Genomic DNA, 144,179 nt, shown 5'->3' on the forward strand with positions numbered 1-144,179 from the left:
AGCCATAAATAATCAGACACCCATTTTTCAAGCTAGCATATAATGTCACATAAACCCAAACCACAGCTAAATGCAGCACTAACCTTTGATGATCTTCATCAGATGACAATCTTAGGACATTATGTTATACAATACATGCATGCCTGTTCAATCAAGTTCATATTTATATCAAAAAACAGCTTTTTACATTAGCAGGTGACTAGCATTCCCACCGAACACTTGCGGTGAATTTACTAAATTACTCACGATAAGCGTTCACGAAAAACATAATTATTTTAAGAATTATAGATACAGAACTCCTATATGCACTCGCTATGTCCGATTTTAAAATAGCTTTTCGGTGAAAGCACATTTTGCAATATTCTAAGTAGATAGCCCGGTATCACAGGGCTAGCTATTTAGACACCCAGCAAGTTTAGCACTCACCAAAGTCAGATTTACTATAAGAAAAATGTTATTACCTTTGCTGTTCTTCGTCAGAATGCACTCCCAGGACTTCTACTTCAATAACAAATGTTGGTTTGGTCCCAAATAATCCATTGTTATATCTAAATAGCGGTGTTTTGTTCGTGCGTTCAAGACACTATCCGAAAGGGTAAATAAGGGTGACGAGCACGACGCATTTCGTGACAAAAAATGTCTAAATATTCCATTATCGTACTTCGAAGCATGTCAACCGCTGTTTAAAATCAATTTTTACGCCATTTTTCTCGTAAAAACGTGATAATATTCCGACCGGGAAATCGTTTTTTAGTAGAGAGTGAAAGTAAAATATGGGATCCCCTCATGCACGAGCCTCAGTCTGATGGCCCTCTGATAGAGCACTTGCCAAAAGCGCTAATGTGTTTCAGCCTGGGGCTGGAATTACATCATTCAGCTTTTTCCCGGGTTCTGAGAGCCTATGGGAGCCGTAGGAAGTGTCACGTTACAGCAAAGATCCTAAATGTTCAATAAACAGAGGCAAGAAGTCCAAGGAATGGTCAGAGAGGGTACTTCCTGTTTGGAATCTTCTCAGGTTTTTGCCTGCCATATGAGTTCTGTTATACTCACAGACACCATTCAAACAGTTTTAGAAACTTTAGGGTGTTTTCTATCCAAAGCTAATAATTATATGCATATTCTAGTTTCTGGGCAGGAGTAGTAACCAGATTAAATCGGGTACATTTTTTATCCAGCCGTGCAAATACTGCCCCCTATCCCCAACAGGTTTTAAGACCTTCGCTTGAAAAAAAAGCAGCGATAGTAGTGTTTGTCCAACTTGAGACTCCATAGCCAGTATACACTTCGTCAAAATAGTCTGAGAACTGAAGAAATCTGTCAAACTTTTACTTTGTTGAATGACCAATGACTGACGAAGGGGCGTAGACTTCGGCTACCGAAATTCAGCTTGCCTCAAGGTTTTTTTGTGTACAAACAGACCAAAAAAACTTTCTGGAGACCAAAACAATAAAAAAAACGTCAATGTCGTCCTAATATATGCACACACTATGCCGAACTGTTTCGGATGGGAAGCATGCGGACGCCTTTTGTCTCGTGTGGCCAGCCTTTCAAATCCCCTATTGGAAGTCTGGCCATCTTCAGATTTGGATTTTTGAGTTTGAAGTGGCTGCATTCATTTTGTATCTTGTACATGTTCACGTGTTGCAAGTCAGAATGTTTTTTTTTTTTTACATCTCTTTGGAACTTTACCAAACTCCAATTTAGAACCTCAGACTTTAACACAATGTGTTTCTTAGCCGTATTCGTCAGGCAGTGGCATAGTGTGTAAGTGTGTTTGTAGCCTACTTTGTTTTTTTCTTAGGGGATGCTTCACTTTATTTTCATTGTAAAGATGCTTCCTCCGTTATAGAGGTTAGGAAGGGTGATCCTACGTTATCAGTGCAAACAACTTCATTTCCTAATTGTGTTTTACATCTTGGCCATTATCACTCGGTATTCCACCACTCAAACTTGAATACTTGTGCATGGTCTTTTGCTCTGCTTATTAACCTTTTATGCAATGTATGTCACATTATGAAAGCTGGTATTATACACCACCTTGCACTTAATATTCTTAAAGTGTATATGTCACAAATGCCAAAATGTAAACATAACTGGAGACAGTCATTTTTGGAGGCATGACGCAGTAGGATTGGTAGCTAGCTAACTCTAAATCAATTTATAAAACTCTAGCGTGCTAACTTGAAACAAAACTGATGTGGCTTCAGTAATGTTCACATTTTGACGTTTGTGATGTATCCAATTTAGAATGGTATTCTCATGCTGGAGATTAATTAGAAATGTATGCTCAATCATTTTAATCTGCTGCAATAGAATATATGCTATGGATTGCTAAAGTTTTGTACCGAAGATAAATAAAATGTGCCTTAGAGTAGTGCTGTAGAACTTTTCACAAATGGTTTACTACCCCCATTTGAACATATTATTATCAGGAAATTGGTATCGATCCAGATGTTAGACGCTTTCGCCTAAAACATTGGAAACTAAAATTATAGATTGAGAATGATGAAATGATGGTATGTATTTTACATTATAGGGTCGTCCCACATGAATTAAATCTAAAAGTGGCTGTGTTTGAGCATACCCCTTTTGATTAGAACAAATGAATTATATTTCTCTGATTTGAAATTATACCCTCCCTGTAATCAAGTGTGCTGTGTCACAACCGATGGTGGGGACAACACAAACACCACAGATTTTTTAAATGGGGTCTCCGCTACAATATTATGTGAAAATGAAAAACACTTGAGTTAGTGAGTTTAGATAATTGATTAACTTTTTAAAGAAATTATTAAATAACCTTATACTCTTGAGACAGTGAGACGACCTAATGATGGCTGTTTTTCAAAGGGGTCTCCTGAATGTGGTCTGCAATTATAATTAAGACAAATGTTCTATTATATTTTATTTTATCATTTACGAAAAAGAGTTCTCTGTATGCCATGAATCTGGTTTGCTTTAGTAATGTGCTTTTGGGTGTAATCTACACATTTGAACAGAATCTTCATTTTCTCTGTTCTTGCCCCACATTGTTTGGGTTACACAGGGCCATGGGATTGATTTTGTGTTCGTTATACAGCGAGACGGTGATGGCAGCATATGTGCCATGTAGATTAGAAAAAACACACTTTCTAACTTTTAATGCCAATAAGTGTTTATCTTATGAGATTTAACTAAATTAAGGAGCCAACACAAATTATATAAAAATGAAATGTAATTGTAACCGAGACCATAACCTTATGTAAGCCATACCAACATTCAGCCAATTATATTTAGAATGCTTTCGTTATCACCCTTTCTGAAATATAGCTTTTTGCAACTGGTTTTCTGCATTATCAAATAAATACCTATTTCAAAATGATTTGCCTGGTTGCCTTTTTTTTTTTTTTTTTACCACTTTTTTTCTCCCCAATTTTGTGGTATCCCATTGGTAGTTAGTCTTGTCTCATCGCTGCAACTCCCGTACGGACTCGGGAGAGGTGAAGGCTGAGAGCCGTGCGTCCTCTGAAACACAACCCAGCCAAGCTTCACTGCTTCTTGACACAATGCCCACTTACCCCCGGAAGCCAGCCGCACCAATGTGTCGGAGGAAACACCTTACATCTGGCGACAGTGTCAGCGTGCACTGCGCCCGACCCGCCACAGGAGTCGTAGTGCACGATGGGACAAGGACATCCCTGCCGGCCAAAGCCTGCCCTAACCCGGACGATGCTGGGCCAAATGTGCACCGCCCTGTGGGTCTCCCAGTCACGACCAGCTGCAACAAAGCCTGGACTCGAACCCAGAATCTTGCTAGCACTGTGCCACTCGGGAGGCCACTGCTTCTATTTTTTGTAATTAGTTGAAATGCTGTAGGTATGACTACTCTTTCCTATTCATAAACTCAAACTCCATAGTCCCTGAACCTGATTTAGCTTTAAGCTTTTTTGTAAATGTCTTCAACACTAGATAACCATGCCCCTTTCAAAACATCAGTTAGAGGTAGATCGAATGCCTGGTTCACTCCTGAATTATCTGAAGTAATTTGTAAGAGAAATGTTGCTAGGAACATAGGCCTGGATTGGCGATCTTTTAGGCATCAATGTATGACTAATTTATGTAAGATCAGGATTCCCGGATTCCTGATGGTAACGGGAATCCGGACAAATTCAGGAAAACTGTTAAATCTCTGAAGGATTGTGCTTCTTCCTCTCTGCTCCAACAAATTCATTCAGACTCTGGCCCCATTACGGACAAAAATGCCATCAATGATGCATTTCATCGTTTTATTTTTTGAAACAGCGTCTAGCTCTACTATCTGAGCTAAATGCTGATTTGGAATTTTGCAGATTGACTCAAATGGTAGTGAATGTTTAGCATTTTGGCAATTCACAAAGTTGCTGAAGAAATCCACAGGGGCTGTGTGGTGGCTAATTTCTGCATTACCAAATGAGGAGAGTTACAAACACACCAGTCTGAGTTAAACTACATCTTTAATACTTAAGATACTTTTGCAAAAGTACTTTGATCTTCAATAATGCACTCTCTCGAATGAACCAGGAAGGTTTTAACACAATGGCTACTGAGATATTTTATACCCAAGAACCACCCCTTCAACGTACAGTGACGAACCACAAATCTTAGGAACAGTTCAAAGGTTAAGTTTTGTATGAAAAGATATCTATAAAGCACAGCAGACAGCAACTGCTATCGCAACAGTGTTCATTATATAGACCGGTGTCCCTAGAACCGTCCCTCCCTGGTATGGTATAGAACAGAACTATTAGCTCATGTCCTCTGGAATGCTTTTTAGGCGTTCTTATCAAAATACATCATAAATCTCTGTCAGTGCTATCTCATAGAGGCCCATCCTCAGTGAGACACCTCTTGTTCCCACTCCTGGACAAGCTCACTGAGGGGAGTGACCTGCGCACAGACATTGTGGAGACAAATAATTGGTTCCCCATTAATCACGCCATCCCTTCACATGGTTTAAGAATAGGTAAAGACACTCATATGAAGACAATATTTCATTCTGTCCTCCTCTTGCTGATATTCTGCATAGCAACAGAGACATGTAAAAAAACAAGTCTGACTTCTCCCCTCTCTGGGCCCCAAGTGACAGATAATTAAGTTGGGGCTATGTTACCCAACTAATTCTGATTCATCCACCACAGCTGACCAATTGGAACCGGGTATGCTCGCTCAGTAGCCCATATCTTAACCTGTTGAGGACAGACGTTCTGCTAGAGGAACCCCGTTCCGCCTGCGGAACCCCTAGCCAACAGCCAATGGCATCGCACGGCGCGAAATACAAAACCAACTAAAATACCACAATTCAATTTTCTCAAACAATGGCTATTTTACACCATTCTAAAGATAAGACTCTCAATCTAACCACATTGTCCGATTTCAAAAAGGCTTTACAGCAAAAGCAAAACATTAGATTATGTTAGGAAAGTACATAGACACAAATAATCACACAGCCATTTTCCAAGCAAGCATATATTATCGTGGACGAATCAGAATTAGTTGGGTAACATAGTTAATTAAGATGTTGTATTAGTATAATATGCTTATTTGAGGTACTTGTCATTAGAAAGTGTCCTTTGGACTCTGGTGTCTTTCAGTTGCATGTCTACCTTAGCTGGGGCTCAGACACTTGGGGCCCAGAGAGGGGAGAGGTCAGACTTGTCGTCATGGGAATGTGTCTTTACCTATTTCTTAAACCATGTGAAGGGATGCGTGATTAATGGGGAACCAATGACTTGTCTCCACAATGTCTGTGAGCAAGTCACACCCTCCTTTTCTTTATTGTGGGGAGGATTATGGCAGTAAATGGACCCTTGTATGTCCTCTCTTAGATCTCACACTTATCCTGTGATAATATATGGCCTAGAGGCTCACTCCCTCCAGTGAGCCTGTCCAGGAGTGGGGTCAAGAGGGGGTTTGCTTGAGATGGGAGTATCTAGAGTTGACAATTGATATATGCCATTGGATGAAATGGTGTTTTCGTTCTATACCGTACCAGGGAGGAACAGTTCTAAGGAGACCAGATACTGGGCTATATAATGAACCAGGTTGACATAGCAGTTACTGTCTGATGTGTTTTATTGATATCTGTCATACAAAACGTAACCTTTGTGAACTGTTACTAAGTATCTGTGGTTTGTCAATGTACGTTGAAGGGGCTGTATCGTTGCTATAAAAGATCCCTGAGCCATTCTGTAAGCACCTCATTAAATGATTCATTCGAGAGAATGCATTAGTGGGGTCAAGAACTTTTGCAAAAGTATCTTAATTAAGTATTAAAGATATAGTTTAACTCGGACTGGTGTGTTTTGTAACTCCTCATTTGGTAATGCGGAAATTAGCCACCACAATATGTCACAAAAACCAAAACCACAGCTAAATGCAGCACTAACCTTTGATGATCTTCATCAGATGACACTCCTAGGACATTATGTTATACAATACATGCATGTTTTGTTCAATCAAGTTCATATTTATATCAAAAAACAGCTTTTTACATTAGCATGTGATGTTCAGAACTAGCATACCCACCGAAAACCAGTGAATTTACTAAATTACTCATGATAAACGTTGACAAAATACATAATTATTTTAAGAATTATAGATACAGAACTCCTTTATGCAATCGCTATGTCCGATTTTAAAATAGCTTTTCGGCGAAAGCACGTTTTGCAATATTCGGCCATCACGGCTAGCTATTTTGACATCCGCCAACTTCGGGGTCACCTAAACTCAGAATTACTATTAGAAAAATTGGATTGCCTTTGCTGTTCTTCGTCAGAATGCACTCCCAGGACTTCTACTTCAACAACAAATGTTGTTTTGGTTCCAAATAATCCATAGTTATATCCAAATACCTCCGTTTTTTTTCATGCGTTCAGGTCACTATCCGAAGGGTAACGCGCGAGCGCATTTCGTGACAAAAAAATAATAAATATTTCATTACCGTACTTAGAAGCATGTCAAACGCTGTTTAAAATAAATTTTTATGCTATTTTTCTCGTAAAAGCGATAATATTTCAACCGGGCGACGTTGTATTCATTCAAAGGCTGAAAGAAAAATTTTTAGAATTCTCATGAACGCGCATCTCCAGTCTCACTGTCCTCAGGCTGACCACTTACAAACTCTGCTGCTGTACTTTGCCCAGAGACAGCAGACACCCCATTCCACTTTCTGGCTGCTTTAGAGAGCCAATGGAAGCCTTAGAAAGTGTCACGTTACAGCACAGATGCTGTAATGTCGATAGAGATGCAACAGAAGGACAACAAATTGTCAGACAGGGCACTTCCTGTATGGAATCTTCTCAGGTTTTGGCCTGCCATATAGTTCTGTTATACTCACAGACACCATTCAAACAGTTTTATAAACTTTAGAGTGTTTTCTATCCAAATCTACTAATTATATGCATATTATAGTTTCTGGGCAGGAGTAGTAACCAGATTAAATCGGGTACGTTTTTTATCCGGCCGTGAAAATACTGCCCCCTATCCCAAAGAAGTTAAACCTAACATTGTTAACAGGAAATATTCCTAAAGCAGGGAAAACGGCATATGTACTGCCATTCCAAGGGCAGGGATAGTATTGATCTTGATTATTAACATCCCATCTCCAGGTTTCCATGTCTAGCTAAGATTCACGAGTCTTTGGTATATAAGCAATAAGCTCTTTTTATCTGAGCATGGTATATTGAATATAAATCAATCTGGGTTTAGGCCAGGGCACAGCAACCACGTTAGTTATTAATGATATTGTCAATGCTTTAGAAACTAAAATGAATTGTGCTGCCTTGTTTTTGGACCTGTCAAAAGCGTTTGATACTGTTGGTCATGCTGTTCGATTGGCATGGGCTCTGATGCCTGCTCAGGGTTTCATGATTATCTTAGTGACAGAACTCAGGCCATCCTGATTGAGGTTAAGTTTGAATATCTTGAAGTACATAAAATTGTTCTGCAGGTGTCAATACTAGGACCTGTTCTTTTCACCATTTATATTAATGCTATTGGTTAATATGTAAAAAATTGTACGTTTCATCTATATGCGGGTGATACTATTGATCCTAATCAGTCAGGTTTCAAGACTGGGCATTCAACTGAGACTGCTCTTCTCTGTGTCACGGAGGCTCTCCGCACTGCTAAAGCTAACTCTCTCTCCTCTGCTCTCATCCTTCTAGACCTATCTGCTGCCTTTGATACTGTGAACCATCAGATCCTCCTCTCCACCCTCTCCGAGCTGGGCATCTCCGGCGCGGCCCACGCTTGGATTGCGTCCTACCTGACAGGTCGCTCCTACCAGGTGGCGTGGCGAGAATCTGTCTCCGCACCACGTGCTCTCACCACTGGTGTCCCCCAGGGCTCTGTTCTAGGCCCTCTCCTATTCTCACTATACACCAAGTCACTTGGCTCTGTCATATCCTCACATGGTCTCTCCTATCATTGCTATGCAGACGACACACAATTAATCTTCTCCTTTCCCCCTTCTGATAACCAGGTGGCGAATCGCATCTCTGCATGTCTGGCAGACATATCAGTGTGGATGACGGTTCACCACCTCAAGCTGAACCTCGGCAAGACGGAGCTGCTCTTCCTCCCGGGGAAGGACTGCCCGTTCCATGATCTCGCCATCACGGTTGACAACTCCCTTGTGTCCTCCTCCCAGAGTGCTAAGAACCTTGGCGTGACCCTGGACAACACCCTGTCGTTCTCCACTAACATCAAGGCGGTGACCCGATCCTGTAGGTTCATGCTCTACAACATTCGCAGAGTACGACCCTGCCTCACACAGGAAGCGGCGCAGGTCCTAATCCAGGCACTTGTCATCTCCCGTCTGGATTACTGCAACTCACTGTTGGCTGGGCTCCCTGCCTGTGCCATTAAACCCCTACAACTCATCCAGAACGCCGCAGCCCGTCTGGTGTTCAACCTTCCCAAGTTCTCTCACGTCACCCTGCTCCTCCGCTCTCTCCACTGGCTTCCAGTTGAAGCTCGCATCCGCTACAAGACCATGGTGCTTGCCTACGGAGCTGTGAGGGGAACGGCACCTCCGTACCTTCAGGCTCTGATCAGGCCCTACACCCAAACAAGGGCACTGCGTTCATCCACCTCTGGCCTGCTCGCCTCCCTACCTCTGAGGAAGCACAGTTCCCGCTCAGCCCAGTCAAAACTGTTCGCTGCTCTGGCACCCCAATGGTGGAACAAGCTCCCTCACGACGCCAGGACAGCGGAGTCAATCACCACCTTCCGGAGACACCTGAAACCCCACCTCTTTAAGGAATACCTGGGATAGGATAAAGTAATCCTTCTAACCCCCCCCCCCCCTTAAAAGATTTAGATGCACTATTGTAAAGTGGTTGTTCCACTGGATATCATAAGGTGAATGCACCAATTTGTAAGTCGCTCTGGATAAGAGCGTCTGCTAAATGACTTAAATGTAATGTACGCAATTGCCCCGACTGCTGACCTGGATATGACAAGACTACAGTCCGATTTTGCAGATGTACGCGAAGCCCTAACTGATTTAAAACTTGTGCTTAATACGGGCAAAACTAAATACATTACGTTTTCAAGTTCCGTTAAGATCACATCTTCACTCATCAGATGGTTTTATAATCGAACAAGACCCTGCATACAAATACCTTGGTATTTGGATTGACAATTATTTGTTTAAAAAGCATACGAATAAGCTTGTTAAGAATCTAAGATTTAAAGAGGCAGTGGGAGAACCTATTCAAGTCATTAAATCCGTTTTTTATGTAAAAAGAAACCTATTATTAGCTAGCTATCGGCTACAGCAGACCACTTTGTAGGCTAACTTTACATACTGTTTAGCCAAGTGAATGAAATGCATCAGCTAGCTAACTTTCTATTAGCTACCTATCCAAATTCATTTGTAGATAACAGCCATGGAAGAGAGGGTGAAATTGCAGCTCCAGCTGTCAGTAAAGGGAGAATGTAGGCTACTGGATAGGGCAGGTCATTTTGTGGGAGGACATTATGAGAAGATTCTCCAGTTCCAATCCCTAGAAGGGAAACTTTGAGAGAGATAATAGCAACATAATATTCAGTGCTGTCTAATTTGAGTATAATGAAGCCTATTTCTTTGTTTTCTATCCTCAGCTGTGAAAGCCTGTTTGCAGGTGAAAAGAAAGGTCCCATTGAATGCCACGAGACTAAGGGTATATCCTATATGCCATGGGTTATATCTGTAGGGCTACCTATGTTAGCAAATTATGTATACAAAATACAGTTAAACATCACACAAAGTGTTTAAACTTGTTTTATTCGTCAAATTATTATTCAAAATGAACTAGTGTCAATGTTGATTACAATCCTGCAATAAAGAGGGGAAGGAGTTCTGTCTGTAAATGTCTGTTTTATTCTTAAATTAACATTTCCTTTTTGTCTCGTAAGATCTCCAAATCTAATCATGGATAAAATTTGGCCCCGCTGAAAGATGAATTCAGGGATGTATTTGTGACTTGACACAATGACATAAAAGAATCATCATTAGCTCAATACACCAGCGTATTGATGTTAGCGTTCTAATTGCATTAACTGTACTATTTGTGAAGTCATTTGAGTATGTAGTATGCTTATTGTTCTTAGGATACCAATTATTTGTTATAACTAAGTATGACAAATTTGTTGGTTGCGCTATCCTTATGAATCGAACTTGCTAGTATATTGACTATTCACGTCATGCTTAGCTAAATGGCATAGTCGTTGTGTGTTCTCAATGGACATTGTTAAATGGGGTGGTTTGTAAATTCGCTCTGGCTATTTTGTTCGGATTTCAGAGCACTGGTTTGAATGTACCAGAGCGCAGAATACGGCGGGTTGAATATATCCTGTGTCAGTAAATGTTAGGGAAATAACTTAATTTGAATTATTGCCAGCAGCACAGGGTAGTCCCCAACTTTTGAATAACATGAAAAAAGCCTAACCAGCTCTGATTGGTGAGTAGAATGGAGAATGAGGATGTATTCTCTTGTTTGTTTCTAGAAGTAGCGTTAGCTAGCAAGCTAGCCAACTTTAGCCAGTTAGCTTGGGTGTGAGACCGAGAAAGGTATTCTATTTTGTGAGGTCAGAGAGCTTGGATCAACCCTGCTTCTTGGCAGATTTGGGGGTTGTATAATCCTTGTGAGAATCAAAGACAGTGTATATTGGGTAACATTAAAATTAGCAGTATATATGGGCAAGAGCACGAATGATGTTACGAATCGTCAAACTTTGTTTTACGCCGCATTTAAACAATCGCTAAAGGGTGTAGATTTGAGGGTTCTGTATTGATATATGTAGTGAATCTATTGGCATAAAACCTGTGAACAGAAGTTGTTTGTTTTGACAATTTAAAACTATTGCCATGTTTGTTCTTAGATATAGCAGCTAGTGTTTGTTTTAAGATGCAAACTGAACATTTTAACAGCTTGCTTAGTTCAAATACACAGTAAAAGTGTTCATTTAACTCCTTTTAAGTTGAATTCAACAGTTTCAGATAACATTTGGTCCCAGTGTACATAGTGTTACATTTACTCTACAGGTAGTGTCACATTTCCAGAGTTAATTTGACTCAAAATGGTGTTAAAATTCACACAAATGTGTAATAATATTTAACACTGGTTTAGTTACTCTCCAGTGTTATTTAATCACTCATTTGTGTTAAAATTTACACTTAAATGTGTAATCATATTCAAGACTGGTTTAGTTGCACTCTGCAGTGTTATTTAATCACGCTTTTCAGAGTTGAGTATACTCAAAGTTAATAAAATTGACACTTGTTTTTTTCTCTAGTGTTATCCAGAAAGCTCCACTGCACAGTAGTATTACCCAATTACTTAACTTGGTGTCAATGTGAATAAACACAATTACACATGATAAAACATTTATTGTAAATGTCATCAATTTCAATGTTAATGCACATCAACCCGCCCCTCACCTTGCCTTTAATCAATGTAACCATTTACACTGTCAACATTGCAAGTGACCAGAGAAAGCAATATGGGACAACAAATAGAGATGTAATTCATTCCATACGACATTTGTATATCAAATGGTCTATGATAATGCAGGTTGTCGACATGAAAGAAAACAAAACCATGTTTTGACTTGGTTACTTTGTACGCATTGAAATGTTCTTGAAAAGCTAGAGTAATTAAAGGCACAGTGAGCAGCAACACTTTGCCATTTGATAAAACAGAGGCATTTCAGATTCAATTTTACAACAGATAACCAGGCTTGGGCGGTAAACAAAGCCATGGTATTTAGCCCAGTGCACTTTCATAACCTGAGTGCTAATGGGCACTTGCATTGCCATAGCAATCATAGAACCACCTTTTACCATATTCAAAGACACCATTTCACAGGACCAATGTCTTGACTAAAAAGTGTAGAGGATTGCCAATTGTATGCCATATAGTTTGTTTTTTTGCCAAAGTTTTGGTAATATTTTTTAAAGATTGTAGTTAAAAAAATATATATGCTTACCTTCATACTGCATACACCAACTATGGATTACAGGTCCAATTTTCTAGATGCAGCGGGGATAATAGATTAGAAAATGGTGCTTTGGTTAAAAAGAAATCTGGGGAAACAACTGTTTAAATAAACACAGAGACCCTCTGTTAATATAGGAGAAAATATTATGTTAACTATTTGAAGTAATAAAAGGAGTAGGCCCTAGTGCTGTTCAGTAGAAGTTACCAAATCCCCCAAAATAAGCGGAACGTTTCTCAGTAAGCACCATGACTGAATTGCATTAAGCCCCAAATCATTCCATCCTTCTGATAAATTCACAGCCACTGGTTTATTGTTTCTTTCCATGAATCCATAATCAAAACTTTGTATTCTTAAATCTAATTCTGCTGATGTTACATGTTTTTTTCTTCAGATAAAGAAATAACTTCAACTCGTACTGGGCCACACCCTCTAACACATCATGCATCACATCAACTGAGAAGTTCTCAGTTCTGTGATGATAAATACTCAGAATTTAATAAACATGAATGCTTCACACCAAAAATGTAAGGAAGAGATGGATTCCTATTCATTTCTTGACAGTGAGCAGTGTGCATTTCTTTAGTTCGCAACACTATCTTGGGACAATCTTCAGAGAATTCTGCCTGAAAGTCATATTTTTCTGCAAGACAGAACCTACAGCAATACCTTGCGCTGAAAGACTCCACCAGGCCAAACAAACTATGTAGACCCAGATTATCGCCAGTAACATGGACCACACTGCCATGAACACAACCACTGTATAAAGGAACCACAAAGCCATCACTCTCTAACACTTTAATGTCTCGAACAATAGAAGCAAGGATTGCCCTTAATCCATAATGTTTAAGATCTTGAGCATGAAATAAGGCACGCAGGTGTATGTTAGCCAAACAAGAACTCCATTTAGGAGAGAAGTTCCTTAAAGTAAAATACATAGCACCCAATTTATGAATTACTCGCTTTGAACCCACAGGGTTTGCAACCTCAAAATCATCATAGAACAATTGAATCTGTATGACGTGCCTTTCTGTTGAGAACAGAGAGTGACTCCTAATAAAAGATCCATCACACATCACAGACTCTTGTGTCACTGGGATCACAAAACATCTCTGAAACATGTTTACATTTGAATATTGACTGCAAGGTAGACAATATTGGAACATACTTGAATTTGTCTTGAACTACGATCTGGTCATATGTTCCAGTCTTTTTGTTTCGTCTTGTGTCAAATCTTGAACCAATGACATGCTAAACTGGTTCTACAGTTTCCCACTTCTCTGTGAAAAATGTGGACCTCTTGTATTCATAACTTAGCACAATGAAAGGATTCTCTAACCCTTCAAAACATGCCTCAACTTTCTTGGACATTTCAGTTTGTCCTTCATCACATAGAACATGCTTAACGACAGTTTATTTAGCTCGCTGTTGGATATCATGAACTATCTCTTCCATGGAATTCACAACAGAATGAACTGTACTTTGACCTACAACTGCTGCCTTTAGATCAGCAATTACAGACGCACAACGATTTACAATGTCTGGGGAAGACATCGCTGATTCACTCTACATTTTCAGTCAACACTTCTCCAACATCACTACCTTTACAAGTGTTAAAGGTGCTTTGAGAGTTTGAAATATCAACATCACCGACTGAACCAAATTAACTGCTAATGTGGCAACTACTTAAATGCTTTCTAAAACCAGAAAAGCTACCAAAGGAATGTGAACATCCCACTTGACCACATTTTAGATGAAGAGTTCTCCCTGGACAAAGTCCATTAATTACTTTAAGGTGCTTGACAAGGGTGTTGAACTTGTATGCTCAGTCTTGCATAGAAAACACTTCATAGTTTCACTAATGCAACATTATTGCTCTCAACACAGCAACTCGGGGAGTCTCCTTTGTTTCCCCTATATCAATTTTATAGATGGTTGTTTGCACAAAAGTGAAGAAGTTACTCAGGCAAGAACTGTATGACGTACCAAAGACGAAGTGAGCCTTAAAGAGTTTGTCAAAGAGTTTGTCAAAGGCTCCTACTGAGGCCGTTGCCTTGCATGGAACCGCATGCTTGTCGATCACAACAAAGTAGGAGTGAATGCTGCTCTTTGTGGATCCCAAGGCAAGAAGGTAGGGCTGACTGCTTTGGGTGATGCTATCCATATGCTGCTGCACACTGGTTCCAACCTAAAACACGAGATATTGGTAGGAGCATTTAGTGACTAACTTCTTTCAAAGGTTATAGGAACATCAGATCACTTCACACTATGCATGGGAGCTTGAGGTAGGGACAGATTATTAAACTTGAGCCATTTCTGGTGTCTGGTGTACACATTTTAGACAACTTTTTGACACCTTTTGAAATTTGATGAGCTGATCTACCCCTTGACATGCAGACATCTGTCCGGGCTTCTTACGACCTTGCGCAGCTGGTGGTAGCAGATGTAGCAGCAGCAAGATAGCGACCATGTCACTGTCCCAGCCTGTTGATCAGTAAATCAATGTCAAGTGTACATTTTCCACATTTGCATTCAATACTGGTTGTCACAAACTTACATTGCTACCAAAATGCATATTGTACACCTGCACAAAAACAATAATGGCAAGATAAAACATTGCTCTGCTCATACCATTCTCATTTTCAACAGCTGACTCAGCATTGCGCATCAATTCCAAGAGTTCTGTGGTGGGTGTAAGTCCATGGCTTTCCTTCATCACTTTTCCCTTGAAAGTGGTTGGCCACTTCTCCAAGAACTTGTTGGCTGTGGCCTCACCAAACAGAAGCCTGAAGTCTTGTTCTATCTGCAATGAAACAAGCACACAAAAATAATCAAAACTGATTGACACTTGAAGCGGTATTTGGTATTTTGGTGGTGTAGTGATTTAACATGTCATACCAGTCCTGGTATATCCAATACTCTGGGGAAGACTGAGAAGGCATCTGCTGATTTGTCTGCATCATTGACCGTTGCTTGGCAATGAGGGAAGGTAGTCTTCATCTTCTCCCGGACGGGGTCTTCATCAGCAGAGTATCTCAAAACAGCAATGGCTGCCTCGATGTCTTCGTTAATTGGCACTTCGTCACGGGTGAAGGGTTGTCGACCTTGGCCTGGCCCACCAACTGGAGACAAAGTAAATTTGAGAGCCTCCTGCCTGCATGATTCACAACTCATTAAATCATTGTTATATTAGCCTATAATATGTATGTGAACCTACCTTTGGGAGATTTGCTCTTTTGTGTGCTCTTCAATCGACATGCTAGGTATCCAGACCAACTCTCTCGATCATAGTAATGTTTCTACATAATACATACATATAAATGCATAATGTATACATTTCAAAGACTGATAATGTACGTAATGTTCCAGAGATACTTTTACTTTACTTGCACATACATTTTTTGAAAATGAGTCTTCAAGATAAGGAAACAATGAAACAATTCCCTGTGCATACATCATCCTGACCTTTTTGGGGAGGTATATGAATTCCATGAGTACACAATCAAACTCAATTGGCATTGGACAACCACTAATAAAGACAATTACTCATGCGTACAATAATGACAATATTTACTTGTTACCCAAATCATTTGTTTACCCATGTGTTTCTGTCATCTCAGCAGCAAGTATGTTGATCATCTGCCTTCTGGTGGCATCTGTCAGAGTCTTGGTTTTTCCATACTCTTGTATGATGCTTTCACCACCAGGTTTTGATGTTAGGATTCTTTCAATCAACTTTAAAGCTAAATAAAGAAATAAGGTGCTCTGGATGAGTAAATTCAACTATAAGATTTAAAAAAGAGTAAAAACTGAAAAGAATTAGCTCAAGAACACTCCCCAATCCCATAATATGAAACAAACATACAGATTACACGAAACAGTAGTTCCTACCACATACCGCTTCAGCCTCAGTTATCCGGCACTGTCTTTTGGGTTGGCTCCCTTCACCAGTAGCTGCTTCTTCATGATGGTTACACACACTGTAATTCAGAATTACAGTGTCATCAGATCTTACAGAGGATGACGATGATGATTGAGAGGCTTTAAAATAGGAGAGCAAAAAAATGTAAAAGCCACATGAATATGTGAACGTTTAGTATTTTGAATTGTGTCATACTTGTTAATTAATAGCCTTTCAGCTTAACATTAAACTGTGAAGAGTCTAAATGAATAAATACTACAAATAATTTCACACAGTGATGACCCACCAAGTCCTTCATCACCTAGAGTGATCCAGAAGTTGCCAGGTGACTCCTTTGCAATCTCTTCAAACACCTCCGAGTCAATTTCTGTGTGAGACTGGTCATACACTTTGATGTCAGACTGTCTTTCCTCTGGTATGCTGAATTTGATGAAAACGGAAGAAAAAAAACCACAGACATTGTGTGTCCAGGTGAAATAGTAGTGTCAATATGAAGAAAAATACAACTTAACCTGTTGGGGCTAGGGGGCAGTATTTTCACGGCCGGATAAAAAACGTACCCGATTTAAACTGGTTACTACTCTTACCCAGAAACCAGAATATGCATATCATTTGTAGATTTGGATGGAAAACACTCTAAAGATTCTAAAACTGTTTGAATGGTGTCTGTGAGTATAACAGAACTCATATGGCAGGCCAAAACCTGAGAAGAGTCCATGCAGGAAGTGCCCTGTCTGACAATTTGTTGTCATTCTAGGGCATCTATATCAAAAATACAGCATCTCTGCCCTAACATGACATTTTCTAAGGCTTCCATTGGCTCTAAGAAGGCACCAGAAAGTGGAATGAGAGCTCTGCAGTCTCTGGGTGAAAAACAGCAGGAGTGTTTGTGAGTGTTCGTTGTAAAGCCTTTTTGAAATCGGACAGTGTGGTTAGATTAACGAGAGTCTTGTCTTTAAAATGGTGTAAAATAGTCATTTGTTTGAGAAATTGAAGTTATAGCATTTATGACGCAAACGTCCCACCTTGCCCAGGGAGGTTAACTAACTAAAGGCACCATCAAACCTAAGGTAACGTACGCACCTTCTTTCAAGAAAGAATCAAATGTCAGCTTTGACAGTTTCACATATTTTTGCTCTGCCACGTATTAAACATGTTGGGTATACCTGGTTTTAAGCAGAAATCCCAAATCTTCACTAGTGCAATCAAACCAGCTAACTCAATGTTTCTCAGTCCTGCTCCGACCCAGCACAGTACTGGACAATATAGGCGTCTCCCTGACATAGTTCAGTCTTCATGACTTGAAACAGATGTGTTAGATGAGTGAGACATTGTTCAGTGCTCTGGGGTCCGGCAGCATTAACACACTGACCTAGTCTAGTACAACCCACTGAAAAATATTTTACTTATCTTCATTTGCAGAGTGTAAGTGAATCATAAGGGTTATCATAATAATTGAGGTGGCCAATGAAGTTATTCCTTGGAGCCTGGAGCAAGTTAACTTTGACTGTGAACTGTAACAAAAGCAAAGCAGACAGGTTAGCTAAACCGGATTACTCCCATCTAAAACACACTTTACATTGTTTGCGAGATCAACATAATATCACTATAATCCCAGTGTTCATAGAGTACCACAGTATAAATCATAATGCCCATAAAACCTAGCGGTCAAACAAGGAACTGGTTCCAATTGTTTTTCAATCATTCCCATAGGTGATTTTGGAAACATTTAAAACAAGGGCTGTGTTTCATGTAGGTTTGTCCTGGTGTGATTTTTTGATATGTAAATCTCTCTAGGACAAGGTATATATTTGCCTGTACTTACCCCCCAAAAATGATATGCTAATTAGCTATTCATGTAATTGTATTTATTAGGGATCCCCATTAACTTCAGCTACTCTTCCTGGGGTCCAAACACATAGAAGTGGTGCAGCACAGGGCCGTAGTGAACGCCATTTCTTCAGCCGGTTAGAGGTGGTTGAGGTCCATACCTGGTTTGGTTAAATTTCCTTCCATGCATCTACATACCATCTGTAGTCACAATCCATAACCTCGAGAAAGGACAGATCAAAACAAGAATTCAGTTCAGTGCATCTCTGATTCAGGAAATCCAGACAAGCATTCAAGAAATCCAAACAAATTATCTACTGTATGACAAATTATTACTACTACCAATATTCTTAATGCAAATTTCTAAAACAAATGTCAAAGAGAATAACACATTCTGTTGAAACAATGTATTTTTTAAAACAAAGCAGACCCAATCTGGTGAGATTTATCAAAACAAAACAGAACAAACAACGCAACAATACACTCCTTCCTACATCACTCAATACATTTCTATATATCACTCAAGGTGTGTAAACCTCAATTCCACCCCACCCCCCCAAAAAGGTAATTCCCCCATTTTGACACATAATTCACATAGTGACTAATGTGTAAAAACAACAACACTGCAAATCAAATTCGAATTACTACCCTTAATAACAAACAAAAAAACATTTGTACCCATAACTTCATAGAAAAATAGACTAGAGACAGGACTATCCTTCTTGTGGTCCTATTAGTTATAAAACTTCTCCGTAGTTATCAGCATTACAAATGACCTTCAAATCATCATCCAATGTCTCGCAGATTTCTAGCGAGGATGATCAAACCACACTAGAAAGTCAGGACAGAGGTCAGAGGTCATTCAAACCCTTCAAATAAGTGTTTATTACTATATTAAATTAATTATGTAAAAACAGTCAAAACATTTCAATTTCCAGGTTCACAGTAAGTTTCTTCAGTACATTTCTTATCAAAATAATTAACGTGTTCAATAAAAAATTCCATGTGTGTGTATACCCCTTTAAGATATCTCGGCATTAACCTATATTCATAACCAGTAAGTTGTGTGTGTGTTTGTGTGGTAAACCATATGGCAAAAACAAACAAAAATGGCCAGGCCTTATTTAATTTGGTAACTCCTCTTTACCACCGAATTCGGATATCTTTATACCTATAAAATTACCGAATTTCACTAACCCCTCTCCCAAGACCACAGCCTCAGGAAACATTTCAAAGAGAGAGAGAAATGACCACCCCCATTCTCCTGGAAGAGAAAGCGTCAATTTCTTTAGGATTCACTATACTAATATCATAATCAGCCACCCAAAGGTTTTAACTACAAACAAACATGATAATGATAAGTCCATTGTACTCCCTCAAATCATTAATCATTTGTTTTAATGTACCCCAACGTTTATGTGCACTTAATTTAGCATGCACTACCATTAGACACGGCAACATGTATCTCGCCCCCGAGTCTAACAATTCACTCCCATATCGTATTATATGACTGGTCTCTCTTTTCTATAACCATGTAAAATTATCCTGGTATCGTTACTAGACCAATGTCCAACAACATATGTAATAGCTGTTTCGCTTTAGATTGTTCCTGTTACCCCTCTAAATGTAATACAGTGTTCCATTAAGTGGAATCGATCCTGTCTAAAATAAACAAACCCAGAGCCCCTTTCCAGTAATCCTATGTTTAACCTGTTGCATTAATTTAGTAAAATAAAAAACTGCTGTTTAACAAATGTAGAACCTTCAAAAAGTTGGTGCTGTCTTATCAGCTTAATAGTCAACACTTATTTCAATCTAGTAGAAAGAGGAGGAAGGGAAGCGCTACTGAGGTACACAATAGTACATTTTGGTAGACAGAAGGTGCTCTTTGGTAAAAGGGGTGAATTGGCCATCAAAAAGAAAGGAGGACCAAGGCACTCTTCATATAATTAATTAAAATGCCTTTATTTGTATGGCATGTTCAATAGAAACAAGGTTTTTTAAAAATCTGACACGTTTCGGCTGCATGGCCTTCGTCAGGGAGTACAAAGAAATAATACAATGTCCTCTTTTGAACAGCTTTTCCAATTAGCCCTAATTTGAAGAGGGAGTGGTTACAAAATTGATTGGACACACCTAGTAAGCAATACTATACACATTAAAAAGTGAAACACTGTAGCTGTGCCATCACAAAAAAATACAACTCCAAGCTAGAAGCACCAGAACACCCAGAAAGGTACAGTGGGGGAAAAAAGTATTTGATGATTTTGTACGTTAGCCCACTTACAAAGAAATTATCAGTCTATAATTTTAATGGTAGGTTTATATGAACAGTGAGAGACAGAATCAATGAGAGAAAAAAATCCAGAAAAATGCATGTCAAAAATGTTATAAATTGATTTGTATTTTAATGAGGGACATAAGTATTTGACCCCTCTGCAAAACATGACTTAGAACTTGGTGGCAAAACCCTTGTTGGCAATCACAGAGGTCAGTCGTTTCTTGTAGTTGGCCACCAGGTTTGCACACATCTCAGGAGAGATTTTGTCCCACTCCTCTTTGCAGATCTTCTCCAAGTCATTAAGGTTTCGAGGCTGACGTTTGGCAACTCGAACCTTCAGCTCCCTCCACAGATTTTCTATGGGATTAAGGTCTGGAGACTGGCTAGGCCACTCCAGGACCTTAATGTGCTTCTTCTTGAGCCACTCTTTTGTTGCCTTGGCCGTGTGTTTTGGGTCATTGTAATGCTGGAATACCCATCTCACCCAAGATTTGACAGTACATGGCCCCATCAAATGATGCGGTGAAGTTGTCCTGTCCCCTTAGCAGAAAAACACTCCCAAAGCATAGTGTTTCCACCTCCATGTTTGACGGTGGGGATGGTGTTCTTGGGGTCATAGGCAGCATTCCTCCTCCTCCAAACACGGTGAGTTGAGTTGATGCCAAAGAGCTCCATTTTGGTCTCATCTGACCATAACACTTTCACCCAGTTGTCCTCTGAATCATTCAGATGTTCATTGGCAAACTTCAGACGGGCATGTATATGTATTCTTCAGCAGGGGGACCTTGCGGGCGCTGCAGGATTTCAGTCCTTCACGGCGTAGTGTGTTACCAATTGTTTTCTTGGTGACTATGGTCCCAGCTGCCTTGAGATCATTGACAAGATCCTCCCGTGTAGTTCTGGGCTGATTCCTCACCGTTCTCATGATCATTGCAACTCCACGAGGTGAGATCTTGCATGGAGCCCCAGGGATATTGACAGTTCTTTTGTGTTTCTTCCATTTGCCAATAATCGCACCAAATGTTGTCACCTTCTCACCAAGCTGCTTGGCGATGGTCTTGTAGCCCATTCCAGCCTTGTGTAGGTCTACAATCTTGTCCCTGACATCCTTGGAGAGCTCTTTGGTCTTGGCCATGGTGGAGAGTTTGGAATCTGATTGATTGCTTCTGTGGACAGGTGTCTTTTATACAGGTAACAAGGTGAGATTAGGAGCACTCCCTATAAGAGTGTGCTCCTAATCTCAGCTCGTTACCTGTATAAAAGACACCTGGGAGCCAGAAATCTTTCTGATTGAGAGGGGGTCAAATACTTATTTCCCTCATTAAAATGCAAATCAATTTATAACATTTTTGACATGTGTTTTTCTTGATATTTTTGTTGTTATTCTGTCTCTCACTGTTCAAATAAACCTAACATTAAAATTATAGACTGATCATTTCTTTGTCAGTGGGCAAACATACAAAATCAGCAGAGGATCAAATACTTTTTCCCCCTCTGTAGTTCCAACCCCAAACATGACTGGGAGAAGTGTCAAGAACAAGAAAGCAATATTTTCCATAGTACACTAGAACACAACAAAACATGAACAACAAGTCTAAACATAGCTGAGGGCAATTGAGCAAAATGACCACTAGAGGACAGCAAATGCACCTATCACAACCCTACAGGAATGATGAGAAATCCATATCTTCATTTAAACCAAGGTATTTAGTGGCCTGTAGTTTGTAAATCCAAAAACTTTCCCTGTGGTTTAACCTGTTGGGGGTAGGGGGCAGTATTTACACGGCCGGATAAAAAACGTTCCCGATTTAATCTGGTTATTACTACTGCCCAGAAACTAGAATATGCATATAATTATTGGCTTTGGATAGAAAACACCCTAAAGTTTCTAAAACTGTTTGAATGGTGTCTGTGAGTATAACAGAACTCATATGGCAGGCAAAAACCTGAGAAGATTCCTTACAGGAAGTGGCCTGTCTGACCATTCCTTGAGCTTCTTGCCTCTGTTTATTGAAGACTGAGGATCTTTGCTGTAACGTGACACTTCCTACGGCTCCCATAGGCTCTCAGAAGGCGGGAAAAAGCTGAATGATGTCATTCCAGCCCCAGGCTGAAACACATTTGCGCTTTTGGCAAGTGGCCGATCAGAGGACAATGGGCTTAGGCACGTGCACGAGTCGACCCCATGCTTTATTTTCTTTCGTCTTTTTACCTAAACGCAGATTCCCGGTCGGAATATTATCGCTTTTTTACGAGAAAAATGGCATAAAAATTGATTTTAATCAGCGATTGACATGCTTCGAAGTACGGTAATGGAATATTTAGAATTTTTTTGTCACGAAATGCGTCGTGCTCGTCACCCTTCTTTACCCTTTCGGATAGTGTCTTGAACGCACAAACAAAACGCCGCTGTTTGGATATAACTATGGATTATTTGGGACCAAACCAACATTTGTTATTGAAGTAGAAGTCCTGGGAGTGCATTCTGACGAAGAACACCAAAGGTAATAACATTCTTCTTATAGTAAATCTGACTTTGGTGAGTGCTAAACTTGCTGGGTGTCTAAATAGCTAGCCCTGTGATGCCGGGCTATCTACTTAGAATATTGCAAAATGTGCTTTCACCGAAAAGCTATTTTAAAATCGGACATATCGAGTGCATAGAGGAGTTCTGTATCTATAATTCTTAAAATAATTGTTATGCTTTTTGTGAACGTTTATTGTGAGTAATTTAGTAAATTCTTTGTAAATTCACCGGAAGTTTGCGGGGGGTATGCTAGTTCTGAACGTCACATGCTAATGTAAAAAGCTGGTTTTTGATATAAATATGAACTTGATTGAACAAAACATGCATGTATTGTATAACATAATGTCCTAGGTGTGTCATCTGATGAAGATCATCAAAGGTTAGTGCTGCATTTAGCTGTCTTCTGGGTTTTTGTGACATTATATGCTAGCTTGAAAAATGGGTGTCTGATTATTTCTGGCTGGGTACTCTGCTGACATAATCTAATGTTTTGCTTTCGTTGTAAAGCCTTTTTGAAATCGGACAGTATGGTTAGATTAACGAGAGTCTTGTCTTTAAAATGGTGTAAAATAGTCATATGTTTGAGAAATTGAAGTAATAGCATTTCTAAGGTATTTGAATAACGCGCCACAGGATTCCACTGGCTGTTACGTAGGTGGGACGATTTCGTCCCGCCGACCCTAGAGAGGTTAATTGTTTAAGACGGTCCCCTTTTCTAATAGAGGCCGGAATATGATCAATACCCATAGCTTGTAGGGAGGCAGGGTTGCCATGGTGTAAGGACTTGTAGTGCCTTGCCATGGGGTAGTCTTCATTGCCTACCCGTAAGGTGTACTTGTGTTCCGCTAAGCGGTCTTGAAGGCGTCTCTTTGTCCATCCAATGTAGAACACCTTGCAATGTGGACATTCCAATCTATAGATGACATGAGTGGTTTTGCAGTTAATGAAATGCTTGACGTAATACTCCATTTTGGAAGTGTCAACAAAATACTTTTTCTGTGCAATATTTCTACAGTGGTTGCACTGGTTACATTTAAAAGAGCCCTTGGGTTTGTGGTCAAGCCACATTTTTTGAGAGTCACCCAGAAGATAACTGTGGACTAAGTTGTCATTTAGGGTAGGACATCTCTTAAAGCTTATGACTGGTGGCTCAGGAAAGACTTGGCGTAGTAGAGTATCACTTTGGATGATTCCCCAATTATTTTTAATGATTCTTTTAATGTTCTCTGCTTCAGTGCTGTATTTTGTAACAAAATACACTCTCTCTGATGTATCACGAGGCACTCCCCTTCGCAACAAGTTCTCTCTGTCAAGTAATCCAGCCCTTATACCTGCATCTTTCAGGACCTGAACGCTGTTGCCCCGATTCAAGAAGCGATTCTCCAATTCAGCAGCTTTGACACTGTAGTCTGTTTCCTGATCGCAAATTCTGCGGACTCTTTGGAATTGGCCATATGGAATATTCTCTTTTAGCCTTTTGGGGTGAAAGCTGTCTGCCCTCAGAATGGTATTCCCATCTGTAGGCTTCCTAAAGATTGATGTGTGCAAACAACCTTTGTCATTTTTCCTAATGTCGAGGTCCAAAAAATGTATGTTATCCTTGCTGTACTCCATAGTTAGTTTGATGTTAGGGTTAATGCTGTTAAGGTATTGGTGGAAGCAAATAAGTTCATCTTCTGAGCCGGACCAAAACAGGCAAACATCATCAATATAGCGTCCCCACCATAACTGGTCAAATAACTGGTTATTAGAAGGATCCAAAATGAAGTAATTTTCCCATTTACCCAAGTACAAACCAGCGTAGGAAGGGCTGTAGCAAGCTCCCATGGCACGTCCTTTGACTTGTTTAAAAATACGGTCCTGAAAGATAAAGATGTTATGATTAAGAGTCCATTCAGTCAGTGAGACAATTAATTCTGTAGGAGGCATCTACACTGTGTGCACAATTATTAGGCAAGTTGTATGTTTGAGGATTAATTGTATTATTGAACAACTACAGCGCTCTCGGGTCAATCCAGAATGTTAATAAACCTCAAACCTGAATATTTAAGAAAGGAAATGTGAGGTTTTGGCTTTCTTTGGAGAAGATCTATGTGTGCAAAATTATTGGGCATCTATTAGTGTGCAGAATTATTATGCAACTAAATGAAAAACGAAAAGTTCCCCATCTCACTTGTTTATTTTCATCTGTTAAAGTGAGAATAATAAACAAACAACTCAAAATGTATAAATAAACATTTCTGACATTTAAAAAAAAATCTGTGACCAATATAGCCACCCTTCTTTTCAATAACAGTCATAAGCCTTCCATCCATGGAGTCTGTCAGTTTCTTAATCTGTTGACGGTCAACTTTTTGTGCAGCAGCAACCACAGCCTCCCAGACACTGGTCAGAGAGGTGTACTGTTTTCCTTCACTGTAAATCGTCCGTTTAAGAAGGAACCACAAGTTCTCAATAGGGTTTAGGTCAGGTGAGGAAGGGGGCCATGTTATTATTCTTTCATCTTTAATGCCTTTACTGGCTAGCCATGCAGTGGAGTACTTCGATGCATGCGATGGAGCATTGTCCTGCATAAAAATCATGGTCTTCTTGAAAGATGCAGACTTTTTCCTGTACCACTGCTTGAAGGAAGTGTCTTCTAAAAACTGGCAGAATGTTTGGGAGTTGAGTTTGAGTCCATCTTCAACCCAAAAAGGTCCAACAAGCTCATCTTTAATAATACCACCCCATACCAGTACCCCACCTCCACCTTGCTGGCGTCTGAGTCGAAGTGGAGCTTCGTGCCCGTTACTGATCCAGCCACGGGCCCATCCATCTGGTCCGTCAAGAGTCACTCTCATCTCATCAGTCCATAAAACCTTTGAAAAATCTGTCTTCAGATATTTCTTGGCCCAGTCTTGATGTTTCAACTTATGTGTCTTGTTCAGTGGTGGTCGGGTTTCAGCCTTTCTTACCTTGGCCATGTCTCTGAGCACTGAACACCTTGTACTTCTGGGCACTCCAGGTAGGTTGCAGTTCTGGAATATGACAGCACTGGAGGATAATGGGTTCCTGGTAGCTTCACATTTGATTCTTCTCAAATCTTTGGCAGTTAATTTGCACGGTTCTTGCGACCCTGTTGACTATTTGCAACAAAACGTTTGATGGTTCTGTGACCACGCCCAAATATCTTAGCAATTTCAAGAGTGCTGCATTCCTCTGAAATACTTTTTACAATTGACTTTTCAGAGTCAGTTAAATCTCTGTTTTGGCCCATTTTGCCTGAGGAAAAGAAGCTGCCTAATAATTATACACACCTTGATATAGGGTGTTGATCTCCTTAGGCCACACCCTCCCTCATTACACAAATACACATCACATTATATGCTTAAATCCAATAAGCATTCCAGTTTATACAGCTTGGAGTTGGGAAATATGCATAATAATGATGATATGGTCAAAATACTGACTTGCCTAATAATTGTGCACACAGTGTAAGTCTCAGGCCGGTTACTCAAGAAATGGTCCATAGCTGCCAAACCTTGTTCATGTTCAATGATGGTGTATAGAGACTCCACATCCATGGTGACTAAAAAGGAAGCTGTACCTATATTGTTCAATTCCTTAATTTTGTTCAACACATCTGTGGTATCTTGAAGATAGGCTGGGAGTGACGTCAGAAAAGGCTTAATAAAGTAATCAATGTACTTAGAGATGGGTTCTGTCAGACTTTCATTACCACTAATGACTGGTCTGCCTGGGGGATTTAAGATTTTTGTGGACTTTTGGAAGAAGATAAAAAGAAGCCATATGCGGACTGCCATTGAAAATATATTTGAACTCATTGTCTGAAATGTAGCCATTCTCCTTAGCTTCTGTGAGGATCCCTTTCAATTCAGTTTTTAGGTCCTCTGTAGGGTTGAAGGTAAGAGATTGGTAGAATTCATCATTGTCTAATTGACGGTAGGCTTCTGTCACATATTTGTCTTTACTCCACATTACTGTAGCACCACCTTTGTCTGCTTTTTTAATCACAATCCGTTCATTTTTGGACAATGATTCAGCTGCATCCCTCTCTGTCTTAGAAAGATTATGCCGTGTTTGGTTGGAGTCAATTTTACCCTTAAACAGATTCTCCACATCAACATTCACCTTCTTGGCAAATGTATTTAGTGTGGCATTCTGGACGATGGGACAAAAGATGGACTTGGGCTTAAAAGGTGTTTTTGAGGGCACAGAATCTTCCTGACCTGAGACACTGGTGTCTGTAGTTGGAGAGATGTTTTACTTGTACCAGGCCTTCAGATGTAGATTCCTGTAGAAATGAAATATGTCAATCTTTGTATTAAATTCATTAGTTGAGTATGTGGGGGCAAAGGACAGTCCTTTAGACAATGTTGTTCATGTTTTGTTGTGTTCTAGTGAACAATGGAATATATTGCTTTCTTGTTCTTGGCACTTCTCCCAGTCATGTTTGGGGTTGGAACTACCTTTCTGGGTGTTCTGGTGCTTCTAGCTTAGAGTTGTATTTTTTTGTGATGGCACAGCTACAGTGTTTCACTTTTTAATGTGTATACTATTGCTTACTAGGTGTGTCCAATCAATTTTGTAACCACTCCCTCTTCAAATTAGGGCTAATTGGAAAAGCTGTTCAAAAGAGGACATTGTATTATTTCTTTGTACTCCCTGACGAAGGCCATGCAGCCGAAACGCGTTGGATTTTTAAAAAACCTTGTTTCTATTGAACATGCCATACAAATAAAGGCATTTTAATTAATTATATGAAGAGTGCCTTGGTCCTCCTTTCTTTTTTATGATTTATTTCAATCTATTTTAATTACTGGACACGTAATGGAAACAGATTCAAATTTCTGAATACATTAACTTCCTGCTCAAATTCACTGGTGTTACCAAAACTACAAAACCAAGCAACAATAATCAGAAACTGTCAAAGAATGTTTCTCATACCTCTACTTCAAATGTCCCACTGCCTGCTCACTTTCAACCACAGCTAATCTTTTTTACAATCTCAAGTCTCAATCCCACTACTCATCATTTAACCTTGTACCTTGTATTACTAAAATATCACATAATTAGGCTGCTATAAAAAAATACTAATAACCTATTACCATTCACATATTGTCAACACTCATTAAGTTGACATCAATACTCCTTACCAATATCTTTGTCACTGTCACCCACAGTAAGGTTCAGAAAATAAAAGAAACCAAACCATGATAATTCCCTCCTTACTAGAAGACAATGTTTACATTGTAGTCTACCCTAACAAGATTACTCTATATTTTTATACCAACCTCTGCATTTATACCAACCTCTGAGCTGGCACCCTTCTCACCCAGAGCCCTCTGTTGCACACATGATTTTGTATGTTTCTTTCCCTGAGTTTTCCCCACATTCCCAGCATGAGGCGCTCGTCGAATCAGGCGCGGCTGGGAATTTTATAGACAGATCGTTCGCCCTTAGTTTTCCCCATTGTTCCCGTGACTGTGCCCTTCCCCGTTCACGCCTTAGATAGTCAACCATTAGGGTCAGGGTTGATTAGGGAGGCCACCGCTCCTCTGGGTATGGTGACACAGGGGGGTCACAAGGAGAGAATTTGTCTCTTCCTCATTGACTCTCCTGCATTTCCCGTGGTGCTAGGCCTACCCTGGTTAGCTTGTCATGACCCCACTGTTTCTTGGCAACGGAGGGCTCTCACGGGGTGGTCGTGAGAATGCTCGGGGAGGTGTTTAGGGGTTTCCGTTGGTGCTACTACGGTGGAAAGTCCAGACCAGGTCTCCACCGTGCGCATTCCCCCTGAATATGCCGATTTGGCTATAGCCTTCTCCAAAAAGAAGGCGACTCAATTACCACCCCGTCGACGGGGCGATTGTGCGATAAATCTCCTGGTAGACGCTGCACTTCCCAGGAGTCACGTGTATCCCCTCTCACAGGCGGAGACGGAGGCTATGGAAACATATGTCTTCAGTCCTCCACTTCACCCGCCTCCTCGAGTTTCTTTTTTGTGAAGAAGGAGGGAGGTCTGCGCCCGTGTATTGACTACCATGGCCTAAATCAGATCATGGTGAGGTACAGTTACCCGCTACCTCTTATCACCACGGCGATTGAGTCAATGCACGGGGCGCGCTTCTTCACCAAACTAGATCTCAGGAGTACCTACAACCTGGTGCGTATCCGGGAGGGAAACGAGTGGAAGACGGCGTCCAGTACGACCTCAGGGCATTATGAGTACCTCGTCATGCCGTACGGGTTAATGAATGCTCCATCAGTCTTCCAAGCCTTTGTAGACAAGATTTTCAGGGACCTGCACGGGCAAGGTGTAGTGGTGTATATTGATGACATTCTGATATACTCCGCTACACGCGCAGAGCATGTGTCCCTGGTGCGCAGGGTGCTTAGTTGCCTGTTGGAGCATGACCTGTACGTCAAGGCTGAGAAATGCCTGTTCTTCCAGCAGTCCATCTCCTTCCTAGGGTACTGCATTTCCACCTCGGGGGTGGAGATGGAGAGTGACCGCATTTCAGCCGTGCGTAATTGGCCAACTCCCACCACGGTAAAGGAAGTGCAGCGGTTCCTAGGGTTTGCGATAACTACTGGAGGTTTATCCAGGGTTTTGGTCAGGTAGCGGCTCCCATTACCTCACTGATGAAGGGGGGCCCGGTACGTTGCAGTGGTCGGCTGAGGCGGACAGGGCTTTTTGGTCACCTGAGGGATCTGTTTACCTCGGATCCCGTGCTCGCCCATCCGGATCCCTCTTTGGCGTTCATAGTGGAGGTGGACGTGTCCGAGGCTGGGATAGGAGCCGTGCTCTCTCAGCGCTCGGGTACGCCACCAAAGCTCCACCCCTGTGCCTTCTTCTCGAAGAAGCTCAGCCCGGCGGAGCGAAACTATGACATGGAGGACTGGGAGCTGCTGGCTGTCGTCAAGGCTCTGAAGGTGTGGAGACATTGGCTTGAGGGGGCTAAACACCCTTTTCTCATCTGGACTGACCACCGCAATCTGGAGTACATCCGGGCAGCGAGGAGACTGAACCCTCGCCAGGCAAGGTGGGCCATGTTTTTCACCCGTTTAGTTTTTTCCCCTTTCCTACAGACCAGGTTCCCAAAATGTGAAAGCAGACACACTGTCCCAACTGTATGAGACAGAGGAGTGGCCCATGGATCCCACGCCCATACTCCCAGCATCCTGCCTGGTGGCGCCGGTAGTGTGGGAGCTGGATGCGGACATTGAGCAGGCGTTACGTGCAGAGCCCGCTCCCCTCCAGTGTCCCGCTGGGCGTCTGTACATTCCATCTGCTGTCCATGATCGGTTGATCTATTGGGCCCACACGTCACCCTCCTCTGGTCATCCTGGGATCTGTCGGACGGTGCGCTGTTTGGTTGGGAAGTACTGGTGGCCTACCTTGGCCAAGGACGTGAGGGTTTATGTTTCCTCCTGCTTGGTGTGTGCCCAGTGTAAGGCTCCTAGGCACCTGCCCAGAGGGAAGCTACACCCCTTACCCGTTCCACAGCGGCCTTTGTCGCACCTGTCGGTGGGTTTTCTTACCGATCTCCCCCCCCCCCCTCACAGGGTAACACCACGATCCTGGTCGTTCTGGATCGGTTCTCTAAGTCCTGCCGTCTCCTCCCTCTGCCCGGGCTCCCTACGGCCCTACAGACTGCGGAGGCCTTGTTTACGCATGTCTTCCGGCACTACGGGGTGTCTGAGGATATAGTGTCTGATCGAGGTCCCCAGTTCACTTCGAGGGTCTGGAAGGCGTTCATGGAACGTCTGGGGGTCTCGATCAGCCTTACCTCAGGGTTTCATCCCGAGAGTAATGGGCAGGTGGAGAGAGTGAACCAGGATGTGGGCAAGTTTCTGAGGTTGTATTGCCAGGATCGGCCGGGGGAGTGGGCAGCGTTCGTGCCCTGGGCCGAGATGGCTCAGAACTCGCTCCGCCACTCCTCCACTAACCTCTCCCCCTTCCAGTGCATACTGGGGTACCAGCCGGTTCTGCGCCTTAGCATCAGAGTCAGACCGAGGCTCCTGCGGTGGATGACTGGTTCAGGCGCGTGGAGGAGATGTTCACCTCCAGCGGGCCGTGCAGCGCCAAAAAGCCAGAGCAGACCGTCACCGCAGTGAGGCCCCGGTGTTTGCACCGGGGGACCGGGTCTGACTCTCAACCCAGAACCTGCCCCTCCGCCTGCCCTGCCGGAAGCTGAGTCTGCGGTTTGTGGGGCCATTTAAAGTCCTGAGGAAAGTGAACAAGGTTTGTTATAGGTTACAGCTTCCCCCTGATTACCCCTCGTTCCATGTGTCTCTCCTCAGGCCGGTGGTGGTTGGCCCGCTCCAGGAGTCTGAGGTGCGGGAGGTTCCTCCGCCCCCTCTGGACATCGAGGGGCCCCCGAAGAACTCCGTTCGCTCTATCCTGGATTCGAGGGGCTTTCAGTACCTCGTGGAGTGGGAGGGGTACGGTCCGGAGGAGAGGTGCTGGGTTCCGGTGGAGGACGTGTTGGATCCTTCAATGCTGCGTCTCCATCCGGATCGCCCTGCGCCTTGCCCTCTGGGTCGTCCCCGAGGCCGGCGTCGGCGTGCAGCTGGAGCTGCGCGTCAAGGGGGGTACTGTCACGACTTCCGCCGAAGTCGGGTCCTCTCCTTGTTCGGACGGCGGTTGGCGTCGCCGGTCTTCTAGCCATCATCAATCCACTTTTCATTTTCCATGTGTTTTGTCTTGTTTTTCCTCACACCTGGTTTCAATTCCCTCAATCATTTGTTGTGTATTTAACCCTCTGTTCCCCCCATGTCTTTGTGTGGGATTGTTTATTGTAAGTGCTTGTGCACGTGTTGATTGGTGCGCGACGGGTTTTTGTACCCAAATGTCTTGTTATTTTTATGCCGTGGGTTTTGCTATTAAACTGCTCCGGCTATTACCAAGTTCTGCTCTCCCGTGTCTGACTTCCCTGCCACCGATTACGCACCCCTTACACATACAGTGGTTCCCCCTTTAAAACTTGCGAGTGTACAACGCGGGACTTAGAGGTACCCAGCGTCACAGCTTCATTGCTCCAGACCACCGCAGGGGGGAGTTATAGCACTCATTATGCATTTGGGTCGCAAGGTTTTTATATGACCAATCATATCGAGTGGTTCCAATGACGAATTTGACATTATGCCACCTGTCGCTGGTGACTTTCTTCAGCAAAGATGTCTGACAAATCATTACGGTGGAAGCAAATGTAAGTTGCTATTGTAAATGAGAACTTGTTCTCAACTTGCCTACCTGGTTAAATAAAGGTGAAATAAAAAAATAAAAAAATAAAAAAAGTAATTATAAAGTCATAACGAGTCAAGCAAAACATTTTCAATTGAGAGGAATATGTTAATTAATGTAGAGACAAACGATTGTGCATCTTTTTTTGTCATGAAGTTAATTTACGAAAATCGCTATTTAGCAAGTATTTTTTCAGTTATATCCAATACCAGGTGTATCAAACTCTATTATTTGAATGATGCTGTGTCTGCATGTATGAATTACAATTATACACTTCAACAGTGTTTACCACTCCTGCTCCTGGGACATCAATGATTACACATTGTAACTATGCAATAGATTAGAAACATGATTTAAGAAAAGGCTGATTTATAATTCATATATACAGAAAAAAACTGTACACTACACTTCCTATGCATATCTAACTCCCTTCATCTGCATTAATCTGAGGAGGTTCTCCCAGCCATGTGGACGATTGAATACAGGGCAGCAAAGTTTGTCACCAGAGCGGTTTAAAGCCTGTGAATAACCAGACCTTCCTACAAACTTGCTATGCTGAATTCTTGATGTACAACCGAAGGTGCTGCAATATACTGCCAGCACGCCCACAAGCGAGCCACTCAGGCGGAGAATGATGCGTGGAAGAGGGCGGGGAACGAGATGGGAGTAACAATCCAGGCTATCTGCTCTGAGACCGGCATAATAATGTAATGAAACAAGCAGGGAGCAGGTTTCAAACCTTCAACATTCTAGCCCAAAGTCCGGTACGCTATCGACTGTGCCCAAATGTATTAATTGGGGTTGGGGCCGATTGTGGCAAAAAAAATAAACTTTAGCAATTGGAATCCTTAAGTGGAAAGTAAAAAGTATTATTATTTGTTTTTCACAAGCATAGCAGGCTGTGAATTCTGCTAACAACTTATCCAGGATGGGCTATTAGCTGAACATTAGACTATTTAACCTAGGTGTGAAACCCCACCCTCCCCCCTCCCCAACTTGAGCTAGGTGTGAACCCCCTCCCCCCCATTTGTATCTACCTTTCCACATCTACCTACACACGGGTTAATGTTCTGAAAAAGAAAGAAAAAAAAAGAAAAGAAAAAAAAAATATATATTTTTTTTCAGAACATTAACCCGTGTGTAGGTAGATGTGGTAGATGTGTGTAGGTTAATGTTTTTTCAGAACATTAACCCGTGTGTAGGTAGATGTGGTAGATGTGTGTAGGTAGATGTATGTATATGTATATGTTACTACAGTCCCTGGTTCGAATACAGGCTGTATTACGTCCGACTGTGATTGGGAGTGCACAATTGTCCCAGCGTCATCCGGGTTTGGCCGAGGTAGGCCGTGATTTGACTTTACAAACAACAAGAGGGCTTACTTGGAGTCTATTTCTTCGGATCCTAGACCAATATAAAATAACCTAACTGGCTGAGGTAGGCTATGAGGCTTAACAGCCTAATAGAAGTAGGATTTTTTTTTATTAGGCCTCCTTACAATTGCAACTGGTCAAACATTTTGCATCCTACATAAAACAATCATTTAAAGAAAAAAAGTCTGCACATTCTAACTAAAACAATGTAACTAATAATGAAAAGTGCACATTGGTAAATCCCAAACTGTAAAAGTAATTGGAAAGGTAGATACAAATTATTTGTGACATTGTGGTTACAATAAAGAATGTAAACAAGATGTAAACAAGATGCTCTGTTTTTATTTACAATAGTGATGGACAACTGGAGGCATTTTGAAAACAGGTTTTCAAACACTTGTTTTTCACAAGTGTACTGTAGCAATGTAGTACGTGTAGCCCATCATGCAAATGTTTCCTATTAGCAGGACAATAGACTTTTTATAGCCCGGCTACTGTAGCGAAAATCCCTCAACTTGCAATATATTCGATGCAGCAGTACAGTATTTCTTCATCAACATCTTTATGCTTTCGTTAATAAAATAACGAGAAAAAAGACATTCAAATGCAGATGTTTATTTAAACTACATTTTAGTCGCACTTCCACCCAACTCCACGACCACAGGTAAAACCTTGTTGAGATGAGCAGCATTTGTGTAGAGTCAGGCAGCATTGGTGGAGAGTCAGGTGGAGAATGACACATTGAAAAGGGTGAGGAACGAGATGGAGTCACAATCCATGCCAGGCACACCTGTGAGCTCTGGAACTCCAGCTCCGACAAGCAGAGTGAACATACGTGGCGGGTTCGTTAGGTCGTCGGTTCACCCTGACATTTCATCATTAATACTGTGTCTCAGAAGTTTCTGTCCGTGACTGATGCAACCCGAAAAAGCATTAAAGACAGAGTTAATGAGTACTTGAGGTCACTGAGAAAGTCTGGACATGGCCTGCTCTCCCTTATGTAAGGAATTAGGCATTTTCCCATGTTTACTACAGTATGTATTGTAGGCTATGTTTACTTGTCAGACTGAACAGTAGCCTAATAAACAAATGCAGGTGGCTTATATCTTCAAAATGCTTTAAATGCTTTATTATCCAAATGTAAAAGCATATACTGTACAGTACTGTATTTCTTTATCAGCATCTTTATGCTTTGGTTAATAAAATAATGATAAAAATACTCTTTCAAAATGCTGATGTTTATTTAGTTATGGATCCATAAAAGCTTATGCTTGCTTCGTAGTCAAAACAGTTCGCACATATATTATGGCAAACGTTTTGGTTCGTTTTGGGTTTCAGCAGGTGTTTTTTCTTGAGGCAAGTAGCCAAAGTCTTAAGCCTCTTCACCGGTGATTGGTTAACAATACTACTCCTAGTAGGAGTGGGAACTATGGACGGGATTCTTCAATTATGTGTTTGTTGTCATTCAATGAGACAACTAGTTTTCATGCACATTTTTTCACTTGAGAAATACTGGACCAAACCTTTAGTTAGTTGTAAAACTGCGTGACTAAGACTTCTTTGGCAAAAACGTCAAAATGAATTACAGATTTCTTGATTTATCATTGATTAATTCTGACTATTTTGAGGAAGTGTTACTGCCTATGTTGTTACTACACCGTCTCAAGGGACAAACAGTAATTGTTCGTTTTTCAAGTGCATGTCATTTAAGGGTGTATGCGAGCACAGACGTTAGCTTTTGCCTAGCCCGAGTTCTGACAGCAGCATTAAACTGTTTTGCACTGACTCAATACACACACTGGCACTCCTACATACACTCACACCAGTAGCGGTCAGTGCTGTTTAAGATTAGGGAGGACCATTTAAAAAAAAAATGTATGAGCATGGCCTTATTTCTATTACAGCATATTTTTTTATTTTAAATGTAACCTTTAATTAACTAGGCAAGTCAGTTAAGAACAAATTCTTATTTACAATGACAGCCTACCGGGGAACAGTGGGTTAACTACCTTGTTCAGGGGCAGAACGACAGACTTTTACCTTGTCAGCTCTGGGATCAGCTCTGGGATGCTCTAACCACTAGGCTACCTGCTGTCCCAAGCATATTGGATGACTGTCATTGATAGGTTTAGGATACTACATGATACTCAAAATTTCCCTATATCCATCATGAGGTTGCTACAACCTAGCCTACGAATAAAAGTTTAACAGGTCGAGTGACAAATTGGTGTAATCAAGGTAACTGACAGTGACACATTCAAAAATGCCTTGCACATGCTTGCCTGTATCTAGGGTGTAACCATTAGTCCAAACAGTTGCAAACAAGTGTTTCTATTTGACAAATTCAGGTAGGTTTATCCCTGTTCATTCCTTTTGCTTCCATTTAAAAAACGTTTTAAAAGAATCAGCGGAATGAATACACCCCTGATCACCCGCACACACAGTTCACTTTCATAGCAGCCACACAAACAGCATCATCACTTTGCTCGTTGTATAATTTCTTCTCTCATCTATGTGCTCTCCTCCTCTCACCTTTTCCCTTCGCTTGTTGTCTTCAGTGCACAACACAACAGCTGTCTGTCACTAGGCGAAAAATACTTTCCAACCCAAACCTTCAGCTACCATAACCGCTACCCCTACATTGTTGTCACCATATTAGCCAATGTCATAGTCAACATAGCTACTAGAACTAACACGCTAGTAAACTTGCTATAATGGCACCATATAGTGTACAGCAAGTAGATTAGTAGTTACACAACGAATTAATAAAACCTAAAGCTTACCTTGACCTGGAAGAGTTCCAGTGCTGGATAGCCTTAGCCAGCATTCTTCTTTGTTTGAGCCAGATGTATGAGTAGGTTAAATTAGCTAGCTGCATTAGCTAGCTAAGTAAGTCAAAGTGAAAGTGGAAAAAAATACAACACTCTCTCTCTTCTCCTTAATTTTTGAAAAAATATATTTGTTAACTGTTCAACTATTGTCTTTCTCCCTCTGAGTCAACTACTCACCACATTTTATGCACTGCAGTGTTAGCTATGCTTTCAGTACTAGATTCATTATCTGATCCTCTGATTCGTTGGACATGTCTTTTCATGCAGCAAAAGCTCTGATAGGTTGAAGGACGTCCTCCGGAAGTTGTCATAATTACGATAAGTCTATGGAAGGGTGTGAGATGGTGCTACACCAGAGAGTGCTGTTGAGGCTACTGTAGACCTTCATTGCAAAACAGTGTGTTTTACTCAGTTATTTGGTCACCTGAATATATTTACTATAGTTTTATCTAAAAAATAATCACTTTTTTAATGTTTCACAATTTTTATTTTTATGAAATTCATTGAGTAGGATCGTCCTCCCCTTCCCCCTCTGAGGAACCTCCACTGGCTCACATACACTCACACAGACACTCTTCACATATGCTGCTGCTACTCTGTTTATGATATATCCTGATTGCCTAGTCACTTTTACCCCTACCCACATGTACATACTGTATTACCTAAACTACCTCGTACCCCTGCACATTTATTCGGACTGGTACACCTTGTATATAGGCTTGGTCTTGTTTTTGTGTTACTATTTCCTTTTTTATTTAGCAAATATTTGACTTACTTTTTAACTCTGCATTGTTGGGAATGGGCTCGTAAGTAAGCATTTCACTGTAAAGCCTACACCTGTTGTTTTTCCCACATGTGGCCAATACAATTTCATTTGATTATTTAAACAGAAACAGAAGAGCAGACCCAATCCTGTAGCTATGCATGACTGACCAGCCTGTACAACACAGAATGTATGAGTGAATGCAAGTAAGAAGTCCCTTCATAAACACTGATCACTAATAGTTTACCCCTCCAATGGTTAAAGTCAGTGCCAATAGCAAGCAGCTGAGTTAATTGTAGCACCTTTTATTCACTATTTTATCAATTTAGCTGTTGCCCAAAGACTTTGAAACGAACACAGTGAAGAAGGCACACCACCGAACGGATTTGTGGAGGGTAATCTGATGCTAGATCTGTGTCTGAGGACAACTTCTACCTATAACAGAGATACCTTAACACCAATCAGCATTGTCCTCCTCCAGCACAACCAATATCTCACCCTTGTTGAAGGTGAGCTCATCATGGTGGTCAGCCACACAGTCGTAGATGGCTTGGACCCACCTCACTTTTGCTTGGGCTGGAGAGAGAAACACCACAGCACAATTGAGTGAAAAACATAACACCAGTAAGGAAAGAAAAACATTACATCATCCCTAAAGGTGACTAAACCAAATTTGTGCTTAAACAAAATAACATATTTGCTCAGAGGAGGAAAACCCCCATATCATTGAAGAAAAATAGGTGTATGCCCAACAGTAATGAGTCAGGGAAAATGTCAAAATACATATTTTGCAGTCATCAGATTAACTAAAGATCTCTGAGGATAAGGTGAACCAATCCTGCTGTGGTAACTAAGACTTGGAGTTTCCAACTGTTTGCCACCTATAAAAGGAGCCTTTTTTGTCCCAGCAGATGGCTCTATTGTTAACTTGAAGTATCCAAGGGTAGCCTGTCCAAAAAACACAGATAAAAATGCCCGGCCTTTGGATGTAGAAACAACTACACTATATATGCAAAAGTATGTGGACACCCCTTCAAATTTGTGCTTTTGGCTATTTCAGCCACACCCGTTGCTGACAGGTGTATAAAATTGAGCACACACACCATGCAATCTTCATAGACAAACATTGGCAGTAGAATGGCCTTACTGAAGAGCTCAGTGACTTTCAACGTGGCACTGTCAATAGGATGCCACCTTTCTAACAAGTTAGTTTGTCACATTTCTGCCCTGCTAGAGCTTCCCTGGTCAACTGTAAGTGCTGTTATTGTGAAGTGGAAACACTCTAGGAGCAACAATGGCTCAGCCGAGAAGTGGTAGGCCACACAAGCTCAGAGAACGGGACCGCCAAGTGCTGAAGCGCATAGTGCGTAAACATCGTCTGTCCTCGGTTGCAACACTCACTACCAAGTTCCAAACTGCCTGTGGAAGCAACGTCAGCAGAAGAACTGTTCGTCGGGAGCTTCATGAAATGGGTTTCCATGGCCGAGCAGCCGTGCACAAGCCTAAAATCACCATACGTAATGCCAAGCGTCGGCTGGAGTGGTGTAAAGCTCGCCGTCATTGGACTCTGGAGCAGTGGAAATGCGTTCTCTGGAGTGATGAATCACGCTCCACCATCTGGCAGTCTGACAGACAAATCTGGGTTTGGCTGATGCCAGGAGAACGCTACCTGCCTCAATGCATAGTGCCAACTGTAAAAGTTTGGTGGAGGAATAATGGTCTGGGTCTGTTTTTCATGGCTCGGGCTAGGCCCCTTAGTTCCAGTGAAGGGAAATCTTAACGCTACAGCATACAATGACATTCTAGGCGATTCTGTGCTTGCAACTTTGTGGCAACAATTTGGGGAAGGCCCTTTCCTGTTTCAGCATGACAATCCCCCATGCACAAAGCAAGGTCCATACAGGATGGTTTGTCAAGATTGGTGTGGAAAAACTTGACTGGAAAACAGCCCTGACCTAAACCCCATCGAACACCTTTGGGATGAATTGGAACGCTGACTGTGAGCCAGGCCTAATCGCCCACCATCAGTGCCCGACCTCACTAATGTTCTTGTGGCTGAATGGAAGCAAGTCCCCGCAGCAATGTTCCAACATCTAGTGGGAAAGCCTTCACAGAAGAGTGGAAGCTGTTATAGCAGCAAAGGGGGGACCAATTCAATATTAATGCCCATGATTTTGGAATGAGATGTTCGACGAGCATGTTGTCCACATACTTTTGGTCATGTAGTGTATATACAGTAGTACTAAAACTGAAATATAGCCTGCTATGCCTTGGCCTCTACTAAATTGAACTACCAAACATATCAAACTATAGATTATGAAAATACACTACTTTGAGGTGGAAAATTACTGTGAACAGAAAATAACATAAGGGAGTAGGCATTTTCTGAGGAAATGTGCCCCTCTGCCAACTCTCACCGGTGCTCTCCTGGGCAGAGGGTGCAGGGGGTTGCCATAGTGGGAGAAGGCCCCATTGGACTCCAGAATGAAGGTGTGAGGAGATGAGGGGAGGGCTTCTGCTGATGGGCTGAGGCATCTGATAGACAAAGTGGGACGAGTTGCTCGCTCCATCTGCGCGGAATTCTGGGTGACACAAAGGGGAGAGAGAGCAATAAAGACATTATGCCTGTGAAGTAAATGTGGTTGAATTCTACAGCATCTAGAGAGCATACTATGGAGAGCATACTATATGTGGTTTTTCCACTTCAAGAAAGAGGTGTGCTTTTACGTGTGATACAACTGAGTAAAATTGATTACATTTGTAAAATATAGATAGAATAGTTTACCTCTCTCTGGCAGTTCAGATAGGGAGTTGAGGGCAGTGACATAGTATTTTGGAGACCCTGTGCTGAAATAGACGGGGCAAGACAATGGGCTAGATTCAATCCGGACCGCGGAAGATCCGCGTTATAACGCGATTGAAATTGAAAGGTAATTTCTGATTGAGCTGACATATGCAGTGTTTAACGTGAATGCAGTCTCCACGAACATGAGAACATTTCCTTTAAATGTCAATTGCACTATAGTGCAGAACTTCCGTGATCCGGATTGAATCTAGGCCAATATAGAGTTGGCCCAGTGTTATGACAGAATAAATGGATTTATCTGGTGATAGTACTACATATCAGATCTGGTGATTGAAACATCACTGCTGGGTCTGTATTGCAATACCCATAATTAATGTACTTTTCATTGAAAACTCCCTTCAAAACCAATTTCAGGTAGTTAATCCTTTAACCAAACGAGGTCAGTGTTACCACAGTATACCAAAATAAATTTGTCATAGAAGAAATACCTAAATGAAGTTGGCCTACTCACACATACTTCTGAAAGGATGACTCTGGACCACCATAGCCTCTTGAATTTGCAACACCATGCTGGCGTTGCAAACACCATGCTCTACTAACTGAGCCACAGGGAAGACACCATAATCTGCACAGACGATTAACAGATCACAGTCAACACTAAGTCAGAGACTACCGTTCAGTCCCCACAGGTCCCTGCCCCAGAGATACAAAACAAACTGAGGTCAATGGACATGTTGCTGCCTAAAATTAACAAAATATTTCAAGACTATTTCCAGTGAGTGCAGTTTTTTTTAACCTATTATCATGTACAAATAAACCGTTTCTATCATTCAGAAGTGGGCATACTGTTTACACAAGATGGAAGCTGCTGCTGTGATGTGACATACCTCCGTGGCTCTGTCGGGAGAAATGGTGGCTGTAGGGCATCTATGGGTGGGCTCTAAGTAGGTGCGCTTGTGGTGGATAACCAGAGGCGGCGGGGGGGGGGGGGGGGGGGGTCCTCTTCTTGCTGCTGCTACTGGTGGTGGGGAGGATGAAATCACACCAGCCCTCCGGTGGGCTGACTGGGTAGGAGGGGGAGGGACATTTGGACCTGGAAAACACAAGTTACAGCTTTATAATATATAACATGGTTTAACATTGGCCATCCGTAAAAGACAGAGACCATCTGGATATAAGTTAAGAAAACTGCACAAGACAGTTTTATGGAGAGGCATTGTTGAAGCCCTTTGTTGCACTAGGAGCTAAAAGGACTTAACCCAGTCATTCACATAAAAGAGTGTCCCATTTCTCTATGCCCTTGTGACTGTCCAATAATATTGCCTTGTCCTGTGTAAGGAGTGTCTGTCAACTAAGCACAATGGTGTACTGTCTAGATCACGGGTGGGCAAGTAAGGCCTGTGAGCTGAATAAATGTGGCCCGTGGTGGCTTGATATATTTATATTTTCTGGGCTACAATTGAACTTCTAAAACCAGATGGACCTATAATAACAACCCTTTTTCCGTCCGGCAAACTAATCGGTCCAAAATATGTTTTTGTGCTGACCTCCGTTGCATTTAAAAATCCCGATTTATTTAATTATTGCCCATCCCAGGTCTAGATCTATTTTCTTTTTATGCATCTCAATGGTATAGACAGTCAGTTCCTAAATCCTAGAAAACTACAGTCTGGGTTGAAGGAGAGAAGACTGAGTGTGACTCACCTTTGACTCTGGGAGGGAAAGGGGGAGCAGGTGAGGAGGGTGAAGATGACAGGGAGCTGTCCGGGCTGCATGTGTGAGAGCTGGGAATGGCGTATACCTCACGCTTCTGATCACGGACCAGGGCCAGCCTGCGACCCACACTGAAGAGTCCATCTCCTCCTCCTGCTAGTCCTCGGTCCAGGCTGGAGGAGCTGGTGTGGGTCTGGTACAGACTGAAGGGCCAGATCCGTCCTTCTTCACTGGACCCGTCTAAGAGAGTCACAAACAAACACACTCTAAACTCAGCAGTGATAACAAACAGTCATAATAGACTGCTACAAACAATCTATTTCTGATCAACTAACACCTCACAATCAGGATCGCACCAGACACCATAGAGTTGTGAATTACTGGGTTGTGTTGATTATTAGGGCATGCAACAGAAAACATTTTTAAATGTTTTGTAACAAGAAAAAAAAGTGTTTCTTATTGGACAAGTCCAAATAGTTCCTCCCTGTTTAATCTGTTTTCTTCCATTTGGTGCCTAATGAACATGATTGAGATGTAACATAATGTTGCTGACCTTGTCATCATCACTCTCGTACAGATCATCCTGATGCAGCTGTAGTCCACGTGCACGTGCATGTTGAACTGGGACTGGTTGATCTGGTACACAACACACAACAGGAGAATTGCAGTGTGTCAATCATCATATATCATACTATATAGGGAAAGGAGGATACCTAGTCAGTTGCACAACTGAATGCATTCAACTGAAATGTGTCTTCCGCATTTAACCCAACCCCACTCATTTTTTGTCTACGCTATGGAAATCTATTTATCATTACAAAATAAATCTGCTTAGTTTGGTGTCCACAGACTCAGGAGCAAAAATATATATTGACAAGGAGGTGCTGCTGGCTATGAATGACAAGTGAATTGGTTTAGTTAATTACTTTAAGGGCCAGGGTCCTAGAACTGTGTAGCTGTGAGAGAATGAAATCCAGCTGTAGTCAGCTGTGTAGTCAGGTGTGTGTTATTTAACCTCCAAGCGATATCCAGTCCCGTCTTGCCCACCTCGTTCTCTGAGAGAGAAACAAAAACAAAACAGCAGGCACTAATGTCTGGCAAACATAAACTTCACACATGCAGAGCCACAATATGAAGCTCTCACGGTCACACTGTGGCAAAATACAATACATTACAATACTTGCTTAATTGGTCCATTTGCACAGATATTCTTATTATTTGCTATCACAGTACACAACCTGACACACAACACACAAACTGGCTGGGAGCAGAACAGTGCTGTGACCTTTGAGCAATTAGGGGTAAAGTGCCTTGCTTTCTAGGGCATAACAGTGATAGTAGATTGACGTTTATTGGGATGAGTCTTGTCCTTGAGGCAGAACTAAGGGATTTCCTCTAAATCATGAAAACCAAAAATAATTTAAGTTTAGTGTTAAGGCGCCTGCAGACTAGGTTCTTGGGGCCCGATTCAGATTTAAGAAATGTATGCCTTTACTACGCACGCCTTTCCTACGCGCATCTCAGTAGTTGGTATTCAGACTTACCTTATTCAGGTGCGTACCAGGCTTTGCAAGCGTGGTTCTCTTGCACGCATTGAATACATTTAATTAAAGCGCTGAAATACTATGATCTTGTAGATTATTTAGCCATTATTTAGGAAATCTGTGAATCATAAAAAAAAAAAAAAGTTTGGAGAGTTTTACGCACAAAATATATTCATTAATAAAAAGGTTTGATTCATCCTGAAAGTTGTCATATTCAAGTTCAATCCATGAAATATTGGAAGGCAGAAAAAACATGTACAATAGGGGGTTGAACAATAGTCCTATAAATCTACCCTAATCCTCACTAATCATGGAACTGACAATGGTCCAGTCGTTGCGAACCGTGCGCCAGGCTCCAGGTTTAGCCTAGTATGTGAGTTCCATAATGAAGGCTACATATCCTAAATTATTGCACAACGTTAGTCTAATATGATCCATTAATGCTAGCAGGAACAACTACACGGACATGACAGTGGAAAGAAAGGTAAAAGGAATGGAATGATGCAAAATGTAGGCTACAAATTGAAAGAAACAAACACTAAAGTGACAGTTATAAATGTATATGGGTATTACTGATGGCGGCTCCCGACATTTCTAGACATAACTGATATGGGCAGAAAGCTTAAATTCTTGTTAATCTAACTGCACTGTCCAATTTACAGTAGCTATTACAGTGAAATAATACCATGCTATTGTTTGAGGAGTGCACAGTTATGAACTTGAAAATGTATCAATAATCCAATTAGGCACATTTGGGCAGACTTGATACAACATTTTGAACAGAAATACAATGGTTCAATGGATCAGTCTAAAACTTTGCACATAACCTGCTTCCATCTAGTGGCCAAAATCGAAATTGCGCCTAACCTGGAATAATAAATTCAAATCAAATCAAATTTTACTTGTCACATGCGCCGAATATAACAAGTGTAGACCTTACAGTGAAATGCTTACTTAAGAGACCCCTAACAAACAATGCAGTTTAAAAAAAAGTATAAGAATAAGAAATAAAATTAACAAGTAATTAAAACGCAGCAGTAAAATAACAATAGCGAGACGATAGATAGATAGGGGGATACTGGTACAGAGTCAATGTGCGGGGGCACCGGTTAGTTGAGGTTGAGGTTATATGTACATGTAGGTAGAGTTATTAAAGTAACTATGCATAGATGATAACAACAGAGAGCAGCAGCGGTGTAAAAGAGGGGAGGTGGGACAATGCAAATTGTCTGGGTAGCCATTTGATTAGATGTTCAGGAGTCTTATGGCTTGGGGGTAGAAGCTGTTTAGAAGCATTCTCACATAGGTGTTCCTTTTGTCCAGGCGGGAAAGGGCAGTGTGGAGTGCAATAGAGATTGCATCATCTGTGGATCTGTTGGGGCGGTATGCAAATTGGAGTGGATTTAGGTTTCTGGGAAAATGATGTTGATGTGAGCCATGTCCAGCCTTTAAAAGCACTTCATGGCTACAGACGTGAGTGCTAAGGGTCGGTAGTCATTTAGGCATGTTACCTTAGTGTTCTTAGGCACAAGGACTATGGTGGTCTGCTTAAAACATGTTGGTATTACAGACTCGGACAGGGAGAAGTTGAAAATGTCAGTGAAGACACTTGCCAGTTGGTCAGCGCATGCTCGCAGTACACGTCCTGGTAATTCGTCTGGCCCTGCAGCCTTGTGAATGTTGACCTGTTTAAAAGGTCTTACTCACATCGGCTGCGGAGTGTGATCACATAGTCTTCTGGAACAACTGGTGCTCTCAAGCATGTTTCAGTATTATTTTCCTCGAAGCGAGCATAGAAGTTGTTTAGCTCATCTGGTAGGCTTGTGTCACTGGGCAGCTCTCGACTGTGCTTCTCTTTGTAGTATGTAATGGTTTTCAAGCCCTGCCACATCCGACGAGCATCAGAGCTGGTGTAGTACAATTCGATCTTAGTCCTGTATTGACACTTTGCTGTTTGATGGTTCGTCGGAGGGCATAGCAGGATTTCTTATAAGCTTCCGGGTTAGAGTCCCGCTCCTTGAAAGCGGCAGCTCTAGCCTTTAGCTCAGTGCGGATGTTGCCTGTAATCCATAGCTTCTGGTTGGGGTATGTACATGCGGTCACTGTGGGGGCGACGTCATCGATGCACTTACGTATTGATGAAGCCAATGACTGATGTGGTGTACTCCTCAATGCCATCGGAGGAAGCCAGGAACATATTCTAGTCTGTGCTAGCAAAACAGTGCTGTAGCTTAGCATCTGCTTTAACTGACCACTTTTTTATTGATCTAGCCGCTGGTGCTTCCTGCTTTAATTTTAGCTTGTAAGCAGGAATCAGGAGGATAGAATTACGGTCAGATTTGCCAAATGGAGGGTGAGGGAGAGCTTTGTATGCGTCTGTGTGTGTGGAGTAAAGGTGGTCCAGAGTTTTTTTCTTCTGGTTGCACATTTAACATGCTGATAGAAATTTGGTAAAACGGATTTAAGTTTCCTTGCATTAAAGTCCCCGGCTACTTAGAGCGCCGCCTCTGGGTGAGCGTTTTCTTGTTTGCTTATTGGGGATTACAGCTCATTCTATGCGGTCTTAGTGCTAGCCTCTGTCTGTGGTGGTGTGTAAACAGCTACGAAAAATACAGATGAAAACTCTCTAGGTCGATAGTGTAGTCTACAGCTTATCATGAGATACTCTACCTCAGGCGAGCAATAGCTCGAGACTTCCTTAGATATTGTGCACCAGCTGTTATTTACAAAAATAGACAGTTCGCCGCCCCTTGTCTTACCAGACGCCGCTGTTCTATCCTGCTGGTGCAGCGTATAACCAGCCAGCTATATGTTGATAATGTCGTCGTTCAGCCACGTCTCCGTGAAACATAAGATATTACAGTTTTGAATGTCCCGTTGGTAGTTTAATCTTCCGTGTAGGTCATTATTTTATTGTCCAAAGATTGTACATTTGCTAGTAGAATGGAAGGAAGTGGGGGTTTATTCGATTGCCTACGAATTATGCACAAAATAAGTTAAAAAATAAGTTACAAACAACGCAAAGAAACGAACAAATAAACACAATTGGTTGGGGACACGTAAAATGTCAGCCGTCTTCTCCGGCGCCATCTTATTATTACATTGTGACCTTTCTCTTGCATTTCAAAGATGTATTGTATTATCTTTTACCAGATCTAATATGTTATATTATCCTACATTAATTTCACATTTCCACAAACTTCAAAGTATTTCCTTTCAAATGGTATCAAGAATATGCATATCCTTGCTTCAGGTCCTGAGCTACAGGCAGTTAGATTTGGGTATGTCATTTTAGGTGAAAATTTAAAAACAAAAGGGTCCGATCCTTAAATTTAGAGGATATTAAAAAATTATTATCTGGGAGATTATTATTATTATTTCTGATTAAATCTTGGCCCTTGTTTCATTCAGTCTCCATATCTGCATCAATGAGTCATCCAAAACCAGGCCCTGATAATGCTTTACAGATTAGGTTTTTACCCTCTACAATATCCCTCGGCAGGCCCTGGCCAAGACATACATCGCACAAGATGTAGAGTAGCAGGGAGAGAGAAAGAGAGAGGTAGATAAGAGTATGAGCACAGTGAAAGTGTGAGGGAGAACAAAATTACTTAGGAAAGAAAACAACGGAAAGAAAGATGGACAGACAAGTGTTGCGTGTCTAGTCCAACCTAAAGATTCCCTTTTGTACAGGATATCATGTTATAGGAGAATCACGTCCTCCTCTGGATTCTCATTTGGCCATCTGGTTTTCAGATGGAATCTCCCTGGAGAGATATTTGCAGTCACAAAAAACAGACCAACTGAACTAACAAACATAAAAAGTGGGTGTGGATGGGTCTACCGTAGATTTTGTGTGCAACCCATTGACATTTAATTTTGTCCTCACAGTATAGATACGTTGAGAGCCAGCCAAACAAGAAAGGCTTGTTCCCTTCATCTTTCGTCCATGCAATGTCTGACACAAGCCAAAATAGGGACATGTTCTGTAAGGCAACCTGCCACCCTTTCCAATGACTTCAGGACCAAGCTTAGGGGAGGATCATGGGGCACTCTGGAACTTTGGTTCTGATCGTGAACGTACTCTGTTTGAAAATCACTGCTCACATTTTCCTCATCTTGGGGAAGCCATGTTTTTCATTAAGAACAATGGCTGTGGTTGTTGCACACACTACACAGCCTTCGTAACAAGTCAAGTTTTGCCCAAAGATATTGCGTCAAATTACACTGCCAGTCAAAGGGGTCACTGTATTTACCTACACAAGAATTTCATGTTATAAAAACTTAGGCCAGGATTCAATCCGTTTCAAAATTAAAAAGGGAGGCGGTGTGGTGATTGTTCAGCTTTTATTTAATTTTTAAAGACACCACAGCTTGATCATAGTCAATCACACACATACTCACAAATACAAAAGGTATGGTTTTATTAAAAGTATTGTATTGGGTACCAATTTACTTTTATTAAAAAAAATCCTAAATGGCTTTGAGATTTTATTTAAAATAGGAGCCGACTTTGAAACAAACAAACTTAATGTTTCGTGAATGATGATATTAAAGTTGCATTGATCGTTTCTGGTTTTAATTGAAGGTCTTCATTTTTACTCATCGGGTCACAACTGTCTACCAGTGGTCATAGATCAAACTCGAATAACAGCGAATAACAGCGAATTGACACAAAGGTTCACACATCCATATAAAAAAAAGTTATCAAGACTCCCTGTTAAACTAGCTCAGAAGGCACATCACTGGAATCTCTCTAATTAAAGCGTTCATTATTTTTTTTTATTAATCAAAGACATCTGGCTAGCCCCCCCCCCCCCCAAAAAAAACAAGAATGTGGTATCATAGTGCAACATTAAGCAGACTGTTAATGACCACATCGTGTGTTCCCTCCTTACACAGCGTTCAAAATTTGTATTCCTTGGGATGGCAACACAAGTGAAATTTCCATCATCTACGTTATTAGATCAAGTTAAGAGCAACATAATAATAGGCAACATAATTGGGTGTGAAAGCTGTACATTAATATGGTTTAATTGACTACTATGGCAGCTCAAAACTGTTTCTACAGAGACATTAAACCAATCCTTATAGTTCCAATGCAGTTTAAATTCTTGAATTAATTTGAGTCCAACTGTGCCCTTTTCCATCCTCACAAAGAAGAAAAATACACGCAGATGTGGTTTTTACACCCTTGCAACACAGGGCTTCTGTCCTTAATGCGGATTCTGTGGTTTACCCCTTCAGTCAAAGGCTCTCAGGTTCTTGAAGGGTTCTTCAGTATAATGCTAGTTCGGTACAGAACAGGGAAGAAACTAAATAAGCTGGCTCAGCGTAAGCCGCTCCGCATACTGTGTTCGTTTTCATGATCTGTCTAAAACGTCCATGTGTGGAGGTTTTCCGTCCCTGTTAAAATGTTTTTTTTTTTTCAGACATTTATTATGCTGTTGACATGCAGCACATGCTCAAATGACATGATTCAAGTTCTTGTTTTGGTCTGAGGACTTCTGTTTGTGGTTTTGGTTGTATGTGTAGCTCACAGTGCTAGTTTCAGTGACCAGGGAGCATCACAGGTTTCATGTCCCTCTTCGACGGTCTCTGACCACCACGCCCAACACTAATGGCTTCATCCTGTACACACCACCCTTGCTCATTCTCATCTCTTGTGCAGCTTAATTTTGCCCTCTGTGTCCAGCTTTTGGATAACCTCCGTCTCAAAATCAGCATTGTGCACCCCAGTTTTCCTAAACGCACCAGCGTACTTGTTGTCCTCCCAGTAGTGGTGCCAGTTCCCCTGTTGGTCAGCTCCATAGCCAAACACAGACACCTGGAGAAGGACGGCAATGTTTAGCATTACTAGTGTTATTAGCATTCTGTTTACTTTCAGCCAGGCTTGTGACACTAAAGATAAGTCAATTTCCACTGAGAATTTACCCCCCAAAAATCTGATTGTTTCCACATCCATGGCCCAGCTCCAGTGATTCACTGGGCTATGACCTCAGTGGACCTGTTCTGACTTGGGGCCAAGGCTAAATTTACTTTTCAGCTCGCATTTACATAACAATGGCTTAGTATGAGCTTTTACATTTTTTTATTTTACCAGGTAAGTTGACTGAGAACACATTCACAGTTACAGCAACAACCTGAGGAATGGATGAGGAGGGTGGATGAATGAGCCAATTGAAAGCTGGGGTTGATTAGGTGGCCATGATGTTATGAGGGCCAGATTGGGAATTTACCCAGGACACCTGGGTTAAGACCACTACTTTTATGATAAGTGCCAGGGGATTTTTAATGACCAAAGAGTCAGGACACCCCTTTAACGTCCCATCCGAAAGATGGCACCTTACACAAGGCATTGTTCGCAATCACTGCCCTGGGGCATTGGGATATCTTTTTTCAGACCAAAGGAGCTAATCACCTTCCACGGTTAACATCATCTCACAAAGTAACTGTGTTGATATTGCAAAGGTTGTGGATTCTGCTCTTCACAAGTCCTCAGTGTCAGCCTTAGTTCCCCAAAAATTACACTAGAGCTGACATTAACATAATCACTGGCGACACACTGATGCTGCTATGGAAAAACCCTATTGATATCAAAGGATACTCACCTCATCGCAGATGTGAAGGGAAAATATAACGGCCAGCATGCCCGTGGAAGGGTATCTGCCATGGCGCTCTGTCCACCGGTCGTGGGTGTACTTAAAGAACGCTGGATTCACCACTATAACCTGCAAACAAGAGGGTGATTAGCTTTAACACACAAAACTAATCAACATTCATTCAATAGTTTTGTCCACCATGATAAGCCTTACCCTGTTCTTGTCAGCCTGTATTCGACCTTTCACCCTCATGTATGTCCTGAAGAAACATGCAGGGAAAACAACTATTTTAATTTACCTTTATTAAACAAGGTGGGTCAGTTGAGAACCAGTTGTCATTTATAATGACGGCCTAGCCAAGAGGCAAAACATTGTCACCATAAAAACAGGAACATTCTAAATATATACTAAAAGACCATTGTACTTGCCTACGGAGCAGCAAGAGGAAATGCCCCTCCATACATTCAGGCTCTGCTTAAAACCTACACCCCAATCCGAGTACTCCGTTCTGCCACCTCTGGTCTCTTGGCCCTTCCACCCCTACGGGAGGGCAGCTCCCACTCACACTGTGATATGTGGTTGTCCCACCTAGCTATCTTAAGACGAATGCACATGTAAGCTGCTCTGGATAAGGGCATCTGCTAAATGGCTAAAATGTAAATGTATAGACAAAGACAACAGTCACATCAAAAACAGACTATAACAAGGTCAAAAAGCTCAACAATGAATTACGCCATCTGTTGTAGTCAGTCAGACCCATACCATGCATTAGTCAGTTGAGTGCTTTGACAAGTGTTGTTGTGGTCAGTAGATGTGTGTTTGTGGTCAGTATTGTGTGGTTGTCGTCAGTAGTTGTACGTTTGGGAGTGACAGTGAAAAGCTTGGGATTGGCAAAGAGTGGACCTACGCTTTGATCTCTCCTGTCGAAAGGGCACTGGCCACCCACTGTAGATCGCGGAGTTTAAAGGGCAGCAGAACGAGGTGGACTCCAGGGGCGATGTCCACTGCACTCTCAGGGTACATGAAGTGGTGCGTCGTTCTGTTGCCCACGTCGGCTTCAAACCCTGCTGTGGTGGCTTTATTCATCCTTTACAGCAAAGAGAGAACATTGTTTCAGTTCACAGGCAGGTCATGAACCAATCGGTGCCTATGTGGCATGCGAGGCAACCATCAGACACTGAATTAGATTTAACATGGTAGCCCTGCAGCTACTGGGCTATAGTGTATGTGTGAATTCATTCCAGACAGTCAGTCAACCACCTGATTTAACTAAGTATAGTCTTAATTGAGCTCATCTGGCATGCCTCACTGGTTTCAGGGGATATGGTAACTGGGTCAGGTGGTTTGATGAGTGTCTGGAACTGAAGCCTGGTCACTGGTTCATCAGGCTCAGTATTGCCTAATCCTGCCAAGGTGAATGGTTGTGGGTTGTTTGGATCATGGTGGGGTTGTGTAATGCATCTGTACCTCATGAAATCAGCCCAAATTAGTTCAATACATGCATACACCTATTGAATATGCATTCACCCGAATTGTGAATAGGCCTAGGCTACATTGTGATTTACCCTGTTTATCAAGAGATGTATCATTCAAATAAATGATTACCGTTATGTAGTTATTGTTTTTACGAAAGTCAAATAAATTGTATGATTGTATAAATTATTAATTTATGCATACATACATTGCTGTCTCTGAAAATGTTTTACATACATCTTTTTGAATGTAATGTTGTTGAACTCAAAAACATGCCCAACGATTGAACAGAGCAGTAGCAGAGTTTATCTGTCTGGCTCAAGTGCCAGTATGTGCCTTCTTTTGTGGTATCGAGTATTGTGATGGTATCAAGTATCGTGATACTAAACCTGGTATCGGTATAGAAGTCAAAATTCCAGTATTGTGAAAACACTAGTTAGGTCATACCTTATGACACTGTTATGTGAGTCTATCAAGGAGCCGTATTGAGAGCCGAGCAGGTTTCCTGAGTTCCCCACCACTGCACACTTCCTGCACTGAGCTTGTTTGGGTTGGACATCCACGGCAGGGGGAGCGATGACCTGGAACATCTTCTGGACCACCTCGTATATCGTTTGCTCATCGGTGGACCGCTGCAAAGCCTGATGGGGATGTTTAAAATTCACTTTAGGTGTGGGGTGACAATGATATCTCACAGGACTAAAGCCTGAGCTCACCTTTGGCAAACAAACAAAAACAGGGCAATATATACAGTTGAAGTCAGAAGTTTACATACACTAAGTTGACTGTGCCTTTTACACAGCTTGGAAAATACCAGAAAATTATGTAATGGCTTTAGAAGCTTCTGATAGGCTAATTGACATCATTTGAGTCAATTGGAGGTGTACCTGTGGATGTATTTCAAGGCCTACCTTCAAACTTAGTGCCTCTTCGCTTGACATCATGAGAAAATCAGAAGAAATCAACCAGACCTCAGAAAAAAATTGTAGACCTCCACAAGTTTGGTTCATCCTTGGGAGCAATTTCCAAATGCCTGAAGGTACCACGTTCATCTGTACAAACAATAGTACGCAAGTATAAACACCATTGGACAACGCAGGCGTCATACCGCTCAGGAAGGTGATGCTTTCTGTCTCCTAGAGATGAACGTACTATGGTGCGAAAAGTGAAAATCAATCCCAAAATAACAGCAAAGGACCTTGTGAAGATGCTGGAGGAAACAGGTACAAAAGTATCTATATCCACAGTAAAACGAGTCCTATATCGACATAACCTGAAAGGCCGCTCAGCAAGGAAGAAGCCACTGCTCCAAAACCGCCATTAAAAAGCCAGACTACAGTTTGCAACTGCACATGGGGACAAAGATCGTACTTTTTGGAGAAATGTCCTCTGGTCTGATGAATCAAAAATTAGAATTGTATGGCCATAACGATCGTCATTATGTTAGGAGGAAAAAGGGGGAGGCTTGCAAGCCGAAGAACACCATCCCAACCGTGAAGCACGGGGGTGGCAGCATCATGTTGTGGGGGTGCTTTGCTGCAGGAGAGACTGGTGCACTTCACAAAATAGATGGCATCATGAGGAAGAAAAATGTGGATATATTGAAGCAAAATCTCAAGGCATCAATCAGGAAGTTAAAGCTTGGTCGCAAATGGGTCTTCCAAATGGACAATGACCCCAAGCATACTTCCAAAGTTGTGGCAAAATGGCTTAACCTCTTGACGGTCGCCTAGGATAGGGGGCGCCACAGCGCTTTTTGAAAAAAATTCGTGCCCATTTTAAAACGGCCTACTACTCAAACTCAGAAGCTAGAATATGCATATAATTAATACTTGTGGATAGAAAACACCCTAAAGTTTCTAAAACTGTTTGAATGGTGTCTGTGAGTATAACAGAACTCATATGGCAGTCAAAACCCCGAGACAGATCGAAACAGGAAGTGGAATTCTGAATTGCGGACTCAACTTCATCTCGTTGCCTATAAATCACACCGTGAGCAATGGTTCATTGAGCACTTCCTATTGCTTCCACTAGGTGTCCCCAGTCTTTACAAAGTGATTTGAGTCTTCTACTGTGAAAACTGACAGAATGACACGCTGTGGAACGTGGTCACATGAGGAGGGCCATCACCATTATGACGCCGGCGCCCCTGGCTACCCTCCCCTTTCGAAACGTTTACAAAGACAATGAAACCGTCCCCCTTGAATCTTATTGGAGCTCTGGTTGGAAAAGGCCCTAAAGATTTATGTTATACAACGTTTGACATGTTTGAACGAACCTAAATAAGAAAAAAATGCATTTTGTTGAAAGAGTAGTCCCGCGGCCGACGAAGCTTTTGGTGCAGCCTTCAGAACGCGCTAACAAGAACAAGCTATTGGAACATAAAGGATTAACTTTTTCGAACGAAAATACATTTGTTGTGGACCTGGGATTCCTGGAAGTGCCTAAGGATGAAGATAATCAAAGGTAAGGGATTATTGACAATAGTATACAAGACTAGATTTGATATGCGATTGTTCCAAGATGGCGCTGACCTGTATTGCTAGCCTATTGTTCTGAGTATCGCATCCCCTTTTATCGCAAAGTGTGATTACCCAGTAAAGTTATTTTTAAATCTGGCATTATAGGTGCTTTCAAGAGATATTCATCTATAAATCTTAGAATGACAATATTACATTTTAAAAATGTTTTTGAATAGTAATTTAGTAAATTGTAGCGCTGTTTCACCAGATGCATTTGAGGGAAAATAGTCAACGTTACGTGCCGATGTAAAATGCTGTTTTTATATATAAATATGAACTTTATCGAACAAAAGAATGCATGTATTGTGTAACATGATGTCCTAGGTGTGTCATCTGATGAAGATTGTCAAAGGTTAGTGCTGCATTTAGCTGTTTTTTGGTTATTTATGATGCATGTGGTTGGTCGGAAAATGGCTATGTGGTTACATTTACGATATATTCCTCTAACATAATCTAATGTTTTGCTTTTGCTGTAAAGCCTTTTTGAAATCGGACAACGTGGTTCAACTCAGGAGAGGTGTATCTATAAAACGATATAATTTGAAAAAAAAATTGAAAAGAAAATTAAAATTACATTTTGTTATGCTAATGGCGATAGGATTTTTTGCTGGATGTCCGTCCCGTATCCGACCACGGGTTAAGGACAACAAAGTCAAGGTATTGGAGTGGACATCTGAATGCCCTGACCTCAATCCTATAGAAAATGTGTGGGCAGAACTGAAAAAGTGTGTGCGAGCAAGGAGGCCTACAATCCTGACTCTGTTACACCAGCTCTGTCAGGAGGAATGGGCCAAAATTCACCCAACTTATTGTGGGAAGGTTGTGGAAGGCTACCTGAAATGTTTGACCCAAGTGTAACAATTTAAAGGCAATGCTACCAAATACTAATTGAGTGTATGTAAACTTCTGACCCACTGGGAATGTGGTGAAAGAAAGTAAAGCTGAAATAAATCATTCTCTACTATTATTCAGACATTAGACCTTTCACATTCTTAAAATAAAGTGGTGAACCCAACTGCCCTAAGACAGGGAATTTTTACTTGGATTAAATGTCAGGAATTGTGAAAAACTGAGTTTAAATGTATTTGGCTAAGGTGTATGTAAACTTCCGACTTCAACTGTACAAGGGGCCTTTAATATTCGGTACTAAGGGAATCACCAGCCTCCAGAGGGAGACTTGGTCATGTGTTAAAATGTCCCCTTTCATGACCAGCCAGCCTCTTTTTGGTTATTACCTTGTTTTGGCATGGCATTCTTATCAGACCAACTATGGCAACACAGTGTGTGTATGTCCTGACCACTGCTTTTCAGTGCCAGGAGCCATCACAATGCCAAGCTTATCTTGGTGTTGCTTTCGAAAACTTGACTGCCTCAAATTATCTTTAAATAAAACATATTGAAACATGCTCAGACTGGAGAAAGGCTGAAGGATGGCGAGTTCTCCTTTCTCTGCTCAGTCCCTTCAGGGAGTTTCTTTTGGAAAGGAATCACCCTGACGATTACAGTGCATGGAATCCACCACAGTTGGTTTTAATGACATTTGGCCATGGAATGATGGTAGTAACAGAGCACATTTAGTTTTCACTGTGCAGCACAGAGGCTGTCTTTTCCAGATGTACTAAGTTTGCCACGGAAGAAAATGTAGACTTCAAAACGTTGATATTTGCAGCATGCTTGAGAGATAAGAGTAGGACTACTAAGTCCCTCATAGGAATAAAATGATAACAGATGTGTATTCCCAGATGTACACACATTTCTCATGCATGTCAGGAAATTTTTGCTGGCCACATGTCTTGATTTATTTTCAAATGACTGATTATTGAATGGTGGTGAACAGGACATGCAGTGCAATAAAAAAAAGTATTTGCCCCCTTTCAGATTTTCTCTAGTCTTGCATATATAAGTATTTTTTTAGAGTACCACAGTATGTGTCAATAATACCCATAAAACCTAGCGGTTAAACAATGAATAAATTAGCTACATTCCTTTAAATTGATAATTCTGTGAACTGTCTTGTGCAAGTTTTAAATTGACACAATACCTGTTAGCAAAGGTGTCAGCGAAAGATGACGTGCAGGAGCTTGCAGGGATTTGTAGTCTTGCATGGTGTCTACTTTGATGCTTATTAGAGCATATTGATAAAAGTCACCTTGTCCGAGACAGATAAACAGGGTAAACTTACATGAAACACAGTTTCTAAAAATTTAAACATTCATGAAAATACAAGTGTTATACATCATTTAAAAGCTTAACTTGTTAATCTTTCAAAAAGGCTTTACGGCGAAAGCATACCATGCGATTATCTGAGGACAGCGCCCCACACCAAAATACTTTTTCAACCAGCACAGGCGTCACAAAATCACAAATAGCGATTAAATAAATCACTTACCTTTGAAGATCTTCCTCTGTTTGCAATCCCAAGGGTCCCAGCTACACAATGAATGGTCATTTTGTTCGATAAAGTCCTTATTTATATCCAAAAAAGTCTGTTTCGTTGGCGCCAATGATCTCAGTAATCCACTCGTTCAACATGCATATAAACGAATCCAAAAAGTTACCGGTAAAGTTCATCCAAACAAGTCAAACAATGTTTCTAATTAATCCTCAGGTATGCTAATATCTATATAAACGATAATATTTAAGACGGAGAATAGTATGTTCAATAGGGAAGATAACGAAGAGCGCGCACCTCATTCAACAAGACTACTTTTCTAATGAGACACCTTGTAGTTTTTCCAACTACTTTTTTCAAAAACAAGCCTGAAACCCTTTCTAAAGACTGTTGACATCTAGTGGAAGCCATAGGAACTGCAATCTGGGTCCTATCTATTTGTATTTCCCATAGGCTAGCACTGAAATGGCCTGTGACCTCAAAGAAATTCCGGATGGATTTTCCTCGGGTTATCGCCTGCCATATCAGTTCTGTTATACTTTGGACACATCAGTCATCCGAAATTCTGAACAAAAACCAGTCTCCAAAACAGGTTAATGGGTATTATGACACCTCCACTGTGGGTCTCTATAGCCCCCTTACTCTCAATAACTGGTTGTACCACCTTTAGCTGCAATGACTGTAACGAAACGCGTCTTGTAGTTGTTGATCAGTCTATCACATCGCTGTGGAAGAAATATCGCCCACTCAGCAACATTTGTGGGTTTTCGAGCATGAACAGCTAGTTTCAGGTCCTGCCACAACATCTCAAATCGGGTTTAGGTCTGGACTTTGACTAGTTCATTCCAAAACTTAAAATTGCTTTTCAGGCTTTCTGTAGACTTGATGTGTGTTTTGGATCATTGTCTTGCTGCATGACCCAGCTGCACTTCACAGTGGCGACATGTCATTCAGTGCTGTTTTGAGCAACACACTTTTAGGTTAAAAAAAATATACAAGTAATTGAGTCAATAACACTGACACGGTCGCCAGGTGTACAGTGTTTCCTTCGACACATTGGTGCGGCTGGCTTCCGGGTTAAGTGGGCACTGTGTCAAGAAGAAATGCGGCTTGGCTGGGTTGTGTTTCGGAGGACGCACGGCTCTTGACCCTCGCCTCTCCTGAGTCTGTATGGGAGTTGCAGCGATGAGACAAGACTGTAACTACCAATTGGATACCATGAAAATTGGGGAGATTAAAAGGGGTACAAAAAAATGTGCCCATCCAAGAAGGCTCAAGGTCATTGGCCACAGAATTACATCAAATCACATTATATTTACAGTAGCTTTGATTGGACTGATCATGTCAACATTTACTTTCAAAGTCTTAGCTAGCAGTCATCATCAAGTCGACAATCTATTGGCAAATCCTTTTGAAATCTTTGTCATATGAAGAGAAATAATGAAGAGAAATTATAGATAAAACGTATCGGTGCTCATCGGCCATTGTACATAAAGATTACACAAGTTGGCAATCAAAATTCAACAATGAGTCGTTTAGAAGGAATCAGTGGCTAACTGCAAGCGTTACAAAGAAACCACTAACGCTAGCCTGCTATTCAATGGAGTGGTTGTGTTCCCCCCCACCCCAAGTTCCCACCATAAATTCAGAGAATGCCAGACTTTGATGACAAAATTTGCCCAAAGGACCGCTGCACCACCTTCACAAGGTGAGTCCAAAAATGTATTGTATGTTGCTCCATAAATGATGTAATATGCAAGGGAGAAATCTATTCTGTAGCTAAGAAAGTAATACTAAGTATATATTGTGTAGTAAGCTGTTAGTAGCCCATGTGCCTCACCCTAATAATTTGGTCTATTTTCACCAATGCGGTATTGTAAACACATCGTTCGTGGCCCGGGTTTGGCTGTGCTAGTTTGGCTACAGCGTTGACAGTGCTACTGATAGTATTGGTGGCGCTTGGCTTGAACGTGCAAATTCAGCACACACAACATTCTATAATAGTGTTATTTGATGTGTCAAATTAAAAGCGTATTTAACGCGTCAAATAGTGTTATATGACGTGTATCTTTTTTGACACGCATAGACCCAAACGGCGTTCAATGTACCTCACCCTAATAATTTGGTCTGTTTTCACCTCTTAATTTTGCCTACTGTTCAAACTTGGTGGTGCACAAATCGCCTATAACCTGTTTTAGAGAAATGTAATCATTGAATATTGTAAGAGCTTTCATTGTCTGTTTATATGCCCCATTTATTTATCCTACGGTTCTAACTTGTACAGGGAGTAAACTGTAAGAACGGCCCATGTTCTGAATTCTGTCGCTGTAGATTTCATAAGTGCTGAACAAATAGTTATTGACTATGTCCGTCGTCGGTTGCTCATTAACTTGTTATGGATAGGGGGCAGTATTTTCACGGCCGGATAAAAAACGTACCCGATTTAATCTGATTATTACTCCTGCCCAGAAACTAGAATATGCATACAATTATTAGCTTTGGATAGAAAACACTCCAAAGTTTCTAAAATTGTTCGAATGGTGTCTGTGAGTATAACAGAACTCATTTGGCAGGCCAAAACCTGAGAAGATTCCAAACAGGAAGCGCCCTCTCTGACTATTTCTTGGCCTTCTTGATCATCTCTATCCAAAACAGGAGATCTCTGGCATAACGTGACATTTTCTAACGCTCCCATAGGCTCTCAGAAGGCGGCAGAACGGTGAATGATGACTTTGCAGGCCATGGCTGAAAAACAGTAGCGCATTTGGATAGTGGTCGATCTGAGAACAATGAGACTGGGGTGCGTGCACGAGCCGACACCATGTTTTTATTTTTTCGTCTTTGAACGAAAACAGGGTTTCCCGGTCGGAATATTATCGCTTTTTTACGAGAAAAATCGCATAAAAATTGATTTTAAACAGCGTTTGACATGCTTCGAAGTACGGTAATGGAATATTTTGAATTTTTTGTCACGAAACGGCCCGGGCGCATCACCCTTCGTCACCCTTCGGGTAGTGTCTTGAACGCACTAACAAAACGCCGCTATTTGGATATAACTATGGATTATTTGGAACCAAACCAACATTTGTTATTGAAGTAGAAGTCCTGGGAGTGCATTCTGACGAAGAACAGCAAAGGTAATCCAATTTTTCTTATAGTAAATCTGAGTTTGGTTAGTACCAAACTTGGTGGGTGTCAAAATAGCTAGCCATGATGCCCGGGCTATCTACTCAGAATATTGCAAAATGTGCTTTCACCGAAAAGCTATTTTAAAATCGGAGACCGCGATTGCATAAAGGAGTTCTGTATCTATAATTCTTAAAATAATTATGTTTTTTGTGAACGTTTATCGTGAGTAATTTAGTAAATTCACTGGAAGTGTTCGGTGGGAATGCTAGTTCTGAACGTTACATGCTAATGTAAAAAGCTGGTTTTTGATATAAATATGAACTTGATTGAACAAATCATGCATGTATTGTATAACATAATATCCTAGGAGTGTCATCTGATGAAGATCATCAAAGGTTAGTGCTGCATTTAGCTGTGGTTTTGGTTTTTGTGACATTATATGCTAGCTTGAAAAATGGGTGTCTGATTATTTCTGGCTGGGTACTCTGCTGACATAATCTAATGTTTTGCTTTTGCTGTAAAGCCTTTTTGAAATCGGACAGTGTGGTTAGATAAAGGAGAGTCTTGTCTTTAAAATGGTGTAAAATAGTCATATGTTTTTGGATTTTTGAGGAATTTGTAATTCGCGCCACACGCCTATCATTGGATATTGGAGCAGGTGTTCCGCTAGCGGAACGTCTAGATGTAAGAGTTAATGTTTTAAATTGAAATTACGGAATTCCACTTGACGTTCCCTTATGCCATAGTTCGTACATCTCAATTGTCAGTAGAAACCACATTTGTTTAACCTCTTGGGGCTATTTGGGACGCTAGCGTGCCACCCGTGGCGCACCCTATCAACAGCAGGTGCATTTCAAGAGCGGCAAATTTGAAACCAAATAAATGTCAAAATTCAAATTTTTCAAACATACAACTATCTTACACCCTTTGAAAGATAAACATCTCCTTAATCTAACCACGTTGTCCGATTTCAAAAAGGTTTTACGGCGAAAGCATAAAGTTAGATTATATTAGGAGAGTACATTGACAATAGCTGTGTGTAATGTATTGTCAATTCAAAGACAGGCGTCACCAAAACCATAAAATCAGCTAAAATTATGCACTAACCTTTTACAATCTCCATCAGATGACACTCCTAGGACATTATGTTAGACAATGCATGCATTTTTAGTTCTATCAAGTTCATATTTATGTCCAAAAACAGCGTTTTACTATGGCGTTGATGTTCAGGAAATCGTTTCCCTCCAATAACCGGCAGTCAAGTCAGCACAACAAATTAAATAATTAATATTAGAAAACATTGGTAAAATATTATATTGTCATTCAAAGAATTATAGATTTACATCTCTTGAACGCAATCGACTTGCCAGATTTAAAAATAACCTTACTGGGAAATCACACTTTGCAATAATCTGAGCACTGCGCCCAGAAAAATACACTTTGCGATACAGACTAACCGCCATGTTGGAGAGATCTAAAATCGAAAATACTATGTAAATAATCCATTACCTTTGATTCTCTTCATCAGATGTCACTTCCAGGAATCCCAGGTCCATAACGAATGTAGTTTTGTTCAAAAAAAGCTCATCATTTATGTCCAAAAAGCTCCGTGTTGTTAGCATATGATCTAAGCCAGCCGGACTTCACTTCATGAACGAGGGGAAAAAATATATTTACGTTCGTTCAAACATGTCAAACGTTGTATAGCATAAATCATTTGTGCCTTTTTTAACCAGAACATGAATAAAATTCAAGGCGGACGATTGCATTCTCTTTTAAAATGTATTGGAACGAGAGTACCCAACATGAACTCGCGCGCCAGGTGTCTAATGGGCCATCACCGTTCCATGGCTCTTGTTCGGTCAGATCTCACAGTAGAAGACTCAAAACACTTTGTAAAGGCTGGTGACATCTAGTGGAAGCAATAGGAAGTGCCAAAACATTAATCAGCCCCTGTGTTTCAATGGCATAGGCTTAAAGGCAATTCAACACATCAGGTATCCACTTCCTGTCAGAATCTGTCTCAGGGTTTTGCCTGCCAAATGAGTTCTGTTATGCTCACAGACACCATTCAAACAGTTGTAAAAACTTTAGGGTGTTTTCTATCCATATATAATAAGTATATGCATATTCTAGTTACTGGGTAGGATTAGTAACCAGATTAAATCGGGTACGTTTTTTTATCCAGCCGTGAAAATACTGCCCCCTAGCCCCAACAGGTTAAAACATGTTGGTATTACAGACTCGGACACGGAGAGGTTGAAAATGTCAGTGAAGACACCTGTCAGTTGGTCAGCGCATGTCCTGGTAATCTGTTGACCTGTTTAAAGGTCTTACTCACATCGGCTGGGGAGAGCGTGATCACACAGTCTTCTAGAACAGCTGGTGCTGTCATGCATGTTTCAATGTTAATTGCCTCGAAGCGAGCATAGAAGCATTTCAGCTCATCTGGTAGGCTCGTGTGACTGGGCCGCTCTCGGCTGTGCTTCCCTTTGTAGTCTGTAATGGTTTGCAGGCCCTGCCACATCCGACTAGCATCAGAGCCAGCGTAGTATGATTCGATCTTAGTCCTGTATTGACGCTTTGCCTGTTTGATGGTTCATCGGAGGGCATAGCGTGATTTCTTATAAGCTTCCGCGTTAGAGTCCCGCTCTTTGAAAGCGGCAGTTATTGCCTTTAGCTCAGTGTGGATGTTGCCTATAATCCATAGCTTCTGGTTGGGGTATGTACGTACGGTCACTGTGGGGTCGACATCATCGATGCACTTATTGATGAAGCCAATGACAGATGTGGTGTACTCCTCAATGCCATCAGAGGATTCCAGGAACATATTCCAGTCTGTGCTAGCAAAACAGTCCTGTAGCTTAGCATCTGTTTCATCTGACCACTTTTTTTATTGATCTAGTCATGGGTGCTTCCTGCTTTAATTTTTGCTTGTACGCAGGAATCAGGAGGATAGAATTATGGTCAGATTTGACAAATGGAGGACGAGGGAGAGCTTTGTATGCGTCTATGTGTGTGGAGTAAAGGTGTTTTTCCACCCTCTAGTTACACATTTAACATGCTGATAGAAATTTGGTAAAACGCATTTAAGTTTCCCTGCATTAAAGTTCCCGGCTACTAGGACTGCCACCTCTGGGTGAGCGTTTTCTTGTTTGCTTATGGCGGAATACAGCTCATTCTATGCTGTCTTAGTGCCATCCTCTGACTGTGGTGGTATGTAAACAGATACGAAGAATACAGATGAAAACTCTCTAGATAGGTAGTGTAGTCTACAGCTTATCTTGAGATACTCTACCTCAGGCGAGCAATAGCTCGAGACTTTCTTAGATATCGTGCACCAGTTGTTATTTACAAAAATACATAGTCCGCCGCCCCTTGTCTTACCAGACACCGCTGTTCTATCCTGCCGGTGCAGCGTATAACCTGCCAGCTGTATGTTGAGATTGTCGTCATTCACCGAAGTCTCCGTGAAGCATAAGATATTACAGTTTTGAATGTCCCGTTGGTAGTTTAATCTTCCGCGTAGGTCATCTATTTTATTGTCCAAAGATTGCACGTTTGCTAGCAGAATGGAAGGAAGTGGGGGTTTATTCGATCGCTTATGAATTCTCAGATGGCAGCCCGCCCTCCGGACCCTTTTTCTCCGCCTCCTCTTCACGCAAATCACGGGGATCTGGGCCTGTTCCCGGGAAAGCAGTATATCGTTCGCGTCGGCCTTGTCAGACTCGTTAAAGAAAAAACAAGGATTCTGCCAGTCCGTGGAGAGTAATTGCAGTCCTGATGTCCAGAAATTATTTTTGGTCATAAGAGACAGTAGTGGCAACATTATGTACAAAATAAGTAAAAAAAATACAAATGTACAAACGCAAATAAACAAACAAAAAAACACAATCAGTTGGGGGCATGTAAAACGTCTGCCTTCTTCTCCGGTGCCATCTTACCATCTTGTCATCGCCAGACTGACTTTAGTTGCAGTATAACGTTAGCTAGCTAGCTAAGATTGAGGGGAGACCTCCAGATTTTAGCTAGCTAACATTAGCATCTCTAGCTATTTTTGATGAACTTTGCTAGCTAATGACAACATTGCCATCTGTCTAAAGTAAATTTGACAACATGATGATGCTGGTAAAGTTGTTTCCTACGAAATATATGCCTAGTTTAGCAATGTCATAGTATTCCCAAGCCCCTATAATGTAATTTAGACTAAACAGTCATTAGCCCTGGTTTAGTCATTAGCCCCCGTTCCACGTTTGAGCATCAATATGGCTGCGGCGTCTGTAGAACATTGATAACAACGGCAACGACACGACCGAGTAACCCATAAATAGTAATACAAATGTATTACATTGTACTGATGTACTAATATTAATGTACAGGACAGATATTGTTTGGGAAAGTGACAGATTCCTTTATATTTTTTCTTCATTTGTCATATAATTTTTTGCTGTATAATCCTACACCTTTAACAATAAGCTGACAGTTTTTGGCCACATATGGTATATAACCACACTATTTGGCCCCTCTCATCAATAATAAACGTCTTACCAGCCACCACTTCAGGGCCAGGGGGTCCATGTTGTTGTCTCCGTCTGTGAGAAAGGGCTGCTGCTGGGGGTCATAGTGCTGAGCGAACCACTCCGAGACCTCCATGTCCGCTATGCAGGACGGACACCCACATATCCTGTCCGGGCTGGGCACAGTGGCACTCGGTGGAGCCCATGTTCGGTTAACAGCGTGAACTTGCACAGTCGTGGAGGTGGCATGGGTCTCCATCAGAGTCATAGACAGGATGTTGTTCTTCTGAATGGTATGGGTGGCAATCATGACAAAGAGAATCCCACCAAACAGAGCAAACAGGCACAACTTCCTCTTGAAGAGCATGACTGGACTGTTTGAGCCAGTGCCCTGGGTAAAAGGCAGTCCAGTGTTGATGTGTTGGCACCACTGCTCCGTGAATATACTTTGTCAGTGATTCTGGAGTCGAGGGTAAGCACCAGACACATTCAGCAAATATATCAGGAATCTCCCTGTTGTTCCAGCCAGAGGGAAGGTACACTTAAAATTACTGACAAGTTATACATGTAACAAACATGAAGAATAATTAGTTGATACCAGAGTTTATAAAGGAAAGAGGGCGTTTGCTGGATTGTGACCTTGGCCTAATGTGTCCTATTTGGCTATGCTGGTCTGCCACAGGAAGAGGAGAGTGAGTTCGAGTAAAAGACTTGACCAAATACTTTTGTCTGCCGCTTATGAAGAGACACTGCCTTTCCCTGCTCAAGGTGATCGGTGAGGAAATTAAAAAGAGGAAGGTCAAAAATAGAGCCTTCGGTTTCCAAACACCCTGTCCAGACCAAAGAAGGCCCCTCATTGGTTCAACCTCATGTTTCTCTCCAGAGCTCTGGTCTGCATGCGCTGCACAGCTTCCTGCTCCTAGAAGACAAACACATACAGATATCAGCATCTGGAGAAAAAAAGGTCAAACCAAGATGCTTAGGTAAGAAATAAGACGGGGAGAGAAATCAATTACTCCAAAAATCACATACTGAACAGTCACCACAGCCTTTGATTAAACTCCCCATCCATGCAGGGCTCAATACATAATCATGAAAACGTCAATCAAACTCATACTGTATGGATGGCCATACTGTGTGAGCCTTCTGTTGTTAGAACCTTTCTCCTGTTGTGGCACAGAAAGATGAAATCTTGCAGCCTCTTTCTTCACATTGAGTTCTCAGAGCACAACATGATCATCTATGGAGAGGAAAGCCAGAACAACTTGCCTCTCCGCAGGCAGTAGAAACACAATGACTAAGCCTGAGTGTCCGCTCTGCACACAAGTTCATGAATAAAGTCACACGCTGGCCCTGCATTAATGCATCTCCTATAGATACACTGCCTGCGTAAACTATAGCTACAGCTGTCAGGAAACACAAATAGAAACCTTCTTGCCTTTGTTAAGAGACCATTAAGCAAGGCTTTCAAATGAATGCATGTCAAACATACCAACTCCTGCGGCTCCCATCCAGTGGCTTTGAATCAATACTGAGCCCCCCTTTGGGGCCAGACTCAGTGGTACCAGGGATGCAGAATCACTTGCATTGCAATAAGCCAGCCTGCTGACTTCCCTCACTGGGCTGTTGCTGCCTCTGGAGTCAGACCAGAGTTCTGAGCCTGCTCTGGAAGTTGATCTTGCTAGGGCAGCCTGTGCCAGAAACGTCAGCAGCCTTCTCCAATACTCATAGAAGTCTAGGTTATTTCACAAGTTTGAACATCACATTATGGCAGTTTAGCACAGTACAGGACAGTAGTATTATTCAGTATAGAAGAGTACAGTACAGTATAGTACGATACAGTAGTCGAATTCAGTAGATTACAGTACATTAGAGTAAAGTAGGATACAATACAGTACACTAATCTACATTTCTTTATTCTACTGTGTACTCTAATGTACTTTACTCTGCTCGACATAACTATGTAAATGTAAACCAATTATAGACGTCCATGTTTGGGCCAAATATAGGCCGATCTGGACCGGATGTCTGTGGACGTTGAAAATCAATGCCGGTTTGGACTGTACCAAAAAAAAAGGCTGGTCCGGACCAAACAAAGTCGCCGCCGTCGGTAAATGCTTAGTGGGTTAGGAACATTTAATTTCAAAACAGGCCATCATGAATGATAATTCTTCACGTTTTACCAGTGAAATGTCCAAAGTGCATGTCAATCATTTGATCTCAATCAGTTGCATGGGAATATGCATTTAGATCTTAAATGACTGTTTCATGAGTGAATTAATGCAGATTGTGTTACACTATAAGCCTTTCTTTGTAAGCCTATTTTGTTTCAATCATCGCATATATCCTGCCTATTGGTGAGCACTGTTCAGTTTTGGCCGCATGAGAAAAACATTGACAGCTTCAGATAAATGACTGAGTTTTTTTGGTGTAACATATTAGAGGCCTATGGTACAGTATATGCTATTATATTAGGTTTTGTTATGTAAAATACTAATTCATCATTGTGATCTTGCAAGACATTGATTCAGCTTTAATCGAACTTTACTAAACAAGCACCATTGTGAGAAGTGATAATCTTCCACTTTTAATAATATTAATAATAATAATAATAATGTGATGAGTAGGACTATTAGGTGCAGGCAAAAGATCTTGATGATGAAGGTTATTTTAAGCGATTTGAGCGCCCCTCGAATGGTGGTGCTGAAAGGACAACACCATAACCAAGTGATCACACACAGTGGTTCCTCCTTTAAAAGTTGCGAGCTTATGCCGCGGGACTTAGAGGTACCCAGTGTCATGGCTTTATTGCGCCAGACCACTGCAGGGGGGAGTTAGAGCACTCATTATGCATTTGGGTCCCGAGTTTTTTTTCTTTCTAATGACGAATTTGACGTTATGACACCTGTCGCTGGTGACTTTCTTCAGCAAAGATGTCTGACAAAAACATTACGGTGGAAGCAAATGTAAGTAATTATAACGTCATAACGAGTCAAGCAAAACATGTACAATTGAGAGGAATATGTTAGTTCATGTAGAGAGTAGATTGTGCATATTTTTTGTCATAAAGTTAACTTACGAAAATCGCTATTTAGCAAGTATTTTTTTCAGTCATATCCAATACCAGGTGTATCAAACTCCATTCTTTGAATGATGCTGTGTCTGCATGTATGAATTACAATTTTACACTTCAACAGTGTTTACCACTCATGCTCCTGGGACATCAATGATTACACATTGTAACTATACAATAGACTAGAACCATGATTTAAGTAAAGGCTGATTTATAATTCATATATACAGAAAGAAAACTGTACACTACACTTCCTATGCATATCTAACTCCCTTCATCTGCATTAATCTGAGGAGTTTCTATTAGCTGAACAATAGACAATTCAACCTTTACTAAAGAATTGTCTAATAGCCGAGCTAGGTGTGAACCCCCCCCCCCCCCAACTTCAGCTAGGTGTGAAACCCCCTCATCCCCAAATTGCAACAAATCATTTGCACAGTTGAAGTCAGAAGTTTACATACACATAGGCTGGAGTCATTAAACCTCGTTTTTCAACCACTTCACACATTTCTTGTTAAGAAACTATAGTTTTGGTGATCTACTTTGTGCATGACAAGTAATTTTTCCAACAATTGTTTACAGATTATTTCACTGTATCACAATTCCAGTGGGTCAGAAGTTTACATGCACTATGTTGACTGTGCCTTTAAACAGCTTGGAAAATTCCAGAAAGTTATGTCATGGCTTTAGCAGCTTCTGCTAATTTACATAATTTACATAATTTGAGTCAATTGGAAGTGTACCAGTGGATGTATTTCAAGGCCTACCTTCAAACTCAGTGCCTCTTTGCTTGACATCATGGGGAAAATCAAAAGAAATCAGCCAAGACCTCAGAAAAAAAATTGTAGACCTCCACAAGTCTGGTTCATCCTTGGGAGCAATTTCTAAACGCCTGAAGATACCACGTTCATCTGTACAAACAATAGTACGCAAGTATAAACATCATGGGACCATGCAGCCGTCATACCGCTCAGGAAGAAGACACGTTCTGTCTCCTAGAGATGAACATACTTTGGTGTGAAAAGAGAAAATCAATCCTATAACAACAGCAAAGGACCTTGTGACGATGCTGGAGGAAACCGGTACAAAAGTATCTATATCGACATAACCTGAAAGTCCGATCAGCAAGGAAGAAGCCACTGCTCCAAAACCACCACAAAAAAGCCAGACTACGGTTTGCAACTGCACATGGGGACAAAGATCGTACTTTTTGGAGAAATGCCCTCTGGTCTGATGAAACAAAAATAGAACTGTTTGGCCATAATGACCGTCATTATGTTTGGAGGAAAAAGGGGGAGGCTTGCATGCAGAAGAACACCATCCCAACCGTCAAGCACGGGGGTGGCAGCATCATGTTGTGGGGGTGCTTTGCTGCAGGAGGGACTGGTGAACTTCACAAAATAGATGGCATCATGAGGAAGAAGAATTATGTGGATATATTGAAGCAACATCTCAAGACATCAGTCAGGAAGTTAAAGCATGGTCGCAAAAGGGACTTCCAAATGGACAATGACCCCAAGCATACTTCCAAAGTTGTGGCAAAATGGCTTAAGGACAACAAAGTCAAGGTATTGGAGTGGACATCACAAAGCCCTGACCTCAATCCTATAGAAAATGTGTGGGAGGAACTGAAAGTGTGTGTGTGCAAGGAGGCCTACAAACCTGACTCAGTTACACCAGCTCTGTCAAGAGGAATCGGCCAAAATTCACCCAACTTATTGTGGGAAGCTTGTGGAAGGCTACCCGAAATGTTTGACCCAAGTTAAACAATTTAAAGGCCATGCTACAAAAATACAAATTGAGTGTACGTAAACTTCTGACCCACTGGGAATGTGATGAAAGAAATAAAAGCTGAAATAAATAATTCTCTCTACTATTATTCTGACATTGCACATTCTTAAAATAAAGTGCTGGTCCTAACTGACCAAAGACAGGGAATTTTTACTAGGATTAAATATCAGGAATTGTGAAAAACTGAGTTTAAATGTATTTGGCTTAGGTGTATGTAATCTTCCGACTTCGAATGTATCTACCTTTCCACATCTACCTACACACGGTTAATGTTCTGAAAAAATTAAGAAAATACAATGCTCAAAAAAAATAAAGGGAACACTTAAACAACACAATGTAACTCCAAGTCAATCACACTTCTGTGAAATCAAACTGTCCACTTAGGAAGCAACACTGATTGACAATAAATTTCACATGCTGTTGTGCAAATGGAATAGACAACAGGTGGAAATTATAGGCAATTAGCAAGACACCCCCAATAAAGGAGTGGTTCTGCAGGTGGTGACCACAGACCACTTCTCAGTTCCTATGTTTCCTGGCTGATGTTTTGGTCACTTTTGAATGCTGGCGGTGCTTTCACTCTAGTGGTAGCATGAGACGGAGTCTACAACCCACACAAGTGGCTCAGGTAGTGCAGCTCATCCAGGATGGCACATCAACGCGAGCTGTGGCAAGAAGGTTTGCTGTGTCTGTCAGCGTAGTGTCCAGAGCATGGAGGCGCTACCAGGAGACAGGCCAGTACATCAGGAGACGTGGAGGAGGCCGTAGGAGGGCAACAACCCAGCAGCAGGACCGCTACCTCCGCCTTTGTGCAAGGAGGAGCAGGAGAAGCACTGCCAGAGCCCTGCAAAATGACCTCCAGCAGGCCACAAATGTGCATGTGTCTGCTCAAACGGTCAGAAACAGACTCCATGAAGGTGGTATGAGGGCCCGACGTCCACAGGTGGGGGTTGTGCTTACAGCCCAACACCGTGCAGGACGTTTGGCATTTGCCAGAGAACACCAAGATTGGCAAATTCGCCACTGGCGCCCTGTGCTCTTCACAGATGAAAGCAGGTTCACACTGAGCACGTGACAGACGTGACAGAGTCTGGAGACGCCGTGGAGAACGTTCTGCTGCCTGCAACATCCTCCAGCATGACCGGTTTGGCGTTGGGTCAGTCATGGTGTGGGATGGCATTTCTTTGGGGGGCCGCACAGACCTCCATGTGCTCGCCAGAGGTAGCCTAACTGCCATTAGGTACCGAGATGAGATCCTCAGACCCCTTGTGAGACCATATGCTGGTGCGGTTGGCCCTGGGTTCCTCCTAATGCAAGACAATGCTAGACCTCATGTGGCTGGAGTGTGTCAGCAGTTCCTGCAAGAGGAAGGCATTGATGCTATGGACTGGCCCGCCCGTTCCCCAGACCTGAATCCAATTGAGCACATCTGGGACATCATGTCTCGCTCCATCCACCAACGCCACGTTGCACCTCAGACTGTCCAGGAGTTGGCGCATGCTTTAGTCCAGGTCTGGGAGGAGATCCCTCAGGAGACCATCCGCCACCTCATCAGGAGCATGCCCAGGCGTTGTAGGGAGGTCACACAGGCACGTGGAGGCCACACACACTACTGAGCCTCATTTTGAATTGTTTTAAGGACATTACATCAAAGTTGGATCAGCCTGTAGTGTGGTTTTCCACTTTAATTTTGAGTGTGACTCCAAATCCAGACCTCCATGGGTTGATAAATTGGATTTCCATTGATTATTTTTGTGTGATTTTGTTGTCAGCACATTCAACTATGTAAAGAAAAAAGTATTTAATAAGATTATTTCATTCATTCAGATCTAGGATGTGTTATTTCAGTGTTCCCTTTATTTTTTTGAGCAGTAAATATATTTGGTCATGGCTCCCGAGTGGCACAGCGGTCACTGCATCTCAATGTAAGAGGCATTACTACAGTCCCTGGTTCGAATACAGGCTGTATCACTTCTGACCGTGATTGGGAGTGCCATAGGGCGGTGCACAATCGGCCCAGCGTCATCCGGGTTGGCCGAGGTAGGCAATGATTGTAAATAAGAATTTGTTCTTACCCGACTTGCCTAGTTTAAATAAAGGTTAAATTTAAAAACAACTGGCAGAAACACAGCCCAATCAATAGGAGGTGAACAGTGGCTGGTGCTGAAAATATAGCTAACTTATTATGCAAGTGTTGCACACCAACAGATGGAGAAAACCTACACCAGTTGAGCTATTCATTTCAACAATAATCTTCATTTTAATTTGACTTTACATACAACAAGAGGGCTTAATTGGAGTCTATTTCTTCGGAGCCTAGACCAATATAAAATAACCTAACTGGCTGAGGTAGGCTATGAGGCTTAACAGCCTAATAGAAGTAGGATTTTTTTTTTTATTAGGCCTCCTTACAATTGCAACTGGTCAAAAATGTAGCATCCTACATAAAACAATAATTTAAAGAAAAAAAGTCTGCACGTTCTAACTAAAACAATTAAACTAATAATGAAAAGCGCACATTTGTAAATCCCAAATTCTAAAAGTAATTGGAAAGGTAGATACAAATGATTTGTGACATTGTGGTTACAATAAAGAATGTAAACAAGATGCTGTGTTTTTATTTACAGTAGTGATGGACAACTGGAGGCATTTTGAAAACAGGTACTGTAGTAATGTAGCAGGTGTAGCCCATCATGCAAATGTTTCCTATTAGCAGGACAATAGACTTTTTATAGCCCAGCTACTGTAGTGAAAATCCCTCAACTTGCAATGTGTTCGATGCACAAGTACTCTAAAGTGTTACATTTCTAACTCAAAACAGCAGTACAGTATTTCTTAATCAACATCTTTATACTTTTGTTAATAAAATAACGAGAAAAAAGACATTCAAATGCGGATGTTTATTTAAACTACATTTTAGTCGCACTTCCACATGTAAAACCTTGCTGAGATGAGCAGCATTTGTGGAGAGTCAGGCGGCATTGGCGGAGAGTCAGGTGGAGAATGACGCGTTGAAAAGGGCGAGGAATGAGATGGTCACAATCCATGCCAGGCCCACCTGTGAGCTCTGGAACTCCACCTCCGACAGGCAGAGTCAACATACGTGGCGGGTTCGTCAGGTCGTCGGTTCACCCTGACATTTCCATTCCTCTTCTGACAACAGACCAACTGCTCACCAGGCACAGCAAGGGCCGCCCGGACCATTATGTTGTTCTTCTATTCCAAGGATGTGAAACCGAAGAGATACCACGAGTGGGCACAGAATACAAACTGGGATGGATCCCGAGGATAATGTGGCTTACAGAACCTCCATATGTTCATCATTAATCTTGTGTCTCAGAAGTTTCTGTCCAACCCAAAAAAGCATTAAAGACAGAGTTAATGAGTGCTTGAGGTCACCGAGAAATTCTGGACATGGCCTGCTCTCCCTTATGTAAGGAATTAGGCACTTTCCCATGTTTACTACAGTATGTATTGTAGGCTATGTTTACTTGTCAGACTGCACAGTAGCCTAATAAAGAAATGCAGGTGGCTTATATCTTAAAAGCATATACTGTACAGTACTGCATTTCTTCATCAGGATCTTTATGCTTTCTTAATAAAATAATGATACAAATACTCTTTCAAAATGCAGATGATTTAGTTATGGATCCATAACAAATTACTATGGGAATAAATATCACTGATTTACAGAAATATTGGAACAAAATAATCTAATGGAGGCAAACAATTTAGAATCCTCCAATCCTCTTACGCTATTGCCTACTTCCAACCGTCCCGTTGTACAGCTCCATATTTTCCATTCCATCCTAACGGAAACCATGAGGGGTTTGTTTATCATTTTTCTAAGAATAGAAACACCGTAATATTAAATCAAATTAATTAAGCCAAATTTCTTAAGAATCAATCCCATATACTATGTTATTACAAAAAAAGGTTTTAAATTCTCTGGTAATGCCAATATGGAAGACTATCAAATGCTTCTCAAAGATACTAGCACTAACTTGCGTTAACAGAAAAAATGGCTGACAAATAACGTGCCACAGAATGCTGCAGAAGCCCGCAAGATGTGCTGCAGTACGACGCAACTTTTAAAGGAGGAACCACTGTATCGTTCTGGGTTCCACTGCACAAGAGGGCGTCCATGGACCTTTATGAACATCAAGGCAGACACTGTGAATTTGTATCCTAGATCGCATTGGTGTGGATAAGGTTCATGCGTTGGATGTTTGTCTGCATACGCAATAGGTGTTAGGTTTCTGTAAGCTAAGTACTCGGACAATAGTGTGAGTTCAAGTGCGTCGTACATGAGCCCCAAGTCCATAACAAACTGTTTTGAGGACAGCCGTTTTAGCAGCCCCTGGGAGTTCCGTCTGTGGCAGTTCTTGCTACGTCGGATTTGGAACGCTCGAAGTCAATGGGCCTCTGCACATGCCTACTGTTATTCATCATTCACGGCACCACCAGAGAGAGAAGACAAGTAAAAGGTGGTTTCTTCCCTACCTATAGGCTGCTATAGCCTACATATTTACTTAGTTTCTCATTCTACTGTTTTCATGACATTTCTGTGGTAATTAAATATAATTTAAGATGTATATTAACACATTTTCCAGAAATATTTTACCAACTCTGTGTATTCTCTAATTGAAAAAATGTAGGGAGCGCTGCTCCCCCGCGCTACTGAAGCACTACATCCCTGCTCCCCACCTAGCCTCTGGCTGCCAGGCTAAAGCGGAGTTGCAGGGATAATCCGCAGAGATCAGCTGATCCTCAGCTGATGCAGTGGAAGAGTTCTGTTAGATGAGATCATATTGGTGCATGTCTGTCCTCTCTGGTCCTGCTGGAGACCAAACTGCTAGAGATCTTATCCTCAGAAGAGTGCAGCAAAAGTAACCCAGTCAGCAAACTAGCAGGCCCAGGCCCACACACTTCCCATTACAGGGAGGTTGGTGGCACCTTAATTGGGGAGAATGGGCTAGTGGTAATGACTGGAGTGGAATTGTAACAAACACATCAAACAAATGGTTTCCTGGTGTTTGATGCCATTCCATTTGCTCCATTCCAAACATTATTATGAGCCTTTCTCCCTTCAGCAGCCTCCTGTACTTCACATTCATTATGCAATGAAATGAAGGCAGGAAACCCTGAATTACAGGGCCAGGGCAAGAGAAAACACCCACATGGGGATACACCGGGAATCACAGCCGTCTGCTATTTATGTGCCCAGGCATATACACTTATGCTTAAAAGCAGTAGCTACTACTAGATTATAGGATATAAAAAAAATACTGGATACAATTCTGATTATCCCTAATCTGCAAAAGTGTGCTTATTTTGCAGACTATGTTGGAGTGGCAGCTTTCATACAAATGTGTGTTTTGTTCCACAGAAAAGCAGATATGGGGAACGTTTCTCAGTCTAACAATGCTTCTGATAACTAAGCACTAAGTTCCCAGTGTAGGGTAACATGTGTCTGTTATCAACAGTACAGATCTGCAAAACTTAATCTAGGCTTCTTTTGCCGTTGTTACCAGGACAGGATTAAGAAATCATAGGCCCTTCCCGGCACACCATTTTCTGTAAACAAATCTGTACACCAAGATGCAATTCGATGGATAGTCAAGTTACTGTTACAGAAAAAGGGCCTTTATAATAAAGACATAATAACATTTGCAATGTGGCAAAGGCTACAGTTGAGCAGAGGCGATTTTAGGATTTCCACACATAGGGAACATTTGTTAGCGTGGTCCGATTTTTTTTTTTGCCTTTAAAATTCTACATCATTTACATGAAAGAAGACATTAGCTGAATCGTTTTTAATACCACAAAGGATCAACATCACTACCAAGTTCTAACAGTATCTGGAAAACATGTGAAATGCTTGATAATGTATGTGATATCAACAGAGAGGCATCTTTTCTGGGTGATTCGAATATTGACTGGCTTTCATCAAGCTGCCCACTCAAGAAAAGCTTCAAACTGTAACCCGTGCCTGCAACCTGATTCAGGTTGATCAGTCAACCTACCAGGGTAATTACAAACTGCACAGGAATGAAATCATCAACATATATTGATCACATTTTTACTAATGCTGCAGCAATTTGCTTTAAATCAGTATCCAAATCCATCAGATGTAGTGATCACAATTTGGTAGCAATATCTAGGAAAACCAAAGTTCCAAAGGATGGGTCATACAATAAGTTTTGTAGTGATTCCTATGTTGTTGATATAAATATTTGTTGGTTTGTGGTGTGTAATGACCAATCAGATGCTGCACTTGACACATTTATGAAATTGATTCCAGTTACTAATAAGCATGCACCCATTAAGAAAAATTCCTCATCAATCCCCATGGATTGCCTCATCCCCATGAAAGGGATGAGGCAAAAGGAATGGCAAATAAGTCTGTCTGTACAATCAATTGGCAAATGTACTGCAAATTGAGAGATCATTTGACTAAACTGAATAAAAAGAAGAAGAAACTATACTATGAAACAAAGATAAATGATGTAAAGATTGATAGTAAAAAGCGTTGGAGCACCTTAAATGACATTTTGGGCAAAAAGGCAAACTCAGCTCCAGCATTCATTGAATCAGATGGCTCATTCATCCCAAAACCTACTGATATTACCAATTACTTTAATGATTTTTTTTTCATTGGCAAGATTAGCAAATTTAGGCATGACATGCCAGCAACAAACGCTGACTCTACACATCAAAGTATAACTGATCAAATTATGAAAGACAAACATTGTAATTTTGAATTCCGTAAAGTGAGTGTGGAAGAGGTGAAAAAATTGTCTATGAACAATCACAAGCCACTGTTATTTGCCATATCTTTAATCTAAGCCTACTAGAATGTGTGTGCCCTCAGGCATAGAGGGAAGCAGAAGTTATTCCGCTACCCAAGAATAGCAAAGCCCCATTTACTGGCTCAAAAAGCCAACAAATCAGCCCGTTACCAACCCTTACTAAACTTTTAGACCAGATACAATGCAATTTTACTTAAACAAATTGACAGACTTTCAGCATGTTTTTAGGGAAGGACATTCAACAAGCACGGCACTTACACAAATGACTGATGATTGGCTGAGAGAGAAATGTTTTGTTAGAGTTCAGTGAGGTTTTTGACATTATCAGTCATAGTCTGCTGATGGAAAAATGTATGTGTTATGGCTTTACACCCCCTGCTATATTGTGGATAAAGAGTTACCTGTAACAGAACACAGAGGGTGTTCTTTAACCTGATATGGATGGGGGCAGTATTTTCACGGCCGGATGAAAAAACGTACCCAATTTAAACTGGTTACTACTCTTGCCCAGAAACGAGAATATGCATATTATGAGTAGATTTGGATAGAAAACACTCTGAAGTTTCTAAAACTGTTTGAATGGTGTCTGTGAGTATAACAGAACTCATATGGCAGGCAAAGACCAGAGAAAAATTCAACCAGGAAGTGTAGGATCTGAGAAATGTAGTTCTTCTTTCTAGTCCCTTTCGAAACTACAGTATCTGTGCTGTTACGTTGCACTTTCTAAGGCTTCCATTGGTTGTCTAAAGCCTTCAGAGTGGATTGAGCTGTCTCTGGGCAGAGTATAGGAGCTCAGTTACTGAGTGGTCTGCCTGAGGAAAAGAGATTGGATATGCGCGTTCCCGCGAGCACGCTGTTTTTTCTTATCCTCTTTGAATGAATACACTATTGTCCGGTTGGAATATTAATCGCAATTTTACGTTAAAAATACCATAAAAATGTATTTTAAACAGTGTTTGACATGCTAAGTACAGTAATGGAACATTTTGACTTTTTGTGTCTCGAATTGCGCTCGCGCGTTACCCTTTGAACGCACGAACAAAACGGAGGTATTTGGACATAACTATGGATTATTTCAAACAAAAACAACATTTATTTTGAATCTTTGCCAATGACATGCCACTGGCTTTGTGTAAAGCCAGTATGTCTATGTATGCAGATGACTCAACACTATACATGTCAGCTACCACAGCGAGTGAAATGACTGCAACACTAAACAAAGACCTGCAGTTAGTTTCACAATGGGTGGCAAGGAATAAGTTGGTCCTAAATATTTCTGAAACTAAAAACATTGTATTTGGGACAAATCATTCACTAAACCCTAAACCTCAACTAAATCTTGTAATAAATCATGTGGAAATTGAGCAAGTTGAAGCGACTAAACTGCTTTGAGTAACTCTGGATTGTAGACCGTCATGGTCAAAATATATTGATACAACAGTAGCTAACATGGGGAGAAGACTATCAATAATAGTCCGGACCGGATGCTGGAGTGAGTAGTCGTGCTGCACTTCGCTCCGCGGGTAATATTACATTTCATTACATTACAACGGAACGATTTGATTAGTGTAATGTTGCTAGCTACATAGTTGTCTTTGCATTGAGGATAAAGGTGTAGCTAACAAGGTTAGCTAGCCAACTGTATTCTTTCGCAGCGACACCGTTTTCCAAACAAAGTCAACACCACTGCTAGCTAGCCAACTTTACCAACTAGCAGTACTGTAGAAACTAAATACATTACAACGGAACGATTTGATTAGTGTAATGTTAGCAAGCTACATAGTTGTCTTTGTATCAAAGATAAAGGTGTAGTACAGAGTAACTATCGAGGTTAGCTAGCCAGCTACATTTTCAAACAAAGTCCACAATGCAGCCACTGCTTGCTAGCCAACTCTACCAGCTAACAGTACTTTATCGTTTTAGTCAATAAGATTTTTGCACTGTAAGCTTAACTTTCTGAACATTCGAGCTGTGTAGTCCACTTGTGTAGCTAGCAGGACTGACTTTGTGTTAGCCAGCCAACGTTTAATTACTTCTGCGTTATGAAAGGAACTAGACACGGACACGAATGATCCATTGGTAGTTTGTTGTAACCAAGTATTGGTGCTAACCGTGTGTTATTGGATGCTAGCATGCTAGTTAGCTACGGCGTCATAGGATACGGTGCACTTGGTGGGTTTCACGGAAGAATACTGTACCAAGTTATCTAGCTGAATAAACTAAGTTTGAGCCTATTCCTGGAAACATTGAGCCACTGTAGTTTACATCAATTATAATTTATAAAGTGGAAGTTGGAACAGTTATATTTGAGTGTTTCAGTGAATGGTTAGTGAGGGAGGCCCTGCTCTCTCGCTTCCCCAGCTGTTTAGTTCATTTTCATTCCAATCTCCTTTGCATTAGTGTAGCATCTCAACTATGTGTCTGTCTATCCCTGTTCTCTCCTCTCTCCACAGGCCATACAAACGCTTCACACCGCGTGGCCGCTGCCACTCTAACCTGGTGGTCTCAGCGCGCACAACCCACGTGGAGTTCGAGGTCTCCGGCAGCCTCTGGAACTGCCGGTCTGGGGCCAACAAGGCAGAGTTCATCTCAGCCTATGCTACCCCCCAGTCCCTCGACTTCTTGGCGCTGACGGAAACATGGATTACCACAGAAAACACTGCTACTCCTACTGCTCTCTCCTCGTCTGACCACGTGTTCTCACATACCCCGAGAGTATCTGGTCAGCGGGGTGGTGGCACTGGAATCCTCATCTCTCCCAAGTGGACATTCTCTTTTTCTCCCCTGACCCATCTGTCCATCTCCTCCTTTGAATTCCATGCTGTCACAGTCACTAGCCCATTCAAGCTTAACATCCTTATAATTTATCGCCCTCCAGGTTCCCTTGGAGAGTTCATCAATGAGCTTGACGCCTTGATAAGTTCCTTTCCTGAGGATGGCTCACCCCTCACAGTTCTGGGTGACTTTAACCTCCCTACGTCTACCTTTGACTCATTTCTCTCTGCCTCCTTCTTTCCACTCCTCTCCTCTTTTGACCTTACCTTCTCACCGTCCCCCCCTACTCACAAGGCAGGCAATACGCTTGACCTCATCTTTACTAGATGCTGTTCTTCTACTAATCTCACTGCAACTCCACTCCAAGTCTCCGACCACTACCTTGTATCCTTTTCCCTCTCGCTCTCCTCCAACACTACTCAATACCCCTACTCAGATGGTATTGCGCCGTCGCAACCTTCGCTCTCTCTCTCCTGCTACTCTCTCCTCTTCCATCCTATCATCTCTTCCCTCTGCTCAATGCTTCTCCAACGAATCTCCTGATTCTGCCTCCTCAACCCTCCTCTCCTCCCTTTCTGCATGCCGTCCTTGGCCAGCTCTCTTGCTATCTCTCTCAGAATGACCTTCTTGATCCAAATCAGTCAGGTTTCAAGACTGGTCATTCAACTGAGACTGCTCTTCTCTGTGTCATGGAGGCTCTCCGCACTGCTAAAGCTAACTCCCTCTCCTCTGCTCTCATCCTTCTAGACCTATCTGCTGCCTTTGATACTGTGAACCATCAGATCCTCCTCTCCACCCTCCCCGAGTTGGACATCTCCGGCGCGGCTCACTCTTGGATTGCGTCCTACCTGACAGGTTGCTCCTACCAGGTGGCGTGGCGAGAATCCGTCTCCGCACCACGTGCTCTCACCACTGGTGTCCCCCAGGGCTCTGTTCTAGGCCCTCTCCTATTCTCGCTATACACCAAGTCACTTGGCTCTGTCATATCCTCACATGGTCTCTCCTATCATTGCTAATCAGACGACACACAATTAATCTTCTCCTTTCCCCCTTCTGATAACCAGGTGGCGAATCGCATCTATGCATGTCTGGCAGACATATCAGTGTGGATGACGGATCACCACCTCAAGCTGAACATCAGCAAGACGGAGCTGCTCTTCCTCCCGGGGAAGGACTGCCCGTTCCATGATCTCACCATCACGGTTGACAACTCCATTGTGTCCTCCTCCCAGAGTGCTAAGAGCCTTGGCGTGACCCTGGACAACACCCTGTCATTCTCCGCTAACATCAAGGCGGTGACTTGATCCTGTAGGCTCATGCTCTACAACATTCGCAGAGTACGACCCTGCCTTACACAGGAAGCGGCGCAGGTCCTAATCCAGGCACTTGTCATCTCCCGTCTGGATTACTGCAACTCACTGTTGGCGGGGCTCCCTGCCTGTGCCATTAAACCCCTACAACTCATCCAGAACACCGCAGCCCGTCTGGTGTTCAACCTTCCCAAGTTCTTTCACGTCACCCCACTCCTCCGCACACTCCACTGGCTTCCAGTTGAAGCTTGCATCTGCTACAAGACCATGGTGCTTGCCTACGGAGCTGTGAGGGGAACGGCACCTCCGTACCTTCAGGCTCTGATCAGTCCCTACACCCAAACAAGAGCACTGCTTTCATCCACCTCTGGCCTGCTGGCCCCCCTACCTCTGCGGAAGCACAGTTCCCGCTCAGCCCAGTCAAAACTGTTCGTTGCTCTGGCACCCCAATGGTGGAACAAGCTCCCTCACGACGCCAGGACAGCGTAGTCAATCACCACCTTCCGGAGACACCTGAAACCCCACCTCTTTAAGGAATACCTGGGATAGGATAAAGTAATCCTTCTAACCCACCCCCTCCCCTGGCTCATAACTGGGCAACACGGCTGGCCCTTGGATGTACACAGAGAACAAACATTAATTATATGCATGTCAATCTCTCCTGGCTCAAAGTAAACTGTCAAAACATGCTGATACAACAGTGGCTAAGATAGAGAGAAGTTTGTCCATAATAAAGCGCAGCTCTTCCTTTTTTAACAACACTATCAACAAGGCAGGTCCTACAGGCCCTAGTTTTGTCACACCTGGACTACTAAGATTGTATAACTGCCTTAATTTTGCTGGACCCCAAGAAGTTGTGTGGTCAGGTGACACAAAGAGGGACCTCGGAAAATTACAATTGGCTCAGAACAGGGCACCTCGGCTGGCCCTTAAATGTACACAGAGAGCTAACATTGATAATATGCATGTAAGTCTGTCATGGCTCAAAGTGGAGGAGAGACTGACTTCATCATTACTTGTTTTTGTAAGAAGTGTTGACATGCTGAATGCACCAAGGTGTCTGTTTAAACTACTAACACAGCTCGGACACACATGCATACTCCACAAGACATGCCACCAAAGATCTTTTCACAATCCCCAAGTCAAGAACAGACTATGGGAGGCGCACAGTACTACATACAGCCATGACTACATGGAACTCTATTCCACATAAGATAACTGATGCAAGCAGTAGAATCATATTATAAAACATACACACACAGGCACAGACACACATACACATGATAAGACATCCACTCTACACATACTTACACCTGGATTTTGTATTGTAGATATGTGGTACTAGAGTAGTGGCCTGAGGGAACACAATGTGTTGTGAAAAGTGTTATGAAATGTAATGTCATGTAATATTTTAAACTGTATACAGCATAACTGCCTTAATGTTGCTGGAACCCAAGAAGAGTAGCTGCTGTCTTGGCAGGAGGCTATATTAGGTTGTAATAAATATACAGTGAATTCGGAAAGTATTCACACCTTCACTTTTTCCACATTTGGTTGCGTTACAGCCTCATTCTAAAATGTATTAAATACATTTTTTTCCCTCATCAATCTACACACAACGACATGGTGAAAACAGTTTTTTTAAATGTTTGCTAATTTATGAAAAAAATTAAAAATCTTATTTACATAAGTATTCAAACCCTTTGCTATGAGACTCTAAAATAAGCCAGGTGAATTCTGTTTCCACTTGATTGGAGTCCACCGGTAGTAAATTCAATTGATTGGGCATGATTTTCTGAGGCACACACCGGTCTATATAAGGTCCCACAGTTGACAGTACATGTCAGAGCAAAAACCAAGCCATGAGGTCAAAGGAATTGTCCGTGGGAACAGATCTGGGGAAGGGTAAAATGTCTGCAGCATTGAAGGTCCCCAAGAACACAGTGGCCTCCATCATTCTTAAATGGAAGAAGTTTGGAACCACCAAGACTCTTCCTAGAGCTGGCTGCCCGGCCAAACTGAGCCGGTGGTTACTCTGCCAGAGCTCAAGAGTTCCTATGTAGAGATGGGAAAACTTCCGGAAGGACAACCATCTCTGCAACACTCCACCAATCAAGCCTTTATGGTAGAGTGGTCAGACGGAAGCCATTCCTCAGTAAAAGGTACATGACAGCCCGCTTGGAGTTTGTCCAAAGTCATCTAAAGGACTCTCAGACCATGAGAAACAAGATTCAATGGTCTGATGAAACCAAGATTGAACTCTTTGGCCTGAATGCCAAGTAGTCACGTCTGGAGGAAACCAGGCACTGCTCATCACCTGGCCAGTACCATCCCTAGCCTGGTGGTGAAGCATGGTGGTGGCAGCAGCATTATCATACTGTAGGGATGTTTTTCAGTGTCAGGGACTGGGAGACTAGTCAGAATCGAGGGAAAGATGAATGGAGCAAAGTACAGAGAGATTCTTGATGAAAACCTGCTTTAGAGCGCTCAGGGCCTCAGACTGAGGCAAAGGTTCATCTTCCAACAGGACAACTACCTTAAGCACACAACCAAGACAACGCAGGAATGGCTTCGGGACAATTGTCTGAATGTCCTTGAGTGGCCCAGCCAGAGCCCGGACTTGAACCCAAACATCTCTGGAGAGACCTGAAAATAGCTGTGTAGTGACGCACCCCATCCACCCTGAGAGCATCTGCAGAAAAGAATGGGAGAAACTCCTCAAATACAGGTGTGCCAAGCTTGTAGCGTCATATCCAAGAAGACTTGAGGCTGTAATCGCTGCCAAATGTGCTTCAACAAAGTACTGAGTAAAGGATCTGAATACTTATGTAAATATGACATTTCAGTTCAGTATTTAAATCAATTTGAAAAATCTAAAAACCTGTTTTTACTTTGTCATTATGGGGTGTTGTGTGAAGATTGATGGAGGGGGAAAAAAACTATTTAAATCATTTTAGAATAAGGCTGTAACATGACAACATTTGGAAAAAGTGAAGGGGTCTGAATACTTTCCGAATGCACTGTATATGTATTATTTTTAATACTACAAATAGAAGATTATCCCTTCTCACAATGTTGCTTGTTTAGTAAAGTTAGGTTAAAGCTGAATCAATAGGCTATTGCCGATAGGCTATTGCCAAGTGGAGCGTATCTCAAGATGAGCTACTTTGACAAACAGTGCTGCTGTTCAGAAAAAAATTGGGAGTTGAGAAGAAAGAATTCTATTGGTTCTACAGACTAATCTGTCTTCTCTATCCAGCAGTAGGCATTTGCTTTCCAAACTCTACGTTTTCCCGCAAATGTATTTTGAAATTTGAAAAAGGAAAACAGACAGCCACAACCAACCATAGAAATATAATCTATAGATAGCAGTTCCCATTCAAGTGCACCCATTAGTTTAACATTCAAATTGGCAGGGTAAGAGGTTCCAAAATCTTTCTATGGACTATATGTCTATGGCCGCAACGCAACAAGCTGTATATTTGGCGCGCATGCTGCCCAAATTGCAGCCTCCCCGACTGTAGGCAACCGCCAAAATAAAACGCTTGAGTAAATGAGGGATACAGAGTTTGTTGTGGGGGGTGCATTTTCCTCCCAAACCATAACCTCACCGCCACTATGGGGCACTCTGTTCAAACATTAACATAAGCAAACCCCTCGCCCACACAACACCATACCATGCCATCTGCCCGGTACAGTTGAAACCTGGATTCATCCATGAAGAGCACACTTTTCCAGCGTACCAGTGGCCATCGAAGGTGAGCATTTTACCCACTGAAGTTTGTTACGTTGCCAAACTGAAGTCAGGTTAAGACCCTGGTGAAGACGACGAGCACGCAGATGAGCTTCCCTGAGACGGTTTCTGACAGTTTGTGCAGAAATTATTCGGTTGTGCAAACCCAAACTCATCAGCTGTCTGGGTGGCTGGTCTCAGACGATCCTGCAGGTGAAGAAGCCGGATGTGAAGTTCCTGGGCTGGCGTGGTTACACGTGGGCTGCATTTGTGAGCCCGGTTGGACGTAATGCTAAATTCTCTAAAACACATTGGAGGTAGTTTAAAAGCTCTGGTGGACATTCCTGCAGTCAGCATGCCAATTGCATGCTCCCTCAAAACTTGAGACATCTGTGGCATTGGTCTGTGACAAAACTGCACATTTTAGAGTGGCCTTTTATTGCCCCCAGCACAAGGTGCACCTGTGTAATGATAATGCTGTAATTTGTGCACAAAATTTAAGAGAAGTACCTTTTATTTTTGCATATGGAACATTTCTGGGATATTTTATTTTGGCTTATGAAACATGGGACTAACACTTTACATGTTGCGTTTATATTTTTTTTCAGTATACTATTAAGGATATCTTCCCCTACTTTTGTCCACGTTGGCTTGTGAACCCACAACCTTCTGGGCGCCATAAAAATTCCTGCATTGCCATGTAATGCTTACAGGACAAATAAGAGTTTCTAAAACGGCATATCTAAGGCTCTGGCCTGTCCAAGAAGTGAGGGTAAATGATAGACATGTTCTCTGCTATCCACTTTGTTTTAATTATTATTTTGGGTATAGGAGAGGGTCACTTGTTTTTTTCAAGCGTTCAGGGAGGGTTTAGGTAAAATATATTTAGCTGAAGGGAGGGCCATCCATTTCATTTCAGAAAAGGTCCGATATTCTCCATGTAACCCTTATTATAAAAAAACGTTCACTCCCTTATAATTTCCATAATTTGTTAGTCAACTTGTCTATAATTAGACACATGCAGCTTCTCTTCTTCCATTATACACTGAGTGTACAAAACATTAAGGACACATGCGCTTTCCATGACACACAGACCAGGTGAATCCAGGTGAAAGCTATGATCCCATATTGATGTCACCTTCTAAATCCACTTCAATCCGTGTAGATGAAGGGGAGGAGACCGGTTAAAGGAGGACAGATTTAAGTGCCTTTGAACAGGGTATGGTAGTAGGTGCCAGGTGCAAAGGTTTGTGATAAGAACTGCAACGCTGCTGGGTTTTTCACGCTCAACAGTTTCCTGTGTGTATCAACAATGGTCCACCACCCAAAGGACACCGAGAAATCTTGACACAACTGTGGGAAGCATTGGAGTCAACATGGGCCAGCATCCCATACACTCAGTGTATGTTGTCCTAGAAGACTAAAACCCTTGCTCACCTGAATGTCATGAATGAATGCTTCAATCTAGTTAACATCTGTAAAGTTCTGTCATCCATGCTTCTTTTATGGAGCAAAGACGTTTGGGACCGGGGAGAAAATGCAATTAAAACATTTTATTTTTTTACGAAAGATTTTCTGTGCATGACAATTGGATCGGTTGTAAGGAAATAGAAAGCTGTGAAAACAAACCAACATCTGAAAATATTTCAGTTCGGCTTGGATGCATATTTAGTCAGTGTCCAGAGTTCAGTTTCCATGACGTGCCATAGGCCTATTTTAAGTCCACATCTTTTGACTGTCGAATTTGTATAGCTCCTCACAATCCTCAGATAACTTTTTGACGTCATGAAAAATATATCTGGTTTTTGGTTGAAATCTGATTGAACTACTGACCAGTTATCTAAAAGCTACTCAATTAATAGACACCAATCTATATAAACATGTGCATAGTGTTTGTGGGCCCTACACGCATTGCATAGAAGACATTAGAACCATTACAATTAAATGAATGTTCTTTTTCAGTAGGGGCTGCATGATTCAGTTTAGCACACTTGGCAAACAACAGCTGGCAGAGCACAACAAAGTGGGTTAGGGTCTCGTAGCATATTGTACCCAGTCAACACTCTGGTCTCGGGCCCATTCCGTTTGAGACTCGGGAGACTCTGATTTGGGGGGCTTCTTGCGGGCCAAGTCTGGCAGAATCATATTACTCCAGGCCGAGGTCACTTCAGGTAATATCAGATTAACTTTTCAGGAGTAGGGCCATTTTACGTTTTTATTCGGCAGGTGATGAAATACCAATTTAAAAAACTAAGAATTTTGATATTTCACCTCCAAGTCATAGCTTTTGCTAGGTAATTAAAAGCTATAATTTGTGACAGTCTCTGCAGTCATATAGCTATCAGAGATGGTCCCTAATTTAGAGAATCTCCAAAGCTATGCTTTTACTACAGGCTATGGCAATGTTTTCTGTAGTTGCAGTCCACCACAACTGAAAAGTGCACATTCACTTACATTACATTTGTTCTAGGCTACCAGCCTGTAAAATAATCATGCACAATAATACAGGATACCCTTACAAAAATTCACTGCTGTTAAAATGCAGTAAAACTGCAGTACAATGACATAATGGTTGTTTAATTAATGATATTGGTAAGTTGCTGTGTGTGTTGGCTTCCAATGACCATCTTTTGTTGACGTTAATTTCTCTGTGTTGCACATTTTCTTCTGTTCCACTGAATGCAATTTTGATGTTCTATTATGTCCATTTGTTTTCTGATTTTTTTTTAATTACACATAGGCCTGTCTTATTTCAATATCATACTACAATCCACCAGAATTTACAGAATCTTATTTTTATTCCATTTATTTCCATCAATAATTAGTACAAAATTATTGCACCCGAATTTGACCCTGAGAATGACAATTATATTTTCCCTTAAAGATTTTAATGAATTAACAATGCGTGCAGTAATTATATTTTACTAAATAAGTGTAACCGATGTGAAATGGCTAGTTAGTTAGCGGTGGTGCGCGCTAATAGCGTTTCAATCGGGTGACGTCTCTCGCTCTGAGACCTGAAGTAGTTGTTCCCCTCTGCAAGGGCCGAGGCTTTTGTGGCGCGATGGGCAACGATGCTTCGTGGGTGTCAGTTGTTGATGTGTGCAGAGGGTTCAAGCCCAGGTTGGGGCGAGGAGAGGGACGGAAGCTATACTGTTATATAAGGAGGTAGGTAAATAAAGAGGTAGACATATCAGTTCCAGCTAAAACTTGTATTGGAATCTGTGACTCGCACAACAATAGTTCTTTGCTCGCAAGTAGCCTGCTTTCATCAACATTCCATACGGCATGTTGGGACAAAGCACCCAGTAAGCTACACAACACTGCTGGGAAACAATAGTTTCTTGAAATGTATGTTGTTGTGATTTTATAGATTTGACTGCTAAATGGTAGTCCCCGTTCTCCATCATTCTTGTTTTATTTTTGTAAGTAAAGTGCCAGTTTGTTGGGGAGAAGAGCATCAAGGAATGTTTTGCTAGCTGGCTAATTTTAGCTAGCTAAAGTTAGCTCTCTGGCAAATCCTCCATGGACTTGGTAAGTTTTCATTTTTACCTGTTGTAGCTAGCTAGCTAACTTATTGACATTTTGATCTGTTTAGTTAATGACAGTAAACGTGTGTTTCTCTCTTTCTGTGTGTGTGAGTGAGTGGGATGATCTTAACTTCTAGAAAAGATTGTGACCATGTCAACATTGTGTCATGCTAACATACACTACCGTTCAAAAGTTTGGGGTCACTTAGGAATGTCCTTGTTTGCCATGAAAACATACATTAAATTAGTTGCAAAATGAAGAGGAAATAGTCAAAATGTTGACAAGGTTATAAATAATGATTTTGAATTAAATAATAAATTGTGTCCTTCAAACTTTGCTTTCGTCAAAGAATCCTCCATTTGCAGCAATTACAGCCATGCAGACCTTTGGCATTCTAGTTATCAATTTGTTGAAGTAATCTGAAGAGATTTCACCCCATGCTTCCTGAAGCACCTCCCACAAGTTGGATTGGCTTGATGGGCACTTCTTACGTACCATACTGTCAAGCTGCTCCCACAACAGCTCAATAGGGTTGAGATCCGGTGACTATGCTGACCACTCCATTATAGACAGAATACCAGCTGACTGCTTCTTCCCTAAATTGTTTTTGCATAGTTTGGAGCTGTGCTTTGGGTCATTGTCCTGTTGTTGGAGGAAATTGGCTCCAATTAAGCACCTTCCACAGGGTATGGCATGGCATTGCAAAATGGAGTGATAGCCTTCCTTCTTCAAGATCCCTTTTACCCTGTACAAATCTCCCACTTTACCACCACCAAAGCACCCCCTGACCATCACACCATGCTTGACCGATGGCGTCAAGCACTCCTCCAGTATCTTAAAAAGAAATTCTGCGTCTCACGAATGTTCTTCTTTGTGATCTGAACACCTCAAATTTAGATTCATCTGTCCATAACACTTTTTTCCAATCTTCCTCTGTCCAGTGTCTGTTCTTTTGCCCATCTTAATCTTTTCTTTTTATTGGCCAGTCTGATATATGGCTTTTTCTTTGCAACTCTGCCTAGAAGGCCAGCATCCCGGAGTCGCCTCTTCACTGTTGATGTTGAGACTGGTGTTTTGCATGTACTGTTTAATGAAGCTGCCAGTTGAGGACTTGTGAGGCGTCTGCTTCTCAAACTAGACACTAATGTATTTGTCCTCTTGCTTAGTTGTGCACCGGTGCCTCCCACTCCTCGTTCTATTCTGGTTAGCGCCAGTTTGCGCTGTTCTGTGAAGGGAGTAGTACACAGCATTGTACGAGTGTGTATTAATTCCTACTGGCCAGCCAGCTTTGTAAGAGCTAGTTTTGTACTAGCTATGCTGATGAGCATTAACATTATTTCTCTGCTTCAGGTCTCACTGAGACTGGATTCCCCAAGAGACATGCTATTCAGCTGCCCATGATTGCCTGATCTTACACTTAGAAAAACACTGAACAAAAATATAAATGCAAGAGATAGTGTTAGTCCCATGTTTCATGAGCGGAAAGAAAAGATCCCAGAAATGTTTCACACACACAAAAAGTGTATTTCTCTGAAATGTGCACAAATTTGTTTACAACCCTGTTACTGAGCATTTCTCATTTGCCAAGAAAATCCATCCACCTGACAGGTGTGGCATATCAAGAAGCTGATTTAAGCAAGATCACTACACAGGTGCACATTGTGCTGGGGACAATTAAAGGCCACTCTAAAATGTGCAGTTGTGTCACAATACCACAGATGTCTCAAGTTGAGAGGAGCGCGCAAATGGCATGCTGACTGCAGGAATGTCCACCAGAGCGGTTGCCAGGGAATTTAATGTTCATTTTTCTACCATAAGCCACCTCCAATGTCATTTTAGAGAATATGGCAGTATTTCCAACTGGCCTGATGAAACTGTGGGTTTGCACAACTGAAGAATTTCTGCACAAATTGTCAGTAACCGTCTCAGGGAAGCTCATCTGTGTGCTCGTCGTCCTCACTAGGGTCTTGACCTGACTGCAGTTTGGCGTAGTATTCGACTTCAGTAGGCAAATGCTCACCTTCAATGCCCACTGGCACGCTGGAGAAGTGTGCTCTTCACGGATGAATCCTGGTTTCAACTGTACCGTGCAGATGGCAGACAGCATGTATGGCGTTGTATGGGCAAGCAGTTTGCTGATGTCAACATTGTGAACAGAGTGCCCCATAGTGGCGATGGGGTTATGGTATGGGCAGGCAAAAGCTACGGACAACGAACACAATTATATTTTTATCGCTGGAAATTTGAATGCACAGAGATACCATGATGAGATCCTGAGGCCCATTGTCATGCTATTTATCCGCCTCCAGCACCTCATGAGTCAGCATGATAATGCACGGCCCCATGACGCAAGGACCTGTACACAATTCCTGGAAGCTGAAAATGTCCCAGTTCTTACATGGCCTGCATACTCACCAGACATGTCACCCATTAAGAAACTAGAATATGCATATAATTAGAAGCTTTGGATGGAAAACACTCCAAAGTTTCTAAAACTGTTTGAATGGTGTCTGTGAGTATAACAGAACTCAAATGGCAGGCTAAAACCTGAGAAGATTCTGTACAGGAAGTACCCTGTCTGACCATTTCTTGGCCTTCTATGTCATCTCTATCCAAAACAAAGCATCTCTGCTGTAACGTGACATTTTCTAAGGCTCCCATAGGCTCTCAGAAGGCGCCAGAACGTTGAATGATGACTTTGCTGAAAAAACAGTAGCGCATTTGGTAAGTTTGAGTTTGAGTTTATTTTATTTTTACAGGGACAGTGCACATTAATCAACGTTTCAGTAAAAGTGCCGGTTTTAGCCAGCCGGCTAATTTTCAACCGCAGTCCCTGGGCAGGTCTGTGGTCGATCTGAGAACAATGAGACGGGCGCGCGCGTGCACGTGAAGAGTCCATTTTAGATTTTGAGTCTTTGAACGGAAAGGACGTCTCCCGGGTCGGAATATTATCGCTTTTTTACGAGAAAAATTGCATAAAAATTGATTTTAAACAGCGTTTGACATGCTTCGAGTACGGTAATGGAATATTTCGAAATTTGTCGTCCCGATACGCGTCCGCGCGTCACCCTTCGTTACCCTTCGGATAGTGTCTTGAACGCACAAACAAAACGCCGCTATTTGGATATAACTATGGATTATTTGGAACCAAACCAACATTTGTTGTTGAAGTAGAAGTCCTGGGAGTGCATTCTGACGAAGAACAGCAAAGGTAATCCAATTTTTCTTATAGTAAATCTGACTTTGATGAGTGCTAAATTTGCTGGGTGTCTAAATAGCTAGCCCGTGATGGCGAGCTATCTACTCAGAATATTGCAAAATGTGCTTTCTGTAACGCTCGTCGTCGGGTGATAAGGAAGCGGACCAAAGCGCAGCTGGGAGCGAACACATGTTTATTTAGGCACAAATAAACACGTTACCAAAACAGACAAAGAATAGACGAAACGTTAACTTGCTCAAACAAAAGAGACAACAACCCACAAACATCGTGGGGGAAAAGGAACTTAAATGTGATTCCCAATCAGACTTCACAAGCGACAGCTGTCTGATTGGGAAATCACCCCCGAGTCCAACATAGAAATAAAACACAAAGAAAGGCTATAACCAAAACATAGAAAATAAACCATAGAAATGCCACACCCTGAACAAAATAGCAGAGTTCACCTGGTCAGGGCGTGACACTTTCACCGAAAAGCTATTTTAAAATCGGACACCGCGATTGCATAAAGGAGTTCTGTATCTATAATTCTTAAAATAATTGTTATGTTTTTTGTGAACGTTTATCGTGAGTAATTTAGTAAATTCACCGGAAGGGTTCGGTGGTAATGCTAGTTCTGAACGTCACATGCTAATGTAAAAAGCTGTTTTTTGATATAAATATGTACTTGATTGAACAAAACATGCATGTATTGTATAACATAATGTCCTAGGAGGGTCATCTGATGAAGATCATCAAAGGTTAGTGCTGCATTTAGCTGTGGTTTTGGTTTTTGTGACATTATATGCTAGCTTGAAAAATGGGTGTCTGATTATTTCTGGCTGGATACTCTCCTGACATAATCTAATGTTTTGCTTTCGTTGTAAAGCCTTTTTGAAATCGGACAGTGTGGTTAGATAAAGGAGAGTCTTGTCTTTAAAATGGTGTAAAATAGTCATATGTTTGAAAAATTGAAGTTTTCGGATTTTCGAGGAGTTCGTATTTCGCGCCACGCCCATCATTGGATATTGGAGCAGGTGTTCCGCTAGCGGAACGTCTAGATGTAAGAAGTTAACACAGCTTGGAAAATACCAGAAAATGATGTCATGGCTTTAGAAGCTTCTGATAGGCTAATTGACATCATTTGACATCATTTGAGTCAATTGGAAGTGTACCAGTGGATGTATTTCAAGGCCTACCTTCAAACTCAGTGCCTCTTTGCTTGACATCATGGGAAAATCAAAATAAATCAGCCAAGACTTCAGAAAAAAAATTGTAGACCTCCACAAGTCTGGTTTATCCTTGGGAGCAATTTCCAAATGCCTGAAGGTACCAGGTTCATCTGTACAAACAATAGTACGCAAGTATAAACACCATGGGACCACGCAGCCGTCATACCACTCAGGAAGGAGATGCGTTCTGTCTCCTAGAGATGAACAAATTTTGGTGCAAAAAGTGCAAATCAAACCCAGAACAACTGCAAAGGACCTTGTGAAGATGCTGGAGGAAACAGGTACAATGTATATATCCACAGTAAAAGGAGTCCTATATCGACATAACCTGAAAGGCCGCTCAGCAAGGAAGAAGCCACTGCTCCAAAACCGCCATAAAAAAGCCAGACTACGGTTTACAACTGCACATGGGGACAAAGATTGTACTTTTTTGAGAAATGTCCTCTGGTCTGATGACACAAAAATAGAACTGTTTGGCCATAATGACCATCGTTATGTTTGAAGGAAAAAGGGGGAGGCTTGCAAGCCGAAGAACACCATCCCGACTGTGAAGCACTGTGGGGGTAGCATCATGTTGTGGAGGTGCTTTGCTGCAGGAGGGACTGGTGAACTTCACAAAATAGATGGCATCATGAGGAATAAAAATGATGTGGATATATTGAAGCACCATCTCAAGACATCAGTCAGGAAGTTAAAGATATGTTGCAAATGGGTCTTCCAAATGGACAATGACCCCAAGCATATTTCCAAAGTTGTGGCAAAATGGCTTAAGGACAACAAAGTCAAGGTATTGGAGTGGCCATCACAAAGCCCTGACCTCAATCCCATAGAAAATGTGTGGGCAGAACTGAAAAAGCGTGTGCAAGCAAGGAGCCCTACAAACCTGACTCAGCTACACCAGCTCTGTCAAGAGGAATGGGCCAAAATTCACCCAACTTATTGTGGGAAGCTTGTGGAAGGCTACCCGAAACGTTTGACCCAAGTTAAACAATTCAAAGGCAATGCTACCAAATACTAATTGAGTGTATGTAAACTTCTGACCCACTGGGAATGTGATGAAAGAAATAAAAGCTGAAATAAGTAATTCTCTGTACTATTATTCTGACATTTCACATTCTTAAAATAAAGTGATGATCCTAACTGACCTAAAACAGGGAATTTTTACTAGGATTAAATGTCAGGAATTGTGAAAAACTGAGTTTAAATGTATTTGGCTAAAGTGTATGTAAACTTCCGACTTCAACTGTATGTACGTATATAAATAAAAATAATACAAATTTAAAATGAATAAAAATCGGCATCGGCTTTTTTTGGTCCTCCAATAATCGGTATCAAAAAATCATACTCGGTCGACCTCTAGCATGTAATGTCAGGGTTGAATTGTGAAACAATTACTGTATGCAGATGTGCAAACATTTTTAATGTAGATTTGCACTGCTTTATCTATTTTAAAATGTAAGAATATGGCCTCCCGAGTGGTGCAGTGGTCTAAGGCACTGCATCACAGTGCTAGCTGTGCCACTAGAGATTCTGGGTTGGAGTCCAGGCTCTGTCGCAGCTGGTCGCGACCGGGAGACCCATGGGGAGGAGCAGAATTGGCCCAGCGTCGTCCAGGTTAGGGGAGGGTTTGGCCGGCAGGGATGTCCTTGTCCCAATGCGCACTAGCGACTCCTGTGGCGGGCCGGGCACAGTGCACGCTAACACAATCGCCAGATGCACAGTGTTTCCTCCAACACATTGGTGCGGCTGGCTTCCGGGTTAAGTGGGCATTGTGTCAAGAAGCAGGGCGGCTAGGCTCGGTTGTGTTTCGGAGGACACGCCTCTCTGCCTTCGCCTCTCCCGAGTCCGTATGGGAGTTGCAGTGATGAGACAAGACTGTAAATACCAATTGAATACCATGAAACTGGGGAGAAAACAGGGTAAAAAAAAATAACATTTAAGAATATGTTGTAGATTTAAACTTTATATTGGTGACTACGGAAACAAATAGAAAGTTAATGAGCAATGTTTTCAATATCCAACTTCCTCTGCAATACTTTTTACAGTAGGTAGGTAATAAGCTGTGGTCATTACCAGGTTATGACCAGTAGGCTACATAATATAGCACATAAGATAGTGGTCAGAATTATGACCAACTGGTCGTATGGTGGTCAGAAAAATATGTAATATTCTGGCCAGTAAAAAGACAAAAAAAAACGTCCTTTTTCAACCAGTTTGCGACCAGAATAAGATGTCATACTGACGTCTTTTCAACCAGGTTTTGCCCACTGGGTTCTCGGTGTAGCCAGTCTACTTTTCTTGGGTAAAATGCTAGATTAACTTTAAACAAAACATTAGGAAATGTAGCGGGCTACATTCTTTCTACGATAAACATTAGAAATATGATGGCCATGCCTCGTTTTTGCCACAAAGACCTTGCTTTTTCATTGTAAGTTCTTTTACTTCTGTGGCTGCCAGCCAAATAGCGTTGCATTTCTGTTGTCATCTGATGAAAATGAAACTATTTTCTGCCAAATGTTTTGCAGTAATGTATTTTCTGGTTAAGGAAAACTATAGTTGCATGTCCCTGATCAATCTTGAAGCAAAAAATAATAATAACACTTAGCTTTCAATATAAAATGTGACCCTTTCAATAAACAGCTGGACTCTCTCCCATTTACAAACACACGACTGGCTCAACTGTTCTGGGCAACTACGGTAAGCTTCATAAGGTAAAATAATGTGACAGGTGAAAAGAAGAACGTGATCTGCTTTATCTCCTAACGTATTGCAAAGTTTACTGCAGGCATTTACTTAAAGTAGCAACAAATATGAAAATGTATTGAATAATGTAATAGTTTCAACGGTATTGAAAAACCATCCTGTGGCTATTTCCAAATACCCCGGTATACGGTACACCGCCCAAGCCTAATCAGTGATTTTTACCCAAGTGTTGCTAGGGCTGGGCGATATTGCCAAAATATTATATCACGGTACTTTGTTTTTTAAATTGAACGATGTGACGGTATTTTACTGTATTTTTAGTTTTGAATAATACAATTTCTACATTTGCTTTATGAGTAGTGAGTGATCCTAGGGTGGCAACACATAGACTCATTGATATCACTTAGAATGTTTCTCCATTCTGATTGTATTATACTGTTCAATTCAACTTTAACCAAAACAAATTTCAGCACTTTTATAATTTCTGCATTTCCTGCACTCAATTGCAGTGGTGGAAAAAGTACCCAATTGTCATATGAGTAAAAGTAAAGATTCGTTAATAGAAAATGACTCAAGTAAAAGTCACCCAGTAAAATACTACTCGAGTAAAAGTCTAAAAGTATTTAGTTTTAAATATACTTAAGTATCAAAAGTAAAAGTATAAATAATTTAAAATTCCTTAGATTAAGCAAACCAGATGGCACCATTTTTTTTTTTACATTTTAATTTACGGAAAGCCAGGGGCACACTCCAACACTCAAGACATAATTTACAAACAAAGCATTTGTGTTTAGTGAGTTCTCCAGATCAGAGATGACCAGGGATGTTCTCTTGACAAGTGCGTGAATTGGACCATTTTCCTGTCCTGCTAAGCATTCAAAATGTAACAAGTACTTTTAGGTGTCAGAGAAAATGTATGGAGTAAAAAGTACAGTATTTTGTTAAGGAATGTAGTGAAGCAAAAGTTGTCAAAAATAAAAATAGTAAAGTAAAGTACAGATACCAAAAAAAAAACTTAAGTAGTACTTGAAAGTATTTTTACACCCCTGCTCAATTGAGATCATTTCCACACTGCCACGTAGGGCTGCACGATATGGACAAATAATCTAGGATTTATTTTTAACCAAATGTTGCAATTACAATTTGACTTGCAAATTAGAGCAAAACTGTTGGAGTCATGGAAATTGAATGGCTATTCTAATTCTATAGTTAGAATATAATAGTGGGCACTTTGAATACAGTGTTTGAGATGACAAGGAATTAAAATGCCAGGGAGGAGTTATTGTGACAGGGTAGGAAATAAAGTGCTGATAAGTGTTTCATAGGGGACCCTATAAGCTTTGGCTACATTGCATGTTCTCTTAGCTACTTCATGTAGCTAACATATTCTTGCTTTGCACATTCCTCTTTGATTTAGAAGATACTGTTGCACAAACAACATGCTAATTTTGGTCTACACCATCACTTGTATTATCAGGATGTATTAGCTAGCTACGTTTGCTCTTACACAGTACATTTATTTGCTAGCTAGCTATTAGCATTAGCGGCTAACAATTAGCGTCTCACAAGATTTAGGGCAACTTGCTAAGAAAAGACAAACTAGCTGTTTGCTGATGTAAGAAACAAACTAATACTGTCATTATAGAATGCTAGTGGATTTATATTAAGAAGCAAAGTGAAAACAGCATTGTCGTCCTCAACATTGTTGCATGTGCTGCATTGACCTTTCAGACTGAACACAAGTATCTGTGGTTGAGGAACATCAAATGTACTCCTTATGTGACAGGGGGCGTGGCTAGGTCTCTGTGGAAAGTGGCACAGAGAGATAGAGCGGAGAGAGATGACTCAAGAAGTGAAGTAAACTATAAAAATTGACATTACACCTGGCATATCACATTTAACAACCAAACATTCAAATACCGGTATAGAAGGTAAAGTAAAAACCCAAACCGGTCCCTGCATCAATACCGGTATATCATAAAATACGGTATACCGCCCAGCCCTATACAGTGCCGCTACAGGACAAAGCCTGGAGCATATGGAAAAAAGTTTGACTCTCACATTACTGAAACCAGAAACCCACAACTGTGCTCTACCAACAATATTAAGTTGCATTGGTTCACAGGGGTCTTAGCCAAGCAAATTCCAAATTCATATTCAATTCTGGAGGGGGGAACCTTTGTGTCTGACTTTGCATTACAACTCACTTTTTAACAGCAAAATGTAATTAAGTGAGCTCTGTAAAAGGAGTCTCTTAATTTCACTCAAGTCAAACTGGCAACTTAGGGGGGAGAAAAAGTGAGTAGGACCAACATTTTCACAGAATTAAAGTACACAACTAAAAATGAGAGAGCTGAGGAAGGGGACAAACAAGAACAAAAAATACCCTCTTAGAAGATTTAGACTAGAAGCCGAGCTGAGTAAATAATACTCAAATGCAAGGGCCTGTTATTTCCTGTGGCATGCAGGGTGGTGTATGTCGGAATTTAGGAGAGAGCTTCAAGAGGGTGACGGAGAGGGTTGTTATCTTTCGGGCGGGTAGGACAGTGGCAACATAGGTCTTGGTTTCCAGCGGTTGCGTCTGTATAGACCACACACAAAAGACAGAGCGGGCCTTCACCTTCCAAATACAGGAAAGCCCACCCCACTCAAATTGGAAATATGCTTGCAACCAACCATCACCTCCAGCACCAGCCCAATATCGCATGACTACAGGAATGTAACAGCTGTTACTTTGTGATGTGCTTAGTCCATAGTAAAAGGACGCTCTGGTTGTAAATGTATAACAATAGGCACAATACCGTTCACCAGCCACATCCTCACATTGTTGTTATGACAAGTCACTATATGTTACATGAGCACAGAACATATGGGTTCTCTACAATGGTCCATAGTGGGTGTGGAGAGATTAAATACAATGGCTTTACTTGCTAAAACCAGCTACCTTGCTTTCATTGCTAATGAGGAGTGAATGGACTTGAGAACCATAACTTGTGTAGATTCAAGCCACGGGTCTATTCCTTTTTATAGTGCAGCGCTCTTCTGTTGTGTAGGAAGAAGTGCTAAAAGGGCACTTCCTTTAACTCTTGATTATGCACTTCTCTTAAAATTCAGCCTGGATGATGGAAACAATTCACCAACATACAATATCACTAGTGCTTACATTAATATAAATTCTGCTGTGACTCCAGTGCTGAGTATGGGGGGGAACTGTGTGTGCATAGCGCTTTTCTGACAAAAAAAAAAACACAGGATGGCGACGCCTACGTTAGTAACTCGTAAAACGGCTCTATTTAACACAGTTTATTCCATTGTAGTAATTTGTTCATGGGTCATGTGCTAATCTCATTTCACTTCAAAATCGATACCTCGGTGGTGCTGTTCGTTTTTTGTGTACGACTAAAAACGGAGGGGATTACACAAAATATAGTTTTTTTTCCACTACAGCACAATGTCGTATAGCTTTGCAACAATTTTCACAAGGTTCGTTAATGTGGCCATCCAATCTTTCTTTTCAAGATCCTCCTAGAAAACTTTTACGAACACGTCATTCACATAGCGGGTTTCTCGTAACTTCTATGCAGTTGACTATCTCCCATAGCGTTCATAGGGCGGATACATTTTCAAAAATCGAATGAAACTAATATGAAAATATACCTATAGTTTACTTACTATCATCATTTTTTTCTTCCGAAATCGTATATAGTAAGTAAACTACGTGCCTTCTCAAAGTTGATACATTGTAACTTTGTATGAAAACGTTCTACCCTTGGTATGATGGCTAAACAACACATTCGATACCACGTCTTCCCCGTTTTTGAGTCATTTCTACAAAGGCAAATAGTCACACGAAAAGGAGACATACTTACATAGCGCGGGACGACAGCTCAGCAGCCTAACTGTTTTTTGTAAAGCATGACCAGAACGTACATGAGGTCGGAGTGCTTATTTGCCCTGCCTCCAATTTCGTGTGCGAGCGCTCACGCGTGCGTTGATGTTTTAGAAATGCAAAATGTTTATTATGGAATTACGACTGACTCATTTTCCCTTGGTAGCCTAACGTCTGAGTTAGATTATTTAAGTAACTTTTCCATGAGTCTCACAAAAAGCACAGTTTATAACGGTGGCAATGAACACAACAAAATCCACATTTTTAACACACATCTTTTGTCTGGCAGCAAACATTTACTACAGGCTGTGGTGTATCCACTACCATATCTTCACTAGCATCACTTGTTTTCTCAGTTCTTTTAATCGCTTTTGCATAAGAGATTCGATTGAGGTGGCAAAAGTTAGAGCGGGCAATCTCCTTCACCCTTACAGGGCACTCCAGGAACTCAGGATCATGTACCCCACCACAATTCCAACACCGTCATCTTTCTACACACCGTTCTTCAGTATACACTGTTCGTCTGCACACACTTGAAACATGGCCAAATCTTTTACAATTCTTACACTGCATTGGTTTGGGGACTAAATCTCTTACAGCGTATCTTACAGAAAGAACCAAGCTTCACATGTGTAGGTATTTGCTCTTTATCAAAAAACAATATTCACCCAGCAAGTCAGACGCCGGGCACTAACCCCACCAGGAATTCTATTCAGCTATTCAACCTGAGCATCTGTCGTCACCACTGAGATGACTCCTTTGACGGGTGCTCTACTCCGAAGTTCAAAACACAAAACTTCTGTTGTTTTTTGAGGCCCACTGCAATCTTCCTCTACTCTTTAGAAATACAATTAATCAAAATAAAGTCACTCGGACAGACTTCACTTTTCCAAGTGCATACTTCACTATTTTCAACACCTCAAACGGGTTTCCCACAAATGCATCCTTACTCAATGAACCCATCCCATCAATAAGCGATTCATAATCACTCACACACGTATCCTCCACTCCAACAGTTCCAGTACTACTGTTGTTCATTGAGGACTTTCATCTTCACCAAATTTACAATACAACATTGGGAAAAAGGAAAATTGCCCTTCCAACTATTAACCCTCTCTTAAAAAACACCACCGCATTCCACTATTTAACCCTATCTAATCCTACTCCAGACCAACGGTCTGAGAGGACAGAACACTACCACTCAACCCCCCCTGCTACTGTTCTGCAGTAAATCCTTGCAATCCCAAGTACTTCTCTATGAATGCTAAAAAGCCTACATTAATGAAGGACATGATCTTCCCATCACTCTCTCTTGGTCGCTGCCTATCCACAGGAATACTCTCAGTATCCCTCACCCTGTACCCATCTTCCTCTACCTCTCTCTTCAAAGCTTTGTCATACACACACTTTCTGTACTACTCTTGCAACCTCAACCTGACTTTCTCTCACCGGACACCACTGAGCTCCAGCCCCATGGGCTCCCCCACATCTATCACACACAACTTTCTCCACCGATACTGCACATTCCTTTGTCTCATGCCTCCTTGCACACATCTAGGAATCTCCCTCCTACACACTGCTGCAACATGCCCATAAACGTGACAGCTAAAACACTGTAGTATTTTCGGAACAAAAGCTCTCAAGGAGTAACTTACACTTCCTTACTTGACCTTGTCCGTCAAAGACTCTACATCAAAACTCAGCAGGACAGACATTGTCTTCTCCGTTTCCCCACCCTCTCCAACAGATCTGTGTCACACCAAATGGCAGGCATCACAGACACTGGGAATCTTCCATTTATTCTGATCCTCCTCAACACATAATACCACCCTCGTTGTTACTCCTTTCAATGGCGCCCTGCTCCAGAGAGCAAAGCAAGTCACATTTCTTGTCCGTAATCATGTGGTCCAGAGGGCAATAAATCATCACTAATCCACTCCGAGTTACTCTCACCAACTCAACAGTCTCCAACCTCTTTTCCACCCAACCTGACACCACATATGGATCAGCCAAAATGCAAGGATCCATTCTCTCCACAAACCTCAATCCCACTGTGCCATAATTATGTCAACAAATCATGGTCCCTTTTGCTAAGCTCTATGTGCAAATCGCCCCTCTGCCCCCGTCGCTTAACTTAATTGAAAGGGGCTTCATCGCCCCCAACGCGTTCAAAGGATCACGGGCCCTACACGGATTGACCATGCCTCCACAGCCAAAGATCCTGTCGAAGGACTCTAGAGCTAGTGTGTGGTCGGAATAGGTGCTTGGAGTTCGTCGGTCCCAAAGTCTGCACCAGTAACGCTAGCTTGGTGTGCAGTGACCGGTGGTGGTGAGTATAACCAGAGATACTGTAATATAATCACCTCTCTGGTATAATTTAGCTAGCAATGTTAGATAACGTTATTACTTGTTATGTAGGTAGCCATCATTTGATAAAGCAAGGCAGGCTAGCTAACATTAGTTTGTGAGGCAGTCTAGCTAATGTTAGCTAGCGAGGCAGGCTAGCTATCGTTTTAGCTAACGTTAGCGTAGCTAGCTACCTCGTTATAACTTAGTTAGGTCGTAGCTCATACTTTTATTGTGTATTGTCTAGATACTGCTGGTTATGTAAAATTATCATTTGATAATGCTAGCAAGGCCGGCTTGCTAGCTAACATTCACCTACAAGTCAGATTTGGAAGTTAGTACGTAGTTTATACAAGTGTATTGTCTAGGGCAAAAATAAATAATTGATGCAGCTACGGTGGTAGCTAACTCATGTCTGAGTCTGACTAATACAGTGAACTAGGAGCAACAAACCCTAATGGTGTCACCAGTCTAAATATAATCCAATCTGGAGCTACAGTCAGTCTACATCTGTAAAGCATAGAATTAGGGGTTCCACTAGTTACCACAGTCACAAAGTCAAAATTGTACAAACGTAAAAATAAATGTAAACAAAAATTGGCTTTTTGGTCTTAATTTAAGGTTAGGCTTAAGGTTAGAAGTGTGGTTAAGGTTAGGTTTAAAATCATATTTTAAAGGGAGAAATTATAGAACTGTTTTTTTATAACTTTGTGGTTGTGCTAATGACACAGATGGCTTCATCAACAATAGTAATATGTGTTATGTGAAAAGTTGTATAAAAAATACCCGGTTTGATAAACTAGTAGGTTAATTACCCAACCAAGCAGATACACCAAGCAGATGGTTATCTCTGAAAATCTCTGAAACTGGAAACACTTATCTCCCTCACTAGCTTTAAGCACCAGCTGTCAGAGCAGCTCACAGATCACTGCACCTGTACATAGCCCATCTATAAATAGCCCAAACAACTACCTCTTCCCCTAATGTATTTATTTATTTTGCTCCTTTGCACCCCAGTATTTCTACTTTGCACACTCATCTACTGTCAAATCTACCATTCCATTGTTTTAATTGCTATATTGTATTTACTTCGCCACCATGGCCTATTTATTTATGGCCTTATCTCACCTCATTTGCTCACATTGTATATAGACTTATTTTTCTACTGTATTATTGACTGTATGTTTGTTTTACTCCATGTGTAACTCTGTGTTGTTATATGTGTCGAACTGCTTTGCTTTATCTTGGCCAGGTCGCAGTTGTAAATGAGAACTTGTTCTCAACTTGTCTACCTGGTTAAATAAAGGTGAAATATTTTTTTTTAAATGGTTGTAAAGTGCATTATCAAAAATCTTTGTCCTTTCTTTATAACAAAATGCAATTTACCATGTGGTTGTCTGTTGTATCACCCTGTCACAGGCCCTCACAGTCAACACCACCGCATAAGATGAGGAAGTACATTGCTTATGAGGATTGCCTTCTGCAGTTGTTTGAGAGATGTCCAGTTTGCAGCCGAACGTGCAACATAGAGAAGACCAACAACGGGACCCTCTGCATTTTAGTTGTTCAGTTTGTGTCATTCTTTCAATTTTTATCATATGTTTGTTGTGTAGTAAATACTTCAGCTTTTATTTTCATTGTTTTTTTCTAGTTTTTTTTGTTGTAAAACGCATTGCATTCCATGTCTGAAATGTGCTGTATAAATAAAGTTTGATTTGATTTGATCACGCAGACATGCCCTCGCTGTGAGCATTCCTATAAATGGAACAGGGTGACATCTGACCTGGTCAAAGGTCAAAATAGTTTTGAGTTTTGTCCCGATTAACCTTCATAAACTAGCCTGGTGGAACCAGCCTGATCGCTGCGTTGACCTTTCTATTTCACTTCAGATATCATGATATCTGAAGTGAAATAGAAAGGTGAATGCAGCTATCAGGTTGGTTCCACCATGCTAATCATAACTACGTTGCCATGCCCATCAATGGGGCACTGGCAAACACCTCACCTCCAGCCTCACCTCTTGCCTACTCACCAATGGTAGTCACTGGGGAGACCAGAATTAGGTAGGTCTGACCTGTTCAAACTTCAACATAGTATATGTTTGTTTGTCAGGTATCAGCTATCTTAACTGCCATTGGTAATAGAACAGTGTGTTCACAGATACATCTATGGAGCCATCGGTTGGAGACTTGCAAGGCGATGTGATAGAATCCTGACCGACATACAGGCTTAATACTGACCTCTGACATGTTTGCCAAGGTAGCTATTACCACCCCAAAAAATGCCCATAGGCACAGTATTTGTATCGTCTGGGAATGACAATGAAGGTGAAAGGTTCATATTTTTAAATTAGCAGAACAATATTTTTATGGTGTTATGTAAAGGTTTATTTATGGACCTGTTACAAAAAATGGTGTTTGACCAGATACAATGCTATTTCACAGTAAACAAATTGACAGACTTTCAGCACACTTATAGGGAAGGACACTCAATAAGCACAACAGTTACACAAATGACTGATGATTGGCTGAGATAAATTGATGATAAAATGATTGTGGGGGCTGTCTTGTTAGACTTCAGTGCAGCTTTTGACATTATCGATCATAGTCTGCTGCTGGAAAAACGTATGTGTTATGGCTTTACACCCCCTGCTATTATGTGGATAAAGCGTTACTTGTCTAACAGAACACAGAGGGTGTCTTTTAATGGAAGCCTCTCCAAGATAATCCAGGTAGAAGCAGGAATTCCCCAGTGTAGCTGTTTAGGCCCCTTGCTTTTTTCAATCTTTACTAACAACATGCCACTGGCTTTGAGTAAGGCCAGTGTGTCTATGTATGTGGAGGACTCAACACAATACACGTCAGCTACTACAGCAACTGAAAAGACTGAAACACCTTCGGAATGGGTAGCAAGGAATAAGTTAGTCCTAAATATTTCCAAAACTAAAAGCATTGTATTTGGGCCAAATCATTCACTAATCCCTAAACCTCAACTACATCTCGTAATGAATAATGTGGAAATTGAGCAAGTTGAAGGGACTAAACTGCTTGGAGTAACCCTGGATTGTAAACTGTCATGGTCAAAACATATTGATACAACAGTAGCTAAGATGGGGAGAAGTCTGTCCATAATAAAGCGCTGCTCTGCCTTCTTAACAACACTATCAACAAGGTTTTGTCGCACCTTGACTACTGTTCAGTCGTGTGGTCAGGTGCCACAAAGAGGGACTTGGGAAAATTGCAATTGGCTCAGAACAGAACAGCACGGCTGGACCTTAAAAGTACACGGAGAGCTAACATTAATTACATGCATGTCAATGGCTCAAAGTGGAAGAGAGATTGACTTCCTCATTACTTGTTTTTGTAAGAGGTGTTGACAAGCTGAAGGTACCGAACTGTCTGTTTAAAATACTAGCACACAGCTCAGACACCCATGCATACCCCACAAGATATGCCACCAGAGGTCTCTTCACAGTCCCCAAGTCCAGAATAGACTATGGGAGGCGCATAGTACTACATAGAGCCATGACTACATGGAACTCTATTCTACATCAGGTAACTGATGCAAGCAGTAGAATCAGATTTAAAAAGCAGGTAAAAATACATCTTATGGAATACCTTATGTCTCCCGACCCCTCCTGTCTCAGCCTCCAGTATTTATGCTGCAATAGTTTGTATGTGTCGGGGGCTAGGGTCAGTCTGTTATATCTGGAGTATTTCTCCTGTCTTACCCAGTGTCCTGTGTGAATTTAAGTATGCTCTCTCTAATTCTCACTCTCTCTTTCTTTTTCTCTCTCAGAGGACCTGAGCCCTAGGACCATGCCTCAGGACTACCTGGCCCGATGACTCCTTGCTGTCCCCAGTCCACCTGGTCGTGCTGCTGCTCCAGTTTCAACTGTTCTGCCTGCGGCTATGGAACCCTGACCTGTTCACCAGACCTGCTGTTTTCAACTCTCTAGAGACAGCAGGAGCAGTAGAGATACTCTGAATGATCGGCTATGAAAAGCCAACTGACATTTACTCCTGAGGTGCTGACCTGTTGCACCCTCGACAACCACTGTGATTATTATTATTTGACCCTGCTGGTAATCTATGAACATTTGAAAATCTTGTCCATTTTCTGTTATAATCTCCACCCGTCACAGCCAGAAGAGGACTGGCCACCCCTCATAGCCTGGTTCCTCTCTAGGTTTCTTCCTAGGTTTCGGCCTTTCTAGGGAGTTTTTCCTAGTCACCGTGCTTCTACACCTGCATTGAATGCTGTTTGGGGTTTTAGGCTGGGTTTCTGTACAGCACTTTGTGACACCAGCTGATGTAAGAAGGTCTTTATAAATACATTTGATTGATTGATTGATTGATGGAACAGCGGGGTCTGTAAAGTAACAAACATAGGCACAGACACATGCATACAAACACATGATAACATACGCACTAACACACATGTACACATGGATTTTGCGTTGTAGATATGTGATAGTGGAGTATAGGCCTGAGGGCACAGACTTAGTGTGTTGTGAATTCTGTAATGAATGTATTGCAATGGTTTTAAAATTGCATAACTGCCTTAATTTTGCCTTGGCAGCAGCTAATGGGGATCCATAATAAATACAAATACTACATTTGAAAGTTATCAAAACACTTAGTATAGAATATCTACATACATTCAGCAATTGCATTATTCTCATATTACTTTGTAGGCTAATGACCTATTCATAGCTTCCTCTGGCATCTCACCATACATCTGCCTGTAGTTATTGAACTTGACTTACAGGAGGTTAGTTTGTTGTGATTGAGTGGGGGGAAACAGCTGTGGGCAAGGTTCTGACAGATGGTCTTGGTGGTGGCAGATGTCTTGGTGGTGGCAAGGACACACCCACATCAAACCACACCCCAAAGCCAACTCACATTTGGATTCTGTCATAGCCGCCAGCAGCAAGCCAAAAAATGAGGCCAAATCAGCAGGTGCAGTTCCCCGTTAAGGCAACAGTAATGAGGAAACAGTCGGTGGTTGTATTTGATTAACGTTTTATTAAAAAGTATGGATTTCAGCTAACAAAGAAAGTCACACAGCTACCAACTGAGCCTCCCTGTGGCTCAGTTGGTAGAGCATGGTGTTTGCGATGGTGTTTGCAACGCCAGGGTTGTGGGTTCATATTCCCACGAGAAAAAAAAAAATGTATGAAATGAATTGAAATGTATGCATTCACTACTGTAAGTCGCTCTGGATAAGAGCGTCTGCTAAATGACTAAAATGTAATGTAAATGTACAGAGGACAAGCATAGGAACATGGTAAGTGTTTAAGAAGTATCAACTGCACAGCAACTCAAAGGAGTCGGAGGTTCACTCCAAAAACTCTAGTCTCCACTCAACTCCGTGGATGAATCATCATGGAGTTTAGATACTTGGCTAAAGTTAGCAGTGGCTATTGGAACAAATTTGAACAGTGGCTTACAGTTTATTGAGGTCTGTAGACTCATTTCAAGGTAAAATAAGAAATATAAAAATACCAAACTTGTCCTTTAACCATCTACAGAAAATGTTAATTAATTTTAAAATAATTTTGTCTACACAGTAAAACAATTTAGTCCACACAGTGAAGGACCTCCACAACATACAGTATATTTTAGCAATCCTCGCTACATGAGCCTCGTTACCATTCCAACCAAGCGGTTAACACTATTGGTGTGAAACATAGGGCGTTAAAATCCAGAGACACGGGTTTGCTTCCTGCTCTCTCCATTTGCCAGTGGTGTAAAATAGTTAAGTAAAAATACTTTACTATTTATATTATTGACAACTTACTTTTACTTCACTACATTCCAAAATAAAATTAGGTACTTTTTACTCCATACATTTTCCGTGACACCCAAAAGTACTCGTTACATTATGAATGCTTAGCAGGACAGGAAAATGGTCCAATTCACGCAACTATCAAGAGAACATCCCTGGTCATCCCTTACTGTCTCTGATATGGCAGACTCACTAAACATAAATGTTTCGCTAGTAAATTATGTCTGCATGTTGTAGTGTGACTCGCTATCCTTACATACATTTTTTTAATAAAATTGTGCTGTCTGGTTTGCTTAATATAAGTAATTTGAAGTGATTCATACTTTTACTTTTGATACTTAAGTATATTTAAAATCCAATACTTTTATACTTTTACTCAAGTAGAATTTTACTGGGTGACTTTCACTTTTACTTGAGTAATTTTCTTTACTTTTACTCAAATATGGCAATTGGGTTATTATTTCACCACTGCCATATTTTTTATTTAACCTTTATTTAACTAGGCAAGTTAGTTAAGAACAAATTCTTATTTACAATGACGGCCTACCCCAACCAAACCCTAAACCAGACGACAGCGCCCTATGGGACTCCCAATCACGGCCGGTTGTGATACAGCCTGAGATGCAGTGCCTTAGACCACTGCACCACCCATTTGCTTCATTGGTGGAATGGTGGCTGTGAGGCCATCGGAACGCTCTGATGTGTGAGGGGGCTGAGGTCAGTTAAAGCATGTGGAGGGGCGCTTCTCGCTTTATGAGTCACGTTACAATTTCCATCAATTGTGTCAACCCTATTGGCACAATGCGTAGGGGGTTTGCCTTTCCCACCAGAAACCTGGGTTTGCTTCCCACTCCCTCTGTTCGCTACAATATCATTGAACTTTCTTTGGATATATCTACCCCAGTTTGGTTTCAGAATTTATAACCGTAGAGCCTGAGGTAATTTCCTACCCTATTCAGTTGTCAGTCAAAGTGCAATACATTCTTGACATGCCTTCTCCATATGGTTCTGAGGTCACATGGCCATACTGTAGGATGGACTCATCAGGTTACTGGAAATACTGAGCTATAAATCAGCATGCAAAGGAAACAGGCACCGTTAGGTTTTTATCTCCTTGCTTGGCTTCCTTCCTGTGTCTGGCTTGTGTAGTGCCCAGATAACATTCAGTTAAACGGAATGGGGTCGTTACAAGCCATGCAGTCTGTTCTGAGTGCATGGGTTACCCAAAATGAATTAGCTTGACGCTAATTGGGAAGATAAAAGGACTGTTGGGTTAATGTAACTGCATAAAGAAGTACACCAGGCCATGTCTGACCAATAGATCTTCTCTGTAATGAAGTACCATGCTATAGAGTTTGGGGTACACAGGTTTGTATTAGGTTTTTGGGAAATCATGTCCTGTTTTTTGTGTTTAACTTTGGATTTGCATACAGCTGTTACACACTGATGAAAATTATGTTTTCAATCTGATGACGGGTGCTTTCTCACAACTTTATGATTGCTAAAGAAAAAATTGAATAGAGCTCAAATCCCACTAGCAGTTTGAGAACGAGAGACAGAGAGAGGCATGGTTATCTTGTTGAAGGCTGCTGTCAAATCAAATCAAATTGTATAAGTCACATGCGCCGAATACAACAGGTGTAAACCTTAGAGTGAAATGCTTACTTACAAGCCCCTAACCAACAATGCAGTTGAAAAAAATATGAATAAGAAATAAAAGGAACAAGTGATTAAAGAGCAGCAGTAAAATAACAACAGCGAGACTATATACAGGGATGCCGGTACAGAGTCAATGTGCGGGGGCACCGGTTAGTCAAGGTAATTGAGGTAATATGTACATGTAGGTAGAGTTATTAAAGTGACTATGCATAGATAATAACAGAGAGTAGCAGTGGCGTAAAAGAGGGGGTGGGGTGGGCAATGCAAATAGTCTGGGTAGCCATTTGATTAGATGTTCAGGAGTCTTAAGGCTTGGGGGTAGAAGCTGTTTAGTAGCCTCTTGGACCTAGACTTCGCGCTCCGGTACAACTTGCCATGCGTTAGCAGAGAGAACAGTCTATGACTAGGGTGGCTGGAGTCTTTGACAATTTTTAAGGCCTTCGTCTGACACTGCCTGTGTCGTGTCTTTGGGGTACCATTAAACTGAAGACATGTTTATCAATTAACTCCCTGTAATTATTATCACGCGATTAAACTGATTAATCGTTTAATTGTAATTAACTAGGAGATCGGGGCACCAAGGAAAATATTCAGATTACAAAGGTATCATTTTCCTAATATAACTTTCCTATATTATAGTATAGGCCGATTATCTTCTGGTTTAAATGGTGTATTTTACCTCTCGTCCAGTCTCATTCCAAACGTCGTAAATTGTTGTATCTGCACGATCCCAGTCTTTACTAAAATCATCCATACATCAATTGTCTTAAAATCATTTATTTACTACACTAAGTAATTAACAGAAAGCATACAAACAGTAATTATCGTCACAAAGGATGGTTAGGGTAGTGTGCCCTAATGGCTAACAGGCATGGCTGGTCTGTTAGACAATGGGTCATAAACGGTCAGCTGAGGAGGTACACAGAGTTCATTAATATTAACAATTGACAATTGAACGCTCACTCATTCGGGAACAATTGCAATCAATATATATTTACGCTCAGTGTGTCGTCGGGATCCTTGTTCGAGCGTTGTTCTGATGGAGAGTTCTCTCTCTCTCTCTCTCTCGGTTAGAATGGATCTTTCAAAGCGACATTCATTAATGTCGTTATAGAATGGATGTTTCGTTGGTCTTCGCGTTCAATGATATAATTTACTTAGCTGCAGACTAATAATTAATATCAAAGACTTGTTCTTATTCTGTCGGTCTCGATAGTCTAAAAGTTAACCACGTGGTGTAGTTCACTTTCAGTAGAGGAATTGGATGGTAAAACCTACTGGCCAACTCACTAATGGAGTGGAGGCCTGGTCTAAAGAAATGTAGCTCAGGGTATAGTTTTATAGTGACCCTAGAACAGGCTTGTCAAATGACGCCTGGTCCTGTCTGTGTCCCTGGGGGGCGTGCCGATGGCTGAGTTAAGTTTGGTACAGAAATCCAATTCTATCACATTAACATCAGTACATAGCATCTCAATGTATTACAAATAGCTTTATCCTTATTAATACATTTTATACAACCATTATGATGCAAGTCTCATCGCTGAGGCTATTATATAAACAGTTTTATGGTAATATGGCTATATTGTCTCTTCTGAGTATCACAAAATTGTACCAAGCGGACCAGTTCGTAGCTGGATTCTTCACCAATCTGCCATACCTTCTCCAGAACACACATGTCGCTCGATTCTCCAATTCTATGAGTTGGAAGAATTTCCTTTGTCTCTCTATGAAACATGTGGTAGGAGATTCTCCTCTTAGAGTTTTTACAACCCTTTCACACAGGGCCTGGGTTGGGGGGAAGGTAGGTTGGGGGATGGTACAAAGGGGAGGGGGTCAACTGTCCTCCCTGTACCCAAAGAGGCCAACGTCATGACACCTGGTATAGAGTTGCTTGGCCCCAGTGATGTACTGGGCCGTACGCACTACCCTCTGTAGTGCCTTGCGGTCGGAGACCGAGCAGTTGCCATACCAGGCAGTGATGCAACCAGTCAGGATGCTCTCGATGGTGCAGCTGTAGAACCTTTTGAGGATCTGAAGACCGATGCCAAATCTTTTCAGGTTGCTGAGGGGCAATAGGTTTTGTCATGCCCTCTTCACGACTGTCTTGGTGTGCTTGGATCATGTTAGTTTGTTGGTGATGTGGACACAATCATCTCCTTTGTCTTGATCACATTAAGGGAGAGGTTGTTGTCCTGGCACCACACGGCCAGGTCTCTGACCTCCCTATAGGCTGTCTCGTCATTGTCGGTGATCAGGCCTACCACTGTTGTGTCGTCAGCAAACTTAATGATGTTGTTGGAGTAGTGCTTGGCCACGCAGTCGTGAGTGAACAGGGAGTACAGGAGGGGACTAAGCACGCACCCTGAGGGGCCCCCGTCTTGAAGATCAGCGTGGAAGATGTTGTTGCCAACCTTACCACCTGGGGGCGGCCCATCAGGAAGTCCAGGATCCAGTTGCAGAGGGAGGTGTTTAGTCCCAGGGTCCTTAGCTTATTGATGAGCTTTGAGGGCACTATGGTGTTGAACGCTGAGCTGTAGTCAATGAATAACATTCTCACATAGATGTTCCTTTTGTCCTGGAGGAAAAGGGCGGTGTAGAGTGCAATAGAGATTGCATCATCTGTGGATCTGTTAGGGCGGTATGTAAGTTGGAGTGGGTCTAGGGTTTCTGGGATAATGGTGTTGGTGAGCCATGACCAGCCTTTCAAAGCACTTCATGACTACAGACGTGAGTGCTACGGGTCGGTAGTCATTTAGGCAGGTTACGTTAGTGTTCTTGGGCACAGGGACTATGGTGGTCTGCTTAACCTCTATGGGACCGGCGGGACGAAATCGTCCCACCTACGTAACAGCTAGTGTAATCCTGTGGCGCGATTTTTAAAACGTTTGAAATGCTATTACTTCAATTTCTCAAACATATGACAATTTTACAGCTATTTAAAGACAAGACTCTCGTTAATCTAACCACACTGTCCGATTTCAAAAAGGCTTTACAACGAAAGCAAAACATTAGATTATGTCAGCAGAGTACCCAGCCAGAAATAATCAGACACCCATTTTTCAAGCTAGCATATAATGTCACAAAAACCTAAACCACAGCTAAATGCAGCACTAACCTTTTATGATCTTCATCAGATGACACACCTAGGACATTATGTTATACAATACATGCATGTCTGTTCAATCAAGTTCATATTTATATCAAAAAACAGCTTTTTACATTAGCATGTGACGTTCAGAAAAAGCATACCCCCCGCAAACTTCCGGGGAATTTACTAACAATTTGCTAAATTACTCACGATAAACGTTCACAAAAAGCATAACAATTATTTTAAGAATTATAGATACATTACTCCTCTATGCACTCGATATGTCCGATTTTAAAATAGCTTTTTGGATGAAGCACATTTTGCAATATTCTAAGTACATAGCCCAGCCATCACGGGCTAGCTATTTAGACACCCGGCAAGTTTAGCCTTCATCAAAATCATATTTCCTATAAGAAAAATGGTCTTACCTTTCCTGTTCTTCATCAGAATGCACTCCCAGGACTTCTACTTCAATAACAAATGTAGGTTTGGTCCCAAATAATCAATCGTTATATCCAAACAGCGGCGTTTTGTTCGTGCGTTCTAGACACTATCAGAATGCTAAATCACGGTCGTGCGCATGGCGCAGAACGTGACAAAAGATTTCTAAATATTCCATTACCGTACTTCGAAGCATGTCAACCGCTGTTTAAAATCAATTTTTATGCAATTTATCTCGTAGAAAAGCGATAATATTCCGACCGGGAATCTGCAATTAGCTAAACAGCCGAATGAAAATACTCCACGGGGGCGAATCGCGCACGCGCCTACTTCTATTGTCCACTGATGGGACACTTGGAAAAGGAGATAATGTGTTTCAGCCTGAGGCTGCCTCGTCATCGTTCAGGTTTTTCCCGGGTTCTGAGAGCCTATTGGAGCCCTAGGAATTGTCACGTTACAGCTAAGATCTTGACTCTTCAATAAACAGAAGCAAGAACAACAACACCTTGTCAGACAGGGTACTTCCTGCATGAAACCTTCTCAGGTTTTTGCCTGCCATAGGAGTTCTGTTATACTCACAGACACCATTCAAACAGTTTTAGAATCTTTAGGGTGTTTTCTATCCAAACCTGAACAATAATATGCATATTCTAGCTTCTGAGTTGGTGTAGGAGGCAGTTAAAAATGGGCACATATTTTTCTCAATGCTGCCCCCTAGCCCGTAGAGGTTAAAACATGTTGGTATTACAGACTTGGACAGGGAGAGGTTGAAAATGTCAATGAAGACACTTGCTAGTTGGTCAGCGCATGCTCGCCGTACACGTCCTGGTAATTCGTCCTCAAGTCCTCAACTGGCAGCTTCATTAAATAGTACCCGCAAAACACCAGTGTCAATGTCAACAGTGAAGAGGCGACTCCGGGATGCTGGCCTTATAGGCAGAGTTGCAAAGAAAAAGCCATATCTCAGACTGGCCAATAAAAATAAAAGATTAAGATGGGCAAAAGAACACAGACACTGGACAGAGGAACTCTGCATAGAAGGCCAGCCTTCCTGGAGTCGCCTCTTCGCTGTTGACGTTGACACTGGTGTTTTGCGGGTACTATTTAATGAAGCTGCCAGTTGAGGACTTGTGAGTCATCTGTTTCTTAAACTAGACACTAATGTACTTGTCCTCTTGCTCATTTGTGCACCGGGGCCTCCCACTCCTCTTTTTATTCTGGTTAGAGCCAGTTTGCTTTGTACTGTGAAGGGAGTAGTACACAGCATTGTACAAGATCTTCAGTTTCTTGGCAATTTCTCGCATGGAATAGCCTTCATTTCTCAGAACAAGAATAGACTGACAAGTTTCAGAACAAAGTCTTTGTTTCTGGCCCTTTTGAGTCTGTAATGGAACTCACAAATGCTGATGCTCCAGATACTCAACTAGTCTAAAGGCCAGTTTTATTGCTTCTTTAATCAGGACCATAGTTTCCAGCTGTGCTAACATCATTGCAAAAGGGTTTTCTAATGATCAATTAGCCTTTTAAAATGATAAACTTGGATTAGCTAACACAACGTGCCACTGGAACACAGGAGTGATGGTTGCTGATAATGGACCTCTGTAGATATTCCATTAAAAAAAATCAGCCGTTTACATTTAACATTTACATTTAAGTCATTTAGCAGACGCTCTTATCCAGAGCGACTTACGTTTCCAGCTACAATAGTCATTTACCACATTAACAATGTCTACACTGTATTTCTGATCAATTTGATGTTATTTTAATAGATTTTCTTTCAAAACCACAGAAATTTCTAAGTGACCCTAATCTTTTGAACAGTAGGTTATATTTCTGCTTTTCGGATTTAGCCATTTCTGTGTGCTCTTTTTGTTCACTTAGTTGAGAATTCCCTGTAAGGAGAGAGACACAGAAGCCCAGCTAGCCTAGCTAGCCTAGCTGGCCGGCTGTCTCAAATGGAGGTCACTATTGAATGTTTTCAACTCTGCAGGAGCTGTGTTTATTTTGCCCTATTCCGGGACAATGTGGACCGCCCGGACTCTCAATGTAGCATCTGTTTGCTTGCAGAGGACTACAGGGGCAAAGTGGCTACTCTTAGCAAACATGTAGTGAATTTACACAATATACTGGGGAATCCACACCCGCCTACTTTTTCTTTCTCCTCTATTCCAGTAGCTGGGTGCCTCTGTGGCTTGGTGGAAGTGTCGCCGCCGTGTTGGCTCTCCACAGTCAACTGGCCAGTGCTCGACAGGGATCCATCCCCAAAGGTGTCTCTCTCTTCCTTGGAGAATGAAGTAATTAAGCTGCTTCTGGATGACTTAGTGGATGTTCTTGTTCTTGTGTGCAGCTCACTCGGCAATATCAGCTCAAACATAAATATCACTGTCATGTCTATTCTGATAAGCTGCTCAGTAAAACAATCAAAACAATAAAGCATCCCAGAAAAGTACAAAAAATAGCCCACACTAACATATGTAGCCCAAGATACAAGGTTCATGAAATCGATAACTTGCTAGTAACAGATGACATTCATATACTGATTATCTCTGAAACTCACTTAGATAATTCCTTTGATGATATAGTGGTATCAATATGGTTATAACATCTAGAGAAAAGACAGAAATACCAAAGGAGGTGGTGTTGCGGTCTATATTTAGAGCCATATTCCAGTAAATCTTCGCGAGGATCTCATGTCAAATATTGTTGAAGTAATATGACTTTATTCAATAGTGACCTGCGCAGGGGAGACCTTTTCTGGACGCAGCCAGCATTGGACTCTCTTAGACACAAATACATTTTAGCTTATATAGGCAAGGAACATCAGATCAACACACTCCTCACTACTGATTTTTCTTGTACTGGAAGACCCCCCCCCCCCCCCCCCCTTCAATGTATAACACATGTGGGATTGCCTCGTTTCATAATCCCCTTTAACTTGGATAATAGCTTTAAAGCACACAGTACAGTTGTCTAACACAATTGTCATTCATCTTAATTTCCCTTTTTGTGCTATGGAGACTTCCATAAGCACAACTATACCAGCAATGTTGTTTATACTCAGAATCACATTCCTGTAAAGCTTAGAGACAATCTAATGTTAAATACTGTTGAAGTAACAGGTTAATCTGCCTCATCTAAAGCCCATTCTTGTGGGAAGCTGCAATAGACCACCAAGTGCTAACAGTCAGTATCTGGATAATATGTGTGAAATAATAATAATTAATAATAATAATTAATAATAATAATAATAATTGATCATGTATGTGATATCAACTGAGATGTATATTTTCTGGGTGATTTAAATATTCATTGGCTTTCATCAAGCTGCCCATTCAAGAAAAAGCTTCAAACTGTGTTAATGTTAACGTAGATGGAAAAAAGCTGTCCTTGAAACAGTCTTGATATGTTCGTCAAAGGAGAGATCAGGTTCCAGAGTAACGCTGAGGTCCTTCAGTTTTATTTGAGACGACTGTACAACCATCAAAATTAATTGTCAGATCCAAAAGAAGATAGCTTTTTTTTCTTGGGACCTAGAACAAGCATCTCTGTTTTGTCCGAGTTTAAAAGTAAAAATGCATGCGTTTGCACCACTGTACCACTTACATCTACAGTGCATTCGGAAAGTATTCAGACCACTTGACTTTTTCCACAATTTGTTACATTACAGCCTTATTCTAAAATGATTTCAATAAAACATTTTCTTCATCAATCTACACACTATACCCTATAATGACAAAGCTAAAACAGGTTTTTAGATATTTTGGCAAATGTATTAAATATAAAAAAACAAATACCTTTATCTACATAAGTATTCATACCCTTTGCTATGAGACTCAAAATTGAGCTAAGGTGCATCCTGTTTCCATTGATCACCCTTGAGATGTTTCTACAACTTGATTGGAGTCCACCTGTGGTTCATTCAATTGATTGGACATGATTTGGGAAGGCACAGACCTGTCTATATATGGTCCCACAGTTGACAGTGCATGTCAGAGCAAAAACCATGAGGTCAAAGGAATTGTCCGTGAGCTCCGAGACAGGATTGTGTCGAGGCACAGATCTTGGGAAGGGTACTAAAACATTTCTGCAGCATTCAAGGTCCCCAAGAACACAGTGGGCCTCCATCATTCTTAAATTGAAGAAGTTTGGAACCACCAATACTCTTCCTAGAGCTGGCCGCCCGGCCAAACTGAGGAGTTGGGGAGAAGGGCCTTGGTCAGGGAGGCGACCAAGAAACCAATGGTCACTCAGACAGAGCTCCAGAGTTCCTCTGTGGAGATGGGAAAAACTTCCAGAAGGACAACCATCTCTGCAGCACTCCACCAATCAGGCCTTTATGGTAGAGTGGCCAGACGGAAGCCAGTCCTCAGTAAAAGGCACATGACAGCCCACTTGGAGTTTGCAAAAAGGCACCTAAAGGACACTCAGACCATGAGAAACAAGATTCTCTGGTCTGATGAAACCAAGATTGAACTCTTTGGCCTGAATGCCAAGCATCACGTCTGGAGGAAACCTTGCACCATCCCTACATCCCTAGAAGTTGAACTGATGTCTGTGCCCAGTCGGATGGTTACTTGTTGAAGCCTGAGAAAGGGAGCCCTGGCTGTAGCTCCAGTCTGGCTTTATGCCCCATTCCTTGCACTGTGGCGCATCATCTGCACAAGATGGTTTAGATTATGATGTGTCAATATGTGAGAGGCTCTTTTTTTCTATCCAAAGAGGTGGAGCAGAGTTTTTTCCATCAACTTTTAGTTCACTTTCAAAAGACTAATGTACTTCCCAGTCATAGTAATTTGGTTCTTACAATTTGTCAATGTCATCAACCTGGTCACTGAATGCATTGCTTTTATAGTCATTAGCAGTGCCTCTGAACTCATTTCCTAAGGAAAGACTGACACTGTAGAACCAAGATTAATAAATGGAGATGAAAACAAAACTTTGCTCTTAAAATGTACAGTATACAATCATTATTTAATCATGAAAATGTAATTAATTAGAATCACTTTTCTCTTCTAATTCAGTTTAGAATTGTACAATTGGGTAAATCATCTACAGTAATGACCATGTTTTTGTGAGAGGCCAGATGTGAATGCTGTATGATAAGCAGGGTGAAGAGGAGCAACAACCTCTCAGTCATACTGTATCAGTTTTAGTGCCCAAACATGGGGAATGGTTGGAGGTGGGGTCAACAGAGACAGTATTTGCCTGGGCACCTTTTGAACTGACAGACAGGATGAATGGGTGAACAAAGCAGGCCATTACTTTAGCCACAGTTTTCAAATAACTTTTATTTATTGGGAAGGAACATCCATGTGTGGTGACAAATTGTTACATACAAGACACATAGCAATATAGAACATATTAGCTTCAAACTTAAATGCCCACGGTGTCAAGGTGTTTTGGTGCTGTTTTAGGATTTGCCACTAGTTAATGGAAGAAGGTACTACAGTGGTTATGGCTAAGATGTGTTGTTCTTTTGTGTGGAGAGACGGCAACATGTACAGCCATGTCTGTGTCAATGCGATACGTCTGTCAGTCACATCACATGACTTGCATCCTGCTCTTTATCTCTCCCTCCAGATCCATAGAGTCTTGACATGCTCTGTCCACTCTGGCACATTGAGGGTTGGCATTGACTGTAATAAAAACAGATTTGATCAACACTTATGCTTATCATTTTTCAGTCATGATTTATTTTTTGGCCATAATACAAAGACCCACCCCAATCCAGAGAGGGATGTCTTCACGTGCCATGATCAATGAGTTCCCGGGTGTGTGTGTGTGTGCACGTGCGTGTGTCTAGTTTGTGAAACTTCTGGTGTGGCCAAACAAAGAGCTTTTCACATATGAGCTGTAAAATCAGTTGCTAATAAACAAACATCGACATGTTTCGACAAATCTTGGCATCCAGTTGCAGAACCATAAGGAAATGGGATTATACATTATGTCTGGTAATGTGTCCTTAAATTGATGATAATAAGGATTGGGTGAATTCCTCATAACTCATCCCATAGAGCACATAGGAAACCTTTTGTATATTCCTAAAGGAATGTACAACAGAGATGTACAACAAGGGCGATAAATGATTCAAAACACATTGGTATACGTTTGTAAAACTTAATTGCCATGCTGATTTACTGCTTGTGTGTTTTCTTCAAATGAAAAAGGGTAGATACCACTTAAAACCCAAAAGCTTGTAACGCCCTGGCCATAGAGAGGTTTTTTTTGTTATCTATTTTGGTTAGGCCAGGGTGTTACATGGGTGGGCGTTCTATGTTTATTTTTCTATGTTGGTTTGTTTCTTTGGTTGGCCGTGTGTGGCTCCCAATCAGGAACAGCTGTAGTTCGTTGTTGCTGATTGGGAGTCATACATAGGCAGCCTGTTTTTCCTTTGGGGTTTGTGGGGGATTGTTTTCTGTTTAGAGTATTTTCTGACAGGACTGTTTTGCTGTCGTCTTTTGTTTATTTTTGTAGTGTTCTCTTTTTCAATTAAATTTCAAGATGAACACACATCCTTCGCTGCACCTTGGTTCCATTACTACGACAGCCGTTACAAAGCTACAATTATTCATAACATGTTCATATCCAGGATGTGAACCATGCTGTACATGGATTTGAAGCATTGTATATCATCTCTGTAATTATTGCACAGAAAAACCTGAGGGAAACATTAAGGTGTGATGTTGACTTTACATCAACTTTAATTCACTCTGACCTTTATTGTCTTCCTTCTTATACAGTGTACAGTTTCCCTTTGGTTCCATGTCTTCAGATCAACCATGACTGCCATTGCTTTTTCACATTTTAGAAGGGATAATGTAACCGAGACAACTGTAAAATGCTCTCCAGAGCACTTGGAAGGAGTAAGGAGGTTTCAAGGAGGGACCTCTGCTTTAAGGAGGACTGCTCTGTAGTATTTTTGCCACGTGTGGGATGGAAGGTACCCAAGCCAAAAGCTCAAAAGTTGAACACTACAACTGATATAACTCCTCTCCCAAATGAGAATTCCTCTCTTGATGGGTGTGGAAAACATTCTGTTTCCTCATCAAAAAGTCCATGGTCTTGACCACTTTACAAAATCTGATGGAGATTTGAAAGTATTTTCAAGGGTAACACAATCATTAATTGGACCAGGGAGAACCTAAGATTCTCAACATGGGAGAGGACAAGAAAACATGAGTGTCTGTCCTGAGGGAGTTTGAATTCACAAGAGCAGAGACATGACAGATTTCCCTGTGCTTCCTCTGCTCCTTAATAATTTATTTGCCAAAGGGAGATCTCCTCAAGTGCAAATTAAGAGGTCACCTGATGAAATCTCCTAAATCAAACACAAGAAAAAAACAACCATAAGAACATGTTAGTGCTGCCGAAAAGATTTCCAAGAATCTTCATATAAGGCCGATTCAAGCAAACGTGTCATTGGGTCTAAAGATAGTCATGACAAACTGCGCATGTGCAGACCATCAAATCAAAGCCAATCCTTAGATCTAAATTTGTTTTTGACGTAAATGATAACTTGTCAGTGTCACTTTCACACGGTTTGAGTAATAAAATGTTCAGCTACTTAAAACATTGGCTCAATTCTAGGTTGCGCCTTTTAAACATTTTGAAAATTAACAACTAAAATAATGTCACTTCTCTCATTGAATTCTCAAACCCCAAAACCCAGCCGGCCTGGTCTGCTTCGCAAGCGTTCCTGGAAGTCTCACAATGTTGTGCCTCTGGGTTTAGAAACTGTGGCTATAGTTTTATGTCAATAGAAACAGCCAGAAACAGCCAAGCTGCCTTTTGTGTCATACTTACTATCCCACTGTCTGTCATGAGAATGGTGCATTTAAGCCACAGTAATAGCTAGTAACAGCCTTAGCGATAGAGGATATTGAGACATAAAGAGAGTGAGTGGTGAGGTACTGACAAAGAGGGAGAAGTAGTATCCTGGGATTTTATGAGCGAGCTAGTGAGCTTGGTGGGTGGGAAGGAAGGAAAGTTAGGAAAATTGCCACATGAACCACAAATCATTTGTACTGCTACAGTGGCAAATATTAAAATAAAAGCTTATTCCAAATTAAACAAAACACCCCCTGCTTTGTGTCATGGTTTAAACGAAAAAAAAATCCATGTGGCTGCGCTTCTCATCCCGGTACAGTCCCGTATCTCAGCCCCTTTTCAGGTGTCCCAACTTTTCTTTCTACAAAAAATGTCCTTTTGTCAGTGTAGTAGAGTTAAAATGGTTATTCCAGCAAACTTCAAATTATTAGAATTGTACACAACGCAGAACAGAACAATCAGGTTGAGGGTCAGTGGCCAAAGCCCGTGAACAGGAATATTCCAAGTTCAGACAGAAGGGGGGAGTCAGATCGCCAGGAACTTTACTTTTGGTTTCTAATTTTAATTGTTGCGCTACTGGTGATGCCTGTTGATGTTAGGTAGGCAGCTACAGTAGCTGAATGATGTTAACATCTTCAGGTTTTGTTTCATTAAATGTATTTTATTTTATCTGGGTGCTTACGTCACCTACTAACACCCTGGTACTACCCTTAGCTCCCGCTCTCCTCAGTCTGAGAAAACACTGAGAGAGAAAGGTACGGGTTGCAGATTACTCCTTTGTAGAAGTCCGTAACGTGAAATAAATAAAACGTCCCAAGGTTAATGCTGTAGATATTGTTATAAGGGGATGTGAGACTATCGAAACACGTAACTTTCAGAGTTTTATTGTTGTTATTAATATAGTTACAGAGTGCTAAAAGTGTTGCTAGCTAGCATGACTTTCTTTCTGTGATGCAGAAGGCTAGCTGAGCTGCCGACTAGTGATGGTGTTGCATTATGGGGGATGTAGTTTTTGCCCTCTAAGGCGATTTTACGTTGTAACTTGTTTGTGTTGCAGTGGTTTTGTACATGAGTTGTTGTATTTTGCTACTATCAACACTGAAAGTACCTAGCAATGTATTGGGGATGTGAGACAGGATATGTGTTTTACCTTTCTTCATGCTCCTGTGTAGAACAACTTGTCAGGCGTTGCATTGGAGACTGATGTGTTCCTGGCCTGTCTTTTCATAATACTATTGCAGGTATGGTTCTATTGTCTAAGAATTAAGATTATACATTCTTTGTATTAAGGACTGGTTATTATTTTATACTATACATTATGGCTTTATGTATGAGTGGGATTGTGAGAGTCTGAGAAAACACTGAGAGAGAAAGAACAACTTGTCAGGCGTTGCATTGGAGACTGATGTGTGCCTGTCTTTTCATAATACTATTGCAGATCAACATAAAAGCCTTAAAGACAGCCGTGGTGTCGCTCTTCATTTCTTGGTTCTCCTGTGGTGCATAAGAAACCCGCTACATCAGCAAGACACATAAATGAATTCAGCCTACAAGAATGTAGACCCAATGACAATCACCGTTTTTGTAAAAGATGTCTCTTTCCATTCATCAAATGGATGCTGGAATTATTTTGGAGTGGACGAACATGCACAGGTAGCCTACTTTTTGAAGTGTTGTTTGACAATAAGATGAAAACATCTTATTGTGTTCATGCCAAATAAAAATGTAATACACATGATTTTTACAAAAATTAAAAAAAACTGTTTTGGGCTGGATACTTTTTTTATTATTTTATTTTTATTTTACTATTATTTTACCAGGTAAGTTGACTGAGAACACATTCTCATTTACAGCAACGACTTGGGGAATAGTTTCAGGGGATAGGATGGGGATGAATGAGCCAATTGTAAGCTGAGGATGATTAGGTGGCCGTGTTTGTATGAGGGTCAGATTGGGAATTTAGCCAGGACACCGGGGTTAACACCCCTACTCTTACGATAAGTGCAATGGGATTTTTAATGACCTCAGAGAGTCAAGACACCCGTTTAACGTCCCATCCGAAAGACGGCACCCTACACAGACGGCACCCTATACTGATAGGGGAAACTTGCTGAATGATCAGAGAAATTATATTCCAAACTTTTCATTTAGTCTATTTAAAGAAAAAGAAGTCCTGGATTCTTTGCTAGCAATAGACAACAAGAAATCCACAGGGGCCGGCTCAATTGGATCCTGATCTGCTTAAGTGTGCAGCGCCCAGCATTGTTGGCTCAATAACCCACATTCTTTATTTAACATTGTTATCAGGAAATATTCAAAAAGTATGGAAATCAGGTCTTGTGCTGCCACTCCATAAGGGCGGGGATAGTTGTGATCTTAATAATTATCGCCCCATTTCAAGGCTTACTTGTCTAGCTAAGATTCTTGAATCCTTGGTAAATGTACTACTTTTCTCTTTTTTATCTGAGAAATGTATTTTGAATGTAAACCAATCAGGGTTTAGGCCTGGACATAGCACTATTACAGCAACCACTTTAGTTGTTCATGCTTTAGACAATCAAATTAAATGTGCCGCTTTGTTTGTGGACCTGTCAAAAGCATTTGATACTGTTAATCATGCTATTTTATTGAATAAGCTGTCCTCAATAGGCCTGATCTCTGACACCTGTTAATGGTTTCATAATTATCTTAGTGACGGAACAAAGGCCATCGTGATTGATAGACTATTCTGTGCTTCCATCTTTGTGGCAACAGTTTGAGGAAGGCCATTTCCAGTTTCAGCATGACAATGCCCCGTGCACAAAGCGAGGTCCATACACAAATGGTTTGTCGAGATCGGTGTGGAAAAACTTGACTGGCCTGCACAGAGCCCTGACCTCAACAGAATTGAACACCTTTGGGATGAATTGGAACACCAACTGCGAGCCAGGCCTAATCGTCCAACATCAGTGCCCGACCTCACTAATGCTCTTGTGGCTGAATGGAAGCAAGTTCCCGCAGCAATGTTCCAACATCTAGTGGAAAGCCTTCCCAGAATAGTGGAGGCTGTTATGGCCGCAAAGGGGGGACCAACTCCATATTAATGCCCATGATTTTGAAATAAGGTGTTCAACGAGCAGGTGTCCACATACTTTTGGTCATGTAGTGTAGCTGATGGTAGTACTGTTGGCCTTGCAGTGGGTGAACGAAATTAAGCCGGACAGGGTTGTTGTGTGTTCTGATTCATGTGCTGTATGGATGAGTCTGAAGTCTTTTAGTTCATGGAGAAGACAATACATGCTATATGAGGTACTCCAAATTCATGCCCAGGTGAAACAGATGGGTGTCCAGATAAGTTTTGCTTGGGTCCCAGCCCGTGGGGTTGGGGAGGAGTAGATATGCTAGCTAAACAGGCCCTTAGGAGAGAGGAGGTGGATGTGCCAATGAGCAAGGCGTAGGCTAAGGAAATTATATGGACAATGGTGGAACAGAGACACTAAGACAGGTATCTTTTCAAAGTACAGAGTAAAGTCGGGGAGGATGGAAGGAAGAGATAAGAGCGGAGGCCATCTTTACAAGGATAAGGGTGGGACACAGAGTTGAATAAGACATTAAATGTGATAGGAAATCATCCAACAGAAAGGTTGATTACTACCAGGAAACAGAGACAGTGGAGCATGTGCTGATACAGTGTGGGCAGTATCATCATTTTTAAGAGAAACAGGCCTGGCATGTACTGTAGGATTTAGTTCCACCCTGTCTTTGGCCCACACTCCAGTGCAATAGGTGGCGGTAATGCTGCACCATAACGTTGGATGCCTAGCGACAAAAAACTAAACAGCAGTAGAATAAGTGTGCATGAACGGTTGTGGAGTTGTCTGGCGACACAACCCTCTACCGTTTTGGCAGTTAGCTGAATTCTGGCTAAATAGCTACATTTCTTGGACGCAAGTTACAACCTCGCCCCCAAAATGGCAAGTGCATTGTATATTATGTGAATACCTTGACATTCGTGTCATTTACATGCTTTGTATAGTTAATATTTTATAACGCTAAGTATTTAGTTAGCTATATAGGCTACATTATGTTGGGCGTTGCCATAGCTAGTTAGCTTGGCTTCGACGCCGGTGGCGAAAATTTCTTTCGTAGAATAGCCGAAGGCAAATGCCGCGTTCAAAACAACTAGGAACTTGTGCAAAATTAACTCCGACTGGGTGAAAACGTTTTGAACGGCCAACCATTTCGGAATTCCAAGAAACCCGTATTTTTCTATAGCTCCGACTTCGATTTGAAAACTGACGTCGTGATTTGGCCTCGTTTTTTTTCTCCAAATTCCCAATCTGACAACGCTCTGAATTTACAAACATTCAGAGCGCACTCTGGCACGCCAGATTGAATTTACGAACATACCCCTAATATTCCCTCAACCCAATAACTTTGTTGCTGTAGAGGGCTTGTTACATAGCTGCAGTGTTTGTCACCTCCGTAGGCTGGACATATGATATTAATTACGCTTTTTTCCTAATGAGTAGTTCATTGCATCCGCCATGGAGCCCAGTTTCATTATATTGCCGTAGTTTTGAATTAATCGCGAAAAAACATATTTTAGGGTGTTTTTCAACCTGCCAGCTCCTATTAGTTCTGTTGAGCACCGTGGCACCAACTACCTAACGAACTTACTATTCCCAGCCCATTGTTCTGCGTCACTATGCCAGCTTCGCTATTGCTGGCAATGAGACCTGCCTGCGTTAACCTTTGTAGGCTTACTTCAGGTGATTTTCTATTAACAAGGTTACGGCTACGTGGTGGACAAGCTCACTGTTCGCCTGGGTAGACGTTGTGGTGACCCAAAATGTTAGTGATGGTTGGTGCATAACCATCAAATATGGTTAACCATATTTTTTTGTTACAGAAAAAGGTGTATAACCTAAACAAAGCGCATGTTCCTGTCCGTTTTTCAAGATGTGGGCGATTTTTAAACGGCTAGTATACATGTTTTAATTAAGATTTTTTTTTTTTACGATTTGTTGTTTCTAAATGGCGGCTGGGTAATTTGATATGTGTTGAAATCTGTTAGTTCATTGGCATCAAATTGAGCGAACGCTGCGCTGGTTCACGTAGTTGCAAACCAAATGGATAGGTCTAGCTCGTTGATTTGTAGATCTGATCCAGTTGATGCTACAGATTATGAGCCTAGCAAGTGTCGAGAATGAGGTATGTAGTACCAACAAAGGCCACAGGGAGCAAGAGAGCTATGTTTGAATACTCATACTAACCTTTGTGGTGGAAATTCTACCTTTAACTAATAATGAGGAGAGATAAACTCGATAATCAATCAAGGTATTATTTTTATAAAAAACATGATAAGGAGGCTGGTGGCACCACCCACACAGGTGAAATGGACAGAGTACAAAGTGTACAGGAGCATTTATATTAGAGGTCGGCCGATTTATGATTTTTCAACGCCGATACTGGTTACTGGAGGACCAAAAAAAGCCAATGCTGATTTTTGTATATGTATACGTTTCATTATTTGAGACTAAATTGATTTTATTTGTATTCTGTTAAGTTAAAATAAGTGTTCATTCAGTATTGTTGTAATTGTCATGATTACAAATATATAAAAATCGCTTTTTTTGGTCCTCCAATAATCGATATCGGCGTTGAAAAATCATAATCGGTCGACCTCTAGTATGTGTATGTATGTGTATTAAATCCTGTAATATTCATCTGTATGCCAACGATACGGTTATTTTAATATTTATTTATTTTTTTGTCATTTAGCAGACGCTCTTATACAGAGCAACTTACAGTAGTGAATGCATACATTTCATACATTTTTTTTTTGTTTGTTTTTGTACTGGCCCCCTGTGGGAATCGAACCCACAACCCTGGCGTTGCACACACCATGCTGGCGTTGCAAACACCATGCTCTACCAACTGAGCCACAGGGATATGCCATTGCACAGACTGTTGACCAAGCTATGTTAGAGCTGCAATCTGATTTTGTTACATTACAGAAAGACCTTGTTGAACTAAGACATGTAAATATGTTCTCTAATTCACGGCAAAATGTCTCAGATGGGCTACATATTCACTCATTGAATGGTTCTCTCGTCGAATAGGTTCCCACCTATACATATCTGGGCATTTGGATTGATAAATATCTAACGTTTAAAAAAAACATACTGATGAGCTAGTTAAAAAGCTAAGATTTAAAGTGGGCTTATTTTAAAATGTTCTGTTATTGATCTTGCCTCCACGAACAGCAGGAATCAGATTGTACAGTCAACTTTCCTGCCAGTTCTTGGCCATGGTGACACCATTTACCAGAATGCAGCAGTCACTACTCTTAAACCTTTGGATGCCTTCTACCATTGCGTCCTTTGCTTTATTATAGGTGACAGTTTTAATACTCATCACTGCATCCTGTATCAGAAGGTCGGCTGGACCTTACTAAAGTCCTGTAGATCACTTCATAGGACAATTATAAGCACCCAACAAATGTATTATTATTGTTGAAAGGAAATTTTGCAGGCCGCTGGCTAGATCGCTAGCCAAGTTAGCTAACAACATTCTGGTTTGGTACTTTTTCATGAAGGGAAATCATTTCAATTTAGCTAACTCACCCTACAAACAGTAGATTAACTGCTTAGCAACCACTGACCAGTCTAATGCTTTGTCACTTTGAAGCTGAGTTGGCCTGCTAACGTTAGCGAACTAGTCACTGGCTAGCTAGCTACAGTAGCAAAAGCTTCTTTTTTTTCCTGTCTTGTTGCAATCTTGATGATAATGCTTTTAATTTAAGGAAAGTGGGATTTTTAAGTTATATTTAAAATAACTGCTGTCTTTTAGGCTGAGGTAGAGGAAACCCTCAAGAGAATTCAGGGTCAAAAAGGGGTGCAAGGAATCATCATTGTCAATGCTGAAGGTAAGCCTAATTCAATGATTATCATAGTTTAAACTGGTTAGCTTTTCCATTAATAATATCCTTAATTGTGCCATGATTTACCATAATAAAGTTTACTTCAAATGTATTTAAGACGGCAATGATCTCCCACAGACTCAATGCACAATGGTTCCCTCTCCATTCCCCTCTGACATTCTCCAGGCATCCCTATCAAGACCACCCTTGACAACTCCAGCACAGTGCTGTATGCTGGACTCATTCACCAGTTAGTGATGAAGGCACGTAGCACAGTTAGGGACATTGACCCCCAGAATGACCTCACCTTCCTCAGGGTCCGCTCCAAGAAGAATGAGATTATGATTGCTCCAGGTAATGCACAATGATTGTCTCAGTCACAAATAGCATGGCTTTTGAACATCGGTGTCCCGTGGTTGCATTACCCCCACATTTATCTTGGATGTTGAATTTTGTCAAATGCAATGCTGCAGTAGTAGTAATTTGTTGTAGAGAGGACACTGACACTACAGAAATGTTTAGAATCTCTAGAAAGTTAAGATTAGGGTTTTCAAATGAACTTTTATTTGTCACGTGCACAGGATACAGCAGGTGTAAACAGTACAGTGAAATTCTCTGTACAAGCTCTTCCTCAACAGTGCAGTGTCAATATCAAAATAGAAATAACGGGTTGATAAAAAAAAAAATAATATCAATCAACAAAAATAAACACAACATGCAACCATTTCAAAGATTTTTCTAAATTACAGATTATATAAGGAAATCAGTCAATTGAAATATATGGGAATACAGGTATCCATATGTTGGTCACAGAATACAGTAACTTAAAAGGTAGGTGCATGGATCAGAACCAGTAAGTGTCTGGTGTGACCACCATTCGCCTCATGCAGTGCATAGAGTTGATCAAACATTTGATTGTGGCCTGTGGAATGCTGTCCCACTCTTCAACGGCTGTGCGAAGTTGCTGCATATCTGTATTCCGTCATGTGAAATCCATAGATTAGGACCTAATTTATTTATTTAAATTGACTTATTTCCTTATATGAACTTTAAGTCAGTATAATCTTTGAAAATGTGGCGTTTTCTGTTTTTGTTCAGTGTATATTTGTTTAGAATAATACCCATTTTGCTTTCCCCTACAGATAAAGACTATTTCCTCATTGTCATTCAGAACCCTTCAGACTGAGAGGATCACCTCCACCATCTCTTTGCCGTATTCGTTTTTTCTATTTAATGGCCAAATGTTTATTTTATTGTTTTAGCAAAATGATAAGTTGTACAATAAGCTTTTGGGAGCTTGATTCATATCATCATGGGTGGGTTGATATATGTATGTTCATGTTTAATCATTGCAGTTCCATCTCCCCTGTCCAAAACGCTCTTTATTGGCACATAACCTTATAAAGGATCGTTGACTGTCATTTTGGGGCGAAGTCCTTAAACCATTTGAAACATTAACTTATTTATTTTTGGTTTTGAATCCAATAGGTTTTAACAATATTCTTTGAGCAGTGTATAACACATCTGCTTCATCATTTTATGTTGGTACCTTGTAAGGACTGATAAGATCTATACAATAAACATTTATCATGCAAAAGAGCCTAAACTCAGTGACATTTCAAATGTTTGTTCAGCAAAGATGTACAGATGAATAAATCAATTCAGTGCAGTGTCCACTTATATCATGAGCTCTCACCCCCCCTTCCACAAAGATGTACTTCAGTACTTCGCCATCACCCAGGATTTCTCCGTGCTCCTCCATGCAATCACAGGACTCCTTATCAGTCTAGAGGCCTTGAATTATTGGGAGTACACATTCCTGCAGTCCACTAAACAATTGGTTCTCATACACTAAGAACTTCCGCAATTGCATAATTCAATGCAAAAAAATCAACCAATAAGCGCATATTATGCGAGAGCTCGCAATTTTTACAAATCGCCGCACGTTTAGTGCATAAAAGGGTCCAATCAAAAGTGGGTTCGTAATTTTGCCCAATTACTGCACTGTTACCGTGGAAAATTGCCCAATCCAACCCCCTGGCCTGTCAGCGTATTCACTTGCGAAGATGGGTGATTGTTGATGGCTGACAGGCAGTACAATGAACAGAAATCACTCATTTGTCATCAAAAATAACAGCTAACGACCGTGCGAAACAATTTCCAAATGTTTTTGGAAACTAGAGAAAGTCGACAATCAACAGTCACTTCGAATCAGCAAATCATATGAAAATGTCTGAAGTTAACACAGCAGCGGCAATCACCATGACTGAAGTGGTAGCAGGGAAGACTGGCAAGCGCTGAAAGAATCAAGGCGAGTGCCGTTTTACTCTCACTTTTACTCCGCTAACCTTGGCCTTAGTAGGGTGGTCGGCACTCTGCCCTCTTCAGTCTAACTATGGAGAGCGCTGCTCAAAGCACTGAATGCAACTTAGCCTTTTTAAACTCTAAAACTTAAGGATCACGGAAGCACAGGAATTTTTTTAGAAATGGAATAGTACATATCAACCACAATACTCTTTTTACGTTTTCTATTCTAAATCTCCCTTACGACCCTTTCAGAAAAAAATGGCGACAGCGATGCATCTCGTGTTGATAGCAAGCCTGATGGAGAGGTGTGAGTGGATTATGACAGCTGTTTGTTCAGGAAAATAAACAACATTGAGCACTTTAGATGTTTCTAATTGTTTTTGATTTCTGTTTAAAATCGTCAACTGAGAACATTACTTTTTATTGTTTTATAAAATTAACGTGGGAAAAAACATCGCACTATGTATTGCAGCATTTCAGAAAAGCTAGTGCAAAATCAATTATTTTTGGCCGCAGAAATCACAAAAAATGTCGAAATCCAGGAGGGACTGCTAAAAGGATATAATGATGTAATTTACAATCAGGCCTGTAAAAGCTAGTGCTGAGCGAGTAGTTTATTTTTAGGTCGTTTCGGTAAAAAAAAAGACATTTTAAAATGATTTGTTTGCGCTTTTTAAAGCCCAAAAGAGAACAATAAATTGCAAAAACATTAAATATCCCATTTGTTTCTCAGGCCCACATTGGGTAGACATAAATAGGAAATTACTATGAAATTCTACTATTTCAACGGTGTATATTACTAGTTTTGATTTTTCATTCCTTAAAGTCATCTCATCTCTAGTCAGGCTGTAGCAGCCATCCAGACAATGTTATCTCTGTGCTCCCCATACTGTCTTGAGTCATCCTGTGTTGCTGCCATGCTATGTTGTCGTAGGTCTATCTTTTATGTAGTGTTGTGGTGTCTCTTGTTGTGATGTGTTTTTTGTCCTATATTACATTTTTTTTTTAAATCGCTCCTGTCCTCGCAGGAGGCCTTTTGCGTTTTGGTAGGCCGTCATTGTAAATAAGAATTTGTTCTTAACTGACTTGCCTAGTTAAATAAAGGTACATATATTCTATTTAGCTAGCCTGGCTAAGCATGCAGCAGAGCAGTTTGATTAAATCATTTTACTAGTTCTTCAAGGTAGATAAGGCATAGTTATACGAATTTACCATATTCCTCTCTCTCATGTGTTGTGTACATTCCTCGCCTATGCTGTCAGTGTGTATCTAGCCTAACGTAGCAGGTTCAAAAGCACAGACAGAAGGGGAAACACAAACACGTCACGGGGGCTGTGAACCTGAAGCATCCGTTTAGAATGTTTTCTCACCACCAAATATGGTAGTGAGAGGTAGTCCAGTCATGGGTAAGGTAAACTCACTCACTTTTGTACATCGCCTTGGTCTGTACAATTGACCTTTTATTTTAGCGCCCCAAAAACGTAATACTTCCAGATCAACTGTAATGTCAATACCATTGTAAAGCACAATTTCTCCCCTTTCCAACAAAATTAATGACATGGCCTCCACGCTGCCCGTTTCTGCATAATTCAAGAAGGCAATGCGCTCCATTGGGTCTTTTTAAAAAAAAATGGCGGGTGGGGAAGCGAAACTAATGCGTGATAGTGAGAAGGAGAGGAGATGTGTGGGAAAACTGCTTTTTTTCACTCAATCTGTCCAATTTATCACCTTATCGCCTCTAAAATGTAAATAGAACACTATAAAGAGTTTGTCATTACATACCTATTTGAAGGTTTGTGTCGAATTTTAATCGTGTTTTTAGGGCGGTGCTAAAGGGATCTTCAGAAGTAAACAGCGGCTTTGAGAGTCACGATTGCTTACAGTGATGACGCAAAAAATGACTAGGTATCCCCCTTACCCCGTCACTGTCCATTTATTGTTTTTAAACGATGAGAAAAGTGCTACACCAGCTGGAGAGAGATTGTAAGTCTGAAATAGTTGCTTTATGCGTGCTGTACGTTACGGCATGACACGTCACGATGTAACGGAGGGTCAGTTTTTTTCAACTTTTCTCCAATACTATATAGCCATTACCATGTCGATCAACGCTTGAATAGAAACGTAGTTCACACCCCAGATTTTGAAGTCGCTACAGTCCCATTCGTTTTCATTGTAGCCTCGTTTGAATGTCGCGGTTGCGCACATTTGTACGGAATGGGGTGAGTTTACATTAGTGGGAGAGGATGGAACTAGTTGAAACTGGGCCGACATTCTGCACATTTTCTCATCGACGAAGGATCTGATCAATATATTTGTTCCCAAAACTAGAATCTGTTACGAACATAGTGCATTAACTTAAAAAAAAAATTGCATTGTTTTGAAGGTGTGCAAAGTCTAATTGAATTTGTGAGCAAGTGCACTACAGAGGAAGCGTTCCCTAATGGAAATATCCAAATACATGCTGCAGTAGGATCTTACTGGCTTGTGCTTGGCTTTGCCCACCTCCTTGCTTGTTCTGCCCACTATCCTTAATTTGCTCCCACTGTAAACGACACAGATTAACTATCTTGGATTACTTATATCTTTGTTAAAAGTGTACCCGTCTCTGTCTGAGCTTGAAAGAACGGGCGCAATGGATTATGGTCATTGTAGTTAATTACCATGTTTCTGCTCTGAACTAGGTTGAATATTTGCTTAATGAAAACTACAGCTCCGTTCAGCACATCGTCCCACATTGTTCGACTTGATTTATCTCGTGAATGATTTGATTTCTCTCTGATGAAACGGCACGTTGGGCTCAATGGAATTAAAGTAATTGAACCGACATCAGTCAATTATTTAGTTTAATAACCCCCCAAAAATAAATCAGTTAATCGCTCAGCACTAGTAAAAGCAAAGTCATATTCTGGGTGCGTTCCACAACTAAGGTTGTGACCTGTGTGATAGTAATTTATGAAAGTCCTTCCTACTTCCTGGTGCAACAGGCACATTATACATACAAAAATAAAATTGGTTCAAATATACAGACTGAGCAACATTTTTATTTAATAAAAGTGTATAAGCAAAGGTGGTCTAATCTGGGATCAAAGTACAAATATTATTTTAAAGACAGGGCTTGTTTTAGATGAGTAATTTCAGAGATTTCGTATACAACTTTATCTAGTTAAAAAAAACAGAGGGATAGTTTTTAGAAAACAGTTGAGTATAAAATATTTTTATCATAATTAAATTATTGTACATAAATCAAGCTTTTCTGTCCTCCATTAGGAAGCCAAACCTGACATAAATCAACGATTATTATGGGTAATCCAGTATTGAAATGCCTTCAAAATTGTTTTGCTGAATTATGTCAGTTAATTAAGTCGGAGTAAAACATCTCGCTTCGCCTCTTCCTCTCTGCCCAAACCAGAACTGTTTTGGTAATATAAATTAGAATGAATAGAACAGACTTCCCCATTTAAGTCAATGATGGCATAATGGGTGGACTGGCAACCATTTTGAGCATACCAATGCCAGGAAGTGTACCCTTCAAGCTGTGACTCAATTCAACTGACGTTACAACAAATACATTCCATTGCATGATACACATTGTACATTACCATGGCAATCCAGCATCAGTTGATAGAACATTCCAAATGACCATAGAAATGATTGCATCACAATACCAGGCAGCCATTGTGAGTTTACAAGTCTATGGAAGAGGCTAACTAGCAAGCATCATCTTTGTAGTGGTTATACCAGGGGTCTGGTATGGCATCCCAGCAAAATAAATATTGGGTGTAGGCCGATCATAATTAAAGCGAACCAAATTCGCATATAAATGTGGGTTATAGATTTTTTATTTAACCAGGTAGGCAAGTTGAGAACAAGTTCTCATTTACAATTGCGACCTGGTAAGGTGCAAAGGAGCAAAATAAATAAATACAGTAGGGGAAGAGGTAGTAGTTTGGGCTAAATTATAGATGGGCTATGTACAGGTGCAGTGATCTGGGAGCTGCTCTGATAGCTGGTGCTTAAAGCTAGTGAGGGAGATAAGTGTTTCCAGTTTCAGAGATTTTTGTAGTTCGTTCCAGTCATTGGCAGCAGAGAACTGGAAGGAGAGACGACCAAAGGAGGAGTTGGCTTTAGGGGTGACCAGAGAGATATACCTGATGGAGCGTGTGCTACAGGTGGGTGCTGCTATGGTGACCAGTGAGCGGAGATAAGGGGGGACTTTACTTAGCAGGGTCTTGTAGATGACCTGGAGCCAATGTGTTTGGCGACGATTATGAAGCGAAGGCCAGCCAACGAGAGCGTACAGGTCGCAGTGGTGGGTAGTATATGGGGCTTTGGTGACAAAACGGATGGCACTGTGATAGACTGCATCCAGCTTGTTGAGTAGGGTATTGGAGGCTATTTTGTAAATGACATCGCCGAAGTCGAGGATTGGAAGGATGGTCAGTTTTACGAGGGTATGTTTGGCAGCATGAGTGAAGGATGCTTTGTTGTGAAATAGGAAGCCAATTCTAGATTTACCTTTGGATTGGAGATGATTGATGTGTGTCTGGAAGGAGAGTTTACAGTCTAACCAGACACCTAGGTCTTTGTAGTTGTCCAAGTCAGACCCGTCCAGAGAAGTGATGCTGGACAGGCGGGCAGGTGCAGGCAGCGATCGGTTGAAGAGCATGCTTTTAGTTTTACTTGTATTTAGGAGCAGTTGGAGACCACGGAAGGAGAGTTGTATGGCATTGAAGCTCGTCTGGAGGGTTGTTAACACAGTGTCCTAAGAAGGGCCAGAAGTATACAGAATGGTGTCGTCTGCGTAGAGGTGGATCAGAGATTCACCAGCAGCAAGAGCGTCATCATTGATGTATACAGAGAAAAGAGTTGGCCCAAGAATTGAACCCTGTGGTACCCCCATAGAGACTGCCAGAGGTCCGGACAGCAGGCCCTCCGATTTGACACATTGAACTCTATCAGAGAAGTAGTTGGTGAACCAGGCGACGCAATCGTTTGAGAAACCAAGGCTACTGAGTCTGCCGATGAGGATGTGGTGATTAACAGAGTCAAAAGCTTTGGCCTGGTCAATGAATACGGCAGCACAGTATTGTTTCTTATCGATGGCGGTTACGATGTCGTTTAGGACATTGAGCGTGGCTGAGGTGCACCCATGACCAGCTCTGAAACCAGATTGCATAGCGGAGAGGGTGCGGTGGGATTCGAAATGGTCGGTAATCTGTTTGTTGACTTGGCTTTCGAAGACCTTAGAAAGGCAGGGTAGGATGGATATAGGTCTGTAGCAATTTGGGTCAAGAGTGTCACCTCCTTTGAAGAGGGGGATGACAGCAGCTGCTTTCCAATCTATGGGAATCTCAGACGACACGAAAGAGAGGTTGAACAGGCTAGTAATAGGGGTTGCAATAATTTCGGCAGATAATTTTAGAAAGAAAGGGTCCAGATTGTCAAGCCCAGCTGATTTGTAGGGGTCCAGATTTTGCAGCTCTTTCAGAACATCAGCTGACTGGATTTGGGAGAAGGAGAAATGGGGGAGGCTTGGGCGAGTAGCTGTGGGGGGGTGCAGTGCTGTTGAATGCAGTAGGGGTAGTTAGGTGGAAAGCATGGCCAGCCGTAGAAAAATGCTTATTGAAATTCTCAATTATAGTGGGCTTATCGGTGGTGACAGAGTTTCCTATCCTCAGTGCAGTGGGCAGTTGGGAGGAGGTGTTCTTATTCTCCATGGACTTTACAATGTCCCAGAACTTTTTAGAGTTTGAGTTGCAGGAAGCAAATTTCTGTTTGAAAAAGCTAGCCTTGGCGTTTCTAACTGCCTGAGTGTATTGGTTTCTAACTTCCCTGAAAAGTTGCATATCGCGGGGGCAGTTCGATGCTAATGCAGAACGCCACAGGATATTTTTGTGTTGGTTAAGGGCAGTCAGGTCTGGGGAGAACCAAGGGCTATATCTGTTCCTGGTTCTAAATTTCTTGAAAGGGGCATGCTTATTTAAGATGGTGAGGAAGGCATTCAAAAAAAAGAACCAGGCATCCTCTACTGACGGGATGAGGTCAATATCCTTCCAGGATACCAGGGCCAGGTCGATTAGAAAGGCTTGCTCGTTGAAATGTTTCAGGGAGCGTTTGACAGTGATGAGTGGAGGTCGTTTGACCGCTGACCCATTACGGGTGCAGGCAATGAGGCAGTGATCGCTGAGATCTTGGTTGAAAACAGCAGAGGTGTATTTAGAGGGCACGTTGGTTAGGATGATATCTATGAGGGTGCCAGTGTTTGCGGCTTTGGGGTTGTACCTGGTGGGTTCATTAATAATTTGTGTGAGATTGAGGGCATCAAGCTTGGATTGTAGGATGGCTGGGGTGTTAAGCATGTCCCAGTTTAGGTCACCTAGTAGCACGAGCTCTGAATATAGATGGGGGGCAATCAGTTCACATATGGTGTCCAGAGCACAGCTAGGGGCCGAGGGGGGTCTATAGCAGGCGGCAACGGTGAGAGACTTGTTTTTGGAGAGGTGGATTTTTAAAAGTAGAAGTTCAAATTGTTTGGGTACAGACCTGGATAGCAGGACAGAACTCTGCAGGCTATCTCTGCAGTAGATTGCAACACCGCCCCCTTTGGTCGTTCTATCTTGTCTGAAAACATTGTAGTTAGGGATGAAGATTTCAGAGTTTTTGGTGGACTTCCTAAGCCAAGATTCAGACACAGCTAGGACATCCGGGTTGGCAGATTGTGCTAAAGCAGTGAATAAAACAAACTTAGGGAGGAGGCTTCTAATGTTAACATGCATGAAACCAAGGCTATTACGGTTACAGAAGTCATCAAAAGAGAGCGCCTGGGGAGTAGGAGTGGAGCCAGGCACTGCAGGGCCTGGATTCACCTCTACATCCCCAGAGGAGCAGAGAAGAATGGGTATGGCTAAAAGCTATAAGAATTGGTCGTCTGTGACGTCCAGAATAGAGAGAAAAAGGAGCAGGTTTCTGTCATTCTCATTGAAAGCAAGTCTAAGAAGTGGTATGGAAAATATATTTCAGTGGTTTAGAAGGTACAATGATTCTCTACACCAGGGGTAGTCAGTTTACCCTATGAGGTCCAGAGCCTGCTGGTTTTCTGTTCTACCTGATAATTAATTGCACACACCTAGTGTCACAGGTCTAAATCAGTCCCTGATTAGAGGGGAACAATGGAAAAAATTCAGTGGAACTGGCTTCGATGTCCAGAGTTGAGTTTGAGGGCTCAACACCATACTTGCTTGTTTTGTCACAAACTGAAATTAGGCAAACTATTTGAATTTTAGCAACCAGGAAATGGCAGGGAGATTTCTGTATGGTGCACCTTTAACATTTGGGGCGGAAGGTAGCTTCGTGGTTAGAGCGTTGGGCCAATAACAGAAAGGTTGCTAGATCGAATCCCTGAGTTGACAAGGTAAAAAGCTATCGTTTTGCCCCTGAACAAGGCAGTTTAACCCACTGTTCCTAGGCCGTAAAGTGTCTGAAGTTGAGGGACCATAGGGCAGAAAAGGCAGTGTGGAGTAAGGGGTAGCTAGAAGATGGTTGGCCATGGAATAAACATAAAATGGGGTGCGGCCCATGTCCGGCCCATGTCCAGTCATACTCGTCTCAGCGTGTGTCCCTCGATGTAATTCCGTCTCAGTTGCAGCTTTTAAATTGTGGTCATCGTGTGTCTGTGAATCACAACATTAAAGACGCAGTGATCACAGCATTTTCAAAAATTGAGCCATAGAAAATACAATTTAAGCATTGAGGACTAAGGTTGGGCAGTTTCCAGATTTTCATACCGTCCTCTCATCTCGGGATTTACGGTATTACCGGCTTAATACACAAGGGGGCGCCATTAAAAAAAAGAAAATACCATTGGGCATCGGTTACCAGAATGCTAGCAAAATTTGCCCAAGTAATAGTGAATTTCCATAGAGGATGCTAGCTAAATATGCTAACGAGCACAAATGAAAATAAACTGATTGCAACGTTGTGCTCAAAGTTGTGTGTGTATACACTACCGGTCAAAGGTTTTAGGACACCTCATTCAAGGGTTTTTCTTTATGTTTACAATTTTCTACGTTGTAGAATAATAGAAGACATAAACTATGAAATAACACATATGGAATCATGTAGTAACCAAAACTGTTAAACAAATCAAAATATATTTTAGATTCTTCAAATAGCCACCCTTTGCCTTGGTGACAACTTTGCACACTCTTGGCATTCTCTGAACCAGCTTCACCTGGAATGCTTTTCCAACAGTCTTGAAGGAGTTCCCACATATGCTGAACACTTGTTGGCTGCTTTTCCTTCACACTGCATTCCGACTCAACGGACCGCAGAGTGAAGGAAAAGCAGCTAACAAGTGGTGTTCTTTCCCTATTAGCTGCAGCAGCAGCAGCTAATGGGGATCCATAATAAATACAAACCATCTCAATTTGGTTGAGATCGGGGGATTGTGGAGGACAGGTCATCTGATGCAGCACTCCATCGCTCTAATTCTTGGTGAAATAGCCCTCACACAGCCTGGAGGTGTGTTTGGTCATTGTCCTGTTGAAAAACAAATTATAGTCCCACTAAGCGTATCGCTGCAGAATGCTGTGGTAGCCATGCTGGTTAAGTGTGCCTTGAATTCTAAATAAATCACAGACAGTGTCCCCAGCAAAGCATCCCCACACCATAACACCACCTCCTCCATGCTTTACGGCAGGAAATATACACGCGGAGATCATCCGTTCACCCACACCCCGTCTCACAAAGACGTAGCGGTTGGAACCATAAATCTCCAATTTGGACTACAGACCGAAGGACAAATTTCCACCAGTCCAATGTCCATTGCTCGTGTTTCTTGGCCCAAGCAAGTCTCTTCTTTTTATTGGTGTTCTTTAGTAGTGGTTTCTTTGCGGCAATTCGACCATGAAGGCCTGATTCACCTCTCAACATCAACTGTTCAGATGTGTCTGTTACTTGAACTCTGAAGCATTTATTTGGGCTGCAATTTCTGAGGCTGGTATCTCTAATGAACTTATTCTCTGCAGCAGAGGTAACTCTGGGTCTTCCATTCCTGTGGCAGTCCATATGACAGCCAGTTTCATCATAGTGCTAGATGTTTTTTGTGACTGCACTTGAAACTTTCAAAGTTCTTGAATTTTCCGTATTGACTGACCTTCATGTCTTAAGGTAATGATGGACTGTCATTTCTCTTTGCTTATTTGAGCTGTTCTTGCCATAATATGGACTTGGTCTTTTACCAAATAGGGCTATCTTCTGTATACCCCCCCTACCTTGTCACAACACAACTGAAATTCCACAAATGTAACTTTTAACAAGACAGACCTGTTAATTGAAATGCATTCCAGGTGACTACCTCATGAAGCTGGTTGAGAGAATGCCAAGAGTGTGCAAAGCTGTCATTTGAAGAATCTCAAATGTAAAATATTTTGATTTAACACTTCTGGTTACTACATGATTCCATAGGTTTGATGTCTTCGCTATTCTACAATATAGTAAAAATAAAGAAAAACCCTTGAATGAGTAGGTGTATAAAACTTTTGACCATGTGTGTGAGATCTATCTATCTCTCAAAAGTATAAATGCAACATGTAAAGTGTTGGTCCCATGGGCCAGAAACCGAAAGGTTGCTGGATCGAATCCCCGAGCTGACAAGGTAAAAATCTGTTGTTCTGCCCCGGAGTTCCCCGGTAGGCCGTCATTATAAATAAGAATTTGTTCTTAACTAACTTGCCTAGTTAAATAAAAATGAGCTGAAATAAAACATCCCAGAAATGTTCAATACACAAAAAAAGCTAATTGCTCTCCAATTTTGTGATCAAATATATTTACATCCCTGTTAGTGAGCATTTCTTCTTTGCCAAGATAATCCATCCACCTGACAGGTGTGGCATTAAACAGCATGATTACACAGGTACACCGTTTGCTGGGGACAATAAAAGGCCAGTCTAAAATGTGCAGTTTTGTCACAACACATTGCCACAGATGTCTCAAGTTGAGGGAGCGTGCAATTGGCATTTTGACTGCAGGAATATCCACCAGAGCTATTGCATGTTAATTTCTCTACCATAAGACTCCTCCAATGTTTTTAGAGAATTTGGCAGTATGTCCAACTGGCCTCACAACCACATACCAGATGTAACCATGCCAGCCCAGGACCTCCACGTCCGGCTTCTTCACCTGTGGGATCGTCTGAGACCAGCCACCTGGATAGCTGATGAAACTGAGGAGTATTTCTGTCTGTAATAAACCCCTTTTGTGGAGAAAAACTCATTCTGATTGGCTGGGCCTAGCTCTCCAGTGTGTGGGCCTGGCTCCCATGTCTGTGAAATCAAATTTTATTTGTCACATGCGCCGAATACAACAATTGTAGACTTTACCACGAAATGCTTACTTACAAGCCCTCAACCAACAGTGCAGTTTAAGTAGAAAATATTTACGAAGTAGACTAAAATAAAAAGTAATAATAAAAGTAACACAATAAGAATAACAATAACGAGGCTATATACAGGGGGCACCGGTACCGAGTCAGTGTGCAGGGGTACAGGCTAATTGAGGTAATCTGTACATGTAGGTGACTATGCATAGGTAAAAAACAAACAGCGAGTGTACAAAAGGGAGGGGGGTTCAATGCAAATTGTCCGTAGGTGACTATGAATTGTTCAGCAGTCCTATGGCTAAGGGGGCAGAAGCTGCCAAGGAGCCTACCGGTCCTAAACTTGGCGCTCCGTTACCGCTTGCCGTGCGGAGCAGAGAAAACAGTCTATAACTTGTGTGACTGGAGTCTCCAACAACCTCACGGGCCTTCCTCTGACACCGCCTATTGTATAGGTCCTGGATGGCAGGAAGCTTGGGCCACTCGCACTTCCCTCTGTAGCGCCTTACGGTCAGATGCCGAGTAGTTGCCATACCAGGCGGTGATACTGCTGGCCAGGATGCTCTCGATGGTGCTGCTGTAGAACCCCTTGAGGATCTGGGGACCCACACCAAATCCCTTCAGCCTCCTGAGGAGGAAAAGGTATTGTCGTGCCCTCTTCACGACTGTCTTGATATGTTTGGACCATGATAGTTCGTTGGTGATGTGGACACCAAGGTCCTTAACTCTCGACCCGCTCCACTACAGCCCTGTCGATGTTAAAGGGGGCCTGTTCGGCCCGCCTTTTCCTGTAGTCCACGATCAGCTCCTTTGTCTTGCTCACATTGAGGGAGAGGTTGTTGTCCTGGCACCACACTGCCAGTTCTCTGAGCCCCTCCCTATAGGCCGTCTCATCGTTGTTGGTGATCAGGCCTACCAATGTTGTCGTCAGCAAACTTAATAATGGTGTTGGAGTCGTGTTTGGCCACGCAGTCATGGTCATAGGTCTAATGAATTTATTTCAATTTACTGATTTCATTATATGAACTTTAACTCAGTAAAATTGTTAATTGTCGCATGTTACGTTTTCGTTATTGTTCAGTGTATATACATTGCAATCGGAAGTATTCAGACCCCTTGACCTTTTCCATAATTCTTACTTTAGCCTTATTCTTAAATTGATTAAATAGTTTCCCCCCTCGATCTACACACAATACCTAACATAATGACAAAGCAAAAACAGGTTTTTAGAAATGCAAATTTATAAAAAAAGGGTGGAAAAATAAACATTCTTACACTACAATGTTGGCACACCTGTATTTAGAGTTTCTCACATTCTTCTCTGCAGATCCTCTCAATCGCTGTCAGGTTGGATAGGGAGCGTCGCTGCACAGCTATGTTCAGGTTTCTCCAGAGATGTTCGATCGGGTTCAAGTCCAGGCTCTGGCTGGGCCACTCAAGGACATTTCAGAGACTCCTGCGTCGTATTTGGTTGTGTGCTTAGGGTTGTTGTCCTGTTGGAAGGTGAACCTTGGCCCCAGTCTGAGGTCCTGAGCACTCTGGAGTAGGTTTTCATCAAGGATCTCTGTAGTCTGTTTATCTTTCCCTCGATCCTGACTAGTCTCCCAGTCCCTGCTGCTGAAAAACATCCCCACAGCATGATGCTGCCACCATGCTTCACCGTAGGGATGGTGCCAGATTTCCTCAAGACATGACGCTTGGCATTCAGGCCAAAGAGTTCAATCTTGGTTTCATCAGACCAGAAAATCTTGTTTCTCATGGTCTGAGAGTCCCTTTAAGTGCCTTTTGGCAAAGTCCAAGCGGGATGTCATGTCTTTTACTGAGGAGTGGCTTCCGTCTGGACACTATACAATAAATGCCTGAATGGTGCAGTGCTGCAGAGATTGTTGTCCTTCTGGAAGGTTCTCCCATCTCCACAGAGGAACTCTGGAGCTCTGTCAGAGTGACCATCAGGTTCTTGGTCACCTCCCTGACCAAGGCCTTTCTCCCCAATTGCTTGGTTTGGTCGGGCGGCCAGCTCTAGGAAGAGTCTTGGTGGTTTCAAACTTCTTCCATTGTGTTCTTGGGGACCTTCAATGCAGCAGAAATGTTTAGGTACCCTTCGCCAGATCTGTGCCTCGACACAATCCTGTCCCGGACCTCTTCGGACAATTCCTTCGACCTCATTCGTTTTTGCTCTGACATGCACTTTCAATTGTGGGACCTTAAATAGACAGGTGTGTGCCTTTCCAAATCATGTCCAATCAATTGAATTTACCATCGTGGACTCCAATCAAGTTGTAGAAAAATCCCAAGAATGATCAATGGAAGCAGGATGCACCTGATCTCCTTTTCAAGCCTCATAGCAAAGGGTCTGAATATTTATGTCAATTAGGTATCTGTTATTTATTTTTATAAACCTGTTTTTGCTTTGTGTGTAGATTGATGAAGAAAATCAATTTAACTTCATTAGGGTAGGGGGCACTTTTCACCTCCGGATGAAAAGCGTGCCCAAAAAAAAGCGTGCATATAATTGGTAGATTTGGATAGAAAACACTCTAAAGTTTCTAAAACTGTTCAAATAATGTCTTTGAGTGTAACAGAACTGAAATGGCAGGCGAAAACCTGAGGAAAATCCATCCAAGAAGTGCCATTACTTTGAAATGGCTGTTTTTCCAATGAAAGCCTATCCACCATTTAAAGGGATAGGACCCAGATTCCGTTCACTATGGCTTCCACTAGTTGTGAACAGTCTTTAGACATTGTTTCAGGCTTTTATTCTGAAAAATTAGGGAGAATGACAACACTGAGTGAGTGGACCCTGGGATGTCCTCAGAGCGACCGAGAGCACGCCTTTCTTGTTTTCCATTTTATATTGACAAAGCTTTTGTCCGGTTGAAATATTATCAATTATTTAGGCTAAAAACAACCTGAGGATTGATTATAAACTTCGTTTGACATGTTTCTACGATCTTTACGGATACTATTTGGAATTTCCGTCTGCCTCTTGTGACTGCATTTGAGCCATTTGATTACTGAACAAATATGGATATAAAGAGGGACTTTATCGAACAAAACGAACATTTATTGTGTAACACGGAATCTTGTGAGTGCAACCATACGAAGATCATCAAATGTAAGTGATTAATTTTATTGCTATTTCTGACTTTCGTGACTAATCTACTTGGCTGGTAACTGTACGTAATGTTTTGTGTGCTGAGCGCTGTCTTCAGATAATCGCATGGTTTACTTTCGCCATAAAGCCTTTTTGAAATCTGACATGGCGGCTGGATTAACAAGAAGTTAAGCTTTATTTTGATGTACAACACATATATTTTCAAGAATGTTAAATACTTGAATTTAGTATTTTCAGAATTTTGCGCTCTGCAATTTCACTGGATGTTGGCCAGGTGGAACGCTACCATCCCACACCCCCTAGAGAGGTTAATCCATTTTAGAAAAAGGCTGTAACGCAACAAAATGTGGAGAGAGAAATAAGTTGACACATGCTTTTCTGCTCTGAAGCAGTATGTGTACAAGGAAATCAAAAGATAACTTTGGCTTCTCAAACACGGCACAGAGCTTACACAGTATGATGCCCTGTCCCCTTATTAATTCAGTACATACTTAGATAACACGGCCCCTAAGTTTAACTTGCTAGTTAACGCAAAAGTGTTTGTTTTTCACGTAGAAAAAAAAGAAACATGTAAGAAATCTCTTGCTTTGTTTTGTAAACACAGATTTAAAATGCTTCTTATTTCTGCTCAGCATCAGATTAATTTTGCAATCTCCACTCACATGATAATTCAGGAATGGGCAGTCTATCATCAGACAGCGCTCTGACTGATGTGTAGCTTTTTTCTCCACTTAGTGGAGAAAATTCAAGATTAACTTTAAGCAAAACATCAGGAAATGTAGCTGGCTGCATTCTTTCTATGATAAACATTAGAAATATGATAGCCATGCAAGGTTTTTTGCAAAAAATACCTTGCTTTTTCATTGTAAGTTCATTTACTTCTGTGGCTGCCAGCCAAATAGCGTTGCATTTCTGTTGTAATCTGATTAAAATGAAGCTATTTTCTGCTGAATGTGTTACACTAATGTATTTTCTGTGAAGGAAAACTATAGTTGCAAATCCCTGATCACTCTATTGAAGGAAAAAAAACCTTGACTTTCAATATAAAACACGACCCATGTCAATACACAGCTGGACTTACCTGCTCCCGCTTTCTCCCATTGTGCTATTTACAATCAAACAAACATGTGAATGGCTCAATTGTTCTGGGGAACATTGGTAAGCTTCATAATGTGGCGGGTGAAATGAAGAACGCAATCTGCTTTTTGTCCTAGTAAACTGCTGGTACATATTTAAATATATTGCAAAAACTAAAACAAAAAAAAGTTTCAAAGGTATTGACTGTATTGAAAAACCTTCCCATGGCTATTTTCAAATACCTGTATATGCTAATCAGTCCATCTATGAAACCTCTCAAAAAGTCAGACTAAAATAATACAGCCAGTTAGGGTAGCTACAAGTCAAGTAGTACATGAAGTAGGCTACACCCACAAACACAATCAAGAACACCTAACCCTACCTTCACCATCTAAGCTAGCTAACTAGTTAACTAGCAAGCTTCTCATGCATTTAAATGGCTAGACAAATTAGACGGCTAATCTAGCCAGGCTGTTGCTAGCTGGTTAGATAACAGGCATTTTCCATTTAAAACTTCCCCAAGACAGTTCACAGAATTGTCAATTTAAACAACTTCTGCCAATGTATTAATTACTACATTTATCTAACATTAGATAGTTAAGAGATTCTTACCTTTGGCTCGATTCGGCAGTCTCATCCAGATCATCATGGCCCTGGTGAGTGACGAAGCTTGAAACATTTGTAGTTCTGTATAATAGTACATTAGCATCTAATTAGCATTTCATATATTTTTTTTTGGGGGGGGGGATACAAGTCACCTTGTCCAAGAGCGGTTTACACGGTATTCAAAACGTCAACGTTGAAGCGTTTCTAAAATCCACAATGGATAAAATGTTATGGTGGAAAAACTATTTCTGTGTTTGACCGCTAGGTTTTATGGATATTTTGACTCATACTGTGGTGGACTATGACAATCGATGAAGGTCATTACAATACAAGTATGTGTTTTTTAACAGATGTCTTTCCATTCATCAAATTACAGGTAAACAGTTCATTGGATATTGGAATTATTTTGTGAGTGGAGGAACATGCGAGGGTCGACAACAGGAGGAGTGCCTTTTTGAAGTGATTGTTTGATAATCAGATGAAAACATCATGACTGGTAAATTGTGTTTATGACACAATAAAAGGTAATGCACATTAAATGTGATATGACAAATCTTTTACTAAATCAAATTTTATTGGTCACATACACGTGATTAGCAGATGTTGTTGCGGGTGTAGCGAAA

At 41.4% G+C, this 144,179-nt stretch overlaps 4 protein-coding genes and 2 long non-coding RNA genes across 6 annotated transcripts; 1 reads left to right on the top strand and 5 right to left on the bottom strand.

Annotated features, from left to right (window-relative positions):
• Positions 1–14,157: 14,157 nt before the first annotated feature.
• On the bottom strand, positions 14,158–15,777 carry LOC115208432 (uncharacterized). Its single transcript, XM_029776492.1, has 5 exons — positions 15,719–15,777; positions 15,400–15,623; positions 15,133–15,304; positions 14,858–14,985; positions 14,158–14,689 (listed from the first exon to the last, which is right to left on the bottom strand). The coding sequence occupies exons 2-5, from the start codon at positions 15,499–15,501 to the stop codon at positions 14,360–14,362; spliced, it is 732 nt and encodes a 243-aa protein (XP_029632352.1). The 5' UTR covers positions 15,502–15,623; positions 15,719–15,777; the 3' UTR covers positions 14,158–14,359.
• A 331-nt stretch (positions 15,778–16,108) lies between these two features.
• On the bottom strand, positions 16,109–16,965 carry LOC115208433 (uncharacterized). Its single transcript, XR_003881172.1, has 3 exons — positions 16,710–16,965; positions 16,400–16,481; positions 16,109–16,244 (listed from the first exon to the last, which is right to left on the bottom strand). It is a non-coding gene; the product is annotated as an uncharacterized LOC115208433 (long non-coding RNA).
• Positions 16,966–37,356: 20,391 nt separating this feature from the next.
• On the bottom strand, positions 37,357–40,637 carry LOC115207117 (arf-GAP with SH3 domain, ANK repeat and PH domain-containing protein 2-like). The gene is made up of 4 exons (XM_029774111.1): positions 40,602–40,637; positions 40,064–40,125; positions 39,696–39,860; positions 37,357–37,854 (listed from the first exon to the last, which is right to left on the bottom strand). The coding sequence occupies exons 3-4, from the start codon at positions 39,811–39,813 to the stop codon at positions 37,730–37,732; spliced, it is 243 nt and encodes an 80-aa protein (XP_029629971.1). The 5' UTR covers positions 39,814–39,860; positions 40,064–40,125; positions 40,602–40,637; the 3' UTR covers positions 37,357–37,729.
• Positions 40,638–41,708: 1,071 nt separating this feature from the next.
• On the bottom strand, positions 41,709–42,438 carry LOC115207118 (uncharacterized). The gene is made up of 2 exons (XR_003880919.1): positions 42,351–42,438; positions 41,709–42,037 (listed from the first exon to the last, which is right to left on the bottom strand). It is a non-coding gene; the product is annotated as an uncharacterized LOC115207118 (long non-coding RNA).
• Positions 42,439–47,671: 5,233 nt separating this feature from the next.
• Positions 47,672–98,091, bottom strand: LOC115208434 (CMP-N-acetylneuraminate-beta-galactosamide-alpha-2,3-sialyltransferase 2). Its single transcript, XM_029776493.1, has 7 exons — positions 98,002–98,091; positions 64,008–64,895; positions 51,864–52,057; positions 50,851–51,030; positions 50,157–50,202; positions 49,953–50,072; positions 47,672–49,168 (listed from the first exon to the last, which is right to left on the bottom strand). Exons 2-7 carry the CDS (start codon positions 64,341–64,343, stop codon positions 48,998–49,000), a joined length of 1,047 nt encoding a protein of 348 aa, XP_029632353.1. The 5' UTR covers positions 64,344–64,895; positions 98,002–98,091; the 3' UTR covers positions 47,672–48,997.
• Positions 98,092–122,974: 24,883 nt separating this feature from the next.
• Positions 122,975–127,682, top strand: dynlrb1 (dynein, light chain, roadblock-type 1). Its single transcript, XM_029776494.1, has 4 exons — positions 122,975–123,125; positions 126,007–126,082; positions 126,263–126,430; positions 127,219–127,682. Exons 1-4 carry the CDS (start codon positions 123,123–123,125, stop codon positions 127,260–127,262), a joined length of 291 nt encoding a protein of 96 aa, XP_029632354.1. The 5' UTR covers positions 122,975–123,122; the 3' UTR covers positions 127,263–127,682.
• The last annotated feature ends 16,497 nt before the right edge of the window (positions 127,683–144,179 follow it).

This window comes from Salmo trutta, chromosome 14 (assembly GCF_901001165.1).
Source record: "Salmo trutta chromosome 14, fSalTru1.1, whole genome shotgun sequence".
Lineage (NCBI taxonomy): Eukaryota > Metazoa > Chordata > Actinopteri > Salmoniformes > Salmonidae > Salmo > Salmo trutta.

Excerpts from the sequence above, each read along its gene's own strand:
- LOC115208432 (XM_029776492.1), bottom strand. The coding sequence starts at position 15,501 with ATGAAGACTACCTTCCCTCATTGCCAAGCAACGGTCAATGATGCAGAC. Across the intron at positions 15,305-15,399 it reads TATTGGATATACCAGGACTG|ATAGAACAAGACTTCAGGCT; the intron begins GTATGACATGTT and ends GTTTCATTGCAG. Across the intron at positions 14,690-14,857 it reads AGCTCATCAAATTTCAAAAG|GTTGGAACCAGTGTGCAGCA; the intron begins GTGTCAAAAAGT and ends CTCGTGTTTTAG.
- LOC115207117 (XM_029774111.1), bottom strand. The coding sequence starts at position 39,813 with ATGCCTCAGCCCATCAGCAGAAGCCCTCCCCTCATCTCCTCACACCTT. Across the intron at positions 37,855-39,695 it reads CTCTGCCCAGGAGAGCACCG|CCCAAGCAAAAGTGAGGTGG; the intron begins GTGAGAGTTGGC and ends TTCTCTCTCCAG.
- LOC115208434 (XM_029776493.1), bottom strand. The coding sequence starts at position 64,343 with ATGCTCTTCAAGAGGAAGTTGTGCCTGTTTGCTCTGTTTGGTGGGATT. Across the intron at positions 51,031-51,863 it reads TCACATAACAGTGTCATAAG|GATGAATAAAGCCACCACAG; the intron begins GTATGACCTAAC and ends TTTGCTGTAAAG. Across the intron at positions 49,169-49,952 it reads CCCTTCACATCTGCGATGAG|GTGTCTGTGTTTGGCTATGG; the intron begins GTGAGTATCCTT and ends GTCCTTCTCCAG.
- dynlrb1 (XM_029776494.1), top strand. Across the intron at positions 126,083-126,262 it reads CATCATTGTCAATGCTGAAG|GCATCCCTATCAAGACCACC; the intron begins GTAAGCCTAATT and ends GACATTCTCCAG. Across the intron at positions 126,431-127,218 it reads TGAGATTATGATTGCTCCAG|ATAAAGACTATTTCCTCATT; the intron begins GTAATGCACAAT and ends TTTCCCCTACAG.